This window comes from Leucoraja erinacea, chromosome 19, assembly GCF_028641065.1.
Source record: "Leucoraja erinacea ecotype New England chromosome 19, Leri_hhj_1, whole genome shotgun sequence".
Taxonomy (NCBI): Eukaryota; Metazoa; Chordata; class Chondrichthyes; order Rajiformes; family Rajidae; genus Leucoraja; species Leucoraja erinaceus.
In genome coordinates this window covers 26399852-26544030 of record NC_073395.1, presented here as the reverse complement: position 1 = coordinate 26544030, position 144179 = coordinate 26399852, and the positions used below count along the sequence as shown (strand labels likewise).

At 42.4% G+C, this 144179-nt stretch overlaps 2 protein-coding genes across 8 annotated transcripts in view; both read right to left on the bottom strand.

Moving 5' to 3' along the window:
- scaf11 (SR-related CTD-associated factor 11) overlaps nucleotides 1-47228 on the bottom strand; it is a 59114-nt gene extending 11886 nt beyond the window's left edge. For 2 of the 5 annotated variants that reach the window (XM_055650698.1, XM_055650699.1), the window contains exons 1-11: nucleotides 46993-47226; nucleotides 35740-35824; nucleotides 25150-25316; nucleotides 22541-22618; nucleotides 22223-22305; nucleotides 18783-18826; nucleotides 18494-18597; nucleotides 13424-13527; nucleotides 12106-12225; nucleotides 10202-10317; nucleotides 4242-7757 (exon numbers count right to left, since the gene is read on the bottom strand). In XM_055650698.1, the coding sequence (XP_055506673.1) occupies nucleotides 4242-7757; nucleotides 10202-10317; nucleotides 12106-12225; nucleotides 13424-13527; nucleotides 18494-18597; nucleotides 18783-18826; nucleotides 22223-22305; nucleotides 22541-22618; nucleotides 25150-25316; nucleotides 35740-35797 (4390 nt within the window). In that variant the 5' untranslated portion in view covers nucleotides 35798-35824; nucleotides 46993-47226. Of the gene's footprint in view, nucleotides 1-4241; nucleotides 7758-10201; nucleotides 10318-12105; nucleotides 12226-13423; nucleotides 13528-18493; nucleotides 18598-18782; nucleotides 18827-22222; nucleotides 22306-22540; nucleotides 22619-25149; nucleotides 25317-29323; nucleotides 29506-35739; nucleotides 35825-46992 lie in introns of all 5 variants that reach the window. The other 3 variants (XM_055650702.1, XM_055650700.1, XM_055650701.1) reach the window with 3 other exon arrangements.
- Nucleotides 47229-76652: 29424 nt separating this feature from the next.
- On the bottom strand, nucleotides 76653-137513 carry LOC129706407 (sodium-coupled neutral amino acid symporter 1-like). 3 transcript variants are annotated; one of them, XR_008725053.1, is made up of 17 exons: nucleotides 137189-137454; nucleotides 116129-116277; nucleotides 115129-115186; nucleotides 112221-112336; nucleotides 104571-104644; nucleotides 101836-101928; nucleotides 100941-101019; nucleotides 96897-96979; nucleotides 92673-92731; nucleotides 90454-90555; nucleotides 88741-88820; nucleotides 88554-88654; nucleotides 85413-85531; nucleotides 84788-84929; nucleotides 84549-84646; nucleotides 79358-80344; nucleotides 76653-79327 (listed from the first exon to the last, which is right to left on the bottom strand). XR_008725053.1 is itself a non-coding variant. In XM_055650695.1 (17 exons), exons 3-17 carry the CDS (start codon nucleotides 116203-116205, stop codon nucleotides 80228-80230), a joined length of 1398 nt encoding a protein of 465 aa, XP_055506670.1. In that variant the 5' UTR covers nucleotides 116206-116277; nucleotides 137189-137285; nucleotides 137382-137513; the 3' UTR covers nucleotides 76653-80227. The 3 variants fall into 3 exon arrangements, 2 of the variants coding, with proteins under 2 accessions (XP_055506670.1, XP_055506671.1); XM_055650695.1 differs by having other exon boundaries at nucleotides 76653-80344; nucleotides 137189-137285; nucleotides 137382-137513; XM_055650696.1 differs by having other exon boundaries at nucleotides 76653-80344; nucleotides 112221-112333; nucleotides 137189-137455.
- Nucleotides 137514-144179: the final 6666 nt, after the last annotated feature.

Sequence of the window (144179 nt, the reverse complement as noted above, 5' to 3'; positions counted from 1 at the left end):
GCCCTTCAGCTCACTCTGCCTGTACCGAACATGATGCCAGGACCAAATCTTACCTGTCTGCACATAATCCATATCCCTCCATATTCAGGTGCCTATCCAAAATGCTCTTAAATGCAACTATCTTATCTGCCTTCTCCAGCATCCCTAGCAGCACTTTCCAGGCCCATGCCACCTTCTCCAAGTAAAAAAAATAAAATCTTGCCCTGCACATCTCCTTTAAACTTTGTCCCTCTCACCTTCAAGCTATGCCCTCTAGCATTTGATATTTCCATTCTGGGAAAATTGTTCTGACTGTCTACCCTTTCTATGTCTCACGTAATATTATACACTTCTAGCTTCAATCTTCAGCGTTCCAGAGAAAACAATCCAAGTCTGTCCAACCTTTCCCCGTATCTAAGTCAGGAATCATTCCAGTAAACCTCCTCTGCACCCTTTCCAAAGCCTCCACATTCTACCTGCAACGGGATGACTGGAACTGCACACACAATCCAAATGCAGCCTAACCAAAGTCCTGTAAAGTTGAAACATGACTTACTGACAATTATATTCAACGCCCCAACCAATGAAAGCAGGCAACCATACACCGGTTTTACCACAAAAAAAGGTGAGAAAGGTGTATGGAATCATGCAATATTAACCCTTACAATCAGCCTCCTAAACACCTCACACTTGCTCGGATTAAACTTTGACCACCATTTCCCCAGCTTCTGCTGGAGCTGATCTATATCCCGCTGTACACTTCGACAGCCTTCCTCACAGTCCCCAATCTCAGAAGATTAAGATGCACAGGATGAACAGTGTACTCTCCCAAGTTCCTGCCAAATAATATTATAATTTGTCTTATTCCCTTTGGTTCCTTCCTGCAAGGTCCAGCCTTCTCCTTATTTAAAACAATCTTAAAACTTATGGCATTGTGATCACCATCCCCTCAATGCTCCTCCACTGAAACACCAGTCACCTGGCCAGGCTCATTTCTCAACACAAAGTCTAGAACGTACCCGTTGGACTATCCACATACTGCTTCAAGAAACCTAACAAACTCTGCCCTGTCTAAGCCTTTGGCACTGAACAAGACCCAGTCAATATTGGGAAAGTTAAAGCCACCCACTAAGCCGACTCTGTTGCTTTGGCATCTTTTGGTAAGCTATCTACATATTTGTTCCTCTATCTCCCACTTGCCATCGTGGAGCCTAGAGTACAATTTCATTAAGCGCACTTGCACCTTTATTTCCTAGTGCTACCCATGTCGCCTCAGCAAAGAAGCTCTGCAGTATGTCTTCTTTGAGTGCTGCCACAACAGTCTCCCTGATTAGTAACACAATTCCATCATCTGTTTTCCCTCCCTCTCTATCACTGACTTCTGAGGCAGAGAATTCCAGATTCACAACTCTCTGGGTGAAAACGTTTTTCCTCATCTCCGTTCTAAATGGCCAACCCCTTATTCTTAAACTGCGGCCCCTGGTTCTGGACCCCCCCCCCCCCCTCCCTCCCAACATCGGGAACATGGTTCCTGCCTTAATAATCTTATATGTTTAATGTGCACAATTTGCAGCTGCTGACCCTCCCCCCTTGAGAATGTCTTGCAGCTGCTCAGAGACATCCTCGACCCTGGCACCATGGAGGCAACACACCACCCTAGAGTCCGGTTTTCTGCCACAGAATCCGCTGCCTGTCCCTAATGTCCTTTCACTATGGCTTTGTCTGGCCTTTCACTTACCCGCTGTGCCTCAGAGCCAGCCCTGACACCATTAATGCAGTGGTCTCCCTTGACTGATCATTCCCCCACAACAATATCCAAAGGAGTATACCTGTTGTCAAGGAGAATAGCCCCAGGGGATTGTTGTCAAGGGAATAGCCCCCTGCACTCTCTGGCTACTCCCTTTCCTGGTGGTTACCCATCTATTCTCTGCCTGTACCCTAGGCACGACCATCTCACTAACTCCTATCTACGAGTAATCATATGCACATGTAAAATTTGGATTACATTGTATAATACAGCAATCAAAAGAAACGGTAAAATCCTGGCTGTTGCAAATACGAAATGTTAAGGCAGAAAATGCTGAGCATGCTCTAGAAATCATACAACTGCTATAGAGATGAATGAAAAAGCCGGGTGCTCAAGTCAGCTTCAAGACTTTGCATCTCAAAATGCACTCATTGTTTGTCTGAAACCAGATAATGTGGCACAGTGTCAGAGTGATGCATTATAATAACACTTGATAGAACTCCGTGGAGAGAAGATGATTCGAATCTTGGCATGATCTTGGGAAAATTATCTGATGATTTAATAGCGAGCACTGTAGATTACACCATTCCAGAATTTACGTGATGGGAGTTGAAAATAATGAGACTTTGAAGGTAAAGCAAATGTCTCATTTATCTCAATGACGGAATGGATCAGCAGCCTCGGGCAGAAATTAACAATGAATTGAAAGTGGCAGGTATCTAGTACACAGGGAGCGGCTGGTGCGTGGAACGTGATGGCAGGAAATCTGGAATAGTAGAAGCAGATTTTATAGCAACATTTAAGGAGCATTTAAAAAGGCATATGAACAGACAGGGGATGGAGTCATATAGATCATGTGCAGTTTAAATTGGCATTATAGCCAGCAAAGACATCATGGGCCAAAGGGCCTGTTCCTGTGCTATATTATTTTATGTTTTATATTCTAAACAGCACCATTGGATATGCCCCGTGTACAGAGTCCTGTGACAGCATCGATATGGTACAATGTCACACAAGTTCCAGCTGTTGTTAGTTTGCTCCTTCTGTAACTATCTTCCCATCAACCCTGCCAGCTTTTGAATCAAGCCCTAAGTTAAAGAATAATCCACTCCAATTTCCTATTTTATATTAAATTCCTTCATGTTTGACCAAATAAATTTCCATGTAATTTTCATAATAATTTCACAGAATTATTATGGCACAGAGTGCCACTCAGCCTGGGTTTGTCCCAGGTACAACATATCTATTGTTGCCCCAATGCCAACAGTATCACAGGCTTTAGAAAGAAAATCTACTCCAAAGCTTAACATTCAGAAATTGCACTCTGGAAATAGCTCTGCCTTCTTACAATTTCACACCTGGTTATAAATTAATGATTACAAAATAAAAGGTTACTGCATAGGTGAAGACTATTTGGTTTATCAGGTCCATGCCGGATATATGCAGGAGCAATGCAGCTGGTGCTCACCCCCTTCCCCAAGCTCTGATCAACTTTGAATGCCACAGTTGAATTTGCCTCCTCATATCTTATGGGAGCCATTCCAGACCCAAATCACCTGCTATTAGTAAGGCTTCCTCAAGTCAATTTTGAGAATTTTGATAGTGATTTAATTCTATGCCCCAGTTTCTTTATTAACAACCAACAAGAACAGCGTCTCTTTATCTACCTTGTCTAGGCACTTTGGGATTCTGTTATATTAATTTGAATTGTAAATCTGTGGTTCTTTGATATCCCAAAGGAATGGAATGCATGAAATTACTAATTATGAAATTGGCATTCCTGTCTTTAAAATAATTTATATAGTATTAAGATGCTAAAATTAGCAATCTTCTGTTTTGCGAGTGAGGGATTTTTGAACATGGAATCATTTCCTTGATTAAGAGTTTCCACATTTCAATAATTTGCCATCATCAAATAGTTAAAAAAGTAAACCCACCATTTAATTTTAAAAAATGTAGATGTTCAGTGAAGTAAATCACTGGATTTCAATTATCCATTTCTCGTAAATTAAGAAATACTGGAAATGCACAGCAGGTCAGTATTCCCAGAATGTGGTCTTTTATTTTGGATTTTCAGCAGTTTGCTTCTGCATAGTTGCAAACAAATGCTGGAAATCTTAAATGAAACAAAACATTCTGGAAATGTGGAGGCACAAGAGATTGCAGATGCTGTAATCTGGAGAGCTGCTGGAGGAATTTAGCAGGTCAGGCAGCATCTGAGGGAGGAAATGGGCAATTGATGTTTTGGGTCTAGACTCTTAATCTGGATTCTCAGTCCAGTTAAAGGGTACAAGCCTGGAATGACATCTGTCCATTTCTCTCACAGATGCTGCTCGACCGCCCAAGTTTCTCCAGCAGTTCTCCTTCTGTTTTATTTCAGAAAAAGGGTTTTTATTTTTAAAGAATGTTCTTCAATAACTGTTATTCATTACATCAGCCATTCCCACATAGTGTTTCACAAAAAATGTCTTCTCAAAAGTTTTTCTTAAACAAGAAATGAGAAAAAAAACCAAACCTGGTTCTGTTGTAGGCTGGTACTGTTCCGCCTCCGTTCCTTGCCAGCTTGACTGCGTGCCTGAAGACTGCCTTCCCCTATTTGCATAATAATTTTGTACATCTGCTGGAAGAGTTTTCCTCGCGTTCCAACTTGAGAAAGAAGACCACCCGGAACGGTCACGGACGTCAGAAGATGGATTTGAATCGTCTCTCCACTTGCTAGGTTGCTGATCATTATACCTACGTGGCCCAGTGCCCTGGTATTTCCCTGAATTATTCTCTTCGCCTGAGAAATTTGACCTCCGGTTTTGCCATGGAATTTCACTTTGGTCACCACGAAATGATCCTCCCCGAAAACGCCCACGACCACGCCTCCAGCCTGGCGCAAAGTTCCTATTACCCCAAGAATCATCTCTTTCGTATCTATTTTCATCCCACTTGGCATCATTCTTGAATTCATTTTCTCTTGTCTGAACATCAGATGAAGGTTGTAATTGTTCCGTTACCCACTCCGGGTTCCTATCATCTACATACTCGTTCGTATCTACAGCTGGCTGCTCATTTGGGTATCTACCCATTGGCTGAAATTCTCTAAACCTGTTATCTTTTCGGAAACTATCAAATCCCCTTGGTCTATCCCACTCATTCATTCTGAATCTATCCTTTCCCCGAGCATTTCTCCAGCTGTCATCCATATTTCTGTCTCTTCTTCCTGGAGAAACCCCAGGCTTATCCTCTTTATCTCCAGAAAAATATCTTTTCCTGGATCTAGACCTTGACCTAGAACGCTGCCTAACTTTTCTTCCTCTGTCTGCCTCTGATTCTTTCTTCCCACTTTCACTTGGAGTTTCATCCTTTCCTTTTTCTTTACTTGGAGATCTGGATCTTTTCTTGTGGGATGGAGACGTTTGGATATTTTGGTCACCATCATCCCCCAATGAACGAATTCGCTCATGTGCAGATCTGTCGGAGTGACTATGATGGTCTTTTCCCCATGAGTGGGATCTGGACCTACCCCTGGATCTGGACCTTTCATGTGACCGTGATCTAGACTTTCCCTTTATTTTAGACCTGGACCTTGATCTTCCACGTGACTTGGACGTTGATCTTCCACGTGACTTGGACCTCGATCTTCTCCGAGACCTGGACCTTGATCCACCCCGGGATCTGGACCTCGATCTTCCCTGGGACCTGGACCTCAATCTTCCCCGGGACCTGGACCTCGATCTTCCCCGGGATCTGGAATTTGCCCTCGACTTGGACCCAGATCTCCCACGTGAACTAGATCTTCCCTGCGATTTGGATGCAGAACCTTCTCCAGGCACGGGCATGGACTTTTCTTCAGACGTAGACATAGATTTTCCTTCGGCTGTGGGCATATATTTTCCTTCGACTGTGGGCAAGGACCTTCCCTCCGACTTTGATCCAGACCTCTTAAGCTCATGTTTTTTTTCCCTTTCTGGAGACCATGTTGTGGATGCTGCATGGAATCTAGATTTCCGACGTGGAACATCTTTCTCTTTCTGTTCTGACTTTTTCTCAAGTTCGATTTCAAAAGGTCCTTCCTTATTGATATTTTCAGCAGAAGCATCAGGCAGCAATGGCTCATGACTTATACCCAAGGATAAAGTAGAATTTACTTCTCCACCTACTTTTGAGTTTTTTTGAAATTCAGGTTCTGTTTCAGGTATTTGTTTGTCATTGATAGGCGAATCGCATTCCATAGCCACCACCTCATTGTTATCAACATTAAAGTCCGCAGGACCACGGCTGCAGATCCCTTCAGTAAGCAACTCAGTTTCAGCCTTTTTATCATCATGCATCTCCATAGTCTCGTGAACATGGCTTGGCACATCTGAAAATGGTTCATTTTTTAAGCATTCACCCTCCATAGCCTCCCCAAGATTTTCATCAGATGACTGCTGACCAAAGCCACTCTTTGGATCAGATGCTTGATTAGGATTACTTGAAACTCCACTTAGCTCCATCTCAGATTGAGATCCAATATTCCTGGAGACTATTTCAGACTTCAAGCCAACAATCTCCTTGTCCTTGCTTTGATCTGCGTGTGGTAATTGCTCATCCATACCTATTTTACAATCAGACATATGTTCCGGTACATTTAAAGCTTTCATTGAATCCATGTCAAACTGCTCCTGCTCTAAATTCTCTGAGGTTATTTCATGCTTTGGGCTGTTATCTTCCATATATATTCTAGGTGCCTCAGCATATCGATGGCTACTTCTGCAATCAGATTCCTTCTCAGAGCCTAAAAGTTCAGGAGGTTCCTCATTTTTAAGCTGCCCAGGTTTAATATTTTCCAAAGGCATTTCATCCATCAGGTCATCACTGCCAATGGGTTTTCCAGGAATTTCATCAGATACCTCTCTATCAATATCACTATTATAGTCAGATTTATGGTCTCCCTCAGCTGGGTCATCCTTAACTTCTCCACATTCAGCTCTATTTAGCTCAGCATCAGTATTTTCCAATGACATTCCTTCCTCGGAGGGGGTAGCATCAACGTGTATTCCTGTACTTTTAGCTGTTGACAGCTTTTCAGTAACATCCATACATGCAAGTACTTGTTCAGGACTTCCCACGCTCTCAGTAAATTCTGCCTCTCTATGTTGCTCAGAATATTCATCTTCTGCTGGTGCCTTACTTTCTATCTCATCATAATCTTCAATTGATGGACTTTCAGGACATGTTATGGGACTAGTATCTTTATCATTATTAGACACACTGGTACAGGGCACATCTGCATTGATTGAACACATCTGATCTTTCAAGTTATACTGTTCCGTGTCAGCCATTTCTTTGCCGGTTTGTTTTGTCGAGTTTCCCGAGTTAAGTTCCATAAAATCTTCATCATCAGTAGATGATGGAAGATTTGAATTTCGTGCTTCATCAACATTAATTGGGTCAGTAATTGGTACACTTTCCTCATCATCAGCACATGGGTTTATATTTTCTCCATGACTCTGCTCTTTTTCAGTAACTTCTTCCTCTTTATCCTTCTCTATTGAAGTAATATTTTCACTACAGCCATTAGCTGATAAATGGCTTGGATTACTATTATCCAAAGCTATCAACTGCTTTTCGGTGGAGATAGGTGTAAGAGGTTGAGGCTCCGTTTCACTGACAATAGGACTATCGTTTGGGTCAGAACTACTAGAATCAGATTTTTTGTAGGAACTACGGGTGACTCTGGTTTTCTTTTTCTCAGAGGGAGTCTTACTTTGCTCATTCTCTAATTTCCTCTTGGTCTTTTGTTTTCCAGCCTTTTTAGGTGGAGTTTGTGCACATTCCAGAGTTGCTTTAGAAACAGATGTACCAGAGCCTGACTGGGACCTTTGAGATGAGCTGGCAGATTTGTCCACGTTTTCTGCTTTGCTGATGCGCATTGATCTTCTTCTGCCTTGTGAAGATTCAGAGTTGCCAGCATTTGTACTACCTGATGTGTCAGACTTATTCTTTTTCTCTCCACCTCCTCTGGTGCCTGCAAGTGCACACTTCATGCCAGGAAAATCAACTGGATAAATATAAAAATACTTAATCAATAAAGGTCCATTGATGGAAACACGGCAAATAATATTAATCATTTATAAAAAGATTTTAACAAAGGACTATTTGCTTATATCTCAAATTCTTTATTTTCTAAGTAAACTTTTCAATTCGTTTTATATTTTCCTGAAGTTTTTCTTTTTTTATGTTTTCTAAGGAGAGCTTCTGATGACTAGGGTGTAAATATTCACCGCTAATGGAGCATGGTGTTTCAATGCCAAGAGAAAAACATTTTATTGGAAACTTTCCAGATTATATAAAGCCTAATAGAAATGATTTCCATCAGTTCATTATAAACAGATTTTGAATAATGGCTGAAGGATATTCTCACTGCACGAACAAAAACATCACAAACATCAAGCATTCACCTCGGAAAAACATATCTGATAGGAAAGCCTACCAAACTAAACTAACTAAAGAGGGCCCACATCTTAAAGGTAAAGCATCCTTATTTGCCAATTTGATACACGTTTTAATCTCAAACAATTAATAATAAGAGTAATGTCTATTTATTTTCCTTCAGTTTGTCTTCGAACATGTCGTGCTCACTTAGAATTTTAATGTCCCATTCCTCTAGATAGCAAGTATGGAGAATTAAATAGGAAACTAATACTCAAGCATAACGGAAGATGCTACTCTAATACAGTTTCTAACACCATCAGCGACTGCACTACCTGAGGCCCATCAGCGACTGCACTACCTGAGGAAACTCAAACAGGTCTCACTTCCCACCAACATCCTCAGGACTTTTTTACAGGGGCACGGTGGAGTCTGTACTCACGTACTGCATGAACACGTGGTACTCCAACTGTAACTGCTCAGACAGGAAGTCTCTGCAGAGGGTAGTGAGGGGAGCAGAGAGGATCATTGGTGTCTCGCTACCCTCGGTACAAGAACTGTTCCAGAGCTGCTTCCTGAAAAAAGCACTGAGCATAGCAAAGGACAGATTGCACCCACTCCACACACATCTAGATCTCCTGCCATCAGGAAAGAGATACCGCATCATCATCAAAGCCCGGACAACCAGACTGCTAAACAGCTTCCTTCCACAGGCTGTGAGGCTGCTAAACAGTCATTCCACCTGATTCTGCTGCTTTTGCACTGACAATTTAATAACTGGCACTGAGTAATAATTCTGGCACTAGCTCAGGTCACTTAAATCAGCTGCCCTGGACATTTTATGACTTTTTTTTAAATTGTATTTTAATGTTGCTTTTTACCTGCACTTTTTTAAACTATTCGTACTGTTTTGTTTTTATCAGGAACTGGATTGTTTTTATTTATATGTGAAATGTTTAAGTTTTTATGTGCGATGCTCCGGTATTCCCTGAGAAACGTTTTCTCATTTTGCACTGTACAATTTGTTGCTTTGCATGATGACAATAAAGGATGGTGGTGAATCAGATATGCTCCATTGATGTCCAAAATGCATTTAGGATTTGGATTAGGATCACTTGATGCTGATTTTTAATCAGAGTTCTCCCTGTATCTTGGCCTGTCTTTACTTTAATTACCTTTGACAGACGTTTTTGTTCCTATAGGTGAAATCCTGCAGTGCATGACACCAAGTTGTCCTTATTCATTCAGTTCAAAAAATGAATAGTATGGAAACATTTTTTATTATGCTAGAAGAAGTGATAAGGTGGTGCACAAAGACGTCAGATCCTTTAAACCGGGGGGGGGGGTGAGAATAATGTAAAAATATATTTCTCACTTTGTGATAAAAGGAAATATTATTTAATCGTGTTTGTTATCTAGAAATTAAGAAAAGCACGCACATTTGACACAGCTTAACGCACCACTGCAAATTCAATGGAACAGGTGGCCTACTATATTTAAATAGTATCAAGATTTTTATCACTTTCAATATAACATCAGTAAGCTTGCCTCCATGTTTAAATCTTTAGCTGGGTGAAGATCATTCTTTACTCTAGCAGACTGAAACTGTACTGGTAATACTGCTTCAATTGCACCATTTGATGAGAAGCAAAACATCCAGTGTTTTAAAGTATCAGTCCAATTGTTATACAATTTAAACCACAATTGCAATGACTTCAAAGTGATTTTCAAATTGGAGGAAAATTGTTATTTTCTCTTCAATTAATGATTTCCCAAAGTTGATACCCATAAGGAACAAAGGAAATTATAAAACACCTATTCAAGATAGGACCATGCATAATTTTTTTTTAAGCCGTTGAGAATAAAAATAAATAAAATATTTAAATGGAATTTTAAGCAAAATAATTTGCGGGAAAAAATGGGACATTTAATTTAAAATAGCTGTTAACAATTCCTCACATCCTTGGGAGCATAACTAAGAAGCAAAAAGCTGAACAATGCAAACCATAAAGGTTTTAAAATCAGAAAGTACCTAGGTGGAGGCTGTCTTTGAGTTGGAAATAATTATCTCACCAGAACGTCCCAACTCGAGTGGGTTTGATAGAAAAGTAGTTCCTGACATCAGGTCTCGCAGAGGTAAAGCAGTGTCTGTTTCATCATGTCCAACAGAAATTAAGCCGATTTCTTGCCTGTAAAAGAACAAAGATCTTAACAAAATATTCTGTTAAAATATTCTCCTCCTCCCTCCGAAGATAGTTTAACAACCTCCGCTCTGACTGCCCCCCTTCTGTGATATTCTCCTCAAAATATTCTGATTCCTTGTTCTGCATTGAGTGAAATGTTATTCTGCATGAAAAGGTAAATTGCTACATTTGAAACAGTTGAATTGCATTCTTCTAACAAATAAATTCAAAATGTTCAGTTTTCACGGGGCAAATGATCTATTTCCACCCTATTCCACCCAAGAGGATCTTAAATGGTCTGTGAACTCTGCTGTAGTTGTAAAAAAGGCGCAACAGAGACTTTACTTCCTCACAACACCAACGAAGGCCCATCTGTGCTAAACTGCTGGAGTTCTACCGCTGTTTGGTAGAAAGCATACTGACTTACTGCATAACTGCCTGGTTTGGGAACTGTTCAGCAGCTGACAGAGCAGCTCTCCAGAGGGTGATAAAAACTGCCCAGGGTATCATTGGACTCCCCCTGCCCCCTCTGGAGGACATTTACCACTCCAGATGCCGCAGCAGGACCTGTAATATCGTGAAAGACATTACACATCCTTGTCACCACCTTTTCACACTGCTGCCCTCAGGAAAAAGGTACAGGTCGCTAAAGTCACGCACTGCCAGACTCAAGAACAGCTTTTACCCATCAGCAATCTTGGAACTGAACTCTGTCTCGGGAGCGGGTTATGGGGGAGGAGGGGGGGTGGGAGACAGTGTTAATTTATGTAAATGTGAATTCATGGGTGGGTTTGGGGAGGGAGGGAGTGTAAAAAGTATGAGTATGTGAATGTTTGAAGTTCTTTTAAATGGAGAGACACAGTAATCTCGTTGTATGTGACATGCAGTGACAATAAAGCATTCTGATTTAGAGTCTAGCATAAGCAACGACAAAAAAAAATCCATGCAAACATCCATGCAGTCATACAATTTTATTTTAAATATTTGTTCAACTATTTCAAACTTTTCTGGAATTGTAGTGCAATTGAATTATTAGCTAAATAACTGACATAATGATTTATTTGAATGATATTGTTTAGGCGAAAATTGGCTGACAAAGCAAAAACTATGCCCACAAATAATGTGGTCATGAGAAGTACAATACAGATGAGTAAAGAGGAGAGACAACACTCCTGAATCCCTTCACTTGTTTATTTTCCACATTAAAATTTAAGGACAATCACGAACATGAACAATGAGAGAATTTATGACCCCGTTTCTACCATATTACAAATTTCTCTTTAGAAACGTGGGCAGTAGACATGAGAACTGCTGTATCAATGACCACGTTAGAGGTCTTGCAGTGATTAGTCTGCCCAGACAAAAGAGAATCTAAATGCCACATTACAAAAACCTAACACAAACACATTAATGCATCACAATATAGTATTCAGCCTATTAAGTTTGTTGTGATCAATAAGGTATGAAGGGTCTCAACCCGAAATGTCACCCATTCCTTCTCTCCAGAGATGCTGCCTGCCCCGCCCGCTGAGTTACTCCAGCATTTTGAGTTTATCTTCAATTTAAACCAGCATCTACAGTTCCTTCCTACCCAATAAGTCATAAGTGTTTGCTAATCAATGTTGTTCTTTAAATTGATGCTATTATCTCGTACAGTACGAAAGAACAAAATTGTTATCCAAGACATTATCTATTTCAAGACTATTGTCTATTGTCCATTGACTATTATATAGCTGCTTCACACATTTAAAAACATTAATAAATTTAAGCATTAACTTCATCCTGAGTCAGTACCTCAACATTTCTGTTGTTAGAGCAGTAAATGCATTTCGCCATGGCAATCTAAGCGACTCGGGTCCTCTTCTCTTCTGTCTGATTAGTGGTGCAATTTCACACACGTCAACAAACTCTGTGCTACAAAAAGAGAGAAAAGTTTGAAGGGTTAGGCCAAAATGTGTTCACCACTGCACATCTGTTTTTCCCTCAAACATTTATGGTAATATTTGACAATTCCCCCCCCCCCCCCCCTAAATATAACCATTTAAAATTTTGATCCTCAATGAAAAGGTTTCATTTCCACCGACATAAGACAACCTATAACACTTTGATATATAATTTTCTTCCTTATGTCCAAACCCTTCCAGGACTTGCTTCAGTCTTGGCCTTGTAGACATCCCAACATTCCACCATATATGCAGCAGTCCCATCATATTTAGTCTCGCATCATGAGTCTGCAAACAAAACCTAGTCCCCTTTCTATCCCTCCCTCTTTCAAAATTTTCTTCAGTGCCTATTAAACTGAATACTGGCCTCCATTGTCAAATATGCTTGAAAAGTATATTTGAATAGTTTACCAGATTAAGAGGTGCTACATACATTATCAAATGGCGATGATAAATTCCACCTTAACACATAAGTTATTCATTAATTTCTACTTTGTGACACTGTTACTGAGCACCATTTTTTAGTCACATTTGTTCTTCCAAAGCACCTCAGATGTTTTACTAATTAAATGTTCTGCAGACATGAAAATTATAATGATAAATTCCCGTTAACTTCATTTACATATAACCTTACTTCACAATGACAATTAATCTTTATTATGTCTACATACAACAGTCCAATTCCTAAAGAAAATGATTTCAGAAATCTACAAATGTCACAGTCAAACTTGTAAACTATTCCAGAACATGTAGGGTGCATATAATGTTAAAATAATTATGTATTGAATCGCAACAGCTCACCTTGGGAAAGCAATGCAAAATGTTTTATTCTCATGACATTTTTTGGTTATGATTTTAAAAAAAGTTGAAAGGCAACAATCACAGACTTTTCCATTTTACTTAACAATTGCCACCATTCATGCTTTTATGAAAGTCTATTTGGGACCATAAGGCTCCAGGTCCACATCTGTTGCATGGTTGCTCTGATTATTACTTTATAATGTATAAATGAAGCAAATTAGACCTAGAGCAAACTTAGCACTGAAAAAATAGTTTAGCACCATTAACATAACATAATTGATCTATGGAATGCAAGGCCATTCTCTTTCACTTAATCGTTCTGAAATATTATTGGGCTGGGTAAACTTAAGTTAAGCACTGAGATTTACCAGTTTTCAGCCTGGGAAAGGGACATTTCCGATTTCCCATACTGTGGAGAGAAACTGTTCAGATCATTCCTCACGCATGGCTGGTGACATTTTTTTCTGTTGACCTATTAAAGTAGAAGAATAACTTTATGAAAATAAAAAGATACTTTATTGCCATATATTAAAATGAAATGTGCAAATACACATATCAGTTTTATTTAATTCCTTTTTTGAAAAAATAAAATGAAGGGCGAGTCGAGACTCAAATAAGGCAAGGGTAATTTCTCAGCTGTTTGTTACATCTAGTTGCTGTTGGACCTACATCAGAAAGCATAAACACGCCTATAGTACACATGCTCTGAAGCATCATGCATGCACTACCCGGACGGAAGCTCTTCTGCTGGTGAACAGAATGAACAATTGTTGGCAGATGTAAACTTGCAACTTTCTGCTAGATCATGGTGGGTGGCAGGAAGACAAACCGAATCTGTATCAAACCACTGGCTATTTGTCATCGGAAATTAGTCCGTTTCCGATTGGAAATCATGACAATATAGCAAAATACCTACCTATCTATCTATCATATATGTATGTATGTATGTATATGTATATATATATATATATATATATATATATATATATATATATATATATATATATATATATATATATATATATATATATATATATATATATATATATATATATATATATATAACTAAAACTCTCATCTTGTTTGTGATTCTGTCTGTCAGCGTGCGTGCCCATGTGCTCCCGGAACTACGCCAAAACGGTACACAATAGCGCTACAATTTTGCGATCATCTTACTCACAATTGTCTTGTGGTGGGTCTTTATCAAGTTTCGTTCAGATTGATGTTATATTTTACGTTATTCACATTTTTAACTTTACAAAATCCAGTTCGCGAAAAATCACTTTAAATTGCAGTGGCAGTTAGCAGCTATGACGTCAAAATGGGATCTCATTTACATAAACTGTCCCTCAGCAGTTTCCACTAGCAGTTAGCAGCGTATGACATCACAACGTGACCTCATTTACATAAACTGCCAGTCAACAATGTTCCACCCAGTGCAATGAGAGATTTGTCACGTTGTTGTAAGGAGAGGGAGAGAGTGTTGGGAGGGCGGAGTGTTGGGAGGGCGGCGGGGAAATGTTATTTAAACATTATGATTAGTGAGGGAGGGGGATAGGGGAGAGTTGAGGGGTCATTGGAGGGAGGGAGGGAGATAGAGGGAGAGGAGGGGACGAGGGTGGGGGAAATAGAGGGGTCATGGAGGGAGGGAGTGAGGGGTATGGGAAAGGGAGGAGAGGGAGAAGTGGGAGAAGAGGACAGGGGTAAGAGGAGTGTAGGGAAAATTGAGAATCTGGACTGATGGGCCATAGAGGGAGTGCAGAGAGGAGAGACCAGACTGATGGGGGATGTCAGGACTGTCTGAAAGAAAGGACATTGGTTTATACTCTCATAGAGGGAGGAGATTGAGAGGGGATCTTATAGAAACTTACAAAATTCTTAAGGGGTTGGACAGGCTAGATGCAGGAAGATTGCTCCCGATGTTGGGGAAGTCGACTTGGTTTATACTCTCTAGGGGAAATCCTTTAGAGAGAGAATAGAACTTTTGACAAAACTACGATTCAGAAACGTACACAAAATCCTTTAAGGGGTTGGACAGGCTAGATGCAGAAGAAGATTGCTCCCGATGTGTGGGGAAGTCCAGGACAAGGGGTCACAGTTTAAGGCTAAGGGGGAAATCCTTTAAAACCGAGATGAGAAGAACTTTTTTTCACATTTAGAGAGTGGTGAATCTCTGGGCCCCTCTCAGCTAGGGGGTAGTCGAGGCCAGTTCATTGGCTATATTTAAGAGGGAGTTAGATGTGGCCCTTGTGGCTAAGGGGATCAGAGGGTATGGAGAGAAGGCAGGTACGGGATACTGAATTGGGTGATCAGCCATGATCATATTGAATGATGGTGCAGGCTCGAAGGGCTGAATGGCCTACTACTGCACCTAATTTCTATGTTTGTGTGTGTGTGTGTGTGTGTGTGTGTGTGTGTGTGTGTGTGTGTGTGTGTGTGTGTGTGTGTGTGTGTGTGTGTGTGTGTGTGTGTGTGTGTGTGTGTGTGTGGGGGGGGGGGTAGGTTTATGGGGAGATAGAGGCAGTGGGGGGGGGGGTGAGGAGGGAGAGTGGGGGAGGAGTGGAGATGGATTATGCAGGGAGGGAGTGACTGAGGGTAGAGGGAGGGAGAGGTGAGGAAGGAAGTGGGGAGGGGATGAGGAGAGCGGAAAGAAGAGGGAGGGTGAAGAGGAGGGGGAGGGAGTGCTGGGGGATGAGGGGGAATGGAGGAGGATAGGGATGGCAAGGTAATGGAGGAGGGGAGGGGGAAGTGAGAGGGAGGGGGTGAGGGGAGGAAGCAGAGGAGGGTTGGTGGAGGGTGGGGAGGATAATGGAGGAAGGGAATAGGGGACCTAAGAGGGAGAGTGAGATGCATTCACATTGATCTTATATTTTACAAGTTAATTTCAGATTAATTTATAAACGTCTTTTGGGTATGGGAGGAAACAAGAGCAGCCTTGGGAAACCACAGGGCAAATGTGGAAACTCCACACTAGCAGCAGAGTTCAGGATTGTACCCAAGTTATTGAAACTGTGAATTAGCAGTTCTAACTAAGCTACAGAATCACTCTCGACGCTTGACACCTGGATGGATTACTTTGTGCTAAATTAAATCACTTCTGTGATTAACTGAATGATGGTCCAAACCCACATTCTCACAATAACATCTCAAGATCGAATATAAAAACAACCAAAAATGTTGTTATATAGCATTTAAGAATGTGCATCACAGTACTGACCATTAGGTTTGATCTATATATTACTAAAAGTCTGATCTTGACCACTTCCTGTTGTTCTGTATATTGAAAGAACGCTGCCACTTACGGCTGTGATTTTTGGCCATCTTACTCAAGTCCCCCTCCGCTGTGCAGTACAAGAGGATTTTTCCCATCGATGAAAAATCAAAGTGATATTAGAGTATAAAAAATGTTGAGACTATATGGAGGGACTATAAAACACGGAAGTGTTGAGTGCCTCAGTCAGTTTCTGCAAGATGGGGGAGCGAGAGGGTCACGTCTCTCAGTCTGAGCTGTGAATAACACTGAACACATGTCTACTAAACTGGAGGGTGGTTTTACTGACCTTGAGTGCCCTTAATGTGGTTTGAAAATGAAAATGTGGTTGGTTTAAAATAAAGCAAAGCAAATGGTGATTGGTTTGAAATAAAGCACAGCAAATGGTGGTTGGTTCAAAATAAAGCACTGAAAATGATTGTTGGTGGTAGTTGGTTTGAAATAAAGCACTGCAAATGGTTGTTGGTGGTGATTGGTTTGAAATAAAGCACATGATTAAAAGTCTAAACTTGACAACTTCCTGTTTGCACTGTATATTGATTTGAGATAAAACGCTACCACTTACGGCTGTGATTTTTGGCCATCTTATTCAGTCCCCCTCTGCTCATCAGGTGCAGAGGTTTCTTTCCATCAATGATAAAATAAAAGTGTTATTAGTGTTTAAAAAATGTTGAGAATCTCTCTGTCAATCATGCCATGAAGGCCATGCCCCTTCCAATAGGAGGGGGGGGGGGGATTATAAAACTCGGTATTGGGCGTGGCTCAGTCTCTGCAAGATGGGGGAGGGAGAGGTCACGGCTCTGAGCTACGAATCAACTGAACACACTGAATGTCTACTGAATTGCCTATATGGTGTTTATGTGGTGTTTTGTGTGGTTTCACCCTGCTTGAAATGGTATGAAACTGCACTTGAATTAGGTGGCCTTGCACCCTGCTTGAAGTGGTACGAAACTGCGTTTGAATTTGGTTGCCTTGCACACTGCTTGAAATGGTATGCAACTGCACTTGAATTTGGTTGTCTTGCACCCTGCTTGAAGTGGCATGAAACTGCACTTGAATTTGGTGGCTTTGCACCCTGCTTGAAGTGGTATGAAACTGCACTTGAATTAGGTGGCCTTGCACCCTGCTTGAAGTGGTACGAAACTGCGTTTGAATTTGGTTGTCTTGCACACTGCTTGAAATGGTATGCAACTGCACTTGAATTTGGTTGTCTTGCACCCTGTTTGAAGTGGCATGAAACTGCACTTGAATTTGGTGGCCTTGCACCCTGCGTGAAGTGGCAGGAAACTGCACTTGAATTTGGTGGCCTTGCACCCTGCTTGAAATGGAATTTCAAGGAATAGCCGTGAGTCAACTGCCAGCCCACTTGCCGTGAGTGAGCTGCCAGCACACCAGGCTTGAGTGACCGAGCTGCCACCCCAAGAATCCATTTAGCCCACAATGTCCATACTAGCCATCTGGAAACCAGTCCCTTCAGCCCACAACACCCATACTAGCACTCCAGAAAGCCCCCCCCCCCCCCCCCCCCCCCCACTGGCCACGAATATTGGAATTGGTGGAGAGGTGGAATATTGTGTTGGTGGACCAGCCCTCCCGTGTGAACATGGGACCCAACGGGTCCCACTTAGTCTAGTATATTTTTATATTCAAAGCTTTAGAATTAGCATTTGTGACTGTCCATCACCACTTTGTATTATTTAATAGACAATCAAAACTGTAATTATCCTGATAAAACTGCATGCATCATCCTTGTACAAACCAAAGATGAGACTTTGAAATGTTCGCCACAGAATTTTTACAGGCATATCCAATGCACACATTGTTGAAAAGTGATATTTCAGACCCCCAACGCTCCAGCTACTACTGTTCATGTGACTGTTTGAATGATCTGTTCTGCGGATTGGTAGTCAGAAATATGCAACTGTTCTATGCTTCATTTGCTGGTCTCTACGTGGCTAATTTGTCATATTAAAAAAATATATATCTTCTTGTTAGGATATTGCAACAAATGTAATAAATATCAGAAAGGTTCTTTAAAATAAAGTAATGCTTAACAACACTTTTGCTTTATACCAAGTCATCTGAAATATGTTTAACACTGATGCAAATGAAATAGTTTTCCACAACTCTACAGATGGGCAAAGCTTTACACAACATTTAAACTAACCTTATTTTTAGTCTTTTTGGAACTCCTGCTCCTTTTGGTGCAGGTGATGATCGATATGTTATGTTTTTCACAAAATTCAGTTTGTTCCCAGTCATCACAGTGCCCTGTTTAAAAATAAATCTTCAATGGTGCTGCAAATAATCTTGATTTTAATTCCCTGGTCCAAAACACTCAATCATACGGAGCAAACATTTCAAGCTCCATTTATCTGGTCATCTCCAGAGAAAATAAAGTATTATCTTCTTTCTATTACTTTAAACTATCAAAATAAAGCTAGTTTTCCACTTACTTATGCATCTGTCCTTTATGCAAGTGCATATTCCATCATGTTCTCTGAAAATATCACAGAAAAATAAACAAGGTTTTTTGAGATGTTTTCATAAAATCATAATTATCTTTAAAAAAGTTGGCTAGATTGTACTATAAATAATGGAGAGTCTAATTGTTCTTATGTGCTCCCAGTTATGACAGATCTATCCCTCAGAACTGTTTATAACCCGAATAATTCATGTTAGAAATGCAGGCGCACATCGATATATTTAAATAAAACCATTAGCCAACCAAGGGCGACCTACAGTTAAAACAGCACGTTTATCTTAACCATTCAGCAACATTGAAAATAGGTGCAGGAGTAGGCCATTTGGCCCTTCAAGCCAGCAGCGCCTTTCAATATGATCATGGCTGATCATCCAGAATCAGTTCCTGCTTTCTCCCCATATCCTGTGGTTCTGTTAGATCTAAGAGCTATATCTAACTCTCTCTTGAGTACTTGAGAACAGGGTTCTCACTTGGCAGAATATGCCTGCAGCATATGGCAAACCCATCCCGTGAGTATCCAAAACACGCGTTCATTTGTATGAACTCTAGGAAAGTTATGCGCTTGTAATCCAGGAGGACCTGTACTGTTACAGGAGTGTAAATCAGACAGAAGCAATGGAGGTCTGTGATTAAACATGGTGATTAGAAAGGTGCTGTATAAGTTGGAATGACTTTGGTGGAAGGATCTGTGTAAATTGGTATGGCTCTTCATTATCTCACTGAAGAGACTTGGCATTAAAATGAATGTAATTGCATGGATTTGATTATTTTTAGAATCTATGTCCAGTAAATTCAGCTAGATAAACTTGGTATATTTCTACTCTAGTGCAAATATTTTGAACAACACCATGGGTCTTAATGAAAACCAAACAACCTTTTTGGTGTTCAAATTGTATTTCAACAAGCACGGAAGTTCAATCTCCTGAACTTAAAAATCGAAACAATTCTGTTCTTTCTTTCTTTGTCGTTTCCTTTTCTTTGTAATTCCTTGATCCCATATTTCTTGCCCTCTCATTTTATTTTCTCTATTGAGTTGGATATTGAATTCAGTAACCTACCTCCTGATTCAAAATATCTGTGGATTATTAATGTTTCATAAAATTAATTGGTTAAGGACACATATAGTAGCTTTCACTACTCACACTGTTGCAGCATTACCCCCCACCCCCCCCCAAAAAAAAAGGAAATATTAACCATCTAATTACAGTAAACAATAATAATCTTTTATAACATCCAGGTGGAAATGCAAAAAAAAAAATGTAATTATATTTTCGAAATGACTAACTTGTGGGCATCCCTGTTAAGAATGCTAAGTTCCCTTATGTGAGTGAATTGAAGCAACTATTTTTAGGTCCAACAACATAGAAAATCCAATTAGTTAATTACACCATGATGTGCAATGTGCCTTAACATTCCACCTACTTTCTGGAAACGATTGCCAACCAGCACAGAATTATAAATGGGACAAGCCTTGCCGCACTGAACATGTAGATTAGAACCACCAATTCTCAGAAGCAAAAAGTTCAGTAAGTTTTGGACATCTGCTGCTGAACATGAAATTACAACATTCAATGAGCCACGGTATCCTACCAATGAATTCTACACAGCAGTCCTATTTGAACTCTGCAACAATAACTTTGGGAAATTATCTCTCGGACTCTAATGCGGGTCAGACCTGGAGTAAGCTTCCATTGATTTCAAAGGCGATTCCTTCAGGAGGTGAAAAGCATGTAATTTAAAAATGCTTTAACTTGGTTTCATTATTTCTAACGAAGGGCAGGATTGTTGGACAATACTTCAAACTATTGTGGGCAAGCATCTGCCTGCATTGGAAAATTAGCAGCCTGGAAGAAGCCTGCATTGATTGCCAAAGCTCGTAAATTTCAATCTTCAAATTCTCCAATCAAACTGGCCTCATGTCACTTGGAGATTGGAATCTACTGGTCTTTGCTTGGATGAGTAATCTCTCCTAAAAGACATCCAGTTAACACCAATGTTGCATTTGGTCTACTGAATGGTGAGACCTCAAACTGATTGAGACCATGGAAAGGATCAGGATCTCTGGCTTAGGTTAGGACATGTGGGATTGGTAAACTGAGTTGTCAGGGCCATGATAAGGCCTGTCCTGGATCAGGTGAGATTGTGACCAATTTACAAGGATTCCATTATGAAAATGTAGGGGGTTTTTTGTACATGGATAAGATTCCATGGTCAAAATTCCATGATTGCTGATCTTTGCTAAGCAAACACCAATTACATTTTAAAAACACCAGTATAAATTATCATAGACTTACTGCTACCATGGAATGTTGCTTCAGTTGCTTTCAAAGTAGGCTACGTTATGTTTTTTTCATGTATGCAATTCAAAGTTTATTGCCACCAAAATGAACTAAAGCTAACTGACAACATCATGGTAGCTCCCTGCCATCACGAAAGCCATTCTCCAGCCAATTTGATTCAGCCCATTTGATAATCAAAATTAATCATTCTACTCTCAATTATCAAAGTGATACAACTATTGTTGAACTATCAAATCTTGTTTACTCATCACACACAATTTTTGGTTTTGCCAGGACTACGCAGCTCCAGACATCCTTGTAATCTTGACCCAAAACTAGACCAAAAAGCTGCATTTCAAAGACAAAGTCAGATTATATGTCTTCGACTATCAGGCAACATTTGACACAGCAGGGCATCAAATTACTTGGTGAAACGGAGGTCAGTAGGCAAAGGAAGAACATTCGCAGGGTTGGAATTGTACCTCACAAAAATGGCAGATGATGCAGCTGTCAGAGGTCAATTATCCCAGCCCCAAAACATCACCCCCAGACCTCTTCAGCGTGGCGTCCTAGACCCAATCACCTTCACCTATGTCCTTCCATCATAAAGACAGAAGCTGGGAAGTTCATGATGATTGCACACAGTTCCATTCTACTGGCAATTCCTCAGCAATCAACAAGACACAACATCCTAAGTGGGTATGATTGGAGGCGGAATAACAAGGCAGTTAAACGGGAGGTATATACATTTTTAAAAGATCACAGAATTAAGGATTATATGGAAGTGGCACCAAAAAAAGGAGCCCTAGGGCAGAGCAGCCATAATCATATTGAATGGCAGGGCTGACTTGAGCAGGACTACTCCCCCTTCTATGTTATTGTGCTCTTCTGAACTTTGTTGAGAGTTAGGCAGGATTGATAAAGTTGCGTATCCTACAAGATAACGTTTTTTTGTTTCCTCTGGGTATGTGAATACTCAGGAAATGACAATAAAGATATACAAGATAAGAAGTCCATGAGTTTAATATTCCAGATCCATTAAAGAAAAAGTCTTCGCCAAGCAGAGCATTGTGAACAACAGTTACTGCAAAAAGTGCTTTAGGAATTTCTCACAGGACTCTGCCATACAAACCTTGTGACGCTAACATAATGTTCTTTACTGCTGCTATCCCTCTGCTCTCGTGAATTTTTAATTAAGCACTGCTTCACTGGAATCTGAAATTTGAAGAAAAAGAGATTAATCTTAGTTTTTAAAAAAACATGATATACTTCCTATTTCACAGTCTCAAGACACACATTAGATTTCCTTTGTTCATTTAAGATTGGACATTCTTGTATCTTCAATAATATTCCACTGAACTATATCTTTACCCAATGTTTGGGTTCATTCTTTTTTCAATATTTAACATATCTGCATTTACACAATTATCAAAAATTATGTCAATAATACCTTTGTGTTACTCTTTATATTGTCTTGTTTGTACACCACACTGAAATGTTTTCTGTCTATTGGACAGGAACTGAGTTTCTGTAAAACAGGTTTAAAACAATTGCAGATTTAAGTTCTGTATAAGCCACTCTTCTATTTTCCATGGTATGATCAGTTTTTACATTCCAGCAATGAAACCAACAGGAAAAAAATATTCATTAGCTGATAACTCTCACTTTCATTTGAAAATGTAATTGCAGAATGGACAATGGCGAATTGTCAACAGTTTTATTTTTAAACTTCAGCTGGAGTATTGTTTCCCCATTCATTCCCATAGAATTCTGGACCATTGCTAGATTAGTCATAGAGTCGGCACAGACACAGGCATCGCGGTCAACCATTTTCCCGTCTACCGTTAAGTACCTAGCCATACTAATTCCATTTGTCGGCACTCAATCCGTAGCCTTCTATGCCCTGGTCATTTAATTACTCTCAGTAAATGTAGTGAGAGGACCCGAATCACTCATTCGGGCAATATGATCCATATTCCAACCAGCCTTGGGGTGAAAAAGTTATTTCCCTGATCTCATCTCCACCCTTATCCTAAACCTATGCCCTCTAGTTTTGTATACATATGCCAGAGGAAATGTTTGTGACTTCTCCCTTATCTAAGCTTCTCGCATTTTAATATATCGACCATCCCCCTTCAGTCTCCTCCATTCCAAGGAAAACAAACTCAGTTCACCCTGTCTTTCCCCCCAACTGAAATGTTCCATCCTAGTCAACATCCTGATCAATCTCATCTGTACCTCCAGTGTAGTCACATCCTTCATATTGTTTAGCAACCATGAATATCTCCCACCATCATATCAGTCACCAGACACATAAACGGAGTAAATACTATCACTATCAGAGGTCAAGCAATTGGTTTTCTGCAGTGTATGACTCATGCCTTACTCTCCAAAAGAATAATCTGCATGGCACGTCAAGATAGAAAATCAGTGATTTAAGACTGATTGGGGGGGGGAGGGGGGGAGAAAAACTGTTGTGGTGTACTTAATAGTGCATGTCTAAATGCTGGTAGTGAACAAGGCAGATTGGCAAAATATATAACAATGGATGCATATTGAAGCATATTTTAGTCATTAGTGAAATATGGTGCACAGAGGGGAAGAAAGACCAGTCGAAACCATTCTGGTCAAAGGGTTTTAAGATACAGGACTTTAGCTTAGTTTGGAGATACAGCTTGGAAACAGGCCCTTCGGCCAACTGAGTCCACACTGATCATTAATCACCCGTTCATGCTAGTTCTATGAGATCCCACTTTCGCATCCACTACGAGGCGCAATTTCACAAAGTCCAATTAATCTACAGACCTGCATGTCTTTGGGATGAGGGAGGAAACCGGAGCATCCTGAGGAAACCCACGCTGAGAGGGGAATATTGGTTAAAGAAACCATCACAGTGAAGGGATAGGTTGGTCAGATTATGGGGTTAGGAGGGAGAGATAGATCAGCCATGATTGAATGGCAGAGTAGATTTGGGCCGAATTCTAATCCTATCACTTAAGTTCTTGTGATTATCAAATATAGTTAAACAATTTGAACTTCAGAACAATCATACCGTTGGAAGTGCATTACTGCTTCCCCACAATCCAAAAGAAACACCAATGCATAAAAGGAGAACATTTTCAACATTTGCAAAAACAATGCATCCATCAGTGATTATGGGAGATTTCAATCACTAACTATAACTGAAATACTGCCAGTGTAAATCACATTAGGGAGAACCTTATCTAGCGACAATGGAATAAGCATAACAAGTAGTGTGTAAATACAACCTTGGTGGGTCGAATCAGCAATACCGTCTAGTCTTGCTACTTTTAATGAAGCAAGTTGTGATAACGGTAATGCAAAAACAGTTCATATGTCTGAAGAAGAGTATCGACCCAAAACGTCACCCACACAACCATATTGCTGGTTTGACCCACCAAGGTTGTATCCAGCTTTTTGTGTCTATCTTCGGTTTAAACCAGCAGTTTCCTCTTACACATTTCATGTGCTCAATTCCTGGGATGGGTGGATTTTCTGGGCAGAATGATTAAGTGGACAGGAGTGATATACTTTTTGGCTTCCTGACAACCGTGCCAATTGCTGCTTCACTGATAGCCACTAGCTACTGGCTGCCGTAAATGTCGAGTAAGTTCAAAGCTAGTTAATGTCCTCCCTCTAAATTTCCGTAAATCAAAAGCAAACCATGTTTGTTCTGACATGCTGAAACATGCTGTAGGTATTGCACAGTAAGTGTCTCTCCCTATTCATCAAGGATACCATGAACTTAGCATAAAAAGCTTCAACTGGCATACTTCTCAGGTGAGGAATATCAGCATCCGTACTTATTCTAAATTTGGTGAATACATCTATTGCGTGCATTTTCTTTCCCAATCATGCGATCAAATCATTTGAGTATATACATCTCAACTGGTTTAATTACATCCTCTGTGGTACCCTGCATGACTAAGTCACATAAACACTTCTCAATACTGTTACATTTCCAATTAATTTCTAAATATATACAACATTCTTTAAGTTAAATTATTTATAATGCTATTCAATTAACAATTAGCTTACTTCAGCCCATGTAAGAATGCACCTCAGGCAAAAAACATGGGAACAGTTCTCAGGAACAGCTACCTCTTGTTCCACAAAGAGGTTCAGACAGATAGGGCACCAGTCAATTTGATCAGTGGTTGGAACAAACAATCCATTATCAGCATGTTCTTGTTCATTTTCTTCACCTGTTAACAAAATTAGAAAGCAATTCCATTTGTGCAATGAATAAATCAAAGACGAGGAAGTCATATTTAAAAAAGATTTAAGATGTACCCATAAGGACAATAACATCTAGCATAAAAATACAATTATTTTAGGGATGGACATTGACAAAGCAACTTCAAGAGGACTGCAGTGGGTGATTGTGGGTTAAACAGTAGTGATCATATAGGGGCTGGCATAAAACAGAAACAAATGCAATCATGGATGATTCTAATCTACAACTGTCACTATCTATGACTCTATCTACTACACCACTACAATCTACTCTATAAAACCAGGGGGATTTATAGTGGGAATCAAATAAATAAGACCAATTGGATTGATATTTTACTTCTTTCCTCACAAAGGAAAACATAAATCTCCTTCCAGAAATGTTTAAGAACCTATGGTCTAGTGAGGGAAGAACTTAAAAAAAATAAAAAAAATCAACAATAGTAGGGAAATTATTTAAAGGAAACTGATGGGTGATAAATTCCCAATGCCACGCACTCTGAATCCCAGAGTATTTATAGAAATGGTTTTCGATACAGTGGGCGCATTGATGGTTATTTTCCAACACTTGATTTACTAAAATCATGTTTGCTAATTTACTAGAACTTTTTAAATAATCTATCGAGTGAATGATGTATATTTGTACTTTAAGAAGTTTCAAAAAGATCCCCCGTAGAAGACTCATATATAGAAATAAAGCACATGGGGTTGGAAGTAATCGGCTGCTGCGGATATAAACTTCAATGAGAGAAAGGAAATAAAGAGTTGTAAACGGGTCCTTTTTTGAGAGACAGGTAGGTGTGTAGGCTCAGTGCTTAGATCCCAGCTATTTACATATCAAATGTGTGTAGGTCTTCATAGCGAGATACCGTATCTTAGGTATTATGTGCAGTTTTATCTCCTAGTCTGAGGAAAGTTGTTTTATTTCTATCAAGAGAGTGCAACAAAGGAGCAATGTCTGGGTTGGCAAGATGGACAAAGAGAGATTTTAGCGACTGGGCTTATATTTGTAGTTTAGAAGAATAAGCAAGAAACTCATTGGTATTTATAAAAGCCTTTACAGACTAGATGCAGGAAGGATGTTCCCAAGGAAGTGTGGGACAAGTGGGCTACTGTGGAATTGCTCAACCTTTCACCAAATTAATTTCATGAGTGAAGTAAAAAACAAGCTAGTGGAGGAAAAAAACAAGCTAGTGGAATAACTCAGTAGAGTTTTTCCTCCACTCAGTGGAAGGAAATGTATAGTCTACGTTTTGACTCATCCGGATTGAAAGAGGTAAGATATCCAGTATATAGAGGCGAGGAATAGGGGAAGAGGGGCAACAGCTGCCAACAATAGGTGGATCCAGGTGAGGAAGGGTTGATTGACCAATGGAGTGAGGAGGGGGGGGTGGAAGGATGGTATTTCTCCAGAGACTGAGAAGTGATAAATGGAGAGAAAAAAAAAAAAAAGATTATGGAATCTGATACGTAAGGCGAAAAGTGGAACTAAAGGGGAAAGGTGATAGAAATAGCGTGGAATAGAGATTAGGACGGGGAAAGAAACAGGGTTATAGGAGACTTGGAAAGATCGGGGTTTAAGAGATCAGAAGGAGCGAAAAGGACAGAATGCATTTTCAGCAATATTTTTAACACATCAAACTTTAATCTCAGAATCATTGAAATGTTCAAATTCCATGTTTTAAATTGCAATAAAACAACTGAAGATAGGTAATTTATTGCAACATTTAAAAAAGCACAGCAATAACATCAATATGTAGGAAGGGACTGCAGATGCTGGTTTACATGGCAGACACAAAATGCTGGAGTAACTCAGTGGAACAGGCATCATCTCTGGCGAGAAATAAATGGGTGAAGTTTTGGGCCGAGATCTTTCTTCAGACTGAAGAAAGGTCTCAACCGGAAAAGTCACCCGTTCCTTCTCTCCAGAGACGCTGCCTGTCCCACTGAGTTACACCAGCATTTTGTCTCATCATTAATATGTATATTTTAACAGCACCAAGAAAGTACATTATCGGAAGCAGCTGATTTTGATACCTGCTTACACACAGCAAACATTTGAAATTTCCCATTTCATCTTCCAGAAATAAATCTACCAAAAAGGCAACTATTAGGATACAAACAGATATTCACTTGACGAGCAAGTAGTCCCTAGTGCAAGCTGATGTAAGAAACAGATGGCTGTCATGACACACCATGTCAGTGAAACTATAACACATTGATTTTGTAATTATTTTACAATATTCAGAAAATGGATATTATGATTTGGGTTCGTAATAAAAAAAATCAAGTTCAATGTGATACTGTTCTTTGAAGACAACTAAATATGTATATAACTATTTCATATATTTCACGGAGTCATAGAGCCATACATCACAGAAGCAGAGCCTTCAGATCACCTTGCCCTCACTGACCATCAAGTATCCATCTATACTTAGCCCAATTACCAGCACATGATCCATGGACACCGATACCATATCAATTCAAATGATCACCCAGATACGTTTTCTTTATGGTTGAAAGAGTACCTGCCTCCAGTACCTTCACATGCAGCGTGTTCCACATTATATATACATGACATGTTTATCTTCTGTAAAACTATACCGCTCGCCTATATTTTGTTGGTAACACTCCAGCTCTTGCAACATTTGATTTACACCACTTCAACAGAGATTAAGTAGGCCCTTTTAAAGTATATTGTGGCAGTACAGTATAGGTACAGGTATTCAACACATACCCAAGATTTATAAAAATATGCTGTTATCAGTTACACAATAACAAAGGCAATCTTCTCACAGGACAAAGAGATTGAGACAGAATAGAAAAACGGAGACAAAAGTGGTAATGAATAATATTGAAAGTTTAAGAGTAAAAAAGTAAAAAAAAATGTAATGCGCACAAAACAGAAGATAGGAATAAAATATAATTAAGCTTTTATATAATGATTGCTTCCTTCAAGTATATATTTGGGAGGATACAAAACAAACCCCATAAGGAAAGGTATTTATGAACCACTGATTGTCAATGAAAGTTCTCAGATTCTGAGAAGTTAGAAATAGTCAAATTGTGCAATTTGCCTCATCCAGCTGATTTGGTCTAAACACATTTCCAGGAGTCCAATAAGCGGAAACAGGTTACTCAGTTATAAAATGCACAGTAGCAATCCACCGTTCTGAAAATTCCTCACTGAGATTTCATCAAAAAATACGACAATTTGCATATTCAAGGGCAGTTTAGCTATGTGCCATCAACAAAATAGATCCATGGGGGACGATAAGTGTCTCTGGAAATGTTCCCAAACCTATGAAGAGTAACAAGGTCATGCTAAATAAAATCAAGAAAAGCTCCTGCAAATCCCTACACACAACCCAAACAACAGAAATCTCATCAATGGATGAAAAAAAACACACAGAAATGTTGTCGGTCCATTCTCTCCACAGATGCTATCAGACCTGCTGAGTTCATCTCGCACTTTGTTTTTTGCTCAAGATTGCAGCATCTGCGGTCGCTTGTGTCTCAAATGGATGATCTCTTTTGGCTTGTATCAAAGCAGCAATTGATTAATTGCAGTATCAAGCAGCTCTGTAAACAGTTGTCAAAAGGTATCGAAGGGGAATACACTCCAATGGCTGGAATCGTACCTTGCACATAGGAGGATGACTGTGTAGTTGCAGGTCAATCAATCATCCCAGCCCTAGGATATCCCTGCAGGAGTTCAAGGTGCTGTCCTAGACCCAATCTTCTTCAGCTGCTTCATCAATGACCTTTTCTTCCATCATAAGGTGAGAAGTGGGGAAGTTCGCTGACTGCACAATGTCCAATTCCATTTGCAACTCCTCAGCAAATGAAGCAGTCCACGTCTGCATGCAGCTAGACCTAGACAACATTCAGACATGGGCTGGTAAGTGGCAAATAATACTTGTGCCACACAAATACCAGACAATGACTATCTCTAACAAGAGAAAGTCTAATTACCTACCCTTGATATTCAATGGAATCATCATTAATTAGTTCCTTGCCATCAACATCCTGGGGTGGGGGTGGGAGTCGCCAACGACCAGAAACACAAGGTAGACCAGCCACATAAATACTGTGGCTGCAAGAACAGGTGGGTGTTCTGTGGCATGATTCACCTTCCTGACACCCAAACTTGTCCGCCATCTGCAAGGCACAAGTCAGGAATGCAATGGAATAAAACGATTTGTAAGCTGGGTTTTAAACTAAATAGGAGGGAGGAGGGCACTAAGAACAAGATATCTAATATTTCAAATATAAATGAAAGAGCAGTGGTACAGGATCCCAAGGGAGAAAATGAGAAGCAAAGCATGACAGACTGGGGTGGTAAATGTAAACAAAAGTATGTAGCACAGAGTAAATCCTGAGTTATTAACAACTGTATAAAATCATCTTTATTTGAATCATGTAGTATTTGCATTAAGACAGATGGGTTGACAGCACAGAAAACATGATGCGAGTATGGTCTACTAGCGATATTGAGGAAAAGCTTGCAAGGTTGCCAGGATGGAGTGCTCTATATTTCAGATACTAAATGATCTAAAAGAACAGGCTAAGAGGGAAAGGAGGAAAGAGCAATTCTATTAATTAAAGGAGGTATCTGTGTGGCATTGAGCCGTGATATAGAGGTAGTGAATAGAATCACTTTGGATTGAAATCATGAATAGCAGGGGAGAAACACATATGGAAGTAGTCTATTGGCCTCCAAAATGTGACTGCTCAATAAGGCAGAGATTAAATGGGGAAATATTTAGGGGATGTTTGAAGGGACCTGCAATTATCGTAGGAAATTTTAATCTACATACTGATTGGACAAATAAAAGAGATAAGGGTATTGTAGAAGAATGTATAGATATATCAAGAGATTCCTTCTTCGAGCAGTGTTGACCTGGTCCATGTGCAATGAGGAAGGACTAGGATGAGGTCTTGTGGCTATAAATCCTCTTGGATGTAGTGACCATGTGAAATGATTCTAGATACAGTTTGAGGATGAACACCAAAGGAGCAGAGCTGATGCCTTAAACTTAAATAAGGGAATTTATAATGGTATGAATGTGAGGTTGTCTAAGGTGGACTACGCTAAAACACTAAAATACGCTAAAACACAGCTCAGTAGATGAACAGCGACAGATGTTAAAACAGCTGGTGCACAACGCTCTAATTTATCCCAATTAGAAAGGGGAATTACATAAGAAATAGATTCAATCTGTTGTTAACAAAGGACACCCAGGATAACTCTACATTGAAAATAGGACACACAAAATTGCAACACTGACAGAAGATTGTGAACATTTAGGATCCAGCACAAAAGACAAAAAAGGGTGAAATTTGATTTTGAGATGAAAACAAGCTGCAAGAGTTTCTGTGGATGCACGTAGGAAGAAATCAGCTACAGTGAGCGTGAGACCTCTAGAGAATGAAGCTGGTGAATTAACAACTGGAAATAAGGAAATGACAGATACATTACATCAAATGTTTGAACCAGTCTTCACTGTGAGCGACATTGCAAATATCGCCATGATAATATAGGCTAATTTCAAATAAAATAGAGGAAAATCCCAATAAGAAGGAATAAAGGATTAGAGGAACTCATGGACAAATCATTGAGAATTTTGCATGTATATGTGACAAATAAAGTTGACTTAACTTGAGAGTCGATGACTGGACCTGAGGGTTTTAAAGGGTGCAGAGATGGTGTACCCATTGGTTGAAATTTTATGAAGTGCAATAACTCAAGGGAATATATATTATAAGGATATTGAAAAGTATGGAGAAGCAAAAGACCCTTGATAGGCATGTGCATAGGTCCCTGATGATAGCAGACAGTTCAACAAAATAGTTAAAAAGGCACCTGGGATGCTTTTATTTGGTATCAAAGAAGAGAATATAATCCAAAGCACGAAGGTTAGGCTAGATGTATATACAATGATTATTCGTATACAGCTTAAGTACTGTGTCTAAATCCAGTCATCACACAGAAGGGAAGATGTGATTGCACTGGAGAAGATAACAAGGAAATTTACAAAAATGTTGCGAGGACTGGAAAATTATATCTATGAATAAAGATTGGATACTCCACGGTGGTTTTTATGGTGCAAAGAGGAGTGGGGGGAGACTTAATTGAACTGCATGGAATGATGAGAAGTTTGGATAGAGTAAACAGAAAACACCTTATTTTCTTAGCTAAAGGATTCAAAACAAATGGTTATGAATTTAAAATATTAGAGGGGATATTTCACCTAGATGATGTTTGGGGTCTGGAATTTGCAGCCCGAAAGGCTGGTAGAGTCTGGAATTCTCAACCAATTTAAAGAAGTGCCTAGATGTGCACCTGAATCTGTACACGAAGTCATAGCTGGCACGGATTAAATCCTGGGATTTGAGATTAAGTTGGGTAGCTCTTTTTCATCTGGAATGGACATGAGGGCTGAATAGCCTTGTCAGAATTACTTCTGATTGTATAAATGATGGATAATTGCGATGACTTAAGAAGTTTGGAAGTTAGAAGTGACTTTTCTGTTATTTACTGTGATCTAGCTGATTCTATCCTTGACTATGGAGCTCTGCGGGTTCTGCCAAAGTAAGTTTGCTTAGTTTCGACAATGTTAATATTTCCTACAGCCTCAGTGGAAGGATATAGTGTCCAGTTATAAGAGGCTGACTAAGCATAAAGCTGTGTTCTGGATGATAATCCTCAAATATTGTTGCAGCAGATCTATCAAAGTAGAGCAGGAGGGCATCTCCATTCATAAGTGAATTGAGCCTTGTCAAGAATGCAACAGGATTTTAGGGTTCAGGAAATGAACCATTCATCCTAGAATTCCAAAAATGGTAGACGGCAGTCAGTGAATCTCAAGTATTGGTTTCTTGCTCCTCATTGGTTCCATGAGGTCTTGTCTAATTATCCACCTGGGCTGCATGTTGCAGGATTATCACCAGGCAGGGGAAGTAATCCTACCACATGATGGGGTTAATGAAGAACCCATGGCTTCCGTGCCATAATGCAAATGTTGTACCCGAGGAGCACTCCAACCTTCCAAGATCTACTGGTGATGACGATTCCTGAAATTCCGTTGCTACTTTGAATTGCCGATATTTCATCTGGACCTGTCAGTTTATCTCCTTCAAAGATGCTAAGCCCCATGATCAATCTTCTTTTACCCAGCTTATTCTTTCCATTATTTCATGTCCTTCTTAACTATATGATAAATTCTATGTTCATAAAGACAGCTACAAAATATTCATTAAAGACCCTACACATGCCATCTGCCTCAACATATGCATAATTTTTATCCTTAATAGACCCTACTTTTCCCTTATTGGTCTTTGCACAATATCTTTGGATCTTATGTGATTTTACTTGCCAATAACACTTCTTGCCCTCTCCTTTTGTTCAACTTTCCTATAATTTCACTCCTGCACTTTCTGTATTCTTTGAGTCTTTCTATGATATTAAATTCCAGTTTTTCCCCAGTAATGTCTTATCCTACCTTCTAGATGCTTTATCATGTAGGACACAAAATATGACTGGGTCCCACGTTTTCTTTGATGATACATTTACTGAACCCCCTGAAAGGCCTTCTTGATTGCCTCTCATTGCTCTGAAACTGATATAACCTCAAGTAGGAATTTCCAGTCTATTACTAAATAGTTTCTTAGTCTGGTAAAATGAGTCCAGCCACAATTTACAACTTTTAGTCCTATTTTACCTATGCCCTTTTTAAATATTCATGCTTAATCGAATCGAATTATAAATTAGTCCAGCCACAATCACAAAAGTGCTACCCTCCCCTAATGCAATCTCCTTCTGGAAAAACTAAATCCAGGCTCTTCGGCCCACTGAGTCTGCACTGACCAACAATCACCCTGTACACTAGCACTATGCAACAGGATTGTACTGTACAGTGTACTGTACACTGACAATGACAATTAAAATTGAATCTGAATCGATCCTACACACTATGGACAATTTACAATATTTTTACCGAAGCCAATTAACTCACAAACCTGTACTTCTTTGTAGTGTGGGAGGAAACCCATGTGGCCACAGGGAGAATGTACAAAGTCAGTACAGACAGCACCCATAGTCAGGGTCAGATCCAGGTCTTTGGCGCTGTAAGGCAGCAACTCTACTGCTCTGCCACTGTGCCACTCAAAAATAAAATCTTAGTGTTCTGTTGCAGTAATGCAATGCAAAAATGTTTTGATTGATCAAAAATATAAAATGCAAAAGAAGCCCTTTTTACTTAATCTGCACAAAGATTGGCTTCACCCAAACAGATAGCTGTGCAAATAAAGGAGTAGGAAAAAGCATTTTGAGACACCTGTTTGAACACTGATACAGGAAATATGCCCACTCTAGCATAGCTCCTTCATCTTATGTCTCACAACTCTACCATATCTTTCTCAAGACGATAAAACACTTGACATTGGCTTACTGAACACAGAGCTTCAAATGTTTAAGCAAGCCAGCAGCAATCCTCCTTCAACCACAATGACTCGAGGATTCAAAAGCAACTGCCATGGTCACTCAAATGTTGTGAATACAAGTTAGGAATTCTGTACTTCTACAACTTACACACTGACTAAATATAAGTAAATATTTGATTAATTAAACTCCCCCACTATTTACTGCCCTAGCATTCTGCACCTGTGTGTAATGTGCAAAAGTATGCCTCAATTTCCTCCAAACTATTTGGAGCCTCATATACTCCCAATTATTCCACTATCCCCTTTTAGCTCTTCCAATTACATTGTCATACTTTCATAATGGGTTTTGGGTACAATAAAGAAGTACTTGAATTACTGGCTAGCATCCAAAAGCCTGAACTATTGATCTGGAAATACGTTCAAACGCTAGCATGGCAACTGGAGAATTTAAGTTAAGGCATCTGATTAAATCTTGAATAAAATATTGGTATCAGGAATAATAGCCCATAAAAAAAAACTACTAGGTTGCTGTAAAAACTCATCTGGCTCACTAATATCTTCCAGGGACAGCTCTGGCCTAACACAAGACTCAGGACCCCACAAATACAGTTAACCATTACTTGCTTCTTTCATACAAGGGCTAAAAGGGAGAGACAATCAATGGCACCCACTGACCGAACAAACAGTTTAATGATTCTCCTAATACATCTTCCTTCTTCATAACTGTAATTCATTCTAGAACCCATGCCGTCACCACTTCATTTTACTTGAAATTCCTTAATTTATCTGAGAACCCTATAAACATGAAAACAAAGCTGCAAATCTGCTACTGTCTCTGCAATAGCAATATTACTGGAACTCCATACGACAATCAATGTCTTTGGCCAAACCGGTCTCAGGAGCATCAAAACATTAGTGGTTCAAAATGGTGAATAAGTACCGCCTCAAGACAACAAGGGATCGGCACATCGCGAGATTAAATTCAACAAATACTCATTCTGAAATTCCTTGCACCAAACACAATGCCACATGGGGAGAGGTATGCATGCATGTGTATGGATCTGAGTAAGAAGTTGAATGCAATCTGGAATGCACAGCCTGAGAAGGTGGTGGAGGCAGCTACTCTCGACATTTAAACAGCACATGGATGAGTACTTGAATCATCAAAACACAGAGAGCAATGAACCAAGTGCTGGTAAACAAGATTAGGAATGATAGATACTTGAAGATCAGCAATAAAAACGGTGAAATGTTTATTTCCCCCAACTGTGCTGATTGCTTCAGTGACTACAATTGCTCAAAATCAACTTTAAAAGTCAACAACTTTCCTTCAAAACAAGTCTTAACATAGGGCATCAATGAAACAATGTGCTGAAAATTCTGACTGTAAATCTTACATTTGCAGAGTTCCTTCTGGGCTTCTGCTGTGATTGCCATAAGATCTGTCCTTAACCAAATATCTACTTCCAACAAAAAGTACAGTTGACCAAGAACCGAATAGTCTTTTCATACAACACACTGTCAAATCAACTTTTCCCAGCCTGACCACATCTGAAGAACTAGGCATCTAATCATTCTCTGGACTACAGCAGAATTGTGATTATTCATTGGACAGCTAATCTTTCACTTGCTATTATAGTTTTCTGCAAACATGTTCATTTAAATCTTGCCAACAAGATGAGACAACCATATCTATTGTCTTTACCATCTGTACCTCGAGGCCCAAACATTGACCAAAAAGTGCCAGCTAGCTAAGGAGTAATGCAAGGAAGATGAACCCACATTTCAGCATGTATTTACAACAACATCACAAATGCAGCCCTTTAAGTATAGTTGCTAAAAATCTGTAATTATAGTAGTAGAGACAAAACCTGTTGCTTCCTTGCAATCACAATAAATATTTTTATAATTGATACATATGATCATGTATGGAATAAAGTACAAATTTACCTTCAAAATCGTCATTATCTGAAAACGATGTAGGTTCTGTTAATTTCCTGTCTCCCATCTTTTACATATAGTTGACAGCACAAAACTGCGAATTAAACAAAATTCAAATAAGTTTATTGACTAAAACACCGTATATACAATAGTTAAGCATTCTCAGTATTGAGCTGGAGAGAGAACACATGCACATTCTTGAGTCTGCAATGCACCTGCATTGATTTTAGGTCCCAATACAGACCATTGGACTTTATCAATCCAGGAAAGGTTGGAGCATAGATGCAGAGCCGCTGCATCATCTTGCAGCTAAAGAATGCCACAGAAAGATGAGGAAGCCAAATAAAAATAAAATTAATATTCAACAGTAGATGTTAAATGAGCTGTGTGGCATCTCTTCTGCATCATGCTGGGCCTTCAACTGACTCTTCATCTCACCCTTTCAGACTGTCACCATCCTCTGGCTAAAACAATTTCCTCATCGCCCCGCCAATCCTTTTACCAATCATTTCAAATTTATGCCCCTGGTTTTTGTGCTGTCACTTTGATAGGGAAAGAGAAGTTTCTTATTTACTCTATCAAGGCGCTTTATAATTTTATTCATCTCAATTAAGCCTGTCCTCAGCCTCCTTTTACAAAGAAAACACTTCTTGCTTATCCAACCTTTGTAAGAAGGAACTGCATATGCTGGTTTACACCAAAGTTGACACAAAATGCTGGTGTAACTCAGCGTCTCTGGATAGAAGGAATGGGCGACGTTTTGGGTTGAAGGGTCATGTCCCAAAACGTCACCCATTACTTCTCTAGAGATGCTGTCTGTCCCGCTGAGTTACTCCAGCATTTTGTGTTTATCTTGCTTTCAGAAAATATACGATTAAAGTACTAAAATCTGCACTAATTCCAAAGCAAGTACATGGGAGAATCTAGGCCTTCAAGTAGTGCAGTGAATCTATCAGCACTTCCAACAGTCCAATCATATTATAAGTGGTCTCCAATGCATCCTAATAATATTGGAAATGAAGCATTACTTTGTCCTCACCCCTTTTGCACATTTCTTATGTGCACCGTTTTACAATGTGCAAGCACATGCAACCAGCTGTCAGGAAAGTCTAGCAAATACCCTGCTTCCCATTAAAGAAAGACATGTAGACTGCAAGGAAAAGACCGGTCTCATTCAATGGACCAATACCAACTGGTAGTGCAACTTCATTATGTCAAATAGTAACACCACAATTTGATAGATATTTTCTGTGGCACACATATGAAAACAGTCGGTTCATTAGAATCTTGTGTTGAGACAGCTTGACACCCCAGAGAAGATACTTGGGAGACAGAGCAGGGTGCCTGGTGATGCAGTTTCTCTATCATGCAGACCATTACAAAAGTTGTTCATTCATGTTTCTTACTGGTGACCCCTCCCCAAGCACCATCAATTGATAAATGTCCATCCCATTTAGTTCCAAATAGTCTAACCAAACCCCAACTTGCCTTTCCCCCCCCCCATAAATTTGCCAAGTCATCAGCTGCGCATTTCCAGCACCGATTCATAAATGGCAATTCATAAATTGCAATAAATGACAAAATCCATCTTTAGACTTGGTAAGGCAGCAGGTACAGTAAGTTGGTTTATTGGTCAAGTATTCACATACAAGGAATTTGCCTTGGTGCTCCGCCCACAAGTAACAACTTGACATGCAGTGACAGTTACGAATGACTCAGAAAACACTAAACATAATTAATAATGAAACATTAATGATAAAACATCATTGATCAAGCATGTGAACCAACAAAATACCAGATCAAAGGTAGGCTACAGATTTTTGGCTGTTGAGTAGAGCAACTACTCGTGGATAAAAACTGCTTTTATGTCTGGCTGTGGCAGCTTTGACAATCCGCAGTCGCCTTCAAGAGGGAAGTGATTCAAAGAGTTTGTGGCCAGGGTGAGAGGGGTCAGAGGTGACCTTACCTGCTCGCTTCCTGGCCCTTGCAGTGTACAGTTCATCAATGGGGGTAAGGTTGCAGCCAATAACCTTCTCTGCTGATCGGACGATTCGCTGCAGCCTCCAGGTGTCGTGCTTGGTGGCTGAGCCAAACCAGACCATGATGGAGAAGGTGAGAACAGACTCCGCGATGGCCGTGTAGAATTGGACCATCATTGCCTGTGGCAGATTGTGCTTCCTCAGCTGCCGTAGGAAGTACATCCTCTGTTGTGCCTTTTTGGCTACAGATAAAATGTGATGGCTAGTTATTTTCCTAAGGAGTTGAAACAGGTTATCTTCGAAGTGGAAGAGGGGGGTTCATTCATAACCAAATGTAAGAATCTAAAAACTTTTTAAAAATACATTATCAAATGAAGCTGGGTTTTGTTGAAGGAGACTTGAATGACATGGAAGAGTAATTGTAATCTTGTGGCAGAGTTTACAGATAGCACTTGTGCAATAGAAGGTAGACACAAAATGCTAGAGTAATTCAGCGGGACAGGCAGCATCTCTGGAGAGAAGGAATGGGTGATGTTTCGGTCGAGACCTTTAGACTGATGTCAGGGGAGTGGGCGGGACAGAGATAGAATGTAGTCAGAGACAGTAAGACTGTTGGGAAAACTGGGAAGGGCGAGGAGCTGGAGAGAGAGGAAAGGTAAGGGCTATTTCAAGTTAGAGAAATCAATGTTCATATCGTTGGGTAAGCTACCCAAGTGTAAAATGAGGTACTGTTCCTCCAATTTGCACTGGGCCTCACTCTGACAAGGGAGGAGGCCCAGGGCAGAAAGGTCAGATTGTGAATGTGAGGGAGAGTTAAAGTGCAGAGCAACCAGGGGATCAGGTAGGTTAAGGTGGACTGAGAAGAGGTGCTCAGCGAAACAATCACCAAGCCTGCGCTTGGTCTCGCCAATGTACAGAAGTTGACACCTAGTACAGCGGATACAGTAGATGAGGTTGGAGGAGGTGCAAGTGAACCTCTGCCTCACCTGTAAAGACTGTCGGGGTCCTTGGATGGAGTCGAAGGGGGAGGTAAAGAGACAGGTGTTGCATTACCTGCGGTTGTAGGGGAAAGTGCTTGGGGAGGGGGTGGTTTCGGTGGGAAGGGACGAGTTGACCAGGGAATTGTGGAGGGGACAGTCTCTGCAGAAAGCAGAAAGGGATGGAGATGGGAAGATGTGGCCAGTAGTGGGATCCCGTTGGAGGTGGCGAAGGTGTTGGAGGATTATATGCTGCATGCGACGGCTGATGGGGTGGAAGGTGAGGACAAGGGAGATTCTGTACTTGTTGCGAATGGGGGGGGGGGATGGTGAGCAAGAGCAGAGCTGCGGGATATTGGGGAGACCCTAATGAGAGCGTCGTATATAATGGAAGAGGGGAACCCCCGTTTCCTAAAGTATGAGGACATCGATGATCTAGTATGGAAAACCTCATCCTGGGGGCAGATGCAGAGTAGACGGAGGAATTGGGAGTAGGGGGATAGAGTCTCTACAGGAAGCTGGGTGGAAAGAAGTGCAGTCTAGATAGCTATGGGAGTCAGTAGGTTTGTAGTAGATGTCAGTCAATATTCTGTCTCCTGTGGGAGACGGTGAGAACCAGAAACGGTAGGGAAATGTCGGAGATGGTCCAAGTGAATTTGAGTGCAGGATGGAAATTAGTCGTAAAGTTGATGATGCCAGCGAGTTCTGCATGGGTGGAGGAGCCAGCACCGATGCAGTTGTCAATGTAGCGGAGGTAGTTCGGGGATAGGGCCAGTGTACACCTGGAACAGTGATTCTTCGACATACCCTGCAAAGAGGCAGGCATAGCGGGAGCCCATGCGAGTGCCCTTAGCCACGCCTTGGATTTGGAGGAAGTGTGAGAAGTCGAAGGAAAAGTTTGTGAGGGTAAGGACCAGCTCTGCTAGGCGGAGGAGCGTATTGGTAGATGGAAATTGGCTGATTCTGCGGTCGAGGAAGAAACGGAGGGCCTTTAGACCTTCCTGGTGGGGGATGAAGGTGCAACAGAGATTACAAAAGGAATGAAAAGCCATTAAATCCACTGCCACCGTTACTATTTAAAGGCTGTTGGAGATAGTCTTGCACATTGAGCAAGCATGAGCGATCTTTAAAGATGATAATCCCAATTTGGAGTGTAGCATTATATGTAGTGACATTATAGCAAAGGTCACATTTTGCCATGCTGTTTAACCCAAATGAAAAAGAGCCTTGCATATTTCTACCGATGAATCCTTTAAGCGTCATTGATTCGCCACCTAGTAACAGTCACTTGAAAAACCCTAGCTTCAACACTGCAAACTCCAACAAGTTCAGATTTATTACCATCATCATTCAAACACCAATAAAAACCCAAGCCTCACACCTTGTGTGTCACCAATTTATCAACCAAAAATGGTAACACTTTTCGACAATATCAATTAGTAGCAGGAAAGGAATTTGTGACCACCAAGACTCCTCCACAATTCACGAAGAACATAACTCATCTGATTGCAACCTTAACTGCATATTCCTACCTAACAGTGACAACCTTTAACCCCTTTGCTAATTAAGAATCTACCTATTTCTGCCTTTAAAATATTCACAGAATCAGTCCCCGCTAGCCTTTGAGAGAAACAAATTAAAAAAATTCACAACACTGAAAAGAAAAAGCTGCATCTCATCCGAGTAACTCCTAATTCAAAAGGACACATTCTTTTCCTGTCCACCCTGTCAATGCTCTCACAACCTTCTACGATTCACGGAGAGTACCCACAAAGGGCAGAATGTGCATGTTTCTTTTATATTACAGTACAAAATGTACAAAACCATGAGAGGAATAGATCAAGTAGACAGAGTCTCTTGCCCAGAGTAGGGGAATAGAGAACCAGAGGGCATAATAGGTTTAAGATGAGGGGGGAAAGATTTAATAGGAACCCGAGGGGTAACCTTTTCATACAAATGATGGTGGGTGTATGGAAGGAGCTGCTGGAGGAGGTAGTTGAGGCAGGGACTATCACAACGTTTCAGAAACATTTAGACAGGTCCATGGATAGGACAGGTTTAGAGGGATATGGGCCAGGTAGGACTAGTGTAGATGGGATATGTTGGTTGATGTGGGCAAGTTGGGCCGAAGGACCTTTACCACGCTGTATGACTATTAATTCAAAAACATACTTGTTAATAAGACTGTATTTTATTATTTCACAGTTATATTAATGTATATTTTCATTTTGATCAACAATTATTGTTGACCCCTGAACACAATAAGAACTTTTACATTTAATCTAAATGGAAAAATCTTCTTTATGTATTTTAATTTAAAATGTTTTGTAGGAACACAATCCTTTTGTGTAACATGGTCCAGGAATAGGAATATAGAGACAGTACTCCTAACATATCAATGGAATTAAATGGAAGTGCTCCACACTCAGACTATTCATCTGCGCTTTCATCACCTTCTTGGAAATGTTCTTTGGCAGACATTCCATTACAATTTAGTGATAACAAAAGCAAGAGTTTCATTTTTAATAGTAATAAAATGATGCTATTCCCGGTTTCCTGAATATCATTATTCAGACTCCCCGCTGGCAATTACTCATTACCACAGGTTGACAAATAGTCATCTCCCTATAACCAGTGTTCAACATCTTCAGCCCCACTCTAACACCAAACTCCCCATGTCATTTTTCACCTTTAAGTTATATTTTCAGTCTCTGGGATGATATTACCATTCCCAGGTCAATCATTTATTTCACTCTTTGAGTCAAATATTATTCTCAGTTTTCAAGCTAATTGTTATGGTGTTTAGTTTAGAGACAGTGTGAAAACCTAGTTCCCGCCAAACATCAGTCAGCCATTCACACCAGTTCTATGTTATTCACTTTCTCATTCACTCCCTAAACACAGAGGCCAATTACCCAACAAACTCACTGACACGTCTTTGGGATGTGGGAGGAAATCGGAGCACCCAGAGGAAACCCATACAGTCACAGTGAGAACGTGCAAACTCCACACAGACAGTGCCCGATGTCAGGATTGAGCCCAGTGAGGCAGCAGCTCTACCAGCTGCACCACTTTACCACTTCAGCATTGAGCAGTTGCATGACAATGCTTGCATTTTTTTTTTGTTTTTATATATTCAACTTCTTTTTATTGTTTATTAATATTGTCTACTGAGTACTATGTTTACATATCTGTTGTGCTGCTGTAAGTAATGGGCATGTCCCACTTAGGCGACTGCAGGAGACTATGCAGTCGCCACACATTTGCGGGAGGTTGCTGGGGAGTCGTCTTCATGGTCTGAGGAGTTCCCACATTCTGGGAATTAGTTGCGGCCTCATTATGGTCGCCAAAATCTTTTCAACAGGTTGAAAAATTACCGGCGACTAGAATGAAGCCGCCATGGAGAGTAGCGAGAATTCTTGTGCCGTAGGTGGGTCACCAGGAGGTCCTAGTTGGTTGCCAGGAGGTCGAAGGTTCTCGTAATTTGTAGCCGGTGCTGACATTGGCTCATTGGGTAAAAAAAAAAGGTAAGCAGTAGTTCTCAGAACCAAGGATACGTTAAATGTCCGCCGAGCTTCACAGCCGTGTTTCTCTGGCTTCTTAAAAGTTGTCTCCACTCCTTCTCCCCCCCTCCCCCCCCCTCTTTTAAAAGACTTGAATTTCATTGGCTCATTGGGGGAAAAAAAACCGTAAGCAGTAGTTTTCAGAACCAAGAATAATCGACCGTTAAGTTAAATGTCTGCCGAACTTCACAGCCGTGTGTATCTCTGGCTTCTTAAAAGTTGTCTCGACTCCTTCTCCCTCCCCCCCCCACTTCTTTTAAAGGACGTATCGTACACTGTACTAGCCATCTTAATCACAGCGCCAACCTTCCTGTTCATCGCGGTGTGTGTCTGTATGACCTTGGCTTTGCACCGTGTGAATTTCAGACAGTGCTCCCCCCATTTGCCCTGCCCCCCATCGTGTGTGTATGGTGTGTGTGTGAGTGTGAGTGTGTGTGTGTGTGTGTGTGTATGTGTTCCACTCTCACAGTCGCCGTTCCAGTTGCCAGTTTTTCAGGCGACTGCCGCAACTTGGCAGACGCCTGAAAAATCGCCAGTGGGACAGGCCCATAAGGAGGAGGCTGTTCCACTGGTACAAACGTCTGCTGGCACAAGTTAACTGGCAAATCAAATTACCAGGGTTATAAATGAGAATCTGAACTAAACAACGTAGAGGAGGGTTCAGGTAAGCGAAAAATTAAAAAAGTTAGAAAACTGATAAGGAGATAACATTGCGTAAAGAAATGAACAATGATAAGAGTTTCAGGAAGGGATAGAGGATAAAAAAACAATCATGCCTACAGTTAGTCAGAGCAGGAAAAAGTGGAAATAAAAGAATCAGATTAAACCATCCATTTCTGAATGCACACAGCACTCACTCATTGGAAGAAAGGCACACCGATGACAAATATAAATAAATGGGTACAATCAAAGAAAGATGGCTGCAATGAAAAAACAAAGAACTGCAGATACTGGTTTATGCAAAAGCATACCAAGAGCTGCGGGTCAGGCAGCATCTCTGGCGGACACGGATAGGTGACGTTTCAGGTCGGGACCCTTGACTAAGGTTAAGAGTTGAATATTTCAGGACACTTCACTTTTAGAAATGGGACCATCAGAGGGTGGTCAAAAAGGCAATACTGAGAAAAGATTTTGGCTTGCAAAATCAAGAAGGGGAATCGCTTTGGGTGAAATTAAGAATAGTAACAAGAAAAAGCATTTTGGGAACTCTCCCAGACAATAGTGGTAATGTCAGGTTCAGTTTAAATCAAGAAATTAGAATCAAACATTACAATGGCTACAAAGTATCCACTGGGACTTACATAGTAGTGGCGCAATAGTGGTGGAGTGTAAAGGGTCTTGACCCGAAACGTCACCTATCCATGTTCTTCATGGATGCTGCCTGGCCTGCTGAGCTACTCCAGCTTTTGTGTCCTTTAATTTGTACGTAGCTTGGGAAAGCAAATTTGCCGTAAAAATATGGAAGACCATTTCACAGAGTGCACATGAGTGAATGGGAAAATATCAGAATTTAGTAAAGCACCAAAAAACTGATAACTAAAGGAAATGTAGACTGTGAAATTAATCTAGTGAGAAACACAAAAAGCATGTATAAGCTTTTACTTTATGAAGAAAATAGCAACAGCTGACTGGGGTCCTTTATAGGCTGAGACTGGAGAAATTATATTAGGGAATAAGGCAATGACAAAAGATGTAGAAAACATTCATTAAATAGTGAGAACAACAGGTCTGGAGACATTGAGAAGCTGAAAGAAATTAGTGTCGTTTTCCAGATTTCCACTGAACCATTCAATTCCCATAGAATGGAAGGTGGCAACTGCAACCACATTTACAGAAATGGTTAAAGAAAATGTGGAATTATAAACATGCTAGGCACATATCAATAATAAGGAAAATGTTATAATCTATTATTGATAACGACGGACTACAGGAAAAACGGCAGTTTAGGTCGAGAAATAAGGAGAGTAGATGGAAAGCTGGAAAAATATAAATTCATCTATTTTTCCAGAAGAAATAGAAAAGCTGAGTTGCTTTAAAACATCGAAAGGTTGAAAAGCATGTTTGGGAAATTAAAATGCAAGTGTGACTGGAATTTGAAAGCAACATGGTACGCAGCATAAAGATTTGAATGCAAGCATACAACGTTACTGCAGTTACTACAACATTATGTACAGTGCCCTCCATATTGTTTGGGACAAAGACCTATCATTTATTTATTTGCCTCTGTGCCTCAATTTGAGATTTGCAATAGAGAAAATAAAAAATCACACGTGGTTAAAGTGCACATTGTCAGATTTTGTTAAAGGGTATTTTTATACATTTCACCATGTGGAAATTACAGCTGCGTTTATACAAAGTCCCCTCATTTCAGGGCACCATAATGTTTGGAACACATGGCTTCACATGTGTTTGTAATTGCTCAGGTGTGTTTAAAAGCCTCCTTAATGCAGGTATAAAGAGAGCTCTCAGCACCTAGTCTTTCCATCACCTTTGGAAACTTTTATTGCTGTTTATCAGCATGAGGACCAAAGTTGTGCCAATTAATGTCAAAGGAGCCATTATGAGATGGAGAAACACGAATAAAACTGTTAGAGACATCAGTCAAACTGTAGGCTTACCAAAATCAACTGCTTGGAATATCATTAAGAAGAAAGAGAGCACTGGTGAGCTTACTAATCGAAAAGGGACTGACAGGCCAAGAAAGACCTCCACAGCTGATGACAGAAGAATTCTCTCTATAATAAATAATCCCCAAACACCTGTCCGACAAATCAGAAACACTTTTCAGGAGTCAGGTGTGGATTTGTCAATGATCACTGTCTGCAGGAGACTTCATGAACAGAAATACAGAGGTTACACTGCAAGAAACAAACCACTGGTTAGCCGCAAAAAATAGGATGGCCAGGTTACAGTTTGCCAAAAAGTACTTAAAAGAGCAACCATAGTTTGGGAAAAAGGTCTTGTGGACAGATGAGACGAAGATTAATTTATATGTGATGGCAAGAGCAAAGTATGGAGGAGAGAAGGAACTGCCCAAGATCCAAAGCATACCACCTCATGTGTGAAACACGGTGGTGGGGGTGTTATGGCCTGGGAATGTATGGCTGCTGAAGGTACTGGCTCACTTATCTTAATTGATGATACAACTGCTGATGGTAGTAGCATAATTAATTCTGATATGCATAAACACATCCAATCTGCTCAAGTTCAAACAAATCCTTCAAAACTCATTGGCCGGTGGTTCATTCTACAGCAAGACAATGATCTCAACCACACTGCTAAAGCAACAAAGGATCAATTCTTGAGTGGCCAAGTCAATTGCCTGATCTGAACCCAATTGAGCATGCCTTTTATATGCTGAAGAGAAAAGGGGACGTCCCCAAAACAAGTATAAACTAAAGATGACTGCAATACACGCCTGGCAGAGCATCACCAGAGAAGCCACCCAGCACCCAGTGCAACAAAATACTAAATATGACTACTTTCATTTACATGACATTGCTGTGTCTAAACATTATGGGCCCTGACGTGGGGGGGACTACTCGGTGAAACTAAAATGTATAAAAATTGCCTTTATTAAAATCTGACAATTTGCACTTTAACCACGTGATTTAAAAAAAATTACAAATCTCAAATTGAGGAGTACTGAGAAATAAACAAATGAGGGGTCTTTGTACCAAACATTATGGAGGGCACCATACATGAGCGATCTCCCAATGCAAGGAAGGATACACTTAAAGATGGAGGAAGAGCTAGATTAATTCCTGGGATGGGTGGTTTTACTTATAAGGAGAGGCTTGATCCTACTTACTCATTCGCCTCATCAACCATCATTCTAAAATTGTGCATTCAATGGGTTATTTCTCTCCATCACATTTTTTGATTACCTCCCATCTCCAGGATTATAATATTTTCTCCATCTTTGTTTGTTATTTTAGACCCATTAAAACGTATGGAACACTTTGCCCGTTCAATTTATGGTGGCAAAAATAAATCCCAATTTTCAGAGAAACAACGAACTGTAGATGCTCGATAATATGTGTCCCATTTTTGGAAGCAGGTTACAACTCATATTTTTTTTTCATCCTGATACATAATAAAAACCCAGCAAGAATGTCTCTCCAATACTCGTATTTTTTTTTAGCAAATGCCCCTGTAACCCTTTTACCAATTAAATCTGTGTCCTCCAGTGACTTACATAATTGCTAAGAGAAATAGGTCAGAGCTGTTGATCTAGCCCATGCCTCACATTATTTTACACACTTTAACCTAATTTTAAACCCACAGAACACGTACAGCTTAGAAACATCACCCTCCAGTCTTGGCGACACCTCCACTGTTATCAGACACCTCCTGCGGCGTGTTGACCACCCAAGTGCACACAATGCTCATTATTACTCAGTTCGGACACATTATCGCTCACTCCTCGGCCAGATCGGTTATTACTCGCGGTGTTGTTTACTCGCTGCCCAGTGAAAACAAACACTGGCCTTTCTCTGCCCGCAGGACTGGCACTGTCTCCTTCCCTCCTGGGACCCGCGGCTCTGCTGCCGACCCCCTCGGCCCGGCCCGGCCCAGCCATCTCCCCTGGTCCGGGATACAAAATGGAGGGCCGGTCGGTCGGCCTCCCTCCCGCCCGCCTGCGCCGGGAACAACAGACCCGCTCCCTGGGCCTCAGGCCCGAGGCCGCCGCCGCCGCCGCCACTCACGCACTTGGTAAAGGCCCGGGCCCCGCTCACCCACCTCAGTCCGGCCGGGCCGCGCTCTCTCCGCTTCACCACAGACCCCGCCACTCATGTGATCATCGTCTCCGCAACTGCTTCACCGCCAACTCGCTCCGAGTCCAAGACCGAGAACAAATCCGAGTCCGCCGCCCGAATCGCCTGAGAAAGTCGCTCTCTCACTGCGGAAGCGCCGGGCCCGAGCCTCACGTCCACATGTCGCTGGGGGAGGGGCAGCGGCGGCTCTTCCCACCCGCGCGGTGGCGCTACCGTCCTCCACAATGCTCCTCCCACCCGCGCGGTGGCGCTGTAGCCCTCCACAATGCTCCTCCCACCCGCGCGGTGGCGCTGCAGCCCTCCACAATGGTCCTCCCACCCGCGCCGTGGCGCTGCAGCCCTCCGCAATGCTCCTCCCACCCGCGCGGTGGCGCTACCGTCCTCCACAATGCTCCTCCCACCCGCGCGGTGGCGCTGTAGCCCTCCACAATGCTCCTCCCACCCGCGCGGTGGCGCTACCGTCCTCCAGTGGCGCTGCCGTCAGCCTGTGATCCCCTCCACAGCCTGCAGTGCCGGACCGACCTCCGGGTGGCGCTGCCGTCGCCCTGTCGGACTTTCCCGCCTGTAGTTTGTGAGCGGCCGCAGGGTGGCGCATGGGGAGCACAACGCAGGCAATGCGGGCACCAAATGCTCTAGAGGATAAGGGGAGGTGCAACGAGATGTGGGTGTGTTTGTACATCAGCCACTTAGCATGCAGGTCCTGCAGGCAGTGAAGAAAGCTAATGGCCTGTTGGTCTTCATTGTAAGAGGATTTGAATATAGGAGCAAGGAGATCCCACTGCAGTTTTACAGTGAGACCACATCTGGAGTATTGTGTGAAGTTTTGGTTTCCAAATTTGAGGAAGGTCATCCTTGCTATTGAGGGAGTGCAGCGCAAGTTCATGAGGTTAATCCCCGGGATGTCAGGACAGTCATATGTTGACGGAATGGAGCGGTTGGGCTTGTTTACGCGGGAATTTAGAGGGTTGAGAGGGGATCTTAATGAATCATATAAGATTATTAAAATTCTGGTGGCCGATTGGGAAAGGGGGAGATGCAGCGAGACCTGGGTGTCATGGTACACCAGTCATTGAAGGTAGGCATGCAGGTGCAGCAGGCAGTAAAGAAAGCGAATGGTATGTTAGCTTTCATTGCAAAAGGATTTGAGTATAGGAGCAGGGAGGTTCTACTGCAGTTGTACATGGTTTGGTGAGACCACACCTGGAGTATTGCGTACAGTTTTGGTCTCCAAATCTGAGGAAGGACATTATTGCCATAGAGGGAGTACAGAGAAGATTCACCAGACTGATTCCTGGGATGTCAGGACTATCTTATGAAGAAAGACTGGATAGACTTGGTTTATACTCTCTAGAATTTAGGAGATTGAGAGGAGATCTTATAGAAACTTACAAAATTCTTAAGGGGTTGGACAGGCTAGATGCAGGAAGATTGTTCCCGATGTTGGGGAAGTCCAGGACAAGGGGTCACAGTTTAAGGATAAGGGGGAAATCCTTTAAAACTGAGATGAGAAGAACTTTTTTTCACACAGAGAGTGGTGAATCTCTGGAACTCTCTGCCACAGAGGGTAGTTGAGGCCAGTTCATTGGCTATATTTAAGAGGGAGTTAGATGTGGCCCTTGTGGCTAAGGGGATCAGGGGGTATGGAGAGAAGGCAGGTACGGGATACTGAGTTGGATGATCAGCCACGATCATATTGAATGGCGGTGCAGGCTCGAAGGGCCGAATGGCCTACTCCTGCACCTAATTTCTATGTTTCTATGTTTCTATTAAGGGATTGGACACGCTAGAGGCATGAAACATGTTCCTGTTTCTGGAATCCAGACCAGGGGTCACAGTTTATGAATTAGGGGTAGGCCATTTAGAACGGAGATGAGGAAAACTTTTTTCACCCAGAGAGTTGTGGATCTGTGGAATTCACTGCCTCAGAGGGAGGCCGATTCACTGGATGTATTCAAGAGAGAGGTAGATTTAGGTCTTAGGGCTAAAGGAATCGAGATGTGGGGAAAAAGCAGAAACGGGGTAGTGATTTTAGATGAACTGCAATGATCATATTGAATGGCGGTGCTGGCTCGAAGGGCCGAATAGCATACTCCTGCACCAATTTTTCTATGTTTTCTATAGGCTGGACGTAGGAAAGTAGGCATGATTGCAATTGAATCTTTAGAAAACCATTGATATTAGGATTACAACGCAAGAGGACACAAATCATCATCAGTGGTTAGGTTGGAGCTTTCAATACATTCCTCAATATTCAGTATGTTACAATTCACCCTCTGGCCCCCAATTGGATTTCCTATTTGAACATTTGAAAGAAATCTAGTCATATCGATTCGGCAACTGGTGGAGGCAGCATTACATTACTTGCTTCATTAAGCTTGTCATGTTGTTGAAAATAGCACTTTGAATACATCAAACCATTCCAAAGTGCTGCCTTTATGTATCCCTGTTAATTTTTTTAATTTACTCAAATCAAGTTAGACGTCACTGTTAATCGTTTCCTCGTAATGTTTACTCGTGCAATTAACAAATGCTGGTGTACAAGTGAAAGCTTCCCTTCACTTTGGACAGTGTCGTGTTTAATGCCCATTGTTTAAAACAAGCACTTCCAACAGTGCAGCCTTCCTTCTACATAGTGTGGTCTTAAAATGACAAATTAAACATTTTAATAATCTAAATGTTGGGAATCGCTGCTGCACAATTTACACAAGCATTTCCTTCAATGGAAATATTGATTTTTTTAAACAATGGTACACTAAAAATGTAATCTTTATTTTAAAATTTGTGTGATCGTTATATTTTTGTAAGAAAGTCGAGGATAACACAAAAAGTATAGCAAATCAATGTGCAGACAATCAAAAATCACAGTTACTGTAATTGCCACCTTAGGGATGATAGAACAGTTTATTAAAAGTAAAATTCATTGATTTAATTATATTTGGTTTATTACTGTCCCAGGTATCAGCATACAATGGAAAGTTTTGATTGTGTGCAAGACAGTCATATTATATGATACATTAATAAAATCAAGCTACACACAGGTATAACAAGCAGTGTAAAGAGAAAATTACTGGGGTGCAGAATATAATAGTACAGCATAATAGCATTACAATTATTGAGAAAAATTGCAAGGTCCACAAGAGGTAAATGGAAAATTGGGATTACACCCTTGCTTATGGAAGGACTGTTTAGCAGTCTGATAGCAGTAGGGAAGAAGCTGTTCCTGAATTTGGCGGTACAGGTATAAGCTTTTAAGGTTTTGGTCTTCTGTTCGATGGGGGAGAGGAGAAAAGGGAAAGACAGAAGTGAAATTGGTCCTTGATTATGTTGGTAGCTTTCCCGATGTAGCATGAAGTGCTGATGGAGTCGATGAGGGGCTGGGGGGGCAGGGAGACTGATTTGAGAGATGGATTGGTCTACATTTACAACTCTCTGTGTTTTCTTGCAGTCTTGTTAGTTTAGCTCAGAGATACAGCGCGGAAACAGGCCCTATGGCCCACCGAGTCCATGCCGACCAGCGACCCCCACACACCAACTCAAACCTACACATACAAGGGACAATTTACAATTATAGAATGCCAATTAATCTACAAACCTTTGTGTCTTTAGAGTGTAGGAGGAAACCAGAGATCCCAGGGAAAACCCACGCAGGTCGCGGCGAGAATGTACAAATTCCGTACAGACAAGCACTCGTAGGATCGAACCTGGTTCTCTGTCGATGTAACACAGCAACACTACCACTGCACCACCATATCGCCTTGGTCAGATTTATTGCCCAATCAAGCTGTGATGCATGCTGATAGGATGCTTTCTAGGTGCATCTGTAGAAGGATTCATTGGAGATATGCCAAACTTCCTTGGTCGTCTGAGAAAGTAGAGGCATTGGAGTACTTTCAGTATGGCTGGTCCAAGGCAAATTATTGATGATACTCACGCCTAGGAACTTGGAGCTCTCGAATATTTCTATCACAATCATTTGTCATCGGAAAACTGTGAACAGAGGTTGTAGTTGATTTGATTGCCGACTATTCTAAGTATTATAGATAGGAAAGGTTTAGAAGAATATGGGCTAAATAGGTACAATATGGACCTACTTGGGTTTTCTCTGAGGTCTGGTTTCCTCTCACCATCCAAAGACATACAGGTTTGTAGGTTAATTGTCTTGGTATAATTGTAAATTGTCCATAGAATGTGTAGGATAGCGTTAGTGTGCGGGGATCGCTGGTGGACGAGGACTCAGTGGGCTAAAGGGCCTGTTTCCACGCTGTATTTCTAAATAGGGCAGCACGATAGCACAGCGATAGAGTTGCTGCCTTACAGCGCTAGACATCCAGGTCCTATCCCGACTACTGGTGCCAAAGACTTGTAAGTTTGTAGGTTAATTGGCTTCTGTAAATTGCTCCTAGTGTGTAGGATGCAAAAGTGGGGTAACATTGAACTAGTGCAGGGGTGACCGATAGTCAGCATGGACTCAGTGGGCTGAAAGGCCTATTTGCTCTGTGTAAAGGGCCTGTCCCACTTTCACGACCTAATTCACAACTTTTTTTACTTGTGGACATTTTTCATCAAGCTGGAAAAACTCCGCAACCTACTTGGTGCCACGAGTACCTACAACTAGCATCACGACCTTCTACGACCTCGTGACGACCATGCTGCGAGTGTGAGTCAACGGCAAACTCGGCAGAGGTCGTGAATTAGGTCGTGAAAGTGGGACAAGCCCTTAACTCTAAACTAAGATAATGTTTAATCTTGAGGAAATGCCTAAGAAGCAGATGTGACTCAAACAGCCAACTACAAAAGAACACAAAGTGCTGGAATAACTGAACGAGTCAGGCAGATTCTCTGAAGAACATGGAAAGGTGACTTTTTGGGTTGGGCCCTTCTTCAGACTGATTGTAAGGGAGGGGGAGAATAAAGCTGGGAGAGAGGAGAGGCAGGACAAAGCATGGTAGGTGATAGGGGATAAGGGGAGGGGGGGGTTTTGATAGGTAAAAGTTTTTGGGGAAAAGGCCAGAGACTAAAACAGAAGGTGTAAGAGAGAAGGATTGAAGAGTTGCAAATTGTGAAACAGGAGGAAGGAAAGTAGAAGTGGGCAGGGAAGGGGAGAAATGGGTGCAAGTCAGAATCAGAATCACACTTTATTCGCCAAATATATTTTGCAACAAACGAGGAATTTCATTGGCCAGGTCAGTCATACAATTAAAAGCAACAGATTACTCAAAAAACCACACTTTAACGAACATCCACCACAGTGACTCCTACACATTCCTCACAGTGATGAAAGGTGAAATAAAGTTCAAGTCTCTTCTGTTCTTCCTCGGTCGTGGTCCTCGAGCCTCCGTTGACGGGACGATCTTGACTCCAGTAGCCGGCGGCGTTCGGGCCCTCTGCGTCGAGGCGATCAGCTCCCGCGTCGGGGGGATGTCAGCTCCCCCACGCCAAGCGATCGAACCTCGGGTCGGGGCTGGTTGGAGCTCCCGACTAGCCTCACCTGACGCACGAGTCTTTGGTGTTGGTTCTGCGGTGGTTGCGGTGGGAGCGATCCCAGGTAAGGGATCAGCTCCAATCTTAAGTCCGCGCCCCGCGGTGGGGCTCACGACAGTCCGAGGAGGTTTCCAGCTCCATCGATGAAAGGCCGCAGAGCGCTCGGAGAATGTGATCCGAAAATTGATCACATCTCCAGGAAGGTAAGAGCTTGAAAAAAAGTTTCCCCCGATCCCCTCCTCCCCCCCCCCCCCCCACATAAAACAAACTGAAGAACATTAAAACAAACTTTTAACGCAATAAAAAAAAACAAAAAAGAAAGAAAATACGAAGAGAGTGCCGTCAGGGCAGCCATCTCCCCAGCGCCCCCTGGTGGGGCAGGGGAGGTGGGGAGTCCAAGTGAGGAAGTGCGGATATGGAGACGGGGTATTGTTAGAGGCCGCCTAAGACTGGAGAATTCAATGTTCATAGGTTTGGGTTGTCGGCTACCCTGTGATGAGCTACAACCTTGTGATTCATTTAAATTACCGCCAGATGGCGTCAAACATCAGCAGAATGCAAAGAATCCCCGAGGAAAGCTGACAGTAACAAAACCAAGACTTCCACAGACTTGTCCTCCCATAAAGACTCCTGCTAATGTGCTGCTGCATGCTGGGCCTCTGCTGAAGCTGCTGATTTTGTTGAAAGAAACTCAGTTAAAAAAAAGGGTCAGAATGTCTGATCTACAAACGGGCAGTTTCCTTCCCCCAGCAGTAGTCTCAGGATGTGGTGTAGCTACAATTCGTGTTGAATTCATTACCACAGACGTCTGTGGAGGTCAAGTCAATGATATTTTTGTGGCAGAGATAGGTAGATTCTTGATTAGTACACATGTCAGGGGTTACAGGGAGAAGGCAGGAGAATGAGGTTAAGAGGGAGAGAGAGCAATAATTGGATGGTGGTGTAGACTTGATGTGCCGAATGACCTAATTCTGCCCCTATCATTTATGAACTTAGATGTGTGGGGCCTTGGAAGTACAGTCATAGAGGCATACAGCATGGAAACAGGCCCAACTGGTCCAAGTTCCCGTCTAACTTAATCTGATTTTCACAATGGACAAAGTCTGTAAACACGGAAGCCATTTGTTACCCGGGGATGGCCGGTATATTTGTCCCTGCAATCCGTCGTAATGGTTGAACGCTGTGGCCCATTGCACAAAAAGTGTATTTGATCTGGTGATGCATCATGAGACTCAGCATTCACTCTGCTAACCTACTGTCCAGACTATGTGTGGACCCTGGCAGTCTGTTGTACAGTCTACTATGCTGCCTCCCCACTCTAATGGCCTGGTGCAATGTCGAGGGACTTTACTGGAACTCAGGAAGCCACTTTGAAGAGGACCAATCTGGAACAAGCTGGGAGCCTTGGATACCATGACCGAGACCAGATGACGTTATGTCCACTTTAACCCAAACCAAAGAAGTCCTTAGTCTGAAGAAGGGTCTCAATAGACAGTTACTCCAGCATTTTGTGTCTACCAGAGAAGTCCTTATCTTAAATAGACACAAAAAGCTGGAGTAGCTCAGCGGGACAGGCAGCATCTCTGGAGAGAAGAAATGGGTGATGTTTCGGATCGAGACCCTTCTTCAGACTATTTTGGGAAAAGGTAAACCAGATATATTTTAGCGGAGTTGAGGCCGTGAGTTGATTCAATGAACTTTATTACAAACGGTAAAACAATGAATGATGTGAGTCTGTAAGACAGCTAAATAAACGAATGAATGAAATCGACAGAAAGCGCGCGAAACCGGCTCCCCGCGCCCACATGACTTGAGTAGCCAATCCGAGGGTTTGACTACCCCAAGGCACCAGCCCCCCCCCCCCCCCCCCCCCCCCCCCCCGAGGTACGGAACCCCGAGGTACGGAGAGCAGGGACCCAGACACAACGACCAGAACGCATGGTCAGCGGAGGCGGGGCGAGCGTAACAATTGGGACAGATGAACAAGGCCAGGAGACCGCAAGGGGGCAGACGTGACAAGGGGAACTGGTCGAACAGGACCAGGAAACTGCAATGGGGTGGAAAGAATGGGGATGTCTGTGTTGGGGGAAACAGGCACAACCGGGACGGCTGGATCGGCCGGCAGCCGACCTCTACGTCGGGGTAGTGCGACCACCACCTGGCTGTCCACGTCAACATGGGCGGGCTTGAGATGACCGATGGAGACGAACTCCTCCCGGCCACCGACGTCCACGGTGAAGGTGGCGACACCGGACCGCAGCACCCGGAACGGCCCCTCGTAGACCCGCTGCAAGGGGGATCGGTGGGGTCCCTGCGAACAAAAACATAGGCACAATTCTGTAGAACCGATGGCACATGCACCGCAAACCGTATTGTGAAGTAAGAACGGGAGCTAACCCGCTCACCTGCTCCCGGATGCTCGCCAGCTACGCCCCGCTACCCTGAAAGGTCGAGGCCATTCGACAGTTTCCCCGCCCGCGCACGGTAAAGGGATTGCAGGAGTTGTCAACATGGTGAATGTTTATCACCGTTTCGTGCCGGCAGCTGCCAACATCATGTACCCGCTGTTCCAGTGCCTCGCGGGCAAACCGCAGGAGGTCGAATGGTCCTCGAAGGCAGACGCGGCATTCGAGGGTGCTAAGGCGGCCCTGGCCAACGCAACCATGTTGCTCCACCCGCAGGCCTCAGCCCCAACGGCTCTCACTGTGGACGGATGTAAGCGGGGCCATGAACACTGGGCCCCGCTTACCAGCACGGGTATCATGTCTGGTCGGCGGGAGGATACTGAATAAATCCCCGGAGTCGAGGAGGAAGCGTGACTTGAGTAGCCAATCCGAGGGTTTGACTACCCCAAGGCACCAGCGGGTGCCGCTACAATATAGACGATGATGTAGAGAAATAAAGAACAATGAATGACAAATATGCAAAACAGTAACGATGTTAAAGTAAACAGGCCATGGCTCCAGGGTGACCAAGGCTGGGAGCTGAACATCCAAGGATATTCAATATTCAGGGGGGATAGACAGAAAGGAAAAGGAGGTGGGGTAGCGTTACTGATTAGAGAGGGGATTAATGCAATGGAAAGGAAGGACATTAGTTTGGAGGATGTGGAATCGGTATGGGTAGAGCTGCGAAACACTAAGGGGAAGAAAACGCTGGTGGGTGTTGTGTACAGGCCACCTAACAGTAGTAGTGAAGTTGGAGATGGTATCAAACAGGAAATTAGAAATGCGTGCGACAAAGGCAAAACGGTTATAATGGGTGACTTTAATCTACATATAGATTGGGTGAATCAAATTGGCAGGGGTGCTGAGGAAGAGGATTTCTTGGAATGTATGCGGGATAGTTATCTAAATCAACATGTAGAGGAACCAACGAGAGAGCAGGCTATTTTAGACTGGGTATTGAGTAATGAGGAAGGGTTAGTTAGCAATCTTGTTGTACGTGCCCCCTTGGGCAAGAGTGACCATAATATGGTTGAGTTCTTCATTAGGATAGAGAGTGACATTGTTAATTCAGAAACAATGGTTCTGAACTTAAAGAAAGGTAACTTTGAGGGTATGAGACGTGAATTGGCCAAGATTGACTGGCAATTAATTCTAAAAGGGTTGACGGTGGATATGCAATGGAAGACATTTAAAGACTGCATGGATGAACTACAAAAATTGTTCATCCTAGTTTGGCAAAAGAATAAATCAGGGAAGGTAGTACATCCATGGATAACAAGGGAAATCAGGGATAGTATCAAAGCGAAGGATGATGCGTACAAATTAGCCAGAAAAAGCAGCATACTGGAGGACTGGGAGAAATTCAAAGACCAGCAGAGGAGGACAAAGGGCTTAATTTGGAAAGGAAAAATAGAATATGAAAGAAAACTGGCAGGGAACATAAAAACTGACTGCAAAGGTTTTTATAGATATGTGAAAAGAAAGAGATTAGTTAAAACAAATGTAGGTCCCTTGCAGTCAGAAACAGGGGAGTTGATCATGGGGAACAAGGATATGGCGGACCAATTGAATAACTACTTTGGTTCCGTCTTCACTAAGGAAGACATAAATAATTTGCCGGAAATAGCAGGGGACCGCGGGTCAAAGGAGTTGGAGGAATTGAGTGAAATCCAGGTTAGCCAGGAAGTGGTGTTGGGTAAATTGAATGGATTAAAGGCCGATAAATCCCCAGGGCCAGATAGGCTGCATCCCAGAGTACTTAAGGAAGTAGCTCCAGAAATAGTGGATGCATTAGTAATAATCTTTCAAAACTCTTTAGATTCTGGAGTAGTTCCTGAAGATTGGCGGGTAGCAAACGTAACCCCACTTTTTAAGAAGGGAGGGAGAGAGAAAATGGGGATTTACAGACCAGTTAGTCTAACATTGGTAGTGGGGAAACTGCTAGAGTCAGTTATTAAAGATGGGATAGCAGCACATTTGGAAAGTGGTGAAATCATTGGACAAAGTCAGCATGGATTTCCGAAAGGTAAATCATGTCTGACGAATCTTATAGAATTTTTCGAGGATGTAACTAGTAGCGTGGATAGGGGAGAACCAGTGGATGTGGTGTATCTGGACTTCCAGAAGGCTTTCGACAAGGTCCCACATAAGAAATTAGTATACAAACTTAAAGCACAAGGCATTGGGGGTTCAGTATTGATGTGGATAGAGAACTGGCTGGCAAACAGGAAGCAAAGAGTGGGAGTAAACGGGTCCTTTTCACAATGGCAGGCAGTGACTAGTGGGGTACCCCAAGGCTCAGTACTGGGACCCCAGCTATTTACAATATATATTAATGATCTGGATGAGGGAATTGAAGGCAATATCTCCAAGTTTGCGGATGACACTAAGCTGGGGGGCAGTGTTAGCTGTGAGGAGGATGCTAGGAGACTGCAGGGTGACTTGGATAGGCTGGGTGAGTGGGCAAATGTTTGGCAGATGCAGTATAATGTGGATAAATGTGAGGTTATCCATTTTGGTGGCAAAAATAGGAAAGCAGACTATTATCTAAATGGTGGCCGATTGGGAAAGGGGGAGATGCAGCGAGACCTGGGTGTCATGGTACACCAGTCATTGAAGGTAGGCATGCAGGTGCAGCAGGCAGTAAAGAAAGCGAATGGTATGTTAGCTTTCATTGCAAAAGGATTTGAGTATAGGACCAGAGAGGTTCTACTGCAGTTGTACAGGGTCTTGGTGAGACCACACCTGGAGTATTGCGTACAGTTTTGGTCTCTAAATCTGAGGAAGGACATTATTGCCATAGAGGGAGTGCAGAGACGGTTCACCAGACTGATTCCTGAGATGTCAGGACTGTCTTATGAAGAAAGACTGGATAGACTTGGTTTATACTCTCTAGAATTTAGAAGATTGAGAGGGGATCTTATAGAAACTTACAAAATTCTTAAGGGGTTGGACAGGCTGGATGCAGGAAGATTGTTCCCGATGTTGGGGAAGTCCAGGACAAGGGGTCACAGCGTAAGGATAAGGGGGAAATCCTTTAAAACCGAGATGAGAAGAACTTTTTTTCACACAGAGAGTGGTGAATCTCTGGAACTCTCTGCCACAGAGGGTAGTTGAGGCCAGTTCATTGGCTATATTTAAGAGGGAGTTAGATGTGGCCCTTGTGGCTAAGGGGATCAGGGGGTATGGAGAGAAGGCAGGTACGGGATACTGAGTTGGATGATCAGCCATGATCATATTGAATGGCGTGCAGGCTCGAAGGGCCGAATGGCCTACTCCTGCACCTAATTTCTATGTTTCTATGTTTCTATGTTAGAAGGTAGACAAACATGCTGGAGAAACGCAGCAGGTGAGACAGCTGAAACATCGCCTATTTCCTTTGCTCCATAGATGCTGCCTCATCCACTGAGCTTCTCCAGCATTTTTGTCAACCTTCGACTTTCCAGCATCTGCAGTTCCTTCTTAAACAGGCCATTGTTAGATGTTTGTTGGCTGAAAATGAGATGCTGGTGCGACTTGGGTGGGGGAGGGATAGAGAGAGAGGGAATGCCGGGGTTACTTGAAGTTAGAGAAATGAAATTTCATACCACTAGGCTGTAAGCTGCACAAACGAAGAGCTTTAAGACTCAACCTCAAGCTAAGAACCTAGAACATCACACGAACAGGGTCTTTGGCCATAGGTATCTGTGCTGAGCTTGATGGATACTTAAACTAATCCGTTCTGCCTGCACATGATCCATATCACTCTATTCCCCGTTTATTTATGTGCTTATCCAAAAGTCTCAAACGGCCCTATCATATATGCCTCTACTACCACCCCTGGCAACACGTTCAAGGCCACTACCACTCTTGGTTGTTAAACACCTTCCAGTCATAGAGTCATAGAGTCATACAACGTGGAAACAGGCTCTTCGGCCCAACTTGCCCACACCAACCAACATGTCACATTTATACTAGTCCCACCTGCCAGCATTTGGCCTTATCCCTCTAAACCTGTCCTATCCATGTCCCTGTCTAATTGGGGTGGGAGATTGCAACCTTCACGTGGTCCATCCTGTTTCGACTAATGCAATCAACCGGACGTGCACAAACAGAAGATCAAATAGAACAAGTTGTCTTACAACTTTAGGCTGTACACGCAAGAAGAAGAAGACCTGTCTAATTGTTTCGTAAACATTGCGATAGTCACTGCCTCAACTACTTCTTCTGACAGCTTGTTCTATACACTCACCACCCTTTGTGTGAAAAAGTTACCCCTAATGGGCCTGTCCCACAGGCGATTTTTCAGCGGACTGCCGGCGACTCAAGTTGCTGGCAGTCACCTGAAAAAGCGGCAACTGGAACGGCGTCTGTAGGAGTGGAACACACACACACATCGCTTCTTTCACCAGCCCTTGTGAATTTTTTAGACAGCACTCCCCACGCTTGCCCTATCTAAATGATTCACTCGGTGCAAAGCCAAGGTGATACAGACACACACACCGCACAGGAAGGTTGGCGCTGTAATTAAGATGGCTAAAGCACAGTGTACGTTAAGTCCTTTAAAAGAGGGAGGGAGAGGGTTAGAGAAGGCGGGAGAAGGAGGGAGAAGGAGTGGAGACAACTCTTAAGAAGCCAGAGATACACGGCTGTGAAACTCGGCAGACATTAACATTACCGGTCGGTTATCCTTGGTTCTAAAAACTACTGCTTACCTTTTTTTTCCCAATGAGCCAATGAAATTCACCGGTCAGCACCGGCTACAACCTACGAGAACCTACGAGACCTTCGACCTCCTGGCGACCCATTAGGACCTCCTGGCGACCCACCTACGGCTCGAGAATTCTCGCTACCCTCCATGGCGGCTTCATTCTAGTTGCCACTAATTTTTCAACATGTTGAAAAATTCACGGCGACCATAATGAGGCTGCGACTAGTTCCCAGAATGCGGGAACTCCTCACGACCATGAAGGCAACTCCCCGGCAACCACCCGCGAACATGTGGCGACCGCATAGTCTCCTGCAGTCGCCTAAAAAGTCGCCTAAGTAGGACAGGCCCCTAAGATTCCTATTAAATCTTTTCACATTCACCTTAAATTATAAACTTTCCTGACACATCTCATTTAAATTTCCCCCACTCCTCTCCTCAAAGCCATGCCCTTTATGAGTTTGAGCACGAGTTCATTTTATAAAGATAGGCTCTCTTAAATTTCACAGGATTAACATTCGTTAACATGAAACTGGTTGTTTCCTTAACTTGCATCGTGATGGTGAGAGCATTTCAAACAAACAGTAACGTTCTGCGGAGAATGGAACTGGAGATGCTGATTTACACTGAAGACAGACACAAAATGCTGGAGTAGCTCAGTGGGTCAGGCAGCATCTCTGGAGAAATATAATAGGCGATGTTTCAGGGTGGAGACCCTTCCTCAGACAGAGAGTCAGGGGAGAGGGAAATTGTTCTGCACAGCTAAGTGATTCTGTGTGGATTACAAATTACAAAATAGTTTAATTGATTTACTGATATTGTAAATTTTTTGTTGAACTACTTATCAGCTGTTATCACCTAAGGCAGAGGTAGAGTTGCTGCCTTACAGCGCTTGCAGCACCGGAGACCCGGGATCGATCCCGACTATGGGTGCTGTCTGTAAGGAGTTTGCACTTTCTCCCTGTGACCTGCATGGATTTTCTCAGAGATCTTCAGTTTTCTCCCACACTCCAAAGACTTACGGGTTTGTAGGTTAATGGGCTTGGTGTAAGTAGAAATTGCCCCCAGTGTGTGCAGGATAGTGTTAATGTGCAGGGATCGCTGGTCAGTGCTGACTCAGTGGGCCGAAGGGCCTGTTTCCGCGCTGTATCTCCAAACTAAACTAAACTAAAACCTCAAATTCAAAGCTTTCGGAAAGCATCAATTAAGTGTCATTTGTTTCTAAATATGTTTCCTAAGTATCAGATGTGTTTCTGAAATTATAGTGCAGTAATCATACGGTTTAACGGCAAAATTCAACCAGAATCTCTAGGCTACTGTATTTGCTGCTCTCTTCCCAGACTGGTGAGTGATTGTGCTGTGGCCATGATGACAGATGAATATCCCCTTTCAAATGTAAGATACCAATCCTATTATTAGAATCTACTCCTAAATGTGCAGTGTCCTTCAGCCAAACATTTGTCCTTAGAAAACATTTAATTTTTGGTTTAGTTTTATGGTGTCTGCATATTTTTGGAGTTCCTGAGAGCTCCGAATGTATCTTCCTTATTAAGCCAACATGCAGAACCTACACCAATGCTACTCTGAAGCTTGGTTTACATTAGCTCAACATGTCTTTTTTTTCCAACCATATGCACATAAACAGCAGAGACTGTTTCTAAATGTCTTCAGTGTCCAGGTCCACCACCAATTTTCCGGTACCTTGGTTCCAGAGCCTTTCTGGATTCTCCGTTTTGCCGGATCTAGAGAGGGCGCAAAGTTGGCCACAGAAGGATCTGCTGGCTTTGCAGGCTAGAGTTCCAGAGGGCCACAGAGGGCAGATTCAACCCCCTTATCGGCACGGAAGTCCGCACATTTTTGGGGCGACTTCCAGAGGGGACATCAAATGTGCTCCCATAACTTTGTCTGGATTAAAGGAGGTGCCAGACCACCAGTTGACTGAAAATTGGTGGTGGACATGTATTAATTTATCTTATCTCTGTTTATTTAAATGGGAAGGTTAGTATTAATATTGCAAGCTGCTCTGAGATGTGGGTATAGTGACAGGATTCCAAGTCCAATATACGATAGGAAGGCCGTTGACTAGTCCCCATGATGCCTTCATACATCAATGCTCCTCTCCCCGACTTTTACCTCCCAAACTGCAAAACCTCCCACTTGTCTGGATTAAACTCCATCTGCCATTTCTCTGCCCATATTTCCAACTGCTCCGTATCCTGCAACAACAACAAAAAGTATTTGGAGAGTTAAAAAAAACAATCACAAAACAATTTTAAGAGACTTTAGTAAGACAATGACATTTTAAGGTTGGCAAAATGGCATGTCATCAGCAAATGAGAATCAAGTATATTTGAGGACTTTCCTGGAAATAACCACTTCCGTCAGTTTCTGCAGCCCTAATGATGTGTATCAGCTGATGTTGCATGATTTTATTAGGTGCTGACTAGATTGTTGCAAAGACAACTGAACAGCTGATGGCACAGCTTTAGACTTTTAGAGATAAACCGCGGAAACAGGCCATTTGGCCCACTGTGCCTGCGCTGACCGGTGTTCGCCCCGTACACCAGCACTATCCTACACACTAGTGACAATTTACAATCTTACTTAAGACAATTGACCCACAAACCTGCATGTCTTTGGAGTGTGGGAGGAAACCGGAGCACCCGGAGAAAATCCATGTGGTCACAGCGAGAACGTGAAAACTCCGTACAGACTACATACAGATGGCACCCTTGGTCAGGACCGAACCCTGGTCTCTAGAGCTGTAAGGCAACTGCTCTACCGCTGTGCCCAGCTATTTGCAGTTTGCACTAACGTAAGAGTTGCAGGGAGATAGAGCACAGAAACCTATGCCCTTCAATCCATCGAGTCTATAGATAGAAACATAGAAATTAGGTGCAGGAGTAGGCCATTCGGCCCTTCGAGCCTGCACCGCCATTTAATATGATCATGGCTGATCATCCAACTCAGTATCCCGTACCTGCCTTCTCTCCATACCCTCTGATCCCCTTGGCCACAAGGGCCGCATCTAACTCCCTCTTAAATATAGCCAATGAACTGGCCTCAACTACCCTCTGTGGCAGAGAGTTCCAGAGATTCACCACTCTCTGTGTGAAAAAAGTTCTCCTCATCTCGGTTTTAAAGGATTTCCCCCTTATCCTTAAGCTGTGACCCCTTGTCCTGGACTTCCCCAACATCGGGAACAATCTTCCTGCATCTAGCCTGTCCAACCCCTTAAGAATTTTGTAAGTTTCTATAAGATCCCCTCTCAATCTCCTAAATTCTAGAGAGTATAAACCAAGTCTATCCAGTCTTTCTTCATAAGACAGTCCTGACATCCCAGGAATCAGTCCGGTGAACCTTCTCTGCACTCCCTCTATGGCAATAATGTCCTTCCTCAGATTTTTTTAGACCAAAACTGCACGCAATACTCCAGGTGTGGTCTCACCAAGACCCTATGCCAACCATTAACCCCCCCCCCCCCCTATTTACTAATTCTACATGAATCCCATTTTAATTCTGACCACTTTCACATCAACTCCCCCCCCCTGTCTACACGTTCACAGGGAGACGGTGCAAACTCCACACAGAGCTCAGCAGGGGTCAGGATTGAACCTGTGTCTCTGGCACTGCTTTAACGGATGCGCCATTGTGCTGGCCTTAAAACATAAGCTGGAAAAAGTGTCAGTGTCAGTGAAGCGAGGATATATCACATTGATGATATTTCATCGCAACAACCTTGGTGAAACGTTGTCAAACTGAAACAACTTTGGAACATTGTTAACTTTTGCTATCAAAGGCCTCGAACTGTGGTCCCAGATGCCCGGGCAGTGACTCTGTTGCTTCTCACTCAGCCGGTATCGTCCTACCGTTTAGCGGGCCAGAAAGACCCAGGATCATTGCCAATGCCGATTGCCTGCCAAAGCGAAGAGCTGGGAGATTCTTCCCTCCCACCCACACGGTTTAATTGGTTGGACAAAATCAGGCCATTCAGCCCTTCGAAGGCTGCCTGTTCGATGAATGGCAAAGCATTCAAGAGTCAATGCAGTAACTACAGGTCAGCACGCTGGACATGCGGGGCCAGAGATGAGAGTTTCAGCAACAGAGCATCTGAAGGTGGAGCAAAATCAGATGTTATTCAAGCTGAAATTTTACAACTCAATACTAAGACCTTCGTGTTCAACTGCAGCTGGGACTGTCAAAGGGTGCCAAAATGGTGCCCCCTGCTTCCTAATAGGCTGTTCTGTACATAGAAACATAGAAAATAGGTGCAGGAGTAGGCCATTCGACCCCTCGAGCCAATGCCACCATTCAATATGATCATGGCTGATCATCCTAAATCAGTACCCCATTCCTGCCTTCTCCCCATATCCCTTGATTCCATTAGCCCTAAGAGTTATATCTAACTCTCTCTTGAAAGCTTCCACTGCCTTCTGTGGCAGAGAATTCCACAGATTCACAACTCACTGGATGAAAAGGTTTTTCCTCATCTCAGTCCTAAATGGCCTGCCCCTTATTCTTAAATTGTGACCCCTGGTTTTGGAGTCCCCCAACATCAGGAACATTTTTGCCTCTCCAATCCCTTAAGAATGTTATATGTTTCTATAAGGTGCCCTCTCGTCCTTCTAGACATTCTGGTCTAATCAGGGAATTGTGCTCATGTACAGTGAAAGTCTTGCTGAGTTGTAGGCAAACAATGTGGTTGCAGGTGACAATAAAGAAAGCATTGAACCTTTGAACAGTTTCAATTAAACCCTTTGGAATATAAGAGTGAACTTTATAAACATGAGTCAAACCCAGTGGGTGAATTTTTGTTATGAGTTTCAGGTGGAGGCGAAGTAAAATAGTTAAAAGTTAAACTCCGCCTTGAATTTATCCACTGCAGATTTCAACCGAAACTCAGTTATCTGAAACTCTCCCGGGAGGTGGAACTTAAAGCTGTGCGGTTTCATTCTGTGCTCGTTTTAACACCTTATCTACCACACGAAAGAGTTGAGAGTTGTCCTGGCTGCTTGGTTTGTAAACTGGGAGATGTAGAAGATCTTGATCGCAACTGTCCAAGCCAACCCATCAACCTCTCTTCAGACCACATCCCTCCTGTGACCTGATGCCCTCCTGATTCCCATCTGGCCTCTGATCTCTTTCAGCCACCTACCTGGTGAGGGGACCTCATTAAAGCATACAGAGCAGCGAAAGGCTTGGATAGAGTGGATGTGGAGAGGATGTTTCTAATAGTGGGTGAGTCTAGGACTAGAGGTCATAGAATTAAAGGCCATTCTTTTAGGAAGGAGATGAGGAGAAATTTCTTAAGTCAGAGGGTGGTGAATCTGTGGAATTCTGCCACAGAAAACTGTGGAGGCCAAGTCAGTGGATATTTTTAAGGCAGAGATAGATAGATTCCATCCTTGATGCCATTGAGTGCCTGCCGATCATGGATGAGTTAGACGCAGAGCCAATGGTAGAGGAGCTCATTGACAGCCTGGCCTCACGCAAGACCCCAGGCAGCGATGGGATTTCCCCTGACCTGATCAAGCATTGCAAGACTGCCTTACTGCTTCCTTTGTATGAAGTCCTCTGCCAGTGCTGGCAAGAAGGAGCTGTACTGCAGGACATGAGCGATGCCACGATCATTACCCTCGACAAGAACAAGGGTGAGAGAAGCGACTGCAACAACTACAGAGGCACTTTGTTTGAGCCAGGGGTGGAAAGATGTGGAAGGACTGCACAGTTCACAAATCCATAATTCATAGGGGCAGAATTAGGCAATTTGGCACATCGGGCCTACTCCACCATTCCATAATGGCTGGTCTATCTTTCCCTCTCAACCCCATTCTCCTGCCTTCTCCCCATAACCCTTGACACCGTTATTACCACAGTGGGCAATAAACCTAGTGACAGTGAAGGCTGACAGTGAGAGAGGTCACAGAGGGTGTACCTTAATTAACGAGCTGATTTTCCCAGCTATTTGATTAGTTTGCATAATGAATGACACAAGTCAATCTGGGGAAACCACTCTGTAGCAGTAACTTGGTTTATCTCCATAGTTACCTGCAGAAGTAAAAATAAAGTCAAATCACGTCAAGGGCTCGTGTTCCTCTTTAATCTTCCTGTATTTCCTGTGTCAATGAATTCCAGAGATCCCAGGCAGAGGCATGGAATCAGTCGCAATCATTTAACACCTTTCCAAATAAACTTGCGGTTTCCATGACACAACATGGAAATGAGTGAGTTTACATGCGTATTGCTAAGCAACAGAATAATGCTTAACAACGATTCATTCTGACAGGATGACTGAACACTTGGCAAATAGGGGCTGATCTCCAAGACCCAACATGGATGGATTAGTCATGAGAAATTTAAATTTAACTAACCATGCCAAGTTTCAACTGATATTATTCGGGGGGGAAATCTACAGATGCTGAATAGGAGGAGCTGTTGGAAAAACAGTGGAAGGGAATGAAATTTGTGACAATTTATTGCCATGGTTTGGAAATTAGTTAGGAGCTAACAAAGAGTTGACCGAGATCATCAGAATCAGAATCAAAATCAGATTTTATTCGCCAAGTATGTTTTGCAGCATAGGAGGAATTTCACTGGCCAGGTCAATCATACAATTAAAAGCAGCAGACTCAAAAACACATTTTAACATGAACATCCACCACAGTGACTCCTACACATTCCTCACTGTGATGGAAGGTGAAATAAAGTTCAAGTCCTTCTTTCAAGACTCAATGTTGTCTGTTCTGTTAGTGTCGATCATTAAGGACAATGCTGTAAAGTAGGCAGCCTAAATAATTACAGGCCTGTAGCTTTAGCCAGCATATTGTCAAAAGGTTTAGAAAGTGTTCTGCTGGATAGAATAAATGAGTTTGTTAACTCCACAGCTAACCACTTTGGCTTTAAAGCTAAACATGGCACTGACATGCATATATGCCCTAAGGGAGATTGTAAACAAATATAGAGGCAAAAACTCTTCAATCCTTATGTGCTTTATTGATGCTTCCAAAGCCTTTGACCGTGTTAATCACAGAAAGCTGTTTGGTAAAATGAGTCAAAGAGGGGTGCCTAAATACATTGTGAGAATTCTGGCCTACTGGTATGCCCACCAGACTATGCAAATAAAATGGGGCAATAGGGTCTCAGCCCCATTTGGGGTTAGCAATGGTGTTAGACAAGGGGGAATTTTGTCTCCAGTCCTTTTTAATCTTTATATTGATGATCTGTCCGAACAATTGAAAGCCTGTAATACTGGGTGCATGATTGGTAATATTTTAGTGAACCATATTATGTATGCAGATGATCTTGTGGTCTTTAGTCCATCTAGCGCTGGTCTCCAGCAGCTCCTTACTATATGTTCTGTGTATGGTGTGGAACATGATATTAAATATCATGCTAGTAAGAGTGCTGTTATGATCTGTAGAACCAAAGAGGATAAATGTCTAAAATTTCCTGATTTTAAATTGTCTGACAATAATCTTAGTGTCTGGAATAAGGTAAAATATCTAGGGCAGTTTATTACAGAACAAATGACAGATGATGAGGATATTTATAGGCAACGACGCATGCTGTATGTACAGGCGAATATTCTCTCGCGTAAATTTGGTGCGTGTGCAGATATGGTGAAGATGTCGCTATTTAGAGCGTACTGCACACCACTCTACACTGCGCACCTGTGGTCGAACTATGGAAAGACAAGTTTGCAGAGACTACAGATGGCATATAACGATGCCATGAGAACACTGCTAAGGAAACCTAGATGGTGTAATGCTAGTAACATGTTTGGGGCTGCAGGAGTCAGTACTTTAGAAGCTGTCCTAAGAAGTCATATGTATGAATTCATTTGCAGGATAAATGACTCTAAAAATGTAATTATTGTGGCCTTGCCAAACATAAGGGTTAGCACTACACGCTACGAATCCCAGCTGCGGATCTTTTTTAATCTGGATTTTTAATTCATGTATTGTGTTTTTTTTTTAAATATATAATTTATGCTGCTTTTATAAGTAAATGCACTTTATGATATTTTTTAATATGCAATGCATTTTTATGTAATGTTGCCCCTTGTCTGTACTTCGAGTCCGTAATAATAATATAGTTTAAAAAAGTTTGTTCTTCTGTGGTCGTGGGCCTCGAGCCTCGAGCCACCGTTAATGGGCGATCTTGACTCCCGTAGCTGGCGGCGTTCTGGCCCTCCGCGTCGATGCGTTCAGCTCCTGCATTGGGGTTTGTCTCATGGACTTCGTGCCCCCCACCCCCCCCACCAACATAAAACAAACCGAAGTACATTAAAACAAACTTTTAACAGATGCTAAAAATAATAAAAAGATGAAAAAACGAACAGACTGCTGGCAGGACTGCCATCTCCCCGGCGCCCCTGGTGGTCAAGGGTAGGCAATATAATGGGTGAGATGTGACCAGTGAGTGTACGGCCTGTATTTTGCCCAGCCAGGACCAGGTTGTAGAAGCAAAGAACTGCAGATGCAGGTTCATACCAAAGACCCAAGGTGCTGGAGTAACTCAACGGGTCAGGCAAAATCTCCGGAGAAAAAGGATTGGTGACCTTTTGGGTCAGGACACTTCTTTTGATTGAAGAAGGGGCCTGACCTGAAATGTCACTGATCCTTTTTCTCCAGCGATGCTGCCTGACCCGCACCACTTTGCTCTCCCGTGACTCCAGCACTTTGTGCCTCTCTTTGGACCAGATTGTGATGGTGAGAAACAATAGCCTTATTCCCAGCTGAACCAATAAGACAGGCATTAGCCTCACAAAACAATTTTCATACAAAGAAAGGAAACTAAAATTCCCCAATGCCAACCAAATTATTTTTTTCTGTTCTCAAACCTTAAACCCAACACAGTACACTAAAAGTCATCAGAGTGGACCCTTCGGTCCACCACTATAATGCTGTAACATTATATCCTGCAATCTATCTGGTATTTTTCACTTTGCATTGTCTCATGCACTTGTGTATGGGTTGATTATACTCCTGTATAGTATGATTTGACAATGCAGATATGGGCCAAATGTGGGCAGACGGGATGAGTGTAGATGGGGAATCTTGGTCGATGTGGGCAAGTTGGGCTGAAGGGCGTGTTTCCATGCTGTATGACTCTTTGACACTGTACCACTGAACATGTGACAATAAACCGTAAACATTTCTAAACCTTCAAACCTACTGGCTATCACTCAACCAACTAACGTGTGGTTTCAAGGAGCAACGGCAGGCAAACAAATTTGGAGTGTGGCTCACCTATGATATATGTCAGTGGCTGAGCAATTTCAAGCGGCTAAGTACCTTTCTCCCCAGCCCTATTATTCTTTGAATAAAATAAAATTAAAATGATGCTTGTCTTTATTTTTGCCGGGAAACATAATTTACTTTTCGCAGAATGCTTGCCGCTTCTTTTAAATCTATGGTTTTACTCAGAAGCACTTTGGTAAAAGCTTATCAACACGCACACATTAAACGCTGCATATTCTATCACAGATAACATTGTGTACTTCAGTATAGCTAAAAACAGTCATGAGCTATAAACAGTAAGTCTATTTCAAATGATTGTAAAGTTGCAAGCAGCTTGTGTTCACAGTGTTAATGACACTTGCTAGGAATTATAAACATATCATACCTTTTTGTATAAAAAGGGCTCATGTCATTAAGAGTTTAGAACTCTCAAGAGCTCTTGATTTGACAATTGCATTTTCATTAGCACTTCCTCTGAACAGACAGGCATTTATTTTAAGGAACTACATTCAGAAGATTTCCAACACGATGAGAGAACATAGAAACATAGAAAAATAGGTGCAGGAGTAGGCCATTCGGCCCTTCGAGCCAGCACCGCCATTCGATATGATCATGGCTGATCATCTAAAATCATATTCCGTTTCTGCATTTTCCCTATATCCCTTGATCCCTTTAACCCTAAGAGCTAAATCTCTCTTTTCAAAACATCCATTCAATTGGCCTCCACTGCCTTCTGTGGCTGAGAATTCCACAGATTCACAACTGTTTTTCCTCATGTCAGTCCTAACTGGCGACACCTTGTTCTTAAACAGTGATCTTAATTTAGAAACATAGAAACATAGAAATTAGGTGCAGGAGTAGGCCATTCGACCCTTCGAGCCTGCACCGCCATTCAATATGATCATGGCTGATCATCCAACTCAGTATCCCGTACCTGCCTTCTCTCCATACCCCCTGATCCCCTTAGCCACAAGGGCCACATCTAACTCCCTCTTAAATATAGCCAATGAACTGGCCTCAACTACCCTCTGTGGCAGAGAGTTCCAGAGATTCACCACTCTCTGTGTGAAAAAAGTTCTTCTCATCTCGGTTTTAAAGGATTTCCCCCTTATCCTTAAGCTGTGACCCCTTGTCCTGGACTTCCCCAACATCGGGAACAATCTTCCTGCATCTAGCCTGTCCAACCCCTTAAGAATTTTGTAAGTTTCTATAAGATCCCCTCTCAATCCCCTAAATTCTAGAGAGTATAAACCAAGTCTATCCAGTCTTTCTTCATAAGACAGTCCTGACATCCCAGGAATCAGTCTGGTGAACCTTCTCTGCACTCCCTCTATGGCAATAATGTCCTTCCTCAGATTTGGAGACCAAAACTGTACGCAATACTCCAGGTGTGGTCTCACCAAGACCCTGTACAACTGCAGTAGAACCTCCCTGCTCCTATACTCAAATCCTTTTGCAATGAAAGCTAACATACCATTCGCTTTCTTTACTGCCTGCTGTAGGCATATCCACCGTCAACCCTTTTAGAATTAATTGCCAGTTACCTTTCTTTAAGTTCAGAACCATTGTTTCTGAATTAACAATGTCACTCTCCATCCTAATAAAGAACTCAACCATATTATGGTCACTCTTGCCCAATGGGGCATGTACAACAAGACTGCTAACTAACCCTTCCTCATTACTCAATACCCAGTCTAAAATAGCCTGCTCTCTCGTTGGTTCCTCTACATGTTGATTCAGATAACTATACCGCATACATTCCAAGAAATCCTCTTCCTCAGCACCCCTGCCAAATTGATTCACCCAATCTATATGTAGATTGAAGTCACCCATTATAACTGTTTTGCCTTTGTCGCACGCATTTCTAATTTCCTGTTTGATACCATCTCCAACTTCACTACTACTGTTAGGTGGCCTGTACACAACACCCACCAGCGTTTTCTGCCCCTTAGTGTTTCGCAGCTCTACCCATACCGATTCCACATCCTCCAAACTAATGTCCTTCCTTTCCATTGCATTAATCCCCTCTCTAATCAGTAACGCTACCCCACCTCATTTTCCTTTCTGTCTATCCCTCCTGAATATTGAATATCCCTGGATGTTCAGCTCCCAGCCTTGGTCACCCTGGAGCCATGTCTCCGTGATCCCAACTATATCATAGTCATTAATAGCTATCTGCACATTCAACTCATCCACCTTATTACGAATGCTCCTTGCATTGAGACACAAAGCCTTCAGGCTTGTTTTTACAACACTCTTACCCCTTATACAATTATGTTGAAAAGTGGCCCTTTTTGATTTTTGCCCTGGTTTTGTCTGCCTGAAACTTTTACTTTTTACCTTGCTACCTATTTCTTCTACCCTCATTTTACACCCCTCGGTCTCTACGCTCACACATTTAAGAAACCCTTTCCCTTTAACTCCATCCTCCACTATCCCATTCAACACCCCACCCCCCTTATTCAGTTTAAAGCCACCCGTGTAGCAGTGGCAAACCTGCCTGCCAGAATGCTGGTCTCCCACCTGTTAAGATGCAATCCGTCCCTTTTGTACAGTTCCCCCTTACCCCAAAACAGATCCCAGTGATCTAAGAATCTAAATCCCTGCCCCGTGCACCAGTTCCTCAGCCACACGTTCAGGTCCCGTATCTCCCTGTTCCTGCTCTCACTAGCACGGGGAACTGGAAGCAAACCGGAGATAAAAACCCTGGAGCTCCTGCTTTTCAACATTTTTCCGAGCTCTCTAAAGTCACGCTGCAGAATATTCATCCCCTTTTTTCCAACATTGTTTGTGCCGACATGCACTACCACTTCCGGATGTTCACCTTCGCCCTTGAGGATTTTCTGCACTCTGTCCGTGACATCCTGGATCCTGACACCGGGAAGGCAGCACACCATCCTCGCATCCCGTCTGTTGCCGCAGAAACCCCTGTCCGTACCTCTCACGATGGAGTCTCCCACTACAATGGCCTTGCCTGCCTTAGGCCTTTTTGGTTTTGGCTCAACAGCCCTATTTGCATCGCAAGCCAGTCCGCCGCTCACGTCTTCTGTCCCAACAGCTTCTAAGCGGATGAACCTGTTTACAAGACTCTGCCGACCATAACATTTCCCTCTTCTATGATACCATTCTGCTGCGACTATTCTATATTTCCTGAGCAACGAACCCCCTCCCCCCACCACCTCTTCCTCTTTACCCTACGTCCTGGTCCAAACCCTACAGCTTCTAATTGATCCATATGTTAAGCAACATGTGTTACAAATAGCACACTGGTCTTTCGCCACACAGAATTTGGGCTCTGTTGTTTTTCACTTAGGTGTACCTGACAGTGATGGTCTATTTTTTACAGATCATGTGTTCATAACGACACAGAAGCACGCCATTTCCTGCACACTAGGGATAATTTAGTCATGCAGTCCATCTTGTTTATTTCTGCCTTTGTCAATTTCTGGTTCCATCAAGAGTCTTTTGAAAAGAGCTATTTCCTGATGTGGTTTCAGTGATATTTGCATTCTGCTGGGACTAACAACCGCAAAAAATAGAGACATTGAGGCTAAGAATTGAGCAGCATTTGCACTTATGCAACAGACATGGGGCAGCATGGCAGAGCGGTAGAGTGGCCGTGCGCCAGGGACCAGAGTTCAATCCTGACTTCATGTGCTGTCTGTACAGTTTGTACATTCTCCCTGTGACCACTTGGGTTTTCTCCAGTTTCCTCCCACATGCCAAAGACCTGTAGGTTTGTCGGTAAATTGGTCTCTGTAAATTGTCTCCAGTGTGTAGGATACAACTGGTGGACAGTAATTGCTTGTTGTCGCGGACTCGGTGGGCTGAATGACCTATTCCCATGCTGTATCTCTAAACTAAACTAAACTAAACTAAACTCTGCCGACCATAACATTTCCCTCTTCTCTGATACCATTCTGCTGCGACTATTCTATATTTCCTGAGCAACGAACCCCCTCCCCCCACCACCTCTTCCTCTTTAACCTACGTCCTGGTCCAACCCCTACAGCTTCTAATTGATCCATATGTTAAGCAACATGTGTTACAAATAGCACACTGGTCTTTCGCCACACAGAATTTGGGCTCTGTTGTTTTTCACTTAGGTGTACCTGACAGTGATGGTGTATTTTTTACAGATCATAACGTGTTCATAACGACACAGAAGCACGCCATTTGCTGCACACTAGGGATAATTTACTGAAGCCAATTAACTGACAAACCTGTACGTCTGTGGCATGCAGGAGGAAACCGGAGAAAACCCACGCGGCAACAGGGAGAACGTACAAACTCCGTACAGAGAGTACATGTAGTCAAGATCAAACCCAGGTATCTGTCGCTGTAAGGCAGCAACTCTACCGCTGCGCCACTGTGCCACCCTAAGCAATTAAATATCAAACAAATCCTTCATTTTACCATGGACTCAATTATGGTGCATATTTTAACCTGTAATTCCTTTATATTTAACCTGGTAAAAACGCGAATGCCTATGTAATTATTTTGTTTGAGAACCAGGCACATCACATTATGAACACACAAATGCAGATTAAAAAGAAGGCTTTAAAGATATATTTTATCCTGCTTTACTGAATCGTACGAATGCCTACTATGTTCTGTGTGCTGAAGCAAAGCAAGAATTTCATTGTCCTATCAGGGACACATGACAATAAACTCACTTGAACACTTGTACCATTAACCTCGTGGATCCTCCAGTGATGTGAACTGCGGTGCTGGTTTACATCACCAAGTTACCCAACACAGTTGATGGCCAGAAAGGGCTTGATTGATTGAAAGATACATGATTGAAACAGGCCTTCAGCCCATCGGTTCCACACTGACCATCGATCACCCATTCACACTAGTTTATGTTAGCCCACTTCCGCACCCACTCCCTACACACAGGGGGCAGGTTTTACAGAGGCCAAATGAACCTACAAACCTGCCTGTCTTTTGGCATGTGTGAGGAAACCAGGGCACCAGGAGGAAACCCACAAAGACACAGGGAGAACATGCAAACTCCATGCAGACAGCACGCAAGGTAAAGATCAAGCCCGTGGTCTCTGGCACCGTGAGGCAGCAGCTCTACCCGCTGCACTGCAATGCCGTCCATGTGTAAACTGGGTTATGATGTGTCAAGAGAGTCTGAGGAAGATTCCTGACCTGAAGCGTCGCCTATCCATGTTCTCCAGGGATGCTGCCTGATCTGCTGAGTTTCTCCAGCACTGTGCCTTGTAAACTTGCATGTGCAGTTCCTTGTTTCTACTTGTGTAAAGTGCTACTTGGATAATTTATTACATTGAGGAGGACATAGCAGGATCACAGTGTTTATTAATGCTGCAGGGTAACTGCTTCTCTTCGCCTGATAAAGTCACATCCATTCACTGGTTCTCACTGAGATGAGCCTTAGATGCTAGGGCTTTTGGATGGCCTTAATAGCACCAAAGTACCAAAGCATGTCCTGGATGGCAGCGAGTTGCTGAGTCTCTTTTCCTCTCTCCATCCACCATTTGTTCTTTAGGTCAGGAGTATTCAACCATCAGCTGTGTGCCGCCTGCTTCAGTCCTGCCTTGCCACCAGCCCTGTCCAAAAAAATGTCAAAGAGGACATATCCCAAACTTAAAAAAGACAAGATCTCCAGAGTAGACAGCAACCCTGCTAAAGTTCAAAAACACGAGAGTGAAGAGTTGTACTCACTGTTTAGGATCATCAATAGCGCACCATAGTGAACCAAATGCAAGACAGTGAAGAACTTCAGCCAAAAATTCTTATCCTCAACCTTCATGCCTGGGCAGAGAAGGATATACTAGGGAACCTCTGAGATGCTGTAATCACGACCATCTTCGAAAGAGGTGACAAGTCTAACCGATCTACTATAAAGGGGTGTCTATCATTATCAGGGTCCTCCTTTTCCCAGTGGCTGAAACTGTACTCCCTAAATCACGTTTTTGACTCCCTTCCACTGGTTGCACATCAGACGTCATCTTCACCACATGACCACTCCAGGAGAAATGCAGTAGGAGCACAAAACACTACACATGGCCATTTCCGACCCCACTAGAACTTTTGATTCCATTTTCTGGGAAACACTATGGAGCTCCGTCCTCAAGTTTGGCCACCCACAGAAATTCACCTCCATCTTGCATTTGGTTCACTATGGCACAACAGTGATGAACCTAACCCATGGGTTTGTAATATAGCCAGTCTCAATAAAGGCCGGCAAGAAAAACACTGCGTCAATGTCCTGACACTTTTCTCAAACCTTCTTGCACCTCATGAATGAATGAAGAAGTGTATTGGCCAAGTATTCACATACAATGAATTTGCCTTGGTGCAGTAGACTTCCCTGCGGCAGTGCAGAAAATCTTCAGAGGTAATGGGAGACCATTCAATCTACAGCAACTATACTCCAGAACCATCGTCTTCTAAACCTCAGTAATTGAAGGAATTCTACCTGTCTTGGGACAGCCTGGGCCAACTCAGGTAAGACTTCCTTGAAGTCACATTGGAGGAAGCTTCCCAGCTGCATGGAAGTTTTGATGTTTCCAGTAATGGGAGAATCTAAAACCAGAGGGCACAGTCTCAGAATTAAATTATGTACATTCACAATGAGGATGAAGGGGCTTTTCTTTAGCCACAGGGTGATGAATCTGTGGAATTGGGTATTTTTAAAGCAGAGATTGATAGGTTATTGACTACTGGGTGTCAAAGATTATGGGGAAAAGGCAGGAGACTTTGGGTGAGAGGGAAAAATAAATCAGCGATGGTTGAATGGCGGAGTAGCCTCAATGGGCTGAATGGCCTAATTTTGTTCCTGTGTCCTATGGTCTTATTTGAATGGATAGCATGCAAAACAAAGCTTTTCACTGTACCTCGGTAAATGTTACAATAATGAACCTAAACTTGACCGTAAACAATGGTGGTCACTTATGACCATACTCGAAAATTGTGGAAATACTTTGGTGTCTCATATGCAGGGAGGACCTAGAATAAAATCCCTGTACTTTGTTCAACTTGCATGAAGTCCCCAATTTTTAATTACATTTCGTTTCTTTGGAATTGGATCACTTATTGAACTAAAACATGGCACTGCTGAAACATATAACAGGAATAGGTCTTAGCCCCTACGATGTCCATACTGGACATAATGCCAAGATAAACTAATCCCCTCTGCCTGCATGTGTTCCATATCTCTTCATTCCCCACTATTTCAGTGCCGTGCAATACCCCTACTTGCAATGATGGAGAAGCAATAGTCTGACTGCTCTCTTGATCATCTAAAGATAGGCTTCTAAACCTAGCAGGGGGACATGGAAACATATAAATAGTTTCATCAAAAAACTAGTTAAAGGTAAATGGTTAAAGTAAGAATAGAGCCAGACGGTAGTAAGGCAATTTCAAAAGGGGAACAAAAAGGGATTTTTATACAACTGAATACAAAATGTCTTTATTGTCATACATATTTAAAATATGAAAATATAAAATTAACATCCTTGAATCTCTATTTAAGGACAGCATTTGCAATTCTTTCCAATAAATAAAGAAAGCTTGCTTTTTTTTAACAACTAAGTGATTTTTGAGTATGATTATTGACACTTAATTCCAGAATTCACTGTCACAAAGAGCTCAGTTGTTTTCTTTTTTTTAAAAAATATTTTTTATTAGAAGTAGACATATTATAAAGTAGTTACATATTATAGTAAAAAGACTTTTCATATTCATCAATCATACATTGTTAAAATTTTCAATTATCAATTAATTTTGCTTCTAGTATTTTTATTTTTTATAGAAAGAGAGAGAAAGAGAGGGTAGAAAGTTACAGATTTTAAAAAAAACAGAGAAACGGAAGAGGTGGAATGGGTTGCCTATAATATGTCAATGGAGATAGGTTCGTAGATTATAAAATATAGCTTTTCATCTAATCCTGAGTTCAAGTTTCAGTTGAGAGAGCTCAGTTGTTTTCTGAAATGCAAGTTTGTGATACAATTTTAACTCTGTTAAAAAAAAGCATTCAGACTTGTTTGCATATCAGTAATCCAAGCCAAAATAAATGAAAGTATATTTGTGTATAGTTGAAAAAGCAAATACGTCACCATATAAATCCATCATAAATCTTCAAATCAGTGGAATGTTTGCGTAATCTCAAAAACTAAATATTTTAATGCTGCAAAATTGAACTTTTTGGCTTATTTTTTGTTAAATAAGGTCTTCACTTTTTCTCTTTGAGAAGGTTTGAGATTAGGACTGTAAAATTCTGATTATCTGGCATTCTTAGGACATTGGTGGTGCTGGACTATCAGATTTTCTGGACTATTGGATGTTATGTGCATTATTACAATAAATTGTTTTTAATTCATTTGTTTAAATTGATACATTGTTTTATAATGTGAATCCAGTGAGTTTAAAGGGAGGAGGGTGGAAATGGGGTTGCAATGAGTGGAAGGAAGTATGAAAGTTCATTGCTTCATAAATTATAGGAGCAGAATTAGGCCATTCGGCCGATCGAGTCTACTCCACCATTCAAGCAAGGCTGATCTATCTTCCCCTCTCAGCCCCATTCTCATGCCTTCTTCCCATAACCCCTGACACCCTTATGCCCCTGTCCCACTTCGGAAACCTGAACGGAAACCTCTGAGACTTTGCGCCCCACCCAAGGTTTCCGTGCGGTTCCCGGAAGGTTGCAGGTGGTTGCCGGAGGTTGCAGGTAGTGGAAGCAGGTAGGGAGACTGACAAAAACTTCCGGGAACCTAATGGAAACCTTGGGTGGGGCGCAAAGTCTCCAGAGGTTTTCGTTCAGGTTTCCTAAGTGGGACAGGGGCATGACAAATCAAGAATCTATCAATCACCGCCGTAAAAATATCCATTGACTTGGCCTCCACAAGCATCTGCGGTAATGAATTCCACAGATTCACCACCCTCTAACTAAATAAATTCCTCCTCATCTCTTTTCCAAAGGTACGTCCTTTTATGCTGAGGCTATGGCCTCAGGTCCAAGACTCACACATTAGTGGAAACATCCTCTCCATATCTACTCTCTTCAGGCCTATTACTATACTATTGTTTATCGCATAGAACAAATGAAATTGTATCTCACCACCATCATGTCAAAATAATGTTAACTAAAATCAGATGGATCCTTTGGCAATGATCCTATTCCAGACAAGATTGAGCGGGTGTTGGTGAGTTGGAAAGCGCATTGGAAGTGTGGCCCAAGTGAGAGAAAATGTCCATCACGTCACCTCTTGCTGAAACCTTCCTTTGCTAGCTTTCCAATAATTATTCCAACATCTCATTCAAACTTCCATAAAATTGAAGTAATCCAAAGTGTGCTGTATTGTCCTAATTTGTACTGTCCAATTTGCTCATGATCCTTGTCCCTAGTGATCTATCTTTCTCATCATCATCTTTCTCCTCTTTATTTTTGTAATCTTCTCCCTGTTGCAACAATCAAAGATCTTTGAAGTTCTCAATTTCTATCCTCTTGAATGATCCAAATGTAATCACTGTAGAATAAGCAGCTGTGTCTTCAGCAGACAAGGGTCCAATTACTGCAATTCCCTTCCTCCATCGTCATACCTTTTACATTTAGTGCCATCTGTTTGTCACCATGCCTGGGAAATGCCTTGTGATGCTTTGTTACATGAAAAGTACTATACAAATATGTTGTTTTTTGCGGAATGTAAATTAACAAGATTGCTTCTCAACTTCCAAGGTGAATAGAGTTTGGAAATAGATGCTGAATTATCCATTGCTTATTTTTACATTGTTGCAAAAAAATCACAGTTAGCCCCAATCGGTCGTCCATTTAAAAAAATGTCTGGACAAAAACATTTGGAGAGGATGTACTTGATGTTTGGAATTTGAGCACAGAGCTTACTATTGTAGAATCCTCACAATTCAATGCTCAAGCCTTATGGTGTACAACAGATTCACAAAATATACCTTTAACTACATAACATTATTCAGTCATGGCCTGGGAATGGGAAGGCAGGACATTGATTTATAATCTCTGAGAATGAAGCAAGCTTTCAGTACTGCCGTGAACTATCAGCATGGCCCACATGTAATAAAGTCCAATTAAAAAGCTGACATTAAGATATCATTTAAATTTCTAGATAACATGTTTGTGAGTGTCTCCACGAGCACTGCTGATACCACTGCTGCTTCACAGCTCCAGAGACCCAGGTTTGATCCTGACCTCGGGTGCTGGTGGTGTGGAGTTTACACATTCTCCCCGTGACCGTGTGGGTTTCATCTGGGTATTCCGATTTCCTCCCACAACCCAAAGACATGGGGTTTGTTTGGCCTCTGTAAAATTGCTGCTGGTGTGTAGGGAGTGGATGTGACAGAGGAATAACATTGAACTAAAGTAAACGGGTAAATCAATAGTGGGCATGGACATGGTGGGATGAGGGGCCTGTTTCCATGGTATATCTAAACTAAACTCTAAAAGTTGCTTATACAGAGGTAGTGAACCTTGAAACTCATGGGTACATTCATAACAGTTACATAATAATCTAGAAATGCTCACTTCTGATAGTTACTTATACCTGTATAATACGAGGATTTGTCGCACTACATCAATTTACCAATAATAAAAAGGGTAAGGAATATATTAAATGTTTATTTCCATCTCCTGATGACATTTTAAACCCTGTTTAAATTACATTTTATAATTGAGACCTTTTATAAGCGAGTTAGAAGTGACTTTCCTGATGCATGACAATATGTCACATTACAATTGGTTTCAAAAGAGGACGAGGAGAAAAATAAGGTATGGAATAGTTTACAGGATGGAACTGTCCTTTGAAAACATTGAATTAAAATGTAATTATTAGTAAAATGGATTAAAAAAAAAACGAAATAATCGTTTGATTATGAAAAATTGTCAAAAATATTTATTTTCCAAGAATTGTAGAAAATTGGTTTCCAATTTTGTTTTCCAGATAAACATCCAAAAACAATCCATGTATGATTATAAAGACACAAGTCAGTGCAGATGCTGGAATCTTGAGCAAAACACAAAGTGCTGGAAGAACAGTCTGAATAAGGGTGTTCATCCAAAACATAATTTGTCCATTCCCTCCGCAGATGCTGCCCGACGCACTGAGTTCTTCCACTACTGTGAATTTTGCACAATTGATTACACATCCGTGAAGGATGCCTCTTCTTTATGGTCCAAAGTGATCTATTTTCAAGATCATAGAAAATGGTAACTGGTAAGCTACCAGGTGTGTCAATTCTTGAATAACCAGACAAATCTTTCACTGAACAATACTTCACGGAATACTCCAGATTGGCAAACAAATCTTGTCATTTTTCTTCACACTGTCACAGGTGTCTTTGTCATTTTGAGCAGCTATTTCCGATTGTGTTATTGCCACTTCTTCCATTCCATTCAACAAAGATTAACGGTATAGTAACGGCCATAAATATTATCCCTACAATGAGAAAAACTATAACCTGGAAAAAATAAAAGTTAAAAAGCAAATTATTCTCTGTTTATCAAATAAAGAAAGCCACAGGCGATGTCAATCTGATGGCATTTAACTGAGATTTTTGGAAAGAGATGCCCAGAAATGTATCCCTGATCAGTTGTACGAAAGGTGCTCATCTAGTCTGTTTCAGCAGCAAGTAAGCAAATGAGAGGAGGAGCAGTACGGGAGATTTAAAAAGTAGCCATTAATGTCCAGGATTGACTGGTCCTCGTTATGCTCAAAGGAAGATATTAACGGGTCTAAAGAAGGGTCTCGACCCGAAACGTCACCCATTCATTCTCTCTAGAAATGCTGCCTGCCCCGCAGCTTTTTCTCCATCTTTTTTACTCCAGCTTTTTCTGTCCATCTTAGGCATTAATGGAAAGGCTTATGTTGAGGTGGTCACCGCTAAGGTACAGACAGAGAGTAGATTGTCCACAATGAAAGAAGGCAGAAGTCGTTGTGCACATTTCCACTATTTATGAAGGGCTGCAAAGTAAAACTTGGGAACTATAGACATGCAGCCCTAATGTGGTAGGAAGGTTACTGGAGAGGATTCCAAGGGCTAAGGTATACTTGCATTTGGAAAGACAGAGGTTGAATGGGGATGCTATTGCATGGTTTTATGCATGGGAGATTGTGTCTCATGAATTTGATTGAGTTTTTGAAGAAGAAACCAAGAAGGCTGACGGGTGCAGATCCAACACCAGAGTCTACATCAAATTCAGTGATTTGTAAGTTTGCAGATGACACTAAAATAGGTGGACAGTGATGATGGTTAATAAGTATTACAACAGAATATTGATCAACTGGCAAGTGGGCAGGCAAAGCAAACAGAGTTAAATTTAGGTAAGTGTAAAGTGTTGGATTTTGAGAAGTCATACTAGGGCTGGATCCTCACAGTTGATGGTAGGGCCCTGGGAAACACTGTAAAGCAGAAAATCACAGGTGTACAGGTACATAGTTCCTTGATAATGGTGTTACAGATAGATAGGGTGGTGGAGAAAGCATTAGGCACATTGACCTTCATCAGGCAATTGACTATGGAAGTTGGGATGATATGTTACATTTGTACAAGACGTCGGTGAGGCCATACTTGGAGTATTGCTTTCAGCTTTGGTCACCCTGCTCTAGGAGAGATGCCATTAAGTTGGAGAAAGTACAGAGAAGATTTACAAGGATGTTGCCAGGACTCAAGGGCCTGGGTTATAGGGAGAGTTTGGGTTGGCTAGGACTTTATTCCTTGGAGTGCAGGAGCACGAAGAGTGATCTTATAGATGTAGTAGATACAACCATGAGGGAAATAAATTTTGTAAATGTACAGAGTCCATTACTCAGAGTAGGGGAATCAAGAACTAGAGGTTTAAGGTGAGAAGGGAAAGATTTAATAGGAACCCGAGAGGCAGCTTTTTCACAGAGTAACTGCCAGAGGAAGCAGTTTTAACAATGGAATAACAACATTGAAAAGACATTTGGACAGTTATACAGATATGAAAGGATTAGATGGATCTGGGCCAAACAGGGGCAAATGGGACTAACGTAGAAAGGCATCTTGGCCGGCCTGGATATGTTGAGCTGAAGGACCTGTTTCCTTCATGACACCTGTATGACTCAATGACATTTGTAGCCATGGTTCATTGTCAAATAATTAGCAGTGATGCCTCATTGCTGCTGCGACATGGGTTTGATCTTGATCTTGTTCCCGTTTCCTCCTTCATCCTAACAGTGTGATGGTAGTTCACCGGCTACTGTAAATTACCACTCAGCCTAGATAACTGGCAAATAAAAACAAAATGGCATGCGAGGAAATAAGTCGTTGGGATACAGGAATTAAGGAGGTGCATAAAACTGTTAGGATTGCCATGCTGGGAGACAGTGTGGACCCAACAGGCTGAACGGTCTCCTTTGTCATACTAAGTAAGTAAACTCTCTGCCCTCTAAAGTTCAGTCCCCAGAAGCCAATGCAATGAATCTTGGAAGCTGCATACAACATAGCGATGCCAGATAATGCTGTCAACCAGGGATGAATTTCTACACATTGTAGCTGTGAAATGCAAAATTAAAACACACAGCTGTTTCAAAATTCTGAACTGTGATTTTCACAATCACATACTGTGGTCTAGATAACAATAGTTACCTGAGTGCTGAAAAGTTGTGACAAAGGCAGAATACATTATCACAAACTAGATCACAGTGTTTAATGCATCATCTGTGGAAATGTTTTCTAAAAATATTGCACTCATGGACTGCATTTTCCAACCACTATCGCAACCTATCAGAAACATTTAGGCAGGTACATGGATAGGGTATGTTTCGAGGGATATAGGCCAAAAACTGGTAGGTGGTACAGGTGTAGATGGGGCTTGTTGGACGGTGTGGGCAAGTTGGGCTGTAGGGCCTGTTTCTATTCTGTATGACTCTATGGAAAATGGAATGACCACTTTCACACATCAAGCTTTCAAAAGCGGCAATGTTTCTGATGCTGATTACGGTCTGAATATTGGACTGGACACTTGGGATAACTCGCGGGAAACCAAGCAAAGCCTTGATTTAATATCTCATCTGAAATACGGCACCTTGGTATTGGTCTAGAAGCATCAACTGAGATTTTCTGATCAAGACTCTGGACTATAGGGCAAGAGTGTGATGAACTGGACTGGGTTACGGCATTTACAAACTGAAAGATGGAGTGCAATGCAGGTACCTTTATTGCTCGGCAATGGAAGCAGCAATGGCCAAATTTCAAGGTTAAAATAAAATAGGAAGTCCAGTGAACAATGCTGAATGCTAAATTATGATACAGAGAAGAGGGATATACAATGCAATGGGAATGAAAAGTTTAGGATAAATATTCACGCTAAAGGATCACAGCAGGCCATTTCTATTAAAATTAATAATAATGGGGCAGCATGGTGGTGCTGCGGTAGAGTTGCTGCCTTACAGAGACACAGACCCGGGTTTGATGTTAACTGTGGGCGCTGTTTGCACGGAGTTTGTACGTTCTCCCCGTGACTGCGTGGGTTTTCTCTGGGTGCTCCGGTTTCCCCCCACACTCCAAAGATGTACAGGTTTGTAGGTTAATTAGCTTAAGTAAAAGTTGTAAATTGTCCCTAGTGTGTAGTGTTTGTGTTAGTGCTAGTGGTCGCTGGTCTGCGCGGCAAGGTGGGCCGAAAGGTCTGTTTCCATGCTGTACCTCTAAACTAAACTTAAAAGATCTACTGTGGGCACAGCAGTATTTACATGCTTCTGCTTGTCATCATATCTTGGCCTTGGCCCTGAATCACATCTCTAGCTGTGGCAGTAGATTTTGACAAAAATGCTTGGCAACTATTTCTAATTTTTTTTGTAAATGTGCATCACATCAAAACAAATCAAACAGCGATGACGAGTGGTTTAACGCGTAGAATTTAAAAAAGGGTTTTCCCTGCAAAGGTTCACTGTATCTGCTCTGCTAAACTAAACTAAACTAAATACTGTGATTTTTTTTCTTCTGAATGAACGATGTTGCAGAACAGGGATTCAGGTTCACAAAAGCATTAGAAATAAGATTGCAAATGGTCTAGGCCATTGTAAAAGATCGCATGAAATACTGGGCTGGGCTTTAATGTCGAGAGGCGACAAAATAAAACTTTCAGAAATAACAATGGCGTTTTGTCAAATCACAGTTACTATCTGAAAGTTCACTTCAACGATTTGGAACAACAGAGGTGGCACAGTGCAGAATCAGCAGCATGCTGTCAGAGGTACAACAGTGGCATGAAAAATGGGGATGTTGTCATTAAAACGCATGTGTGTCATGTTAGATTTCTGGATTTAAATCTCTCAACTGACACATGAATCCCACGACCTATGAAATCAGAGATGAGGGTCCCACCAATCAATTCATGTAAATTTGGTGTTCAATTTTACTTGTGATGGGGCTCTTTTCCCTGTGCAACCATCTTGTTCTCAAGGCATAATAAGCAAGTCTGGAGGTCAGTGCGTCACTCTGACGTAGAGCATGAAGAAGATAAATAAGCTGGGTCAAGGTCTTTGTCAATTTATAATCAACTTTTACAGAAGGTGCACGGAAAAGAGCGTTTTTATTTTTAAGTAATAAATAATATGTTACCCTTCAACACAGAATTGGATTTTAACGTCCACATTCAAAATTAATAAAATTGATTGGATGCATTGTTAAAGGTACCTACGTTTATTTTTGTCCATTTGCCTTGAGACTCATTCTTCACAAGCTTTAAATACAACGAGGCAGGCAGAATGAAGATCAACATATTAGCAGCAGTGGAGCCTGGAACAAAAAAATGTGACGTGTTTGAAATCTGTGCGTAATAAAAATTAAATGGTGTTACAGAAAAGAATATTGTATGCAGGAATATATTATATATTCCATATAGCCATATATTTGTACGGGAGTAATATTGCAACCTACCTATGACAGCAAATACATCCTTTATCGTTGGAATGTATATTACCAACAGATCCACAATTGTTAGAAGAATGACTGTGACTATAATGTGATGAATCCAGTTGAACTTTCCCTTAAACAGCAACAGGACAATCGAAGATCGGACCTATATGAATAAAAATCATAAACATGTGCTTAGCAAATCTTACAGTTATTAAATCACCATAGCACTAAAGCTACATACAAGCGCACACACACACACTTAGACAGCATATTTAATTATTATTTTCAATGCGTATAGTTGAAGCAATTAGAAAAACACGACAAGTTCATTAAACTTGCACGGGCGTACATACACACACATACAACGTCAAGAACTACCAAATGTCTTCCTCAAAAGTTCAGATCAATAAATATATACTTTAATCAAAAAATTAGTCCCAATTCATGACTAAGTCCCTATTCATGGTGTTATTCATTGAACTGAACAACCTCAGTCTGACTTAGAACTCTTATAACTTAGAGCGAGTTTCTGTTTGAATGCAAGGAGAAATCTTGAGATCAGAGGATCATGCATCTATTGACTTCTGCAGCAAATTCTGCAAAACAAAATTGACTAACAGTTTCACAATTAATCTTGAGTACTCACAGTGAACAGAAGGACAGGCACAGTCAGTATTACCGCTATAATTACAGCCAGACGAATGAGCAAAATAAGCTTATCACGAGGATCAGTGTAAGAGTGAAGCAGCTCTTCTTTAACATTGCCTGTGTGAAGAAACAAAAATAATCAGAAGTTGTCTTTCAAGAGAGAGAGAGAGAGAGAGAGAGAGAGTTAGAGAGAGAGTGCTTAGGGCTAACGGAATCAAGGAATCAAGGGGTATGAGGAAAAAGCAGGAACAGGGTACTGATTTTGGATGGCGGTGCTAGCTCATATTGAATGGCGGTGCTAGCTCGAAGGACCAAATGGCCTACTCCTACATCTATTTTCTATGTTTCTACCATTGGCATTTGACTAATTTTAGCCTGAATCTCAAGTACTATTTCTGTGTAGTTTCCCAAATCCTGGAGGCATAATTCCCCGTGCCTGGTGAAATGGATCTGTCAAGGGTGACACAGCCACACAAAGTGAAATCCACCCATGGACCATCATGAGAGCTCTTTGGCGGGTCATGTTGTTTGAAGGCTTATTCCATTGGCTGTTTATATCTTTCATCATTGGCGACATTTAGAAACAATTCAAATACATATTAATAAATTACAGTTTAAAAAACACATCAGATTTAGAAATTTAATTAAAAACCTTAAAAATGAATGTAAATATAAAGGAAAAATAAAACAATCATTTTGCTTCACTTAACCTTCAACTGAAGCTGAATGACTCCATTCAGATGAAAGGAGCCATGTTAAATGTGGCAGCTTTAAGTGTTGTAAAACTGATGCACCATGCTCTCATTGGACCGGGTCCCTAAGCTCCAGACAATCCAGGACATCACTCTTGGATGCAACAGTGCAACAGAAGGTCAAATGCACTGACCTCCAGCTTGTTGCATTGGGAGCGAAAGCCTTGTACTCTCTGACCCAGGCAGCTTAGCTAGCCGGCCCATTGAAAATACTTGACCATGTTTCAAGTTCCCACTGCCCCAAGCAGCCCCACATACACACATTCCCCCCACCCCACACCCCGCCCCCCGCCACACACACCCTGCCCCCACACCACACCATCCTCGACCTCCACACCATCCACCATCCTCTTCCCCCCCCCCCCCCACACCCCCCCCCATCCACACCTCCCCATCCCCATACCCCCCCCCCCCCCCCCGCCGGCCACACACACACCACCATTTCCCCCCCCCACACATGAAGAGCATGAAGAGGAGGGGGAGGGAGTGCTCAGGAATGAGGGGAAATGAGCCGCGCCTGTGCAGTTAGGGGCTATGGGTGAGTGGGGGAATATTGCGTTGGGGAAATGGATTGCGTTGAGGAAACGGATTGCGTTGGGAGAACGGGTGAGTGGTGGAATATTGCGTTGCGGAATGAATTGCGTTGGGGAACCAGGCATCCCATGTGACTGGGGTCCAATGGGTCGGCATTTTGTTCGGCATGGACTTGTAGGGCCGAGATGGCCTGTTTCCGTGCTGTAATTGTTATATGTTATATGGTTATATGGGTCCCACTTAGTCTAGTATTAATTAATTACTGATTCGCTTTTACAAGAGTAGTACTTTTAGATGAATTACAGATCTGACTCTTGAAGCATTTATTTGAGGATAGTGAAATATGTTCAGTCCAAAACTTTGGTTTGCTGATAAATGTCCATTTTCTAATTGTAACATTTCCTCTTCAATGCATTGACCTCCCCTAACCCCAGTGATGAGTGAGTCATATATGGAGGTCATCCCCGGGTTACGGCAAGGATGCCATCCTGTGAATTGTTCATAAGCCCAACAGTCTGCAACACAGAAATGAGGGCGCGGACTGAGTTGCTACATGGCAACACATGTCAACATCCCCACAGCAGCGGGAATGTCCATGTGACAGATGTCCATCCGTCGTACTTAAGTTGGATGTTCGTAAACTGGGGAAGACCTCATTACTTTGTATCTCTGATCCCAACTGCATAAGAATAATTACATCTGAAATCTAATGACTTTAGACTTAGACTTTGGAGATAATGCATGGAAACAGACCCTTCAGTGTACCAAAACCAAGCTGACCAGCGATCCCCGCACACTTTTAACCAAACTTACAATTTTAACCAAAGCCGATTACTCTACAAATCTACTTGTCTTTGGAGTGTGGGAGGAAACCGGAGCACCCAGAGAAAACCCACATGGTCACAGGAAGAATGCACAAACTCCATACAGATGCCACCCGGTAGTCAGGATTGAACCTGGGTGTCGGCGCTGTAAGGCAGCAACTCTACCACTGCGTCACTGTGCTGCCCCAATGCTAAATCCAGTTTTCAATTGAGTTATTTGGTTTCAGATAAAGGCTTATGGTCAAAATCTGCACAATTCATTACTTGAAAGATTGAACCATTTAACAAAATGAATGACTGCACAGTTTGCTACACTGTATTCCATCTGCCACTTCTTTGCCCACCTCCCAACCTGTCCAAGTCCAGGCCTGGCCAAGCTGGCCATCACGGCGCTAGGCGGAAGAGGGCTTTGCCCGAGCCAGATGCTTGATCCTTCACCAGGGTAACGTCCACGCACGGGTGGTGTTAGAGAGGGACATAGTTGTATGGTAGTTATTTAATATATTTGTAAGGATTGTAACATAGTTTGATGAAAATTTAGTGTCTGGATAATTTGGTGATTTTGTAATATGGTGGTGGGTGTGTTACCATGGTTTGGTTTTGTATCATAATCGTAATTAAATAAATTATTTTTGATTTAAAAAAAAACCTGTCCAAGGCCTTCTGCAGACTCCCTGCCTCTCCACCTATTTTCATATCATCTGCAAACTTGGCCACAAAACCATCAATCTGATAGAACCCTTCGATGGTTTGGAGGACAGATCACACAAAAAGGCAATTCCAGTTAATATTGGCAAGGTTGAACTCCATGAAGAACTCGGTCTACACATCTCGTTGATTTGCTTCAACATATGTTCCTATAACACAGACAGTCAGGTGGCCTGCAGTACATAATAGCAGTGCTGGTGTTTACCCCCAATGTTTACCACCTTACTAAACCTCATGAAATAGCAACAAGAAGCGGCAAAGCAAGTCAAGATCTGGGTTTTGAACCTAGAAAGAGATGGATTAAATATTCCTTGCACTTACCAAAGAACGTCAGGTATCCAAAAATTGCTGTCAGTAGGTACATGATAAACATCGACCCAAAGGAATAGACTGAAACCAGTTGCATTTTCTTGCATGTGTGACTGTAAGGCAGAGATTGGTCAATTTGTACTCAAACTGACTACAGCTGAAAAAATATATAGAAATATTTTTAAATGATTACACTTACTTCTTAAGTTCACTGTAAATGGGCAATACTGATGGATGGCACACAAAAGCAAAGGCCACAGTGGGCAATGCATAGACTGTCTGTGGAATAAATCAATAGTTCAGATACAACCAGATTTAATTTGTTTTATTCATCGCATGTGGCCAGTGCTGGGCAGCATTTATTGCCTGACCCAAACTACCCCTGAATCAGGTTATTTGCTGGGCGATTTCAGACTCAGAGGGCAGTTAAAAGACAACCACAAAATAGTAATAAAAAGGAACTGCCGATGCTGGTTTATACCAAAGATAGACACAAAATGTTGGGGTCACTCACTGGGTCAAGCAGCATCTCTGGAGAAAATGGATGAGTTCGTAAGTTCATAAGTTATAGGAGCAGAAATAGGCCATTTGGCCCATCAAGTCTACTCTGCCATTCAATCGTGTCTGATCAATCTTTCCTTCTCAAATCCATTCTCCTGCCTTCAACCCCATTCTCCTGACACCCCTGATAGCTGCGTTGTGGGTCAGGACCCTTCTTTCAGACTGATTGTGGTATGGAGAGTGGGAGTGGGGGATGGGGGGGGGGGGGGGGGGGGGGGGAAGTAAAACTGGAAGCGAAAAGAAAACAGGACAAATTGGCCAGGCACCAGATGACCTCAGGCAAGGAGGTTATCTGTTGGCTAGAGACAGGTGTGAGCCTAAGAGGGGTACATATTGACGATCTATGGAACTAGCTACCCCAATTTTACTGGGGGGGGGGGGGGGGGGGGGGGGGGGGGGTGTTTGTAGAAGCTACCTAAAATTAGTGAATTCAATGTTCATACCACTGGGTTGTAAGCTACCCAAGCAAAGTATGAGGTGCTGTACTTCCAATTTGCATGTGTCCTCACTCTGGCTATGGAGGAGACCCCCATATTTGTACGCCTGGAATCATTCTGATGGTAGATTTATTCCTAAAGTTAAGAAAATGGAATTTCATGACAAACAGTTTCACGGTCCCTTAGATGAAATCCCAACATTATTTTTTCATTTCAAATTGATTTACATCGTTGGCTAAAGGAAAGCATGTGTGCAACATCAAGTGAGGAAGAGAAAGTTACATGAATGGAAGCAAATGACAGCGTCTGGACTACACACAAGGTGTTGGAATATCTCAGTGGGTCAGGCAGCACCTGTGGAGGACATGGACAGCTGACATTTTGGGTTGGGACCCTTCATCAGATTGTTTTAAGGCCCAACCCACAATGTTGCATGTCCATTCCCTCCACAGATACTGGCTGACGTGCTGAGTTACTCTAGCACATTGTGTTTTGCTCAGGATTCCAGCATCTGTAGCTCCTTATGTAGGCTATTATACTTGACATTTACACCATGTAATCAAGGGCAAACGCCTACCCCTTGATAATAACACTGTGAATGTAATAATCACATTGAACACGGACAATGACGCAGGCAGCAGGTAAGGAGGGAAACACAGTCTGAAGTTGGGTTCCGACCCAAAACGTCACCAATTCTTTCTCTCCAGAGATGCTGTCTGTCCCGCTGAGTTACTCCGGCAGTTTGTGTCTACCTTCGGTATAAGCCAGCATCTGCAGTTCCTTCCTACACATTTAATCTGTTTCTATGCGGACTAGCTGGGAGCTGACAGCATTTTCCTTTTTTCATTTCAGATTTCCAGCATCAGCAGTTTTTATACATTTCCATTTACTTATAAAAACATAGAGTTTGGTACCTTATTATTCCAGATAAAATACTTGGCTGCGCACATGTCTGTGCAGTTTGAAGAATTAGTCACTGTATAAGGACAGGGAAGCCGGGTCTTTTTATAGACAACCTGAAATCAAGACAAGGGAATCACTCCAATTTGCAGTTCTCTCAATCATTTGCAAACATTACCGAACAAATATGTATAAAAATTCAGTTTTAATCTCCATTTATTTATTATATGTATATGAGCAGACATTTTGCCCGGAAATCATGCACAATCCCAAAAAGGCCAATAAGCTTTTGGTTTGGTTTGTCTACTCCACTGCGATATCTCCTCAAGGTATGCCAGCTTTTGGTTTGTGCAGGCCAGTGAGTGATTTTTTAAAATGGTTCTTCTTCTGAAGGGGATTCCTGAGCTGAAACGTCACCCATCCATGTTCTCTGGCGATGCTGCCTGACCCGGTGAGTTACTCCAGTACTGCTTGTCCTTGAGTGATTTATTTTTCTTGGTTTGCTGCATTATTCTGTAAATTGTCCCTCGTGAGTAGGATAGAACTAGTGTCCGTGTGATTCTGGACAGCATGGATTCGGTGGGCTAAGGGGCCTGTTTCCACAATGTATTTCTAAACTAAACTAATCTTTTAATTGTGAAACTACTCCCCCTTGGAGGGAATTCTTCTGTGATATATTATTGCTAGTCCCTGGATGTTCGCAGCTGTTGAAATTAAATGACCCATAAGGTTTCAAATGCACTTGATTTAGTTTTGCAAGCTGCAGCCGATCCCTTTACAGGTGTGCAAAGCAGTTCAGGTCTGTCCGGGTCTGGGTATGGGGAAGGGAAGGGCATGGTGCGAGGGCTTTGGGGAGGCACAGGGTTGCAGGTCAGGAGTGTGAGGGTCTGGCAATGAGTAATGGTCAGGATGGAGCTCAGCCACTGGTGATTCTCTGCTGTAAGGCCCGACAAGAGCGGCACGGTGGCACCGCGGTAGAGTTGATGCCTTACAATGCCAGAGACCCGGGTTCGATCCTGACTACGGGTGCTGTCTGTAGGGATTTTGCACATTCTTCCCGTGACCACATGGCGTTTCTCTTGGGTGCTCCGGTTTTCTCCCACATTCCAGACATACAGGTTAACCGCCTTCTGTAAATTGTTCCCGTGTGGAGGATTAGAACTAGTTTACAGGGATCGCAGGTCGGAATGGACTTGGTGGGCAGAAGGGCCTGATTCCACGCTGTATGTCTAAAATAAACTAGTCTGAAGAAGTGTCTTGACCCAAACAGTCACCTATTCCTTTCCTCCAGAGATGTTGCCAGACCCATTGAGTTACTCCAGCAATGGAATACACTAAACTAAGTTGTCTGTCAGAAGTGAGATTGGAATTTGGGTGAGGGGAGAGGTTTTAGGCCGTGAGAAGGCACGGTTGGTAATGAAGGTGTCTGGTCAGTTGTTGTGGGACCAAGTGATGCCTGACGGCTTGTTGGTCTGAAAGTTTGGATGTGGAAAATTGGGTCAATGGATTGAGGCGTCCTCAAGCAGGGTAAATACCAATCTAAGTGAGGACCCACCAGAGTGGGGTTCTCAGAGCAAGACAGTGACTTGCTCTAGGAGGCTTCCACAAAAAATATCTGAAACGGGGTACTCCGGCCTCCACAAATGAAGAGTTGCAGATTGGTGTCACTGCCTTAGTGCAGGCTGCAGCACATGCACGGCTTCCTCTATGCAAGGGGTGGAACATTGGTGCAGTGGTAGGCATGCTGCCTTACAGCGCTGGAGACCCGGGTTCGACCCTGACTACAGGTGCTGTCTGTGTGGAGTTTCCAAGTTCTCCTTGTGACTACATGGGTTTTCTCTGGGTGCTCCGGTTTTCTCCCACATTCCAAAGACGTGGGGGTTTGTAGGTTAATTGGCTTTTGCAAATTGCCCCTCGTGTGTAGTGTACGGGTGATCGTTGGATGACATGGACCTGGTGGGCTGAAGGGCCTGTTTCCACGCTGTTTCTCTAAACTAAACTAAGCTAAATTCTCGTCAGATGCATGGAGGCCCAAAACCAAAAAAAAAATCATGTTCTTCCTTTAACCTGCATGAAGATCCATATTCTCAGTTACATTTGACTTTATATGGAAAGTAAATCACAAAAAGCAGAAAAAAATGATTATCCACTTGATTTTATCCCACCATACCATGAGGCTTAGATTTATTGCAATGCACATGGTTTGACTCAAGGACACATGAAGAATACTTACTACAATTAGAAAGAAGGTCATACAGAAAAGCGAAAATCCACTGGTGTATCCAAGGTATCCTATAAAAGGAATGATTCAACTATTACCTTGATTTATTATGCCATCTCCTTCAACAGGAATAAACAGAATAATTCCCTTCACAATGTGATGTCCTTTCCAACGTATTCATTGCTTTTAAAGATGACATTTATGAAGAAATTACAAAAGGTTATTGGCCATTGAAAATACCTCCCTCGGTCGAACCTAATTTAGTTTAGTTTAGTTTAGAGATACAGCGTGGAACCAGGCCCTTCAGCCCACTGAGACCACGCTGACCAACGATCCCTGTACACTAGCACGATCCTACACACCAGGGACAATTTACATTTTTTTACCGAAGCCAATTAACCTACAAACCTGTACGTGTTTGGAGTGTGGGGGGAAATCGGAGCACCTGAAGAAAACCCACGCGGTCACGGGAAGAACGTACAAGCTCCGTACAGGCAGCGCCCATAGATGGTATCAAACCCGAGTCTCTGGCACTGTAAGGCAGCAACTCTACTGCTGTGCCACTGTGCTGCCCTAATACAAACTTTTATTGTCTCCTCAGTTCTGATGAAGGATCTTCAAACTGAAAAATTATCTTTGCTTTGCTTACTCACAGATGTTGCGGGGATCCGCTGAGTGTCTCTAGCATTTTTGATTCTTAATTGAAGCCGTTGAATACATAGATGCAGTGAAATAAATAGGAGTGGGAGTAGATCATGCAGCCCTTGAAGCCTGCTCTGACATTCAATCATTATTCCTTATTTTATTTTTTGGTACCATATTCCCACTCATACATCTTTTGATGCTTAGAGTCAAAGAGTCATATAGTACGGAAACAAGACCTACAGCCCAACTTGCCATGCCGACCAAGATGCCCCATCTACATGTCCCACCTGCCCGTGTTTGGCCCATATCCCTCTAACCTTTCCTATCCATGTACCAAGCTTTTTGCATCATGAAATCTGTTTCCTTTCTAAATACATTCTGCAACAAGGCTCCATAGTCTTCTGTGGTAGGAAATGACACAGGCTCACCAACAACTGAGTGAAGAGATTTCTCCTCATTTCCAAACGACATAGAAACATAGAAAATAGGAGCAGGAGTAGGCCATTCGGCCCTTCGAGCCTGCACCGCTATTCAATATGATCATGGCTGATCATCCAACTCAGTATCCTGTATCTGCCTTCTCTCCATACCCCCTGATCCCTTTAGTCACAAGGACCACATCTAACTTCCTCTTAAATATAGCCAATGAACTGGCCTCAACTACCTTCTGTGGCAGAGAATTCCACAGATTCACTCTGTGTGTGAAAAATGTTTTTCTCATTTCAGTCCTAAAAGACTTCCCCCTTATCCTTAAACTGCGACCCCTTGTTCTGGACTTCCCCAACATCGGGAACAATCTTCCTGCATCTAGCCTGTCCAACCCCTTAAGAATTTGGTAAGTTTCTATAAGATCCCCCCTCAATCTTCTAAATTCTAGCTAGTACAAGCCGAGCGTATCCAGTCTTTCTTCATATGAAAGTCCTGCCATCCCAGGAATCAGTCTGGTGAACCTTCTCTGTACTCCCTCTATGGCAAGAATGTCTTTCCTCAGATTAGGAGACCAAAAATGTACACAATACTCCAGGTGTGGTCTCACCAAGGCCCTGTACAACTGCAGTAGAACCTCCCTTCTCCTATCCTCATATCCGTTTGCTATGATTCACTATGACTATCCTGTAACCTGAATCTATGACTTCTGGGTCTGCAGAATCAGTTCTCTCTGCATCTAGTCAATGGCATGGCTTTGCAATGAACAATGGCAGAATTTACCTCTTTTGATCTGTTAGTCTGCTCAGCTCCACTCTCCCACCCATCTTCAAAGTCCTCATCACTGGATAAAATATTTAATCTGTTCTCCTACATCTGTCCCAGTGTTCTGGCCCTTGCGTTCGGTGTCTTAAATTGGTGTTCCGGTGGATGAGTCATCAATTAGTAGAACACATCAAGTCAAAACAGAATGATAACAGAAGGAGGCAGGGAGAATAAAAAGTCCTGGCTGATTTCAGAAGGAAATGAAAATGAAATGAAACAGTGAGCTCAATTTGGGAGAGTCAGCCAAAATGTTTGCATCAAAAAATTCATCTACACAATTTTAATCCATCAGTGGATTTCCCCACAGTGCAATCACAGCGAAGGTAATGAGACGAGTGAAGCATTATTATACTTTATTAACATGGCAGCGTGGTGGTGCAGCCGTAGAGTCGCTGCTTTACAGCGCCAGAGATCCTGGGTAGAACCTGACCATGATTGGTGTCTGTATGGAGTTTGTACGTTGTCCCCATGACTGCGTGGGGTTTTCTCTGGTTGCTCCAAAGACTTACAGGTTTGTATGTTAATTGACTTGGGTAAAAATTGTAAGTTTTCCCTAGTGTGTAGGACATGTGCCAGTCTATGTGGGATCGCTAGTTGGCACAGACTCGGTGGGCCAAAGGGCCTGTTTCCGTGCTGTATCTCTAAACTAAACTAAACTGAAAATATTGTTATAATCTACAGGATCTTGAAAACTGCACATTATGCCCTGTAACACTTCTGTGTGATCATGTAAATCCATTTTTATACAACACCTCATCTTGCCCTTGAACAAAGAAGCCCTCTCAGTATTGCACCTCTGTGTCTACTGATCAAAATAAGAGCGAAACATGAGCACACAGATGCCTGACTCATAGTAAAAGTGTTACCAAGAAGTAGGCTGGCAATTTATTTAAGGAAGAGGAGGAGGTGGGGATTTCCACACTTAGATCAGAAAGATAACTCGGCACTGATCGAGAGCGTGTCTTTACTGGAATAGCACATTCACAATGATATGAACAGCAATACAAAAAAGACACGGAGGTCTGTCCATACAGCTCCAAAATATAATAATCAGTTCTGCCCATGCCGAAAAGGAAATTAATACCAGAGTTGTCACCAGAACAGTAATTTATTTAAGGAAGAGGAAGAGGTGGGGATTTCCACATTTAGATCAGAAAGATAACTCGGCACTGATCGAAAGCGTGTAATTAAAACCGAACGGCAATGAATTTCCATGCCCAAATGCCGTTCCATTTACACTTGCAGAGATGGGGTTTGAAGAATAAAGGAAAGAAATACAGTTAACAAAAACGATTACAACATATTAAAACTTTCTAAAATAAAGAATATGGCTATCATTTGCTGAGAGTGCTCTGGATTCACTCATTTTAATTTTGCTGGCCACTATTTTCCAGTCATTTTGATCTTTTAATAACATGTTTACTCAACATTTTGCTCATTACTTGTCACCAAATGCAGTTGATGGTTTTTTTAGTCACACTTAACACAATAACATAAACATTTCCTCTTTCAGTTCTTCGTCAGCGAGGTGCACTACCTTGTTTGCCACTTGCTCTCATGGGGAAGAGAACCTTCCATTAGGTTTTAGCAAGCAGTTAGTGGTGCAGTGAGGTATATACCCAAGGAATACACCTGGAATGGAGCCAAATCTCACCCCCACCCAGTTGCTCACATCAATTGAAGAAACATGTTCATCAAATTGTGCTCTCCTTGAGATTTAATTAATTTGTATTAGAAGTAATTTCAAGCAGATACAAGGCTGGATGTGCTCTTGACGCTGTTTTAGAGAAACAGCATGGACACAGGCCCTTTGGCCCACTGAGTCTATGCCTGACCATCGATCACCCAGTACAGTAGTCCTGTTTTCCCACTTTCGCAACCGGCACACAAGAGGGATTTTACAGAAGCCAATTAACCTACAAACATGCACGTCTTTGGGATGTGGGAGGAAACTGGAGCACCCGAAGGAACCCACGCAATCACGGGGAAAATGTACAATCTCCACACAGACAGCACCCGTGGTCAGGATCGATGTTGGGTCTCTGGCATTGTGAGGCAACAGGTCTACCACTGTTTCAGCAAACTAGAAGCATGAACACCCAGCCTTATTTTCACCATCTCTGGCATCTTACGGTAGAACATAGAACAGTAAAGCACAGGAATGGGCCATTCAGCCCACAATGTTTGTGCTGAACATGATGCCAGGTTAAACTGATATTATCTGCCTATACATGATCCATATTTCTCTATTCCGTGCATGGTCATGTGCCTATCTAAAAGCCTCTTACATGATATATACATATTAAAATATATATTGCTTCAAGGACATTTGATACCTACCTAAGTTCTTGAAGAGACACAAAGGTAAGATGATGACCAAAGTCACAAGTAGAACAAGGTACGTGCCATTTAAGTACCACACTCTGGAAAGAAATGAGAAATGTGCATTATTATCTGCACTGAAGAAAAATGTTTCACAACAGAGAAAACAACTGTAACCCTCTATTACTTGGAACAGCAAACAGTTGGTAACCAGTGAGAGCAAAAAACAAACAGTTGGAAGAACTCATTGAGAAGGAGACTTCATTGCAACTTACCAAATAGTGAAAGGCCTGGATAGAGTGGATGTGGAGAGGATGATTGCACTAGAGGGAGAGTCTAGAACCGGAGGGCACAGCCTCAGAATAAAAGGACGTACCGGTACCTTTAGAAATGAGATGAGGAGGATTTTCTTTAGTCAGAGGATGGTGAATCTGTGGAATTCATTGCTACAGGGCTGTGGAGACCATGTCATTGGGTAATTTTAAAGCAGAGATTGGGATTGAGAGGGATAGACAGATCAGCCATGATTAAATGGTGGAGAAGACTGAATGGGCCGAATGGCCTACTTCTGATTCCATGACTGATGAACTTATGAATGGGTCAAGCAACATCGATGTTGTGGGATGTGACCCTGCATCAGGGATGAAAGTGTGGAGGAAAGGTGGCCAATATCTAGAAGTGAGGGTTATGAGTCTAGGTAACAAGGGCTTAGCAGAGCACCTGTCTTCTGTCTGAATGACCATCTTGAGCTTCCTACACCAACCTTCTCCACTGTCATGGTGAGGCTAAACACAAGCAGCACATCATATTTGGCTGGGTACCCTACAACCTAACGGTGTGACCATTAGACTGTCCAATTTGAGGTAGCCCCCTCTACTCTGTTCCCTTTCCATGCCCAGCAGTCTACCCGGGTTTTCTCTCCCTTTATTCACCTTTTCCATGCACCCCACCCCACCTCATTACCAGGAATGCAATGTCTCTCTCCTCCTCCTCCTCCTCTGTTACTTACTGATTATCTTCCCTGAAAAAAAAGTTGACCATTCCTTTGTCTACACAGATGTTGCTTGACCCACAGAGATATTCAAGCATTATTTATGCTCCAGCATCCACAACCCCTTGTGTCATGTGATAGCTAGTTCACACTTTAACTGTTAATAGGATGTTTAAATTAATGATCATATTTCAGCGTATGAAGGAGGTCAGCTTTAGTGTTCTTCTCCCACGGGGTTCCATCTACCCATCACTCATATACCTAGGTTTCTTCTCTCTTGGTTCATATTTACTATTGTCCCCTCCCCACCTTGTTTCATCTGCCATTCATCCCTGCCTTATCTGGTTTTACCTATCACCTACCAACCCCTATCACCATCATTCCCGTCCCAAAATCACCATATAGTTCCATCACCATATAGTTCCTTCTTACATTTCCACCTAACCCCTTTGAACATTTGTTTCAACACTAGTCCCTTCTTCTCCCATATCTGGCTCCATCTGCCCATCTGCCCCCCACCCTCCACACACTTTGCTTCATCCTGTTCCAGCTATCATGTTCCGAACAATGTCTCACTCCTCCTCTTTCTGCTACTTACTGATTACCTTCCTTCAAAATTCTCAGTTTGGATGGAGGGTCAGGACCCCAAAAATGGACTCTTCCTTTGTCTACACAAATGCTGCTTGACCCACCGAGTTCTTCCAGCGTTATTTTTGCTCAAGCACCCACAAATCCTTGTGGCTTGTGATAGCGAGTTCATCCTTTAAATATGTTCATAGGGTGTTCAAATTAAAGATCACATTTCAGAGTATGAATAAGGAAAATTCTGCTTCTGTGTGGAAGGATAATAACTTGATGATCCTGAATTGGCTCATGAAGTAGAGGTGAAGCTATATATTAAGGCAGCATAGTTGTGATTCAGGATGCAGTCTCAGTGAAAGCAGATTCAGTAGGTAACATTCAAAAAGATTTTGATAAGCACTTGGAGGGAAAACAATTACAAACTGGATGAATTGAACACCTTCAACAGAGCTGACACAGACATAACTGACTGAATGGGTTTCTTCTGAGTTGCAGTATTCTACGACTCAACGATGGCTGATGTAGGGAATTCTCTGGCACAAAACCATTCCTGAAGCAGAATTTATAAATAATTTTATAAAATAGTTGTGCATTTGCCTGAAAAAAATTGTGCAAAATGAAGAATGAGCCAGAAGGTGGGATTTTACTTCGGAGTCACGTGAGTGACTACGTGAAGAACCCCGCCAGGATGCATGCGTGTCATATCGCTACACGCATTGCAACAAGTCACAGCAAGGGGGAACGACGTTCCCCTAGCGGCAAAATTTGAAAACCAGGAACAGCAGGTAAGGAGACTCTGCGTTCCAGAATTTGAAAGTCGGGAACAGCAGGTAAGAAGACTCTGCGTTCCTTCCACTCACCTTTTAGGTGGAAACATGGACCGGATCCATGAAGGCTGCGGGAAAGCTGGCGGGGGAGAACCGCGGAGTCGCGGGCAACCGGCAGCAGCAGCCTAAGGCACGCTAAACTCCCGTAATGGGAACAGCTGTGCCCGACTTTCGCTCCCGACTCGCTCCCACACCAGGGCCCGGCCGGGCGGGAGAGGGAAGCAAAAAACTAATGTTTCCCCGCGCTGGGTTTTTTCCACAGGAGGGGAAGCTGGACAAAGTGGTGTCCACAAATGCTGCTAGTGAAGCTGGCTGGGGAGGACCGCGGAGTCACGGGCAGCCGGCAGCAGCAACCAAAGGCACGTTAATTTCCCGTAATGGGAAGAGCTGTGCCCGACTTTCGCTCCCGACTCACTCCCGCACCGGACCGGGCGGGAGAGGGAAGCAAAACTAATGTTCCCTGCGCTGGTTTCACAGGGGGGGGTAGCTGGGCAAAATAGTGTCCACAAGTGCGAATATCCTAAGAGGCAATGAAAAGGCACATTTTGGTCAGCCACTAGCAACCACACCAAGAGTGATGGTCCAGACCATCTCAAGATGGCTGAAACAGGTGCTAACACAGGCTGGGGTGGATACTAATTTATAAAATCTCTTTCCACCAGGGCTGCAGCTACATCGGCAGCGATACAGTTGTATGTACCAATGGACCAAATCCTCAAGTCAGCAGGATGGTCTGGCGGGGAAAACATTCCAATTATTTTATAAAAAACTAGTAATGAAACCTGGAACGTTTGCAGAAACAATTTAAGTTCTGTAAATTAATTTAAACCCATAAAAAGGGGTTATAAATTTGTGTTAAAAATTTTTATGATTTCAATGTCGAATTCATGTCCAAATTATGTTAACACAATTCCTCTCACAGTCAAGGCAGACGTGATGCATGGACTCGTTTCCACGGCATGAAATCACAGAGCTTTAAAATCTTCACCTAGTCACTCACGTGACTCCGAAGTAAAATAGTAAGATTAAACGAGAACTTACCAGTTTGAAGTTTGATCTGTATTTTATGAGGAGTTACGATGAGGGATTACGTGCCCTCCGCTCCCACCCTGATCATATACTTAACTGGTATCTCTTCTCTAATCTTACTATGTTTAATCATTACAGTTATCTGCGATTTCACACCGCTGGTTTGAAGAATGACATGCATGCGTCCTGGCGGGGTTCTTCACGTAATCCCTCATCGTAACTCCTCATAAAATACAGGTCCAACTTCAAACTGGTAAATTCTCGTTTAATCTCACTATTAAACCCCACATGTGGCTCACACGTGGTTTAGTGCGCCACAATAAAAATGACATTGATGTATTTAAAAGATACGTTTTGAAATATCTGACTAGTATTTTCCTCCACAGAAAAAAATATACTACCCCTATCACTTTATTACACGACATGAAAAGATGAATTTCTGTAGTTATAAGATCTTCACAACATGTCAATAATCATGTTTTAATAAGTTAATTAAATTGCCAAAATATGTTCTGCAGTGGAAGCTCCATAATGATTTGAACAATCTGGATTCTTGTTTTTTTCCAAAATAGTTTTCATACGAACTTTAGAAATTCTCAATTAAAATTTTTTTCATAATATAATTATACTTACTCAGAATCTGCTTGGTACATAAAGGACTCGATGACATGTGGCAGTTGATTCTTGACAATTAGTAAATAACTCAAGATGGCTAAAATAAAAGGATAATCAAATGAACATTTTATTTCAATAGACAATAGGTGCAGGAGTAGGCCATTCGGCCCTTCGAGCCAGCACTGCCATTCAATGTGATCATGGCTGATCATCCCCAATCAGTACCCCGTTCCTGCCTTCTCCCCATATCCCCTGACTCTGCTATTTTTAAGAGCCCTACCTAGCTCTCTCTTGAAAGCATCCAGATAACCTGCCTCCACCACCCTCTGAGGCAGAAAATTCCACAGACTCACTTTCTTTTTTTCTGCACAAATATATTGACCTTGTTTTAAGATTGACGCTCAGTGTAAAGTATTTTCTGACTGTAGAATTGTTCAGAGTGAGTTGCAGATTACCACAGTTGGATTGTTTTCAGTAAAGCTTGACCAGATCATAATTATGGCAGATTAAGTGTGACATTAACAGGAAAGGCATGTATATGTACCATTCTTCTCATTACAGACTCTCAACAACCAATAGAACAAACACAAATAATGTTTAGTTTCTTCGAAACCCATTTTCAAGATTGCATCAAAAGAAATTGAAGTTTTAATTCATCATTTAATTTTGCGCCTATTTTGCTATTTGTTAGAAATACATTGCAAAGCATAAAGGAATATTTTAGAAAATATCATTCATTACAACTTAAGTCACTTTATTCTTATTTATTATTTCTCTCTTACTTATTCAATATTCTTATTGTCCCATCATAAGCAGTCATGCTTTTGACAACCTGGACCCTAAACACAACCAGTGAACTGAACAGTAATGTTGTACTTGAGAAAATAAAAGTTCTTAATTCTGTAAATATTACCTCCAATGTTCTGAAGTGATGTCGATCCAAAAACAGCAAATTTCCCTGGTCTTCCAAATGCTAGCTCTCCCAGCGTTTCATAAACCATGGAACCTAAATACAGGAACAGTTTTACATATTAAAATATTAAGCTGTTATTTTAACAGTTCAACATATTTAGATATTATCTCAGTTTAAAATGCTGTGAAATGGTTAATGGATTTGCAGCAGATAGACACAACAAGCTGGAGTAACTCAGCGGGACAGGCAGCATCTCTGGGGAGAAGGAATGGGTGACGTTTCGGGTCGAGACCCTTCTTCTGAATAGACACTTCTTCAGGCTGATAGATTTGCTGCGCCTTTTCATTTACCTAAAGATATCTCACTTGAAAAACTATGAAAGATTAGTTTCTGTCAGTCTTCATTGATGGAATATTAACAATTTCATCAATATCAGTCTAAAGCAAGTATTGCACATGTTTCCGAAAATAAATAGATATACTTTATCTGCAATCTCTTGCTTGGAAGAATATAATTAATAAGTAAACAGGTTCTATTTTAGTGTTGAGTTTTCAGTTTACTTAAATTTCTTGTTATGCATCATTTCAGTGGCGTTGAGTAATTCAAATCATAGACGGCTGTGGAGGCCGTCTTTGGGTATTTTAAAAGCAGAGGTTGATAGGTTCTTGATTAGTAAGGGTGTCAAAGGTTATGGGGAGCAGGCAAGAGAATAGGGATGAGAGAGAAAGATAGATTAGCCATAATTGAAGGTTAGCCCGTCTCAATGGTCCGAATGGCCTAATTCTGCTCCTATGGTTTCTGGATTTAGGAAGTTCCAGGCTTTTAATTCTATTGTTTGATCTTGCACCTTTCTCACCAACATTGATGGTCTGTATTGAAAGGAATATTTTGTCCCGTCTTATTGACTATGTGTCAGATAATCCAATCTAGCAGTGGATAAATAATTAAATAAACAGCTTGCTGGAAGAGATGAAATTGATAGATTTTTATAATACATAAAACTCAAATAGTCCACAGCTATGCTTTGCTATTTGTTCAAAAGTAGATGTTATCAACATTTATTATTCATTCTTGAACTACAGTAGTTGTACCTGTACTAGGATATTTAATACACAATCATGCACTTCAAGGTGGCAGATTTTATTTTCAGTGTACTAGGATGGTGTTAAAGGCAATCTATTAGTTTCATAGTCACTAATAGGCACTCACGTGTATTGTGTTAAATTAAAATCCCAGCTTTGGCGAGATTCAAATCATTTTCTCCAGATCAATACTTTGGAAATCTATCACATCATTTCATTTTCTGTTAATTTTTTACTTTTTATCTTTCCTTCACAGGCCTATTTAATAGGCTGATTGTTTAAAAAATAATTATTTATAGTTGCATATTAAACGTTTCTACTTAGTTTAGCTTCGTATAGTTTTGCTTAGTGATGAGACAGGAACAACATGGGAACAGGCCCTTTGGCCCACTGAGTCCGTGCCATTCAATGATCACCTGTACACTAGTTCTATCCTACATATTAGGGACAATTTACAAAAGCCAATTAACCTACAAATCTGCATGTCTTTGCGATGCGGGAGGAAACTGGAGCACCTGGAGAAAACCTGCGCAGTCACTGGGAGAATATGCAAACTCCGTACCTATCGCACCCATAGTCAGGAACAAAACTGAGCCTGTGGCGCTGTAAAGCTGCAACTCTACCACTGCACCACTATACAACATATAATAATGACCAGCTAAAATAGCAAGTCTCCTAACAATAATATTTGAAAGTATTAAGATGTTTAAGCTCTGTATTTTAAAAATATCGGAAGATTTTAAACCGAACATACACATAATGTGGTTGCTGAGAATATGTGGGTGTGCAGAGTGTGGTCACAATCACATTTCAAGTTTGAAAAGCAGGAGCACAATTACATAGAACAGTGCAGCACAGGAATGGGCCCTTCACCTCCCATTGCCTGTGCTGAACATTATGCTGTTAAACTGATCTCATCTGCCTATCCATAATCCATATCCCTTTATTACTTGCACTTCCATGTGCCTTTTGAAAAGCCTCTTGAATGGCACTGTTGTATCAGCCTCCACCACAACCTATGGCAATGCATTCCAGGCCCCCATCAGTCCCCGTGTAAAAAACGTGCCCCACACAATTCCATTAAATGATTCCCCACTCGCCTTACAGCAATGCCCTCTAGCATTGGACATTTCTATCCTGTGAAAAAGATTCTGACTGTCTACCATATTTATGCCTCTCATCATTTTGTATACTTCTATCAACTTCCAATGTTCCAGAGAAAATAATCCAAGTATATCCAACCTCTTCCTGTAACTGAAATCCCCCAATCCTCCTGCATCATTCTGGTACCCCCTCCCCCCTCCCCCGCACCCTCTCCAAAGCCTCCACATCCTTCCTGTAGTGGGACCACGAGATCGCGTAATTTGCGTGCCAAGGACACGTAGGTGGGACAGGCCCATTACTCCCAATACTCTAAATGCAGCCTAACCAAAGTAACTAAGTGGGTTTGCAAAAAAAGACATATAGTGCTAGAGTAATTCAGTGGTTCAGGCAACATTTCCGGAAATATGGAGACATGGATAGCTGACATTTCATGATGCGTCTCTTCTTTAGACCTTTCTTCAATTTGGTTTGTTAGTTGTTTACTTAAACATGAAGACTGGACAATTTGACAAAGATGACCAAGTGCTCTTGAAAGAAAGTACTACTTACCCGTTTCCACTGAAGTTTGGAGCAAGAGGTGAATTGAATACAATGACATCAGTGCAATGACAACTAAAAGGAATCTGTAAAAATACAAATACATTTTAATTCTATGCTGAAAATAACCATAGTTTTTTTTCTCATATTCATTCTGCTAATTTCATTTGAAGGTTTTTTGAAAAAAGGAAATAATAGTAGAGAAAAACATGTGCATAAATGTAGGCAAATGGGTTTAGTTTAGTTTAGAGATACATCATGGAAACAGGTCTTTCGGCCTTGAGTCCATGCCAACCAGTGGCCACCCTGCACTTGTTATATCCTACACATTAGCGACAATTTACAGAAGCCAATCAACCTACAAACCTGCACGTCTTTGGAACGTGTGAAGAAACCTGAGCACCCGGAGCAAACCCACGTAGTCACGGCCACTCACAAGTTCTCCGGTTTCCTTCTGCTAATTCTGTAAATTGCCCCCTAAATTGGAAGGAATGGATGCAAAAGTGGGCTAACATAGAACTAATGTGAATAGGTAATCAGTGGACGGTTGGACCTGCTTCCATGCTGGATCTTTAAAACTAAACTGAACATTATTTTTCCCACAATGAGTTCCAGGGTTGAGATGGGGACAGAAACATTATTTGTTGAGACTGCACTAAAAGATGAAAACTTATGCTGAAAAATCTCCCCTTGGCTTATAATGCTAGGTAGAATGTAATTTAATGGGTAGTTTTCCTGATGTGAAATAGTAGGTGTCACCGGTTTTCTAAATAATGTTTAACACCTCTCATTAAGTGTCAAAGCAGACTAAAGAAGCAAACTCCACAGTGAGCAACAAGGAAGTTGAAAAGCAGCAACACCTTCCACCAATGCCAGTAATATATGATTACTAACTGGAACTCAAATGCTATTTTTTATCCAAGTCTAGTTGAGTTTAAGGTCATGTGTACAAGTGGAGTAGAATGAAAGGTCTTGCTTTGTACAGGTGATCGTTGGTCGACATGGATTCGATGGGCCTGTTTGCGCGCAGTATCTTTAAACTCTAAAATCTGCTTTCCACCTAATTATAAGCTAGAAATACTCAAAGCAGCATCTGTGGAGAGAGAAACTTTTATCATGGTTGCCAGGAGGACATTCTATAAATGTGTTCAAATCTTCTTGGCCCTTTAGCTCTACAAACCTGATTGGTTTTGGTTTAACACTTGAACTATGGAGTAGGTGAACACTTCCTGTGAGTGGTATGTTAATAGATGTCAGATAGAGTTGTAGAGGCATACAGCATGGAAACAGGCCCTTCACCCCTACTTGCCACATCTACACTAGTCCCCCTGCCTGCGTTGGACTACATCCCTCTAAATCTATCCTATCCATGTACCTGTCCAAATGTTTCTTAAATGTTGTGATAGTACCTGCTTCAACTACCTCCTCTGGCAGCTTGTTCCATACATCTACCACCCTTTGTGTAAAAAAAGGTGGTGAACTAACTAAATCATTTAAATAACTTTCATAGATGATAAAAACAGAAAATGCTGCAAATATTCAGCAGGTCAGGCAGCATCCGTGCAAAGAGAAAATGAGTTCACTTTTCAGATCTGAGACCCTTCATCACAACGGAAATATAAAAAGTTCTGACAAAGGCTCAGCCTAAAATGTGAACTTGTTTCTCTTCCCACAAATATTACGAACAGCAGAGTATTCCAGCATCCTCTGCTTTCATTTGTTATTTCTACAATCTGCATTTTTTAATTTCCAGTGTTTCATCAAAGGTATTTGACCTGAAATATAAAATTTGTTCCTCGTCCCACCAATGCTGCTCTGGGTATCTCTACCTTATAATATGCTGGAACATAAATTAAATGTGTCTTAAAATGTAGCTGGTGAATATTAACATTGTGCACCTTCAGTTGATCACCTTGAAGTCAATAAATAAATAAAAAGAGAACACAATGTATTAAAAAAACTTGCAAGATAGAAATTTCAAGTAATATGTAAATAGTTTTACTATTATGTTAAATATTTTTAATGTGATAAAGTTAGCTATAGATGGGTATCTGGAAAAGTTGAAGTAATAACAAAATAGCAATTAAAAAGACTGCAGTTGTGGAAAGCAGGAAGTAAGAAAGTGCAAGTTAGTAATTATAAACAATAGGTGCAGGAGTAGGCCATTCGGCCCTTCGAGCCGAATGGTTGGGTCTATGATTTGTCGCCATGAAGGGAGGAGCAAATCTATCATTATGTTAGGCATATCTTTGATAATCGATGTGTGAATGTACAGAACTTATTAAGATATGTTCCCATCAAAATAACTTCCCACTGGGGCTGCCAGTTTTGCAATCAATTTACAATGGTAGATGATCAAAAGCATTAATTTCATGTAACATTACTCATACAGAGCTGGTAACTAAGTAAATGAACACTTGTATGACTAGGGGTTTGGAGCAAATACAAAAATAACATTTAAAGAGCCCAAGATGTTACTGAGCAGAAACAGTGAAAGTGATGGTTGATATGGTAACAGTTCTCTTGAACCATAATAATAAATAATATTTATAAAGGTACTAAATGGTTTGTTTAGTTTCATTTTAGTTTAGTTTAAAATTGTCACGTGTACCGAGGTACAGTGAAAAGCTTTTGCTTCCGTACTATCCAGTCTAAGAAAAGGCCTTACATGTTTACAATCAAGCCAGTCACAGTGCAAAGATAAAGGATAAAGTGTTTAGTGCAAGGTAAAGCCTGATTAAAGATTGTTCAAAGGTCTCCAATGTGGTAGATGGGAGGTCAGGATCGCACTCTAGCTGATGACGTACAGGTTTGTAGGTTAATTGACTTGGTATAAGTGTAAATTATCCCCAGTGTGTGTAGGATAGTGTTATTGTGCGGGGATCACTGGTCGGTGCGGACTTGATGCGCCGAATGGCCTGTTTCCACATTGTATCTCTAAACTAAACTAAAGTACTTTAGAGTATATGGAAGATGTCCAACAGAATATTTAAAATCTCCTCATAGCAACTAGGCAGGAGAATAACAGAAATTAAAGATATGTGAGGTAATGTATTTATATAGAAATAGCAAAGCTGAAAGGTACAGTTTTAATATGCTTATGCCAGACAAGAAAATTATCCGTTTAGAACTCATTGCGCAAAATGTTGTTTTCAGCTGAAACCACTGTTGCAAAGAGATAATTATGGGACATGTATTTGGAAACAAGAATAAAAGATGAGCTGGCTTTTTCCCCTTTGATTACAGTGAAATAGTGACATCAAATATGTTCAATGGTCTTAACATTCATGAAACCAGCTCACAAAAGAGCAACAAGGGATTTTTTGTTTAGTTAAGGTATTAGAGATACATCATGGAAACAGGCCCTACAGCCCACCGAGTCCACGCCACCCGTCCACTAGTTGTATCCTGCACACTAGGGACAATTCACAGAGGCCAATTAACCTACAAACCCACATGTCTTCGGAATGTGGGAAGAAACTGGAGCACCCGGAGGAAACCCATAAGGTCTCAGAGAAAACATGCAAACTCTGTACAGACAGCACCCGTAGACAGGATTGAATCCGGGTCCCTGGTGCTGTAATGGGCCTGTCCCACTTCGGCGATTTTTTAGGCGACTAGGCTGTCGCCACATGGTCGCCGGGGTGTTGCCTGTTTGGTCGTGAGTAATCTCCTCAAATCTGCCCAAATAGTCGTAGCATCTTTCCGGTTGCTGCTGGATTTTCAACATGTTGAACATTTTTCAGAGACAGTTAGCAACAGTGGGTTTGATGCCAATGAGCGTAGCTTGACTTTTCCTGACGTAGGTGCTGTCGTAGTTGTCACCAGGTGACGTAGGTTGTCGCCGATGCTGACTTCATTTAAAACATTTTGTTGTTAAAGTAATGATTCTATTTCAAATTTTATATCGATGGGGGGGGGGTCCAATCGCAGGCTTTTCAGTGACCTGCTACGACTATGACAGTTCTCGGCAGTCGCTTAAAAATAGCCTAAGTGGGACAGGTCCATAAGACAGCAACTTTACCGTTGTGCCACCGTGCCACCCGGATTTGTGCAACAAGATTTCTGTTCACGAAATTATGGATATAATTGGTGATTTTTAAAAATGTATTAATTCACAGGCTGTGGAAAAAAAAACTTAAAGAGCCAACATTTGTTGGTTATATTGGCTTTGGTAATAATTGTAAATTGTCGCAAGTTTGTCGGATAGGGCTAGTGTATGGGGATTGGTGTCGGTGAGCTAAAATGCCTGTTTCTGAACTGTGTCTTTAAAAACTGTACTAAACTAAACTAAAGATTTGTATAATTACATGAATTTTCCAGCTGCCATGGTGCGATTTGAACGCATGCTTCTGGAAACTATTCCAAAGAATGATTGTTACCAGGCATAACAAGAGTCTGTGGCAATATTTTGTGCAGCATTATAATGGACAAATCATGAATTAAGATTATAAACTGATGAAGGATAGAAATCACTAAAAGGATTTCAATTTTTTGATTCAATAATTTACTGAACTAACTGCAGCATAATGGTATTTAACATCGGACTAAAAGGAAAGTGAGGTCATATTTCGATCCTTCAAAAAAAATGTGGGATGTTTATTTAGAATATGGATGGTAAAAAAGTAGGTCTAAGAGAAACCAAAATAGAATAGTGGAATAGACCTTTTCACTGAAGTTAACCTTTCGGGATTAGTTCCAATAAGAGATTCATACTTTTAGAAGATATTAAATGTTCATTTGGTGATCCATAATTCTTGACAAAAAAAAATCCACCTTTCATGTGAATGACTAAGTGCAATGAATAACAATTGATGGACATATGGCAAATATTGACTTCTGTCTCTCAATTTCATTTTATGCACCTACTAAATTTGAGAGACTGAATGGATTTTCTGGTTTTGAATTTAATGTTGCCTAATGAGCTGTTCAATATTCATTTAGCTTAGAAGTGTTCATTAATCTCCATTCGGTTCCTATGTGCATACTGACTATTCTGTCACTTTATTCATTTAATGAACATTTTATAAATGAAACCAACACCATCAAATAAATTCAGCAAATCACAAACATCAGTTTTGATTGAATGATTCCACATGCAGATTAAACTGCATATCCTCAATTCATCTTAATCTCGATTTTTTTAACATTTAATTACCTCGGTTCAGATGGAATGCTGACGCACTGTTTGACCCAATATAATTCAAACTAGAATGTTCATATGTACGTTTCTTGTCCTTTACAATTTAAGTTATTACAAAAAAACATTCTGCTTTACCCCTTTATAAAAACAATTTAAAATCACATTCCAGACCATTCTGTACTCCTATGCACATGGAATTACTCCCCAAAGAGAGGATGGTGAAATTCTTTAAAAAAAATTGCAGATGCTAGAATTCTGAAGAAAAAAACAAGTGCTGGAAATACTGAGCAAATCAGACAGCATTCATGGCGAAGCAAACTAACTTAACATTTTCTTCATTTTTATGTCATTGGACATTTTTATGTCCAATGACAAAAAATCGTCGACCTGTAATATTAACTCAGTCTTTCAACAACCCACAGGTGCTGTATGACCTGCTAGGATTTCCTAGCTTTCTCTATCATTTAAGGTTTTCAGGAACTGCTGTGTTCTGCAAGTCACAGAACCACCATTTTCTTTTATTTTGTTATATGCCCTCTTTCATCTGTTAATAATCAGTGGATAATTAAAGTATGGACAACCTTGATCAACTCTGCCACAGGTATTCCCTCTGTTCTCTCTACCCCTTTTTTGCAACTTTTTAACTTAGATTAATTAAGCGACATAGCCCCAAGGAAACAGGCCCTTCGGCCCACTCAGTCCATGCTGACCAGCGTTCCCTGCACGCTAACACTATCCTACATGCACCAGGGACAATTTACATTTAAACCAAGCCAAGTAACCTACAAACCTGTACATCTTTGGAATGTAGGAGGAAACCAGTGCTCCCGGAGAAAACCCACAAAAATCATGGGGAGAACGTACTAACTCCGTACAGACAGCACCTGTGGTCAGGATCGAACCTGTGACTCTGGTGTTGTAAGGCAGTAACTCTACCATTGTGCCACCATGCCGACCTTTTTTCTAATTCCTAAGATCAAAAATATCCATCCTGTTTCACTCTCTACAGTTGCTGTTGATTATTACTAACATTTAGTTCTTATCACTGCACACAGAGGTTGGCATGTATATGGAATGAGCTGCCAGAGGAGGTAGACGAGACAGTTACTATAACAACATTCGGACACGTACATGGATAAGAAAGGTTAAGAGGGATATTGGCCAAACGTGGGTGGGTAGGACTAGTGTTGATGGTCGGAATCAGCACGTTTTAGCTTTAGTTTAGAGATCCAGGGTGGAAACAGGCTCTTTGGACCACTGAGTCCATGCCGACCATCGATCACCCTACACTAGTTCCAAGTCATCACTTTTTCACATCCTACACATTAGAGGCAACCTACAAACCTGCACCATCTTTGGAGTGTAGGAGGAAACTGGAACACCCCAAGAAAACTCACATGGTCACAGGGAGAACATACAAACTTTGGACATACAGCACCAGTGGGTGAGGATCGGACCCAGGTCCCTGATGCTGTGGGCAGCAACTTTACCACTGCCCCACTGTGCTGCTCAAGTTGGGCTGAAGGGCCTGTTTCCAAGCTGTATGACTCCCTAAAACTCTAATATGTTTTAAGGAGAAATTGAATATGCAGTTGTGATGTATTAACCATTGTATTAACATCTAAAAAAACATAAACTTGAACGTTTCAAACACAGCCTGAAAATAAAAATACACCTAAAATCAGGGACCAATATTATCCATGGTTCAATTGTTGGCCTTTGTGCTTCTGATTCAGAGTATCGTAGGTGCAATTGAGAACAACAATCCAGGCTGACACACCACTGCTGTAAGAAGAAGCCGTGTTATGTGAAATGTGAAACAAGCAGTGCATTAATTATCTCTTCTTGCAGGGAATGTGAAAAATGTAATGGGACGACACTGAACAGGAAGTATGTTATTGCTGGTGCTCCTGCCAAAACCTTTAATCAACATCACTGAGATGTGAAAGACTAACTTGTCGGCGCTACATTGCTACTTGTGGAGATTAGTGAAGTGCAAACTAACCATCTGCTGCATTTTTTATATTAGAATGGAGATATGTTTCCCAATATGTTGCCTAGAGTTGTTGCCTACAGCGCCCGAGACCCAGGTTCAATCCTGACTAAAGGTGCTGTCTGTACGGAGTTTATACATTCTTCCGGTGACCAGGTGGGTATGCCCCAGGTGCTCCGGTTTCCTCCCACATTCCAAAGACGTACGGGTGTGTAGGTTAATTGGCTTCGGTAAAGATTGTAAATTGTCCCTAGTGTGTAAGATAGTGCTAAGGGTGGTCAGTGCAGTCTCGGTGGGCTGAAGGGCCTGTTTCTGCATTGTATCTCTCTAAACTCTAATGTACTTTGAGATGTCGCAAAGATGTGAAAGCCGCTATACAAATTTACAAATTCTTCCACCAACCCAATTATCTTTTTAGTGGAAGAGACCGCAAGATGCTATTTTTGAGGATAGGCTGTATTTTTGATGGTATTCACAGCAGAAAGCAATGAAACGTAATATTGCTATTTCAGCCTTCAATACTCACACAAATGATATAATCCCTGTGTTGGCCATGGCGTATGATAAGCCCAAGAGTCCACTGCCAATGATGGCATTGCTGAGGTTGAAAACAGACATCGGCATGGAGGTGAATCCAGGCTGCTAAATGAATTAGAGAAATAATGTTAATCTGACAATCAAGAGTAACAGATGCCTGGATTTATTTTATAAACTTCTAACACAATTATGTCATTTTGCGTGAAAAACTAATAAACATCAGAATTTTTAATGAATTCACATTGAATATATTACTAAATATTCGGATGGATGCACAGAGTCTCTTGCCCACAGTGGGGGAATTGAGAACCAGAGGGCATAGGTTTAAGGTGAAGGGAGAAAGATGTTATAGGAATGCCAGACCAAGTGCAGACCCGTTGCACTTGGTCTGCTCCCCCAACGCACCCTTTCCCTACCCATATCCCTAGGAATATAAGGGGTACTTTTTCACGCAAAGGGTGGTGGTTGTGTGGAATAAGCTGCCGGAGGAGTTAGTTGAGGCAGGGACTATTGCAACGTTTAAGAAGCAATTAGACAGGTACATGGATAGGACAGGTTCAGAGGGATATCATCCAAACGCGGGGAAGTTGGACTAGGGTATATGGGACATGTTGGTTGGTATGGGCAAGTTGGGCTGAAGGGCCTGTTTCCACGCTGTATGACTCAATGACTCTATATAGTTTTTAAAGCCGGCACAACAGCAGTAGAGTTGCTGTCTTTCCTGGTGCTATGGGTTGTTAAGCAAGTTTTTCAGGTGTCATTGAGTTAGCAGCTAGTAATACAAATGAGACCAATCATTCAGATTATTCAAATGTAATTACGAGGCATGGAACTTCCTGAATTTTTCACCATTGTAAATCACACAGGGAAACGATAGGTACATGTTAATAAGATGCAAAATAGATGCTGGAATCTTAAGCAAAACGCAAACACCCGAGGGTGCTCAGCAAGTCTGTCTGCATCTGTGGAGGGATTTGGACAGATAATGTTTTGAATCTTCGGAATCTTCCGAATTTTGTTCTCAGCAGGGCAGTACTCTGCATATCGCCAACTTGGACAATGTTACATTATTATCAAGCCAATTAATCAAGCCAATTGACCTACAAAACCTGTACGTGTGGGAGGAAACCGAAGATCTCGGAGAAAACCACGCAGATCACGTACAAATTCCATACAGACAGCACCTGTAGTCGGTATCGAACCCGGGTCTCTGGCGCTGCATTTTGCTGTAAGGCAGCAAATCCACCGCTATGCCACCGTGACTGCTTGAGGTGGGACCCTTCTTTCGTCTGGTGTGATTGCTGTCGCATTAAATTGGAACCTTCAGGTTAAAATCAAGGAAGTGTGCAGACAGGCTATCTTGCCACCTAATATATGGTTATAGACAGAGTTATTCTGTCTATTGATTATGGGGTATTTGTGTATCCAGTGGGACACTCCTCGCAATAAAGGTAATGAAAAAAAAGCTATTATAGGTGCCTGAATTCCCAATAAAGGGTGTTTGAATATTTAGAGGTGTCTTGTCAGGTGAGATGCACTCCAGTTCTTAACATGTAGCTTTATGGAACCACACGTCTCCATTTAAAAATAGTAAAGTAAACAACATGTGTAATTTAGAGTCATACAGTCATAGAGTGATACAGAGTGGATACAGGCCCATCGGCCCAGCTTGCCCACACCGGCAAACATGTCCCAGCTAAACTAGTCCCACCTGCCTGCGTTTGGTCCATATCCCTCCAAACCTGTCCTATCCATGTACCTGTCTAACTGTTTCTTAAATGTTGGGATGGTCATGGCCCCTGGCTCGAATACCTCTGGCAGCTTGTTCCATGCACCCACCACCCTTTGTGTGAAATGTGTTTAATTAGCTGGTGTTATCTCTGTGCTTCGAGAGTATAAAGTGTAGAGGGTTACCTCCAAGAGATTCCTCCACCATTACATTCAACATCACAACACTTGGGTTCTTCCCCTATTCCCCCAGCACCAACCCCCCTTATTTCTGGGGCACACAACCGCCAGTTCCTAATTTCTTTCCAACCTATCTTTACAACTCTTCTTTTGAACATTCTCTCAAAGGTTATAAATACATTCTGATAGTTAGCATTATTAAGCAAGTGGCTGCTTCATATGTTCATGAGTCATGGTAGAAGAATTAGGCCATTCGGCCCATCGAGTCTACTCTGCCATGCAATCATGGCTGATCTTTCTTACCCTCTCAACCTCATTCTCCTGTCTTCTCCCCTTGACACCCTTACCAATCCAGAATCTGTCAATTTCGCCTTAAAAATACCCAATGACTTGGCTCCACAGCTCTGTGACAATGAATTCCACAGATTCACCAACCTCTGAATAAAGAAATATTTCCTCATCTACTTTCTAAAGGTATGCTCTTTTATTCTGAGGATATGGGCTATGGTTCGAGTTTCTCCCACTAGTGGAGGCATCCACTCCATATCCACTCCATACAGGCCTATTACTATACTATTGGTTTTCTCTTAATACAATTAGAATTGTATCTCACCACCAACATGTCAAAATAAGGTTAAGTAAAATCAGATGGATCCTTAGGCAATTATCTTATTCCAGTCAAGACTTTGGCACCATCGAGCTAGTCAATTTTGCAAATACAGTAGCTCTTTCTTTTATTCACTGCTTATCACTGCTGTAGTTGCTCTCTACAACCACTCTATCAGCCTTTCACTATTCAGTAAATTTCAATGAGGTTCCACCTCATCCTTTCTAAACTGCAGAGAGTACATGCCCAGTGTCATCAAACGCTCCTCATATGTTAACCCAATCATCCCTGGGATCATTCCCATAAACCTCCTCTGGACCCTCTACAATGCCAGCACATCTGCCTCAGTTATGGGGCCCAAAACTGTTCACAATTTACTCACCTTCGTCTGGGTTGGCAGGGAACTTGTGCTTTCAACAGCATCATTATAAATGCTTTTTCTGGAAAATAATATTGCAAGTAATATGAAAATCTAGATTATATATTTTTTGGTTTTACTCTTCGCCATATTTCACATTTTCTTATAAAATATCCAATATTGTTTTTTACACTAATTTTAAAGTAACTAAATAAGTGCAATGTTGCATTATTTTCTCGAATAAATGTTTTGTTAAAATTATCAATACTCATAAATACATTTTCAACATAAATCGGTGCGAATATTCTTTGCCACTGGGGTAAAATATGCCAACAAAATAGCATAAAGTTTATTTAGAGATGCAGGGTGGAAACGGACCCTTCAGCCCACCGAGTCAGTGCTGACCAGCGATCACCCGTTCACCAGTTCTATCCTACACACTAGGGCCAATTTTATAGAAGCAATCAACCTACAAACCTCCACATCTTTGGAATGGGGGAGGAAACCGGAGCACTCAGAGAAAATCCTCACGAAATTCACACTAGAATGTATAAACTCCGTACAGACAGCACCTGTAGTCAGGATTGAACCCGGGTGTCTGGGGCTATAATGCTGCGCCACTGTGTCACACCTGGGTTGCTGGAACTGTGAGGCAACAGCACTATCTGCTGCACCACAATGCTATTTTACTGTGTGCACTGCAGTTAGCAACCTGTTCTCTGTAGAAATACCAGGTAGTCATATGCGTAATCTGGCCCAATTTGTTTGCCTGGGGAACACTTGACTTAAATAATTTATCTTTATAGTTGCAAAGTGGATCCATTAAAGTCAGCTTCCAATTTGTGAAATTAACTTTCCTGAGAATCTATGTTGGATTCCTATAATTCTGGACATTCAATATCTTACTTTACAAAATATTATTTGACAATGGCAGTTTTCTTTACAGTAGAGCAGTTAACAGTATTAATGATTCTCTAACATGTTAATGTAATATTACATGAAGGAATTTATATTTTCCACATACCCTTTCATTCCACCTTCTGCAGCTGCAGGTTTATGTTCATTAAATTTGGTGATGGTCTTAAGTTCCACATTTGCCATCCCAACTTCCAGGTCAGCGTTTGGCAAAGATGTTCAGAAAAAGTCTTCAACGCTGTCTTAATTGAAGTTTACCTATTTGGACCGACAGGGTAGTTTTAATTATTGAAAGATGAAATTACATATTGAGTAGAACTGATTGTTAAAACATCCCCACTGATTCATATTAGGACCAACCTTTCACAAATAGGCATGCAAATAACATTCTTGTAGAAATTCCTTGAGTCTACTTCTTGTAGAATTCCTACTTGGAAATTTAGTGTGCAAAAAAATGTATTCTTAATTTAACACAGTGCTAACGATTTCTGATCATGCATGAATGGGCCATGAAGTTTCTCTGCAGCAAAATATTATTTTCAGTTTAGAGACACAGTGTGAAAACAGGCCATTCAGCCCACCGAGTCAGTGCTAACCAATGACCTCCTGTAAAACATGACCCACATTGGCTTCCTCCGATGCAGTGCTCTAGTTTTCTCCACCATCCCAAAGATGTGCTGATGTGTAGGTTAATTGGCCTCTGTAAAAAATCCACGAAAAGTGTAGGGAGTGGATGAGAAAATGGGATAACATACAACTAGTGTTAATGGGTGATTGATGGTATGAGTATACTCGGTGGGCCAAAAGGCTTGTTTCCATGCCTTATCCCTAAACTAAACAAAAGTAAACTAAACTGAGAAGTATAAGGTAATTCCTTTCTAAATGATTTAATTTAGTCAATTTGAGTGTTTTTAAATGCTCCTGTAGTGTTCTAGGGTTTTACGTGATTTTGATTATTTTATTGTAATAATTATTTTTATTTTATGTACTTTTTCAGTGCTTGTCACTGTCAAAGGCATTTGCAAGCTTTCCATCTCAGTATCACATCAGATAACCTGTGAGTTTGGGTGGGACCACACATTATGTGTCAGCTAGGCTGGTTATTGTCAATTAACTGGGGGTCATCTGCCAAGTGGAGGCCATCTCCAGCAAAGAGTGGTGCTTAGAGAGTTGACAACTGGTGAACTCAGGAGATTTGTTAGCCAGTGGAAGATCTGATCTATTCACTTGTGTTCCATTCACAAAAATGTATAAAACTTCAGTAAAAAAGTAAACATAACTGAACAACATCCATGGTTTGTGTCTCCAAAATACAACCTCAATAAGACATATGGACCAGTTAACTCATGTTCAATGGGAGGAAAGATACAAGAATATTTTGAGATAGAGAATACACAAATCATTTAGCATGAATTCATAAAAGGAAAACTCATATTTAAGCAATCTTATGAAATTATTTGACAAAGTATTAGAATGTGCAGATGTGGACAGTGGAATCATCATGGAATACAGTCTTTCAAAAAAACATCATAAATGGCATTGCATTAATGACAATGGAAACAATAGACAAATGGTCTCTCAGCCCAGATAACCAACTGGGTTGACAGATGGCCATAAGACAATCTTCAGCTAGAGTGCGATCCTGATCTCCCATCTACCTTGTTGATCAAACTTTATTGGAATTTATCTTGAACTAAATGGTGTACCCTTTATCCTTTACCTGTGCACTTTGGACAGCTTGATTGTAATTAAGTATCGTCTTTTCGTTGACTGGATACCACTGTACCTCGGTACACGTGACAATAATAAACTAAACTAAACTAAAGAGTCGGTATAAAAGGGTTAATTTATTTGGTGAAACATGATAAGGTGAGACAATGGTTATGCACAAACTAGTTTATAATCATAAATTAGTGGCATAATGTTACAAATGTAATTGATAACTAACTGTATATAGATAGATATGCCATTTATTGTCACTATACATGTACAGTGAAACTGAAAGCTGCTCGTACTCAGTGCATACATACAATTTTACACAAAAAACAAGAAACAGAAAAACAAAACAGAAGGGAGATGGGGGGGGGGGGGGAATAGGTGCACAAATTCTACGGCGCTACATACATATATACATAGTAAATATCAGATAGATAATGCAACAAATATAAATGCATAAAAGGCAAATTAAATTTAGTGGCATGTGTGTATGATGGTACGTTGTACATTTTGGCAAGAGATTGCTAGTAACTTAGAAAAGTTGGAAAAATAAGAAATAAAATGGCACAGAGGAACAAAGGAGCCTTGGAATATGTTCAGAATCCAGCAATAGTACCATTTGATAAGATCATCTGGAAGAGGAGCAAAGTATTACCTGTGTGTCCACTGCATTGAATTCATGCTAATGTCATTAGCCCTCGATGGGCAGTCAAAAATGAAACCATAAAAAGCTCTAATGAAGAATAACTACCACTGTTGTTAACGATGCCAAAGCTAATTGAAACTGCCATTTAGACCCAACTTTATGTGAAATCAGCAGAGCTTTTACATTGTTAAGTGTCGAAATGCACAAAATAGTTACTGCTATTAATATATTTTAAGTGGCATTACTGGTAGTTGGTGGCTATAACAATGAAAATGGATGAGACTTTGATTAAAATGAATACATTGCATGATGGAGACAGGATACAGACAATTCAGGCTCACGAAACATGAATTTTGCTGGTGCAGGCAATTTCCTAGCTGTATGCATAAATACAGCATGGACAACTAGGAAAGTAAGAGTCTTCTCACCACAGGGCGTAAATATATTCATCAATAACCAATTGGAGCATGGAAACACTAGCGTCCTCAGTTAAATCAAGTGTGGCCATAGGACCAATGTTTCATTGTATGTCAACAGTTGAATGTCAACTGATTTCATGGAACTTGGCTTTTTAGTCTGAATTGAATGACCCTTTGCATTTGAATTTCAATTAGGAATCCATGTATATCTGCAATACCATCTATGAATATGAATTATTTTAACCTGTAGAAACAAGGAACTGCTGATGCTGGTTTACAAAGAAGGACATAAAGTGCTGGAATAACTCAGTGGATAAGGCATCATCCCTGGAGCAGGGGTGGTTCATGTCAGGACAAGTGACATTTTGTGTCAGGTTCATTCTTTAGACTGGTAGGAGACGTTTCAGGTAAGGAACCTTCTTCAATCTCAAGAAGAAGACCCAAAATGTCAACTATCTGTTCTCCAGGGACGTTGCCTGACCTAGTGTGTTACTCCAGCACTTTGTGTAATTCTTTAGACCTACGGCTTATTATAACTTTACCTTCTAACACAAGCAATATTCCTTAAAACATAAAAAAGGACTCACCATTGCATTTATTGTTCAGAGCTAGATAAGGAGAACCAAGATACCAGTTAACCTTTATAATTGAGGGTGGGAGCGGAGGGCACGTAATCCCTCATCGTAACTCCTCATAAAATAAAGATCAAACTTCAAACTGGTAAGTTCTCATTTAATCTTACTATTTTACTTCGGAGTCACGTGAGTGACTACGTGAAGATTTTAAAGCTCTGTGATTTCAAACCGTGTAACAGTCCATGCTTCACTCACTGCCGAAGTCATCCATGGGAGGACGTATGTTTTCGTAATCAAACATGAATCTGTTTATAAAACAATAATGATATTTATTTGAAACAATAACAAAGAAAATAACGCTCCCCCGGGCTTAAATTATATATTTGCAGAGTCTAAAATTCTCTCTGCAAATGAAACAGGTTTTATAATTGGCTTATTGTAGAATGTTTGGAACGTTCTTTCCATGGACCACCCCGCTGTTGCCAGGATGTGGTCCAATGGTACGTCCATTTTCTTAGATGTAGATGCTGCCCTGGTGGAGTGAGATGTGTAAATATCAGTATCCACTCCAGCAGCTCCCAATACCTGTTTGAGCCATCTAGAGATGGTTTGACACGACACCCGACCATGTGGCTTTTTGTAGCTGACCCATAGTGCCTTTTCTCTCCCTTGGGGATCTTTGGTTGTGTTGATATATTGTAGTAGGTGTGTCATGACACATAAACGGGGGTCAGGTGGGTACACCCGGATTTCCATAATGAGTCCTGAAGTTCCTGGTCTGCTCTGTTTTACCAGCTCCTGAATAGTGAACGTTATTTGGTCTGATGTTATGACCATATTGTCCAGTCTGAGTAGGTAAAGGGACTGGACCCTTTGTGCTGAGACTAATGCCATCAGCATAGCCGTTTTCAGGGTTAGCTGTTCCAGAGTGAGGGATCTGGCTGGTGGCTATCCCCTTAGGTATGTCAGGACAACACTGACATCCCAGATCTTGGTGTACCTAGGTCTAGGGGGGTTTGTATTGAAGATCCCTCTCATTAATTTGGCCACCAGCGGATGAGACCCTCTGGCCTGTTGTTCTGGTGCCTGCCCCAGATAGGCTGACACTGCACTTCTAGCACAATTGATAGTGCTATAGCTCAGACCTTTATCGTGGTGAAGGCTGGACAGGAACTCCAGTACATTAGTTATGGTTGTTGATCTGTATGTTGTCCCTGTTCTTGAGTAGTATGTTTCACATTTTCTGATACTGGAGAGATATTGTTTCTTGGTGGAAAGTCAGTGAGATGCTGTCATCGTGTCCATGGTCCTATTTGACAATCCCAGGCCCAGTAAAGGTCTTTTTAGAGGCTGCAACCCAACAGGTTTATTCTGTCATGGCATGGGTGACTTTCGCCTGAGACAGGGTGGATCAGTAGATCAGGTCCGCTGGGAATGGTCATGGGTGGTTCAATGACCCTGTCAAGGACCACTGGGAACCATGGCTGTGTAGGCCAGTCGGGTACTACCAAAATACCTGAAGCAGAGTCCATCTGTATTTTGCGTAGTACCCGACTGATGAGGCAGAAGGGGGGGGAAAGGCATAGAAAAAGTACTTCCCCCAGTTCAGCGAGAATGCATCCATCGCCGCTGCCTCAGGGTCTGGTTCCCAAGCGACATATGTTGGTACCTGGTGATTCAGCCGGGATGCCAAGAGATCGATATCTTGTGTTCCATATTGCTTTGTAATTTCAGTAAATGCTTTGGGGTTTAACATCCATTCGTTGTTATCATTGAATTTGCGTGACCTGGTGTCTGCCACTGTATTTAGCTTACCTGGTAGGTAAGTTGCTGATAACCAAATATGTTTGTCGACACACCATTGCCAGATTATCACATGATATCGATTTTATCCCGCCCATATGGTTAATATATGCCACCACTGTGGTATTGTCAATCTGTAAGCGGACATACAAATGCTGCATAGTTGAACAATAAGCTTTTAACCCATAGAACGCACCCAACATTTCCAAATAGTTTATACCCAGTGTCTGTAGTAGTGATGATTCTAGATTATTCCATCTACCACCTGTACTGGCTATAGTATTAGTTGCTCCCGAGCCTTGAGCACTGGCATCGGTTTGTATTGTTAATGTTGGATTATTGATAATGATGGTACTAGAACTATGCCAAATCTTCTCTTTCCACCATTGTAACTCTGATATTGCTTCGATTGGTAATTTCATGGTTTGGTCAAAGTGACCTCCATGTTGTTTTAATGCTTGCACCTTGGCTCTTTGTAAGTTTTGATAATGCAAAGGTCCAATCCGGGTAGCTGGAAATGCTGCTACTAATTTCCCAATTACTCTTGCCACTTGACGAGTGGTTGGTTGATTGTTAACCATTAATTTGTTACAGGTTTGTGCCAATTCTGCTGCTTTTTCTTTTGGCACCGTTTCAGACATGTGGACTGAGTTAATTGTGAATCCCAGATAGTCCATAGTTGTGGATGGTGTCAACTTAGATTTATCTGGATTTATGACAAACCCCAAGGTTTCAAATAAATGTTTAATAATATTAAATAAATATTAGTAGCTAATGCTGCTGAATTAGCTAATTCCATGGTTTTGCCTATTATCAAAATATCATCAAGATATGCCATGACAATATGTTTTTGTTTTCTTAGTATTGCCAAGGCTGGTTTTAATATCTTGGTAAACAGTCTTGGAGCTGATGTTAGTTCATTAGGCAATGATTTGTACTGCCTTAGTTGCCCCATCCAGTTAAATTTTAGGTATCTACGATGATCCTTATGAATGGGTACTGAATAGTATGCATCCTTTACGTCAATGCTTGCCATAAAGTATCCTTTGGAAATCAATTGTTTGGCAGTTACAAATGTTTCCATTTTAAAGTGTATATACCTAACAAAAGTATTCAACGTGGTTAAGTCAACGATGATGCGACATCCACCATCTTTTTTGGTTTTAGTAAATATATTTGATACGAATTCCAAAGGTTCATGTTTAGATTTCTCTATGATTCACTTTGTATGTAACCTCACCAGTTCTGCTTGTCCCTCGCGTTTTTCTTTTAGTGAGAGGGTAAATCCCCTTTGGGGTGCATGCTGAACTGGTGGCATACTTTCTTGAATAAATTCAATTTTATATTCTTGAATACTTTTTAGTAAATAATTGTCAAGTGTGATAGTCCTCCATGTTTCCAAAAACAGGTGTAGCCTCCCCCCTGTTAGCAAAGGCCCCCCACCTTTTATCTACTGGTAGGAACCAGACCCACCTACCTCCATTGTTATTGGTAGAATGTTCACTTTTTGGGCTTCTGGTTCCTTGTCTGTCGGGGTGGTGCTGTGTGGGGGTGGCGCATCTTCCATGGGGCCCGCTCTGGGCCCTGTCCTAAAAAAGACCTCCGGGGATGATATGCAGGCCCCGAGCTTTCACCAGTACCATGAAGTAGAAGCCTACTGGTGGATGCGTAGGGGTACTGCTGTCTGGGTTCCGTGGTTTTGCTCGTTCCGGGGGCCTGCCCTCATGAGTCCAAATGCCTTGAACTCTTCATCCAGATCTTTCACTTGGTTTGGTAGGTCTTTGCCAAATCGCAGGATCTGTGGCTGTGAGGTCGGCGTTTTACACAATCCTGCGAATTTTGGGTTGAGGGCAGGTCTTATGGCCTCCTTCCGGAGGTTGTTGATCTCATACTGTGTGTTGCACAGCAGAGCCAGGGTGTCCTGTTGATTGGTTGTCATGTCAACCCCGTCCACCGAACGAGCACATGAAGTTATAGCCGACGTCAGAAGCTTCAGTAATTTTTTTAATTTGAGTTCTTGGGTTCGGATACCCTGCCCAATGTACCCCCAGATTTGACTGTTAACGGCTGGTACATTGAGCGATATGCAATTTTCGGGATTGACTACCTGTTTTTGCAGTGGTTTAAAGGACAGGTAGTCAATACTGGCCGCCAGTTTGGGCTGTAACGGCCGTCCCGCTCGCGGTGTTACCGCGTAGCGGTTCACCACTCCCAGCAGCTCTTCCTGATCCTGTACCCCCAGCACACTGCCGCGTTCTTCAGCCAATGACCCCTGTTCTTGACCAGCCCAGTCCTGGTCGCCAACGCTCCCCTCACCTGAGGGTGATGCGATGGCGAGTATTTGGTGATGCACTGGAGCGGGAGTGCTTGTACTCCCTTGGCGAGCTTGTCCCATCTCCCGGAGCAGGTCTCGCTGGAGCATTTGCTCCATGAGCCTTTCCATGCGGCCCAAACGGTCACCTCTGCCGCTCTCAGGCGGTGAGTCTTCCGCACTGGACTCATCCGAGTAAGCCAGCCGGTCCGACTTCCGTTTAGCCTTGCCTCCAGCCCACTGTGGTTGTTCGAGCTGTGGTGCTAGCGGCGCTGGGCTTGGCTGGACAGAAATATTGTCGGTGACTGAGGACCGCAGGGTGTGCGGTCCAGGTGCCGCTGGTCGCCCCCCACTGCTGGGAACCTCCTGGTCCATTGCAGTCGGACAGGGTATGACCTTCTTTGGTTGTCTTCCCTTGTTCATTGCGCTGAAACGAGAAGCAGAACAAGGATTTCCAAAATACGACCTCAGAGTAGTTTACTTACCTGGAGGTCCCGTTTTTAAACTAGCTGTGGGAGAGCTCGTTCTCCCGCCCGTCGCTGTGCACTGCGTGAGACACTATGTCGCGCATGCGTGCTGGTGGGGTCTTCATGTAGTCACTCACGTGACTCCGAAGTAAAATATCATGAAAACTGTGACCACCGTATTCAAGAAAAGCTACTTCCTAACAACCATCACTTTCTTGAACTCTGCGCTACACTAACCTCACAATGAACTATGGACAGTCTTTGGTTTCACTAAGGACCATGATTTTGCTTTGCACCAATATCAGCACCAGTAAGGATTTTATTTTTCCATGGCTAGTACATATAGCAATTAAACATTCTTTGTGTACAAACTCCATACTGGCAGCACCTGATGATGCCCATATCAATATTAATCTCCAATCAACAATATTTAAAACTGAAAAAGTACAGAGAGCAAAAGCATTTAATTTGATTAAATATTGTATACATTTTAATGTTATTAATAAAACTTAACTGCATGATGTTACTTTGTAGAGTTTCCTATAATTATGCCTTGAGAAGCAAGTATTGATTGAAGTGGGTAAGCGGGGATGAAGGAGAATCTTATCAAATATTTACTGAGCCCAAACATTACATTCAGAGTTAGTCAGGTTTTTCTTAATTGATTAATGTCTTTGGCATCTGCCAAGCCCGGCATCTAGGGTCCATCTCTAATTATCCTTGAGGAAGGAGGTGGGCCACTTTCTTCTTACATTGCCCTTGACCTTCTAGTGAAGATGCTCCTGCAGTGCTGTTGGGGAGGGAGTTCCAGAATTGTGCTAAGCTGAGTGATTCGAGTAGGTTATTGGTGCGTGAGGGCCACTTGGTTGCTGTGTTATAGGTGCCACAGGTAGATTGGTAAACCGGATTAGTGTAGATGGCTGCCTGATGGTCGGCTTTGAAGGGGCCAGGCAATTATATCGTCAACGAAGGGGCATTCAACCATGCTGTACATCACACAATGTTCCTATATCATTGGATCTTTACAACACCCACTTCTATAAAGCTGTGGTCTTAGCGACCCACAAGTGTAACATGAATCCTGTATTGGTAGTAGAACTACAAATCTACCAAGAAAAATAAGGAAGGAAAATGTATGGCCTACTCTTGTTATTCCAGACCCCTTTATAACGGACTTTGGTTATAGCGGACGGAGTGGCCCCACAGTAATCAGACACCACTGTACTTTCAAGAACACAGACTGCTAGTTACACTGTGGGTGGCCATAGAAATTGACAAGCATTTGCTTTGATCCACACGTGTGCGATAATACTGTTTAGCAATGCGACAAACAGCCTTTAGTAGTTTTAGCTTGCAGCAAAAATATATATATTTAGCTGATAAAAAGAACATTGTATTTTTAAATAAATTGTCATTTTATTGAGTGGCCGCTAGGTGGATGGAGCAAATCCGTAATGGTTATAGCGGACAATCAGCAATAAGAGACACTATTCCCACCCTGCCACCCCATGGGGTTATTGTTCATGTCTCTGGGGTGATAAATATTACTACCTAGGCAAGTATCAGAGGTTAGCTCCCATATAAGCATCCTTTATTGAACGAGACACAAGGAACTGCAAACGCTGGTTTAGAAAAAAGACACAACGTGCTGGACTGGGTCAGGGAGCAACTTTGGAGAATTGGATAGCTGACATTTCAGGTCAAAATGTCACCTATCCATATTCTCCAGAGATGCTGCTAGATCTGTTGAGTTACTCTATCACTTTGTAACCTTTGGAAGGCACAGTGGTGCAGTGGTAGAGCTGCTGCCTCACAGTGCAAGAGTCCAAGAATCCTTACTACAGGTGCGGTCTCTAGTAGTTTCAGAGTTTGTATGTTCTCCCTGTGACCGCATGGGTTTTCTCTGGGTTTTCCGGTTTTCTCTTACACTCCAAAGACGTGCGGGTTTGTAGGTTAATTGGCTTCTGTAAACTGCTGCTAGTGTGTAGGATACGAAAGTGGGATAACATAGAAATAGTACTGGTGATCAATTGTCATCATGAACTCAGTGGGCTGAAGGGCCTGCTTCAAAGCTGTATATTTCAACAAAACTAAAATCCTTATTCAAGGCAGTCAACTCTGAACTAACTACATTGTTAGGTACAATAATGTGTCACAAATCAAATTACATGTTAACTTGTTCTCATATGTGTACATGCACTGATATACACCTCAATCCCCATACACTAGTATTATCTTGGGACAATTTACAATTTTACCAAAGCCAATTAACCTGCAAACCTGTATATCTTTGGAGTGCAGGAGGAAACTGGAGCACCTGGAGAAAATCCACACAGTCACAGGGAGAACGTACACACTCCATACAGACAGCACCCGGGTCTCTGGTGCTGTAAGGTAGCAACAACTCCAGCTTTTTGTGTCTATCTCCGATTTAAACCAGCATCTGCAGTTCCTTCGTACACAACTCTGCCACTGTGCCGCCCCTAAATCATTATAAAGAATTTCAAGTGGAACATATAATGGACAGTTGCCACCCATTTTATATTCTTGTCATTTATTAAAATAATTCCCCCTAATGTTAGAGGGGGGCTATATCATAAATCATAGAAATAGCTCATTCAGCCTATTATTTGTGGATAACACATCACCAGCAAACACGTTACTCTTAATTGTTCATGCTTAATTTTGCACTTAGGAAACCATATAGGACCATAAGGTTAAAACACTGTCACATTTATAATGAGATCACGGTAAAATTGGAAAAACACAAACTCTGCCCTGAAATAAAACAAGATATTGTAGATAACAATAGTTGAAAATAAAGACAGGAAATAATGAAATAGTTAGGTAATCAGAGAGCATATATAGACAAAAACAAGTTAACGCCCTGAACTTTGTGGTCGATAGTAAAATGATGACAGGGAGAGAAAGTGATCATGGTTCAACTCACTGAGCATCACCAAAGCTGCCTGATCAGTTAAGTACCGACCAAGCATTGTGCTGCTTTGCAGTGGAAAGTGCAGTATGAAAATCATGAACAGAAATAGGCAAGAGCCTACTTGGAAAGAAACTTAATAGTGAATTGTAAATTACCAGTATACACATTAATAATTTAACAGGTGAAATGAATAAATGTAATAATCTCTAATTTAATATATTTTCTTATAATGTGAAAAATGCAGGTTAGACCAGCATTCATTGCCCATCTGTGTTGGCGATACTCTGCATTATAATAGTACTTTAGCAAAGGTACTACCAACATGCTCTTAGCAGAAAGTTGGGGTCATAGGGATCATAGAGGTATAGAGCACGGAAACAGGCTCTTCAGCCCACCGACATACAGGGCTAGTCCCGTTTGCCTGCATTTGGCCCACATTCCGTCCTATCGATATATCTGTGCAAATGTCTTTTAAAAGTCATTTTTGTACCTGCATCTATAGCTTCTTCTGGCAACTCTTTCCAGATATGGACTACACCATGAATAAAAACGTCACTGCTGAAAACCTCTTAAATGTCTCCCCTCTCATCTTCTGATTGAAGAAGGGTTCCATCCCGAAATGTCACCTATTCCTTTTCTCCAGATGTGCTACCTGACCAACAGAGTTGCTCCCGCACTTTGTGTCTATCTTTGGTATAAACCAGCATATGAAGCTCCTTCTACAATTGGCTTATGGATTTACCTAGGCAAGCTACTTTCTCCTAAGTTGAAGGGAAGGTTTGTCAGTCAGTGGGTCACTGTGTGTGCTGCAGGTGACTACACCGATGGGCTAGCTGTGCCTGGGTGTAAGCTGGGATAGCAATCGTCCTAAGACTCAAGGATGGCTTCACACTGACGTTGACCCCAAACCATTTTCAATGGTGTAAAAGGATGTGAGTTAGGTATCAGCTCATGCTAAAGGCAGAATGGCTTCCAGCTATCCTAGAGAAATTAGTCAGTCTGTGACATAGATTCACAGTTTAGCTTAGAGTTAGGGCTTAGAAAGAAGGTTTTCAGCCCACCGAGTCCACACCCACCAATGATCACCCACCAATGATACACTAGTTCTAGTCCTAGATATTAGGGCCAATTTGCAGAAGCTAATTAAGAAATGTCACCAATTCTTTCTCTCCAGAGATGTTGCCTGTCCTGCTGTCCTAGTAGCTTCAAACCACAAACCTGCACATATCTTTGGAATGTGGGATGAAATCGGAGTACCCAGAGAAAACTGATATGGATCACAGGGAGAACGTGCAAACTCCGCACACAGAACACCCATAGTCAGGAGCGAACCAGGATCTCTGGAGTTGTAAGGCAACAACTCTACCGCTGCGCCACTGGGCAGTAATGCTGTAAAAGCAAGCACTAAGGACTAGTGATGTTAACACACACTCACACTGTCCTACAAAGAATGCAGAGAAAAGTGCTCTTCAAAGGAAGTAGGACAAAAGTGGGGCACCACTTGACCACGCCCTTAAAGAAAGAGTCAAGAGAGTCAAGAATGTTTTATTGTTAAATGTCCCAGATAGAACAATAAAATGTTCAAGAAGGAACTGCAGATGCTGGAAAATCGAAGGTAGACAAAAGTGCTAGAGAAACACAGCGGGTGAGGCAGCATCTAGGGAGCAAAGGAAATAGGCAACGTTTTGGGCCGAAACCCTTCTTCAGACTGATGCAGAGTGGGGGGGGGGGGGGGAGAAGAAAGGAAGAGGAGGAGCCAGAGGGCTGAGGGAGAACTGGGAAGGGGTGGAGACAGCAAGGGCTACTAGAAATTGAAGAAGTCAATGTTCAAGCCGCTGGGGTGCAGACTGCCCAAGTGGAATATGAGGTGCTGCTCCTCTAATTTCCAGTGGTGCTCACTCTGGCCATGGAGGAGGCCCAGGACAGAAGGGTCAGATTATGAATGGGAGGGGGAGTTGAAGTGCTGAGCCACAGGGAGATTAGGTTGCTTAATGTGGACCGAGCGGAGGTGTTCAGCAAAACGATCGCCAAGCCTACGCTTAGTCTCACCGATGTAGATCAGCAGACATCTAGAGCAGCAGATGCAATAGATGAGGTTGGAGAAGGTGCAGGTGAACCTCTGTCGCACCTGGAACGACTGCTTGGGTCTTTGAATGGAGCCGAGGAGGGAGGTAAAGCGATAAGTGTAGCATCTCCTGCGGTTGCAAGGGTGCCCGGAGAGGGAATAAGAATTGACCAGGGACTTACGGAGGGAGCGGTCTTTGCGGAAAGCAGACAGGGGAGGAGATGGGAAGATGTGGCGAGTGGTGGGGTCACGCTGGAGGTGGCAAAAATGACGGAGGACTAATTGTTGTATGTGACGGCTAGCAGGGTGGAAGGTGAGGACGAGGGGGACTCTGCCCTTGTTCCAAGTGGGGGGATGGGGAGAGAGCAGTGTTGCGGGGTATTGAAGAGACCCTAGTGAGAGCCTTATCTATAGTAGGGGAGGGGAACCCCGTTCCCTGAAGAATGAGGACATTTCCATTGCCCTGGTGTGGAACACCTCATCCTGGGAGCAGATGCGGCGTAGACAGAGGAATTGGGAGTAGGGGATGGAGTCCTTACAGGAAGCAGGGTGGGAAGAAGTGTAGTCTAGATAGCCATGGGAGTCAGTGGGTTTATAATGGATGTGAGTCAAAAGTCTATCACCTGCGATGGAGATAGTGAAGTCAAAAAATGGTAGGGGAAGTGTCGGAAATGGTCCAGGTGTATTTGAGTGCCGGATGGAAGTTAGTGGCGAAGTTGATGAAGTCAGTGAGTTGTGTGTTGGTGCAGGAAGTAGCACCAATGCAATCGTCTATGTAGCAGAGGTAGAGGTCGGGGATGGGGCCCTGGTACGTCTCGAACAAGGATTGTTCGACATACCCTACAAAGAGGCAGGCATTGCGGTGGCCCATGTGCGTGCCCATAGCTGCGCCTTGTATTTGGAGGAAATGGGAGGAGTCAAACAAAAAGTTATTAAGGGCAAGGACCAGCCCCGCTAGGCAGAGGAGAGTATCAGTGGATGGGTATTGGTTGGTTCTCCGGTCGAGGAAGAACCAGAGGGCTTTGAGACCCTCCTGGTGGGGGGTGGAGGTGTAGAGTGACTGGACGTCCATGGTGAAGATGAGGGGATGGGGGCATAGAGAATGGAATGCCTGGAGACGACAGAGAGTGTCTGAGATGCCTTGAACATAGGTCGGGAGGGATTTAACTAGGGGGATAGGAGTTGAGGTATGTGGAAATAAGTTCGGTAGGGCACAAACAGGCAGAGACAATGGGTCTACCAGGACAGTCAGGTTGGTGGACTTTGTGGAGAAGGTAAAATTGGGCCGTGCGGGGCTGGGGAACGTTGAGGTTGGAGGCTTGGGGGGGGGGGGGGGGGGGGGGGGGGGGAGCAGGAGTGGATGAAGTCAGTGATGGTGCTAGAGATAGTGACCTGGTGCTCGTCTGTGGGGTCATGGTCCAGGGATAAGTAGGAGGAGGTGTCTGAAAGTTGGCACGTGGCCTCAGCTTTGTAGAGATCAGCGCACCAGACTACCACGGCACCTCCCTTGTCGCCGGGTTTGATAACCTAGTCTGGGTGGTTGCAGAGTGAGTCGATGGCTGTACGTTCAGGGGGGGAGAGGTTAGAGTGAGACAGGGGAGTGGAGAAGTTGAGGCGGTTGATGTCTCGCCGGTAATTTTGAATAAAAAGGTCTAAAGCCGGAAGATGACCATGAGGGGGGGTCCAAGAGGAGGGGGTCTGTTGGAGATGGGGCAAGGGATCAACAATGGGGGGGCGAGGACTCATTCCCACGGAAAGAAAGCTGTGAGGTGTCGGTAGAAGAGCTCCAAGTCGTGGCGGGTGCAGAACTCAATGAGGTGGGGACGGAGGGGGACAAAGGTAAGGCCTCTGCTGAGGACAGACCGTTTGGTGTCGGAGAGGGGGAGGTTTGGGGGATGGTGAACACACGGCAGAGATGGGGGTTGGGGGCGGAGGAAGGCAGGTAAGTGGACTGAGGCTGAGGCCATGTCTGGTGGGGGGGGCGGGGGTAGTGGGTGGTCAGGGAGGAGGGGGGCATGAAGACTGTAGTGTGGGTGGGGAAGAGCTGGGATCACATGGTTTGAGGGGGATGGGGAAGACCCAGAGGAACAGCCGCTGATCTCCCGGTGGCTCAGCACTTCAACTCCCCCTCCCATTCCGAATCCGACCTTTCTGGCCTGGGCCTCCTCCATGGCCAGAGTGAGCACCACCGTAAATTGGAGGAGCACCACCTCATATTTCACTTGGGCAGTTTATACCCCAGCGGCTTGAACATTGACTTCTCCAATTTCCGGTAGCCCTTGCTGTCTCCTTCCCTTCTCAGCCCTCTGGCTCCCCCCACCCTGCATCAGTCAGAAGAAGGGTCTCGACCAGAAACATTGCCTATTTCCTTTGCTCCATAGATGCTGCCGCACCCGCTGACTTTCTCTAGCAATTTTGTCTACCTTAGACCAATAAAATTCTTACTTGCAGCAGTACAATAGAATATGTAAACATAGTACACTGTAAATAATATAATAAACGATTTAAAAAAAAGTTCAGTGTGTGTGTAAAATTAAAATATATAAAAGGAAAACTCCGGGGTTTGGGAATTTGTCAGTAGTTTGCACTCGGTTTCACCTTGGTCCTGATACTGGAGCCCTGAATGGAGGGAGGGCACAGCAAATTATCTTCTATTTACTGTCGGGAATCTCCCGACAGATCCCCGGCCAGTGAGCAAGTTGTCGCTTTTCATTTCAAAGCTGAGGGGCATTCAGGATCATTTACCAATGAATGGAGATCATTTATTCATGCGTTTTTGGAGCTTCGGGTAAACCTCTTTGACAGTCAGGCAACGTGGCTGTAAAAGTTCCCCGCATCCTGTTTGTGGAAGGCGCTCGCTCCGACCACATTGTACCATTACAGCACTGAAGGCTCACACCGCGGATGCTTTATCGTCGGTTTCCGGATAGGTACACGAGGGACGAAGCTCCGGATAACGTTCTACCAATTTCACAGTTCAGCACCAATGGCCATACGCCATTATAACATCTAACGTTCGCTCCTTCGATGCGAACCACACGGGCTACAATGTCCCTCCGTGAGACAACGTTATGCTTATGCCTTCTCATAAGACACACTGCAACACTCCTCAAATAAAGCCTGATTCCCACCCGATGCAAACCAGAAATAAACCTGCCTGTGGAACATTGCATCATAGAAAGAAGCGGCGTAAAATAGATCTGTCGGAAGAAACTGCAGATACTGGTCTAAACCAAAGATAGACACAAAATGTAATTCAGCGGGCCAGAGAGCATCTCTGGAGAAAAGGAATAGACGTTTCGGGCCGAGACCCTTCTTCAGAAAACGAGGGCATCATTTTTTTTCGGGGAGTTTCCCATTTAGTCTCTCTAAACTATGATGTATCCGTTTTGCTGAGAATTCTTTCTGTTTAACGATTTATCTCATTCGCTTTGATAGATTACCAGTCTCTCTGTTTTCAGCCAGACCATATTTAACTGATCACAACTCTAACTATTTAAAACATCATTCCATCTGTCTTAGGTCTGTGTTGTCTGCTGTACTAATCCTCCATCAGATCTCAAAGTAACACTCCAAGAACAACTCCAGCTGTATATGAACCTCATCCTTCAACAAGCTCCCTGGATCACAAAGCCAGCGTGCCCGGGTCTAAAACGGAAAGGGTACAGACTGTAGCGGATCCGCCAACCTTCCTTGGATTCTGGAGAGGACGCGAGGATGAGAAACATATATATAGTGTCCTCCATAATGTTTGGGACAAAGACCCATCATTTATTTATTTGCCTCTGTACTTCACAATTTGAGATTTGTAATATTAAAAAAATCACGTGGTTAAAGTGTACATTGTCAGATTTTAATAAAGGCCATTTTTATAGGGTGCTACGCCTGCCTCTTTGTCGGGTACGTTGAACAATCCTTGTTCAATACGTACCAGGGCCCCATCCCCGACCTCTACCTCCGTTACATTGATGACTGCTTTAGGGCCACCTCCTGCACCTACACACAACTGACTGACTTCATCCACTTCACCACCAACTTCCATCCGGCACTCCAATACACCTGGACCATTTCCGACATTTCCCTACCATTCCTTGACCTCACCATCTCCATCGCAGGGGACAGACTTCTGACCGACATACACTACAAACCCACTGATTCACATGGCTATCTGGACTACACGTCTTCCCACCCTGCCCCCTGTAAAGACTCCATCCCCTACTCCCAATTCCTCCGCCTACGCTGCATCAGTTCCCAGGATGAGACGTTCCATACCAGGGCATCGGAAATGTCCTCGTTCTTCAAGGAACGGGGATTCCCCTCCACCACCATAGATGAGGCTCGCACCAGGGTCTCATCCATACCACGCAACACTGCTCTCTCTCCCCATCCCCGCACTCGCAACAAGGGCAGAGTCCCCCTGGTCCTCACCTTTCACCCCACCAGCCGGCAAATACAACACATAATCCTCCGCCATTTCCGCCACCTCCAACGTGACTCCACCATTCGCCACATCTTCCCATCTCCCCCCATGTCTGCCTTCCGCAAATACCGCTCCCTCCGCAACTCCCTTGTCAATTCTTCCCTTCCCTCCCGTACCACCCCCTCCCCGGGCACTTTCCGTTGCAACCGCAAGAAAAGCAACACCTGTCCCTTCACCTCCCCCCTCGACTCCATTCAAGGACCCAAGCAGTCGTTCCAGGTGCGACAAAGGTTCACCTGTATCTCCTCCAACCTCATCTACTGCATCCGCTGCTCTAGATGTCAGCTGATTTACATCGGGGAGACTAAGCGGAGGTTGGGCGATCGTTTCGCCGAACACCTCCGCTCAGTCCGCAATAACCTACCTGAACTCCCGGTGGCTCAGCACTTCAACTCCCCCTCCCATTCCCAATCCGACCTCTCTGTCCTGGGTCTCCTCCATTGCCAGAGTGAGCAACACCGGAAATTGGAGGAACAGCACCTCATATTCCGCCTGGGTAGCTTGCGTCCTGACGGCATGAACGTTGAATTCTCCCAATTTTGCTAGCCCTTACTGTCTCCTCCCCTTCCTTAACCCTCAAGCTGTCTCCTCCCATCCCCCCGCCCTCGGGCTCCTCCTCCTCCCTTTTTCCTTCCTTCTCCCCCCCACCCCCCATCAGTCTGAAGAAGGGTTTCGGCCCGAAACGTCGCCCATTTCCTTCGCTCCATAGATGCTGCTGCACCCACTGAGTTTCTCCAGCATTTTTGTGTACCTTCGATCTTCCAGCATCTGCAGTTCCTTCTTGAACACCATTTTTATACATTTTGGTTTCACTATGTAGAAATTACTGCTGTGTTTATACATAGTCCCCCCATTTCAGGGCACCATAATGTTTGGGACACATGTCTTCACAGGTGTTTGTAATTGCTCAGGTGTGTTTAATTGCCTCCTTAAAGCAGGTACAAGCGAGCTCTCAGAATCTAGTATTTTCTCCAGTGTTTCCATCACCGTAGCAAACTTTTATTGCTCTTTATCAACACGAAGACCAAAGTTGCGCCAATGAAAGTCAAATAAGCCATTATGAGACGGAGAAACAAGAATAAAACTATTAGAGATATTTGCCAACCCTTCGGCTTACCAAAATCAACTGTTTGGAACATAATTAAGAAGAAAGGTGAGTTTACTAATGGCAAAAGGACTGCAGGCCAAGGAAGACCTCCACAGCTGATTGAAGAATTCTCTCTAATTCCCAAACACCTGTCCGATAGATCAGAAACACTTTTCAGGAGTCAGGTGTGGATTTGTTAATGACCACTGTCTGTAGAAGACTTCATGAACAGAAATACAGAGGCTACACTGAAAAAAGCAAACCATTGGTTAGCCCCAAAAATAGGATGGCCAGGTTACAGTTTGCCAAGAAGAACTTAAAAGAGCAGCCACAGTTCTGGAAAAATGTCTTGGGGACAGATGAGATGAAGATTAATTTATATGAATGATGGCAAGAGCAAAGTATGGAGGTGAGAAGGAACTGCCCAAGATCCAAAGCATATCACCTCATCTGTGAAACACGGTGGTGGGGCTGTTATGGCCTGGGCATGTATGGCTGCGGAAGGTACTGGTTCACTTATGTAAATTGAAGATACAACTGCTGATGGTCGTAGCATAATGAATTCTGAAGTGTATAGACACATCCTATCTGCACAAGTTCAAACAAATGCCTCACAACACATTGGCCAGCCGTTCATTTTACAGCAAGCCAATGATCCCAAACAAACTGCTAAAAGAGTTTTTCATAACCAAAAGATGGTCAATTCTTGAGCGGCCAAGTCAATCACCCGATCTGAACCCAAATTGAGCATGCCTTTTATATGCTGAAGAGAAAACTGAAGGGGACTAGCTCCCAAAACAAGCATGCTAAAGATGGCTGCAAAACAGGCCTGGCAGAGCATCACCAGAGAAGACACCCAGCAACTGGTGATTCCATGAATCGCAGACGTCAAGCAGTCATTGCATGCAAAGGATATGCAATGAAATACTAAACATGCTACTTTCATTTACATGACATTCCTGTGTCCCAAACATTACGGTGCCCTGAAATGGGGGGACTATGTATAAACACAGCTGTAATTTCTACATGGTGAAACCAAAATCTATAAAAAATGGCCTTTATTAAAATATGACAATGTGCACTTTAACCACATTCGATTTTTTCTATCACAAATCTTAAATTGTGGAGTACAGAGCCAAATAAATAAATGATGGATCTTTGTCCCAAACATTATGGAGGGCACTGTAGATTTGGCAAGTGGTTAGGAAATTGGCAGATGGTGCATGATGTGGGGAAGTAATGGGTGATGTTTCAGGTCGAGACTCTCCTTCAGACTCACAGTTAAATAGTTGCATGCAGAAACATAGAAAACATAGAAACATAGAAAATAGGTGCAGGAGTAGGCCATTCGGCCCTTCGAGCCTGCACCGCCATTCAATATGATCATGGCTGATCATCAGTTAAACAGAAGTAATTAGGATGGTTGATAGAATGGTGGCCTTCATTATAAGGGCGACCCAGTATAAAACTAGACCCGTTTTGATGCAGCTTAACAGTGTGTTAGTGAGACAAGAAACATAATACTGTTACCTAAAATTGGAAAATTCAATGTTTTTTTACAAGGACGTGTGTCTTCCTTTAGTTGGCCATGTCACTGGAATTCTCTTCCTCACAGTGATGTGGAATTGAAATTAATGAATATATTCGTTAGAGATTGACAGAGGGTTGAACTGAACTGGACCAGAATAGAACGGTTAGCGGGCGGGAAAGTGGTGTTGAAAGAGGAACACGATGGAGGGGAGGGGGCGGTCTGGTCTATACCTACTCTCGATTCTAATGCCCTCCAGCTCTTTTATTCTTGGTAACGTTGTAATCAATCTCTTCAGGACAGGGAGCTGCGAGACCCTGGTATATAATACAGCAATAAAACAGAACGTTTGAAGTAAATGGAGTAAAACAAGCAGATAATTGTAAACGATCTTAATGCTTGAGCTCCGCAAGGCTGATTCAGCAAATACGGAAGTAAATTTGCGTTCCTATTTGTAAATGTCAAAAGATGTTCTGCGAACATAACGGAAAGTATCACGATGAATGGAAGTTCTTCCTTTCAGGGAAACTCACGAAATATTCCGCTATACACTCGCTTTCGCTAAGCATGCTTCAAACGTCACCCATTCATTCTCTCCAGAGATGCTGCCCGTCCCGCTGAGTTACTCCAACTTTTTCTGTATCTTTGCTTTAAAGTTTCAACGGCTATAGAGCAGATACCACGACTCCCGGAAGGACATGGTCGGGACCCTTCTTCCTTTAGCAGGTCCACAGATGCTGTCTGATTTACTGAGTTCCTCCAGCACATTGTTTCTTGCTCAAAGATCTCAGCGCCTGCATTCTCATGTCTTCAAAAAAAAAAAGCCCGCCTTTTTCATCACATATATTTTCTCAACAAACCGAATTCTAGATTTATTGCACGATTTATCAACATGCATTCATAAAAGTACACATTGAAATAACACATGGTAAAAAATCATAGCATCGTGCTATTTTTCTAAAAGGCTACATTGCTACAACCGAGTTGCAGATTTCCAGTGAAAAGTAGTAATTAAATTCACAATCTATCATTGCATCGAGACTGTGGTCAGATTTTATACACGTTAGACATTCAACAATGCAGTTAAATATTGGGACAAACTTCAAGATTGCTTTGAAACGTTAAAACGCTTACCTTTGAGGAGTGGAGGGAGAGACTTCGATTCGGGACACCTTTTGATAGTTGTGAAACGTGGTGAAATGATATGTGGATTTCTCTGGATCAGCCTCCACTGGATGAAAGAAGTGAGATTCCAATTAGAGATGTTGGGGAGGCAGGTTATTCTTGCGTTGTGCTGATAGGTTTTATGGAGGAATAACAGACTTACGTCGTACAGTTGCCTCGGCAGCACTCGCGACAGCACGGCCACGCATTCAATGGCAAAGCGCTCGTCAGAATGGCCAACACTGAGCGAAGTGACTGAGGTTGAGAATCATCGGGTTGTTTCACTTTAGGCAAAGTGGAAAAAAATGAACTGTGGTCGCTCTGAATATAACCAAAAGAATATATGCGGTTGAGGGAAATTATTTTAGTTGAGGAAAATCAAATCCGAACAGTCGGAGGTAATAATAATAATAATAATAATAATAATAATAATAATAATAATAATAATAATAAAAAATACTTTATTGATCCCCGCAGGGAAATTCAGATGTCCAGAAGCCCCCAACCAACAAACCCACAGATACAAAACGAACGCAGACAGAAAATACATAGAATACACTGTGGACACTACCTGAGAGCAATAAATACTTAAAAAGACCAATAATTAACAATTAAACATTAAAAATTGCAAGAATGCATCCCCCTACAGCCTAGCGGTCCGAATTATAAAATCTAATGGCTGCAGGGGTGAAGGAACTCCTGAACCGCTCCATTCTACAGGGCAGGGAGAGGAGCCGGTTGTTGTTCCGGGTGCTCTTTTGACTCTCCAGAATTACATGGAGGGGATGCCCGGGGTTTTTCAGGATGACCTGCACCTTGTGCCTCATACGCCTCTCAAGCACATCCATCCCAGAGTCTACTCTCCCTCCAACACTGAGCTAGCTCATTTAACCAGTTTGACCAGCTTCTTGTTGTTTTTTGCACTAATGCTGTTGCCCCAGCAGACAACAGCATAGAAAATAACACTTGCAACCATAGTGTTGTAAAACATGTGCAGCATGTCATTACACACATTGAAGGATTTGAGCCTTCCGAGGAAAAAGAGTCTGCTCTGGCCTTTTTTGTAGAGGGAGTCAGAGTTGACAGACCAGTCCAGTTTGTTATCAAGGTGCACTCCAAGGTATTTATATGTCTGCACCACCTCAATGTCAGCCCCAGCAGCGTTGACCGGCTGAAGGGGGAGCTTGGACCTGCCAAAGTTAATCACCATCTCTTTAGTCTTAGTTGTGTTCAGGATGAGACAGTTCTCTTCACTCCAGGCACAAAAGGAACTGGTCAAGTTCCTGTATTCCTCCTCCTGCCCGTGCCTTGCACATGCCACAATCGCTGTATCATCTGAATATTTCTGTACGTGGCATGTGTCAGACTTATAGTTAAAGTCTGCTGTATACAGGGTGAAGAGGAACGGGGCCAGAACCGTTCCCTGTGGGGCTCCAACATTGCACACCACTATGCCAGAGACACTGTCCCCCAGCTTGACAAACTGTGGTCGACCCGTCAGGTAGTCGTCTATCCAGGAGATAAATGTGGAATCCACCCCCATCTTCTTAAGCTTGTCATTCAGAATCAGGGGTTGGATGGTGTTGAACGCACTTGAGAAGTCGAAGAACATAATCCTCACATAGCCACCGGGTTTGTCCAAAAAGGAGTAGATCCGGTGCAGCATGTAGAGGACTGCGTCATCCACCCCAATGTTCTCCTGGTACGCAAACTGTAGTGGGTCGAGTGCGTGCTGGACTTGTGGTCTCAGGAGATGAATAAGTAGCCGCTCCATTGTTTTCATGATATGGGATGTAAGGGCCACCGGTCTGTAGTCGTTGATCTCGGTCGGTCGGCCGCCCTGCTTTGGGAACCGGCACGAGACATGATGTTTTCCACAGACCTGGTACCCTCCCCGACTGGAGGCTCAGGTTGAAAATGGTCTGGAGCGGCTCCGCCAGCTGAGCCGCACAGTCTTTTAGTAGCCTGGGACATACACCATCAGGGCCAGCTGCTTTACCAGGGGGCAACCTCCTCAGCTCAGCTCTCACCTCGTCCGTCGTGAAGAACAGTTGAGGAGATGCCGGCATAGGAGGTGCTGCAGCTGTGGTGTTGGGGGGGCTGCCTCGTGGAGGTGATGGTGGGGGAGAGGCTGCACCTGTAGAGGTGGGAGGGGATACCAGATCAAACCTGTTATAGAACAGGTTAAACTCATTGGCCTTGTCCACGTCTCCTGTTCTCTTCTCTTCTCCTTGAAGCCAGTGATGGTCTTCATTCCTCTCCACACCTCTTTGATGTTGTTGTACTGCAGTTTCTTCTCCAGCTTCCTTTTATAGTTCCCTTTTGCCTGCTTCATACTCCTTTTCAAGTGGTGCTGTACCCTCTTGATCTTTTCCCGATCACCAACCCTGAAAGCCTCCTTTTTCTCGTTTGGGAGGCTCTTGATGTTGCTTGTAATCCAAGGTTTGTTATTGGGAAAGCAACACACAGTTCTTACTGGCACAACAACATCCCTACAGAAGTTGATGTAGTCCGTTATGCATCCAGCCATCCTGTCAATGTCCATACAGCTGTTTGATTCCTGTGACTCCATCAGTATGTCCCAGTCTGTGCATTGAAAGCAGTCCCTCAGTGATTCACTGGCCTCTGGTGTCCACTTTCTGAAAGACTGGGTGGTTGTAGAGCCAAGTATTAGTAAGGGGTGGAGTAATATTGATCACAGTACAGTTCAAAGGTTCAAAGGTATTTTATTGCCATTTAAGGAACAGTGAAACTCAATTTACCATAGACATACCAGAAAAAGCAAAAAGACACACAACTACATAAAAGTTAACATAAACATCCACCACAATGGATTCCCCACATTCCTCACTGTGATGGAAGGCAATATAGTCTAATTTTCTTCCTCTTTATCCTCCCGCGGCCGGGGCAGTCAAACCATCTGCAGTTGGGACGAGCGAAGCTTCCGCAACCGGCGATCGAAGCTCCCGCGTTGGGGCGGTCGAAGCTCCTGCAGTTGAAGCTCCCGAAATCGGTCCCTAACCAAGAGACCGCGAGTTCCACGATGTTAAGTCCTCAGGCTCCCGTGGATGGAACTCCGAGGTCGATCCCCGACAGGGACTGCCAGCTCCACGATGTTAAGTCCTGCAGGCTACCACGGTTGGAGCTCCCAAAGTCGATCCCCAACAAGAGGCCGCCAGCCCCTCGATGTTAGGCCGCAGTACGCACGGAGATACATATTGTTAATGTAGTGTATAAGATAAATCAGGAAATTAATGGTGCGTGTAACAATGGGTGTACAATAATAATGGAGGACTTTAACAGTGCACTAATAATGGAGTACTTTAATTACATATGTGTTGTGCAAACTGGCAGCAATACTATGGAGGTTGAATCCAAGGACTGCATCAGAGATAAGTTCAGAAATCACAGGAGCAGAATTACGCCATTCGGCCCATCAAGTGTACTCCGCCATTCATTCAAGGCTGATCTATCTTTCTCTCTCAACCCCATTCTCTTGCCTTCTCGTCATAGCCTTTGACATCCTTACTAAGCAAGAACCTGTAAATCTCTGCTTTAAAATACTCAATGCTTCTATAGCCATCTGTAGCAATGATTTCCCCAGATTCACCACCCTCTGGTTAAAGAAATTCATCACCTCCTTTCTAAAGCTACGCCCTTTCATCCTGAGGCTGTGCCCTCTGGTCCTAGACTCTCCCACTGGAGATCACTTTTTGAAACATGGGATAGGAGCAGGAGTATTCACCCCATGAGATTGCTCTACCATTCAGTAGATCAAAGGTGATCCTCTGTTTCATTATCATATTTATGCTCTCTCCCTATACCCTGTGATGTATTTTGCATTTGGAAATCTATACATCTCCTCCTTAAATATATGTTCAGCATCTTGAACTTCAGCACTTCCATAGTAAAGAGTTTCCACTGGTTCACTGTCCATTATCCACTATTTTCATGTGATAAGAGCAGAATTAGGCCATTCTCCTGCCTTCTCACATAACCCCTGGCGCCCGTACTAATCACAAATCTATCTCTGCCTTAAAAATATCCATTGACTTGGCCTCCACAGTTTTATGTTGCAATGCATTCCACAGGTTCATCAACCTCTGACTAAATACATTACTCCTCATCTCCTTCCTCAAGAAATATCCTTTAATTCTGAGGCTACATCCGCTGGACTGAGACTCTCCCAATTCCATAGCATTTCTGGGAAGTTATCTGCATCTATTTCTGCAAAGGCAGATTTGGAATATTTATATAAATGTTGAGCCATTTCTTTGCTTCCTGGTATAAATCCTGATTTTGACTGTAAGGGACCAACATTTTTCATCGCTAATCTTTTTTTTCATTTTACACACTTGTAAAAGCCTTTACAAATCATTTTTTATATTCCTTGCAAGCTTACTATGACACCCTTACAATGATACTTTATTGTCACATGTACTTTGTTTTGTATACAATCCGGTATAATCATACAGCAGACTTTACCTCGGCTGAACACAAAGTGTCGCCACATTTCTGGCGCCGACAAAGGTTCAAAAGTTCTTAGTACAGTCTTATCTTCTCGCAGGTCTCATCTCCCGCCGCACGTGGATGCGGACAGCCCGCCAGGCCCCTCTTTGCTCTTGGCGCCCCCCCCCCCCTCCCCCTGCTGGGTCCCTCTTTGTTTTTGGTGGCCTGTCTGGTTGCTCTGGGTGGCCCCCATGCCGTGTCTTCAAGCTGGAGTAATTCAGCGGGTCAAGCAGCATCTCTGGAGAAAAGGTAGGTGATTTTTCCAGTCGGAACCCTTCTTCAGACTGTAAGATAGAGGTGGTTGGGGTGGAGAAAAACTAGAGGTTGAGTAAAGGCCAGAACTAATTAGGGCCAGCAGCAGATGATCTCAGGAAGGGTGGAGTCCATAATGGTCCATTGTTGGCTGGAGAAGATGAGCTAGCAAGAAGGATACAAGGGTATGAACAGTGGAACTAGTAGGATGACTAGGGTGGAGGAGGAGGGGAGGATAGGGAGTGCAAGAGTTACCTGAAATGAGAGAAATCAACGTTCATATCGCTGGGTTGTAAGCTGCCCAGGCAAAACATGAATTGCTGTTCCTCCAATTAGTGTGTGGCCTCACTCTGACAGTAGAGCAGGCCGAGGACATCAAGGTCAGTATGGGAATGGACATGGGAGTTTAAATGTTTGGCAATCAATAGATCACGTAGGCCAAGGTGGGCTGAGCACAAGTGCTCAGTGAAAGTCTGCATTAGGTACTTCAGGCTTTTTTGCACTCGTGTCGATTTAAAAAGAATGAACTTTCTTTTATTGTATTACCTATGAGTAGTGTGTTTGCAGACCTGTTATGCTGCAACTAGTAAGAACTAGACTAAGTGGGACACGTTGGGTCCCCAATGCAATATTCCACCTCTCCACCCAATTCCAATATTGGTGGCCAGTGGGGGGAGGGGGGGGGGCTTTCTGGAGTGCTAGTCTGGGTATTGTGGGCAGAAGGGACTGGTTTCTAGAGGGCTAGTATGGACATTGTGGGCCAAATGGATTCTTGGGGTGACAGCTCAGTCACTCAAGCCTGATGTGCTGGCAGCTCACTCATGGTTTGTGGGCGAGCAGTTGACTCGCAGCTATTTCTTGAAATTCCATTTCAAGCAGGGTGCAAGGCCACCAAATTCAGGTGCAGTTTCATACCACTTCAAGCAGGGTGCAGGGCCACCAAACTCGTGCCGTTTCATGCCACTTCAAGCAGGGTGCACGGCCACCAAATGCTAGTGCTGTTTAATGCCATTTCAAGCAGGGTGGAAAGCCACCAAATTCAAGTGCAGTTTCATACCACTTCAAGCAGGGTGCAAGCCAACCAAATTGAAGTGCAGTTTCATACCATTTCATGCAAGGCCACCAAATTCAAGCGCAGCTTCATACCATTTCATGCAGGGTGCGAGGTCACCACATTAAAATGCAGTTTCATACCATTTCAAGCAGGGTGAAACCACCACAAAACCACCATAAAACCACACAAAACACTAAACACCACACTCACAGTTCAGTAGACATTCAGTGTGTTCAGTTGATTCACAGCTCAGACAGAGTCATGACCTCTCTCTCTCCCATCTTGCAGAGACTGAGCCACACCCACACTTCCGGGTTTTATAACCCCCACTGGAAGGCGCGTGGCCTTCATGGCGTGATGGACAGGAGAGAGATTCGCAACATTTTTTTAAACACTAATAACACTTTTCATTGATGGGAAGAATCCTCTGCACCTGATGAGAGGAGGGGGACTGAGTAAGATGGCCAAAAATCGCAGCTGTAAGTGGTAGCTTTTTATCTAAAATCAATATACAGTGCAAACAGGAAGTTGTCCTGTTGCCACCACCAACAACCATTTGCTGTGCAGCATCTCAAAGCAGTTACCACCACCAACAACCATCCGCAGTACAGCATTTCAAAGCAGTCACCACCAACAACAACCATTCGCAGTACAGCATTTCAAAGCAGTCACCACCACCAACAACTATTCGCAGTGCAGCATTTCAAGGCAACCACATTTTCATTTTCAAACCATATTAAGGGCACTCTCAGTTGAGCAGACATGTGTTCAGTATTATTCACAGCTCAGAGAGATGTGACCCTCTCGGTTCCTCCATCTTGCAGAGACTGAGTGAGGCACAACACTTCCGGGTTTTATATTCCCTCGCCCCTCCCATCTGTAGGGGCAGCAGAATGTCAACATTTTTTAAACATAAATAACGCTTTTATTTTTCATTGATCCACTTGCCCTGCGCAGTGGAGGGGGACTCTGAGTAAGATGGCCAAAAATCACAGCCATATGTGGCAGTGTTTTTTCAAAAATCATGAAGCAGAAAAACAGGTAGTGGTCAAGATATTACTTTTAGTAATATAGATTTCATAGTTTGGTTCTCGGTACATATGACCATTAAACACTGTTGACTTGACTCTTGAATCAGAGCTGCAG

Bases quoted from the DNA above. Each gene is read 5' to 3' on its own strand.
- LOC129706407 (XM_055650695.1), bottom strand. From the start codon at position 116,205: ATGGCAAATGTGGAACTTAAGACCATCACCAAATTTAATGAACATAAA. The intron at 96,980-100,940 runs GTAAGTATAATT...ATTTCTTTCCAG, and splicing joins ATGTACCAAGCAGATTCTGA to AGTGTGGTACTTAAATGGCA. The intron at 80,345-84,548 runs GTAGGTACCTTT...TATTTTTTCCAG, and splicing joins GCAAATGGACAAAAATAAAC to GTTATAGTTTTTCTCATTGT.